Source organism: Stegodyphus dumicola, chromosome 8 (assembly GCF_044657685.1).
Source record: "Stegodyphus dumicola isolate Sdum_Otavi_A_Nest chromosome 8, ASM4465768v1".
Classification (NCBI taxonomy): domain Eukaryota; kingdom Metazoa; phylum Arthropoda; class Arachnida; order Araneae; family Eresidae; genus Stegodyphus; species Stegodyphus dumicola.
Window position 1 is genome coordinate 110,454,582 of NC_140775.1, and position 122,461 is coordinate 110,577,042.

The following is a 122,461-nucleotide window of genomic DNA, read 5'->3' on the forward strand; positions in this document are numbered from 1 at the left end:
TCTGGCCATAAATTATGCCAAGCATTTTTTAATGTATCTGGAGACATCCTCCCAACATGCATGCGTAAAGTGTACAAAAAAAAAAAAAAAAAAAAAAAAAAAAAGTTTGTGGCTTTGAGGTCCGGATTATAGATCATTGCGGATAATGGATGTTCGAATTACGGACTTTGTACTGTATAACAAAATTGTCAGCACAAATATAATTGTTTAAAAGCATAACTTAAAAAATAATTTTACATACATAATAAACACTTACAAAAGAAATGAAATACTTAACAATATATTCCATCTAAGTAATAACAAAAATATCAGATATGAAATTCGGCGGTTTTTCGATGCAATGTATAAAACTTTAAACGCTGGTTTTTTCCCCCACCTTTAGTTATGTAAAAATTATAAAGTCATGAATGGTAATAAAAATGTTACAATAAATTCTGGAATGGAAGTTATTGTTTACAAAACGGTAATGGGAGAACTGTTATCTATCCTACTGAATAGTATAAAACTGCCAATCAACCATGTAATGTTCATTGGCAGTTATATTCTATTCAGTTTGTAAAAGCAGTTTATATAGAAACTACTTTTACTTTATATATATAAATAAAAGTAGTTTAAAAACTATATGTTTGTAAAAGTAGTTTTACAAAGCAGTCGACTTTTAAGTCCATTAATTTGGACACCCATAATCCGGACCTCAAAGCTAAAAACTTTCTGCGCATGCGCCGCGTTGGCACATGCGCACAGGCATTTTACGCGTGCGCGTAATACCTTGACTACTGTGCATATGCGTCTGCGCAAGTGCAGAATACGTTTTCGCCTGCGCGTTTAATGTATAACGGACGGCGTAAGCTAAAATGATCTAATTATCTATTTCAGTTAATGTTAATGATTGCGTTGTTCCTTAATCTTCGAATGGGATCCCGCTTATTATTTTTTGCAGACTGTAAGAGCAATTTTATAAAAGTAAACTTGAACTTTCGATTATGTCAAATAGAATTTCTGATGCTGGAACTTCCAAAGGATGTACAAAACGAAAGTATGTTTCGATGTCCAACAAACAAAAAGTGGAATTGCTGCAAAAAATGGATAAAGACATGAAGAATGTGACAGAGAGGTTAGTGAAAACGAAAAAATTTTGATTGACAAGTTAGTCGGTATTCTCGGCACAGCAATTCACGGGACTTGAACAGCGGAACTTTGTAACTGAACAAGAAATTATGCCTTTTTATAGAATTAAAGAGAAAGTATTATCACATAAAATGAAGCAACTTAAACAACTTACATTGAGAGAAATGTTTAATAAAGTAAACAAATAAATATTAAGCTTTTTTTTTTTTTGTAAATTTTTATACCCCTTTAGATCATAATTGTTCTTTATTTAATAAATTACGGTTTCATATTTTTAATTTTAGAATTTCTGCATGCCATCTTACGAGATTTAAACTGATGATCTATAATTCGGAAAAATTGATAATCCGGAATCGCCGAAGTCCCGAGGAGTCCGGATTAACGACTTTTGACTGTATAATACAAATTAAATGTAATGCTGATTAGAAGTGCAGATCCCCCCTTCCTCCTGAAAGAAAAAAAAAAAGAAATTGTTGATGCACAGATAAGAAAACTATAATTTTAAAGTAGGGAGGGGAGAATTTAGAATATTTAAAGAAAACATTAATAGAAAAAATACTAATAAAAATTAGCATAAAACGAGATTTGTTCGCAAGCCAATTGAAGAAATACCTCTGCTCATTTTTTTTTTTTTTTTTTTTCTTTCTCCAGAATTTTAATCTGTGCCTGTGCTTTCCTTTTTTTTGACTTACCAAAGATATTTGTAGAAAAAAGAACTGCGTCTATCATAGCTGTGGGAAAAATGGTCATTTCAAAAGTGAATGTTTTGATAATCCTAAAAAGCACGCAAATTCAAATAGTAATAAGTATGCATCACCTGCAATATCTTTTGTGGCTGAAAATCTTGTGCATGATCAATTTATTATCGATTCTGGCACAACTTCTCACAAGGAATGGTTTACCTCAATTAAGCCTAAGACTGTTAAATGCATGTCTAAATCGGCAATTTTAGAATTGGAAGGCATTGGTGACATTTGCGGCAAAATTAAGAATGGTGTTGAAATAATGTTAAAAGATGTTCTTTACATTCCGAAATTAAATGGACAATTAATTTCTGTCTAAAGTAGTGAAGCAGCAAGTTTGACCGTAATTTTTAAAAATGAAATAGTTTACATTGAAACCAAAAACAAATGTTTTAGATTTGGATATTTGGACAAATGTAGACAATATTTTAGTGATTTTTCACCAAATCTATACACATCTTTAGCAGTAAAGAATGATGATTTATGGCACAGAAGACTAGGACACTGTTGTGATCAAAAATGAAAACTAATGAATCTTCCTGCAAAAGAAACATTTTGTGAAGCATACATTTGTGACAAACAAAGTGCATTGCCTATAGGAAAGGGTCCTCACATAAAAGAATCCAAACCGTTTATAACTATACACACTGATATATGTGGTCCAATTATAATTGATGACTACTCGTGATTTATGGAAATAAGACTGCTAAAAAAAAAAAAAGTAACATTGTTGATGTACTTAACCTATTCTTTAAATTGAATCTAACTGTCACAAAACTGTGCTGTGACAATGCCAAAGAATATGTCAGTGGAGAACATTATGAAGTTTCTAAAAATGCAGGTGTAAAAATAGATTCTGCACCTCCCTATACACCTTTTTTAAATGGTGTTGCTGAGAGAGCAAATAGAGCTGTACTCGAAAAAGCTAGAGCAATGATACTTGAGGCAAATTTACCAAAATTCCTTTGGGGTGAAGCAGTACTTACAGCTGCTTATATAAATAATCGACTCCCAAATAGTTCAATTGACAATCATGTTCCTTATTTTCTGAAGTACGGTGAAAATCCTAATTTGACAAACACGCATGTATTTGGCTGTGATGCTTATACTCTTGTGCCTCCATCCCAGAGAAAGAAACTAGATGGAAAATCTGTCAGAATGATATTTGTAGGTTATTCCACAATAGAATATCGTTTAATGATTTCAGAAACAAGACACATCATTGTTTCCAGAAATGTTAAATTTAATGAAAAAAAGAAGAAGTAGAAAATCAAAAATATATTTCCGATAATTCTGATTTGAGTGAAAATGACAATGATGACATTAAAAATGAAGACAAAATAATTTCAAACACTGATAACGGCAAATTTTATGCTGCAAATGAGAAGGAGGAACAAAGAAAATCTTCAAGAGAAAAGACACAACCAGTTAGGTATCCTAATCCTGAGGCTTACCAAGTGATGTTTGTACAAGACACTCTGATATTTGATGATATTGCAATTATACCAAAAGAAGAACAAGATCTATGGAAAAGAGCTATAGACGGGGAATTAAAATCTATGGAAGTTAACGATGTCTGGGATCTACAAAATTTACTCCCTGATAAAAGAGCCATTTCCTGGAAATGGGTTTTACGTAAAAAAACAAGATGGAACTTACAAAGCCAGGCTTGTTGCTCGTAGCTTCAGGCAAAAAAAAGAAGGTACAGATACGTTTTCTCCAGTAATTAGTATGTGCTCTTTATGTTTAATCCTGGTAATTATCAATAAAGAAGATTTACAAACTTTTACTTTAGATGTCAAGACATCTATAATCCGGAATCGCCGAAATCCCGACAAGTCCGGATTAACGACTTTTGACTGTATATCAGAGTCGTACTGAAAAACGTTTTATAGGATCAGCTGAAGTAATTCTCTGTCATATTATTTTTTTTTCATATTAAAAAAAAAAGCTTTATCAAATTAAAAAAATCATCAAGCCATCTTAGATTCTGTACACTGCAAACTGGCATCAGTTTAAGGCTAAATCTTATGTAATTTATAAGTTCATATTAGCATGATTCTATACCATATACAGAGTGAATGCAAATTAATTCGCTATTTAAAGTTGCTTGTATCTTTTTTAATCCACCAAGGGTTATGGGGATAAAATTTCACAAAGAGGTTTGCCATTGCGGATTTAAAACGAGATTTTGCCTCTTGCATTTCTTTCTCGAATTTATTGAGAACATATTTTTCTTTACTTTCATCACTCTGACTTCCTGTCATGCTTAATTAGTAATGAGAAAATATCAGTTATTTGAGAGACAAATTAAAAAATAATCTAGAGTGATTTCTGTAGCCAAAATTAGAAAGCTGTCAACCATGATGTGTGTATTAAGAAAAATCATTGGTGTTTTTGATTAACACATCTCCCACTGAAAAGTATTGATCAGGCTGTTGAACATTTAAAATACCGTGGTTCGAAAAACAAACATTTATTACAGAGCAACACGTATAAAGAGAAAAAGTTTACAAAGGTTATATATATAACTTTCTAACAGATCATGTTTTAACAGATCATAAACAAGACACATAAAACAAGCAATAAAAAATAACATAAAGAAAATATGGTTAATCTTTGGATTATGGTAACTTGGCAATTTTTTGGCGACCAACCCTGCTACAGCAACCTGCTAGTTTTGTTTCGGACGCCATTTTGTTTTCACGAAGTAAAGGCATTTTTTTTTTTTTTTTTACTCAACATTTTTTTCCAACAATCTGCTAGCCGAATTACGCTTATAATAGAACTTTTATGGAACAAAAATGCTTAATTATGGCGAAGATTAGGTGCGAAATTGGGAGAAAGTGCAGAATCGCAAACTGCTTGCCGCGTTTTTAAGAATTGTACATACACGGTATCATCCATGTACACATCGACCTATTTTCACTTAAAAAACATCCCAGAATTGCACAAAAATGGCATTGCGCACACTCTTGACTTTATCCTTGTACACTGCTAAAGTCCTAGCTAGTAACCTTTATCACCTTACCAAAATGTCGCCAAAGTATCTGTTACCATATTCCAAAGATTAGCGGAAAATACAAACAAATAAAATAGGATTAAGTTTCAGAATGCATCGGACATGACAGAAAGCTATAATTCTTTTTAACCAATAAGAACGCGAATATAAATATCTCAACACTTGCCCCTTAATCACACATAATAGAAAAGATAGAATTACACAATTTGTAAACATCTCAATGACGATAGTTCATAAAATTTTGTTTTGGACAGAGCCTTAGTTAACATATCTGCGATTTGTAAACTTGATTGTACATATTCAATTTTAATATTATTTTCGGTTGGATCCTAGCAGAGCCCACACCCTTGATGCGTCCACTTATACGACACATATCGATGTGTACATGGACAAAGTCAAGGGAGTGTGCAATGCCAAGTTTATGCAATTTTTAGATGTTTCTTTAAGTGAAAATAGGTCGGTGTGTACATGGATACTGAGTTTGTGCAATTTTTTTATGTTATTTTCAAGTTCATAATTTTGAGAAACGTGCGAAGCAGTGCGTGATTCTGCACTTTCCCAATTTGTTGCCAAGGGTTGAGGGCTTTCCTAGGATTTTATCTTATCTTCTTTAACAGTCTTACAAGTGAACTTTAATTTTATATCTATATGTTTAAACTTACCTGAAATATTTTCATTAACAATACTTTTAATACATGACTTATCTTCAAAATTATAAACATTTTCAACACTGGAAATATCATTTACATTTTTTATCCATAAAACATCTTGAATACCTTTGCATAATGCAATTATTTCAGCTTCTGTTGATAAAAGTACAATACATATTTGCTTGTTACAGCACCACATAATAGGACAGTTTGAAAACGTTATAAAGTAACCAGTAATTAATTTCCTATCTTGAGTATCTTCCCCCCAATCTGCATCTACATACAAACATAAGTTTGCCCTTTCCAAATCATCCTTTTTGTATATCAATTTTAAAGTTAAGGTGTTTTTCAAGTACCTAAGAATTCTCTTTAGAGCACACCAGGCAACATCAGTAGGATGCTCCTGCAGTTGGCTTAAGCAATTAACTGCAAATAAAATACCTGGCCTTGTAATAAAAGCTAAGTAAAGTAAAGATTCAATTAATTCTTTGTATGGGCCATGAAATGCATTTCCTTTCTGAAAATCAGCTGCTGTAGATTTTGGTTCAATGGAAGTTTGGTCAGTTTTACAGTCAGACATTTTAAATTTATCAAGTAATTTTTCGATATATGGTTTCTGATCTAAATTTAAACAACTGGACTCGAACTTCAGTCTAATGCCTAAAAACTCCGAGACACTTTCAGATTTTGACATCTGAAATTCTTCAGGTAACAATGATAGGTACTATTCCGTTGTGAGGGCCGTAAAAAAATTGGGCTAATCTTTGGAATATGGTAACAGGTAGTTTGACGACATTTTGGTAAGGCAATAAAGGTTACTAGCTAGGACTTTAGCAGTGTACACGGATAAAGTCAAGAGTGTGTGCAATGCCATTTTTGTCGTGTAAATATGAGAGTGATTATGTGGCGGCATGTTAAAGGTGGTATGAAATTGGTATTTCTGCCGTTCGAAAAAGCATTAATTCATGGTAAGTGCATTTTATTTTATTCTTGTTCATATTTTTTAGAATGTTATGTTCACTGGTTCTTTAGTATGAATTTGTCGTTATTGTTTTTTGGCTGATCTTTAGAATATGGTAACTGGTAGTTAGGCGACATTTTGGAGGCGATAAAGGTTACTACCTGGGACTTTGTTAATGTGAGCAGTACGCAGTTCCGATTACGCATTATTTTGTGCGAGGGAAATGAGAGATCATGGGATATGTCATGTGATATTAATGGACGAATTACGGTTCTTTAATCGGAAAAGGGGAGAAATCGGGAAAAAATCTGGAAATTTTGTATTTGGCTTTATTCTGTGTTGTGTGAAACAGTGTTCGTTAATTTTTGGATCCCATGGCCCTAACTAAAGTGAATTCGAAATGGGTATTTAGTGGGATTGAAAAGGGTAGTAATAAGTGTTTCTTTAAGGTTGTGCGAGATAGAAGTAAAGATGTTTTATTAAGTTATTTATTTTACTTGGTACCTTGGTGTGAACTATAAGTGTGATTTTAAAGATCCTGAAACAGAAATAAGAAAAGTTTATCGGACACGTAATCAAGATTCTGAAGAAGACTAGGTAAGTTAGTATTTTTAATTATTTGAGGATATTATTTTTATGCGTTGTTCTAAATGTAAGGTGGAAGTAAAGTAATTTGCGTAAACGTGCATGGAAATAATTTAAATATTTGACACTAAGTATTTGTAACCATTTGTAATGTTTGCGGTATGAATTAGTTAGTGACGTTTGTAATATAATAGATGATGTAGAGGTAAAGGTTTTTGGATATTTTATTTATTTTATACGAGGAAATGTTCATATTTGGAAAGGGTATATACTTTTTCGCGATCAGGTAATTTCATATATGTTCTTTTTACCGGGTTTAAAGATTCAGAAAATTGTTATGCATTTTCTTGAAATTTTTCTAATTTATGAGAAAAAAGCAGTGTACATGGATATAGTGAAGAGTGTGCGCAATGCCATTTTTGTGCAATTCTGGGATGTTTTTTTAAGTAAAAATAAGTCGACGTGTACATGGGTTAGTGATATTTTAATTAAATGATAGTTATTTTGTGAATTTTATGTTTGTAGGAATTTGGTATGCGTTTAAGTTGAAGTAAACGTGCATGGAAATAATTTAAATATTTGACTTTTATTTAAATATTTGTAATGCTTGCGGTATGAATTCGTTGGTGACATGTATAATATAACAGATGATTTAGAGGTAAAAGTTTTTGGATATTTTATTTATTTTATATGTGGAAATGTTCATATTTGGAAAGGGTATAAACTTTTTCGCGATCCGGTAATCTCATATATGTTCTTTTTACCGGGTTTAAAGATTCAGAAAATTGTTATGCATTTTCGTGAAAATTTTCTAATTTATGAGAAAAAAGCAGTGTACATGGATATAGTGAAGAGTGTGCGCAATGCCATTTTTGTGTAATTCTGGGATGTTTTTTTAAGTAAAAATAAGTCGGCGTGTACATGGTTTATGTGTATGTGTTATTTTGAAAAACGTGTAAGGAGTATGGTATTGTGCACTTTTTCCCAATTTTGCAGTGAATATTTGTCATGATTAAGCAGTTTTGTTAGATAAAATTTCTAGCATAAGTGTAAGTCGGCTAGTAGATTGTTGGAAGAAGTGTTCAGTAGATAAAAAGAAAAGAAAAATGTCTTGGGGAAAAAAAAATAGAGGGTTGCTGTAGGAGAGTTGGTCGCCAAATTTTCGCCAAAAAAACGCCAAGTTACCATAATGTAAAGATCAACCTGTTTTTTTTTAATTGTTTGAAATTTATTTTAGTTTATTTTGTTTAGTGTCTAGACTGTGCAATTCGTAGATGTTTTTTAAAGTTGAAACAGAATGCTGTGTACATGGTATTATTTGAAATTTATTGTTATGTTATTTTATTAAAGCGAGGTGTGTGTAGATTCGTTCCTTGCCTAAATTGTGCAATTTGTAGATTTTTTTTAAGCTTAAACAGGATGCTGGGGACATGGTATTCTTTGAAATTTATTATTGTTATGTTAATTTATTAAAGCGAGGTGTGCGTATTTCGTAGATTCGTTCGTTGCCTAAATTGTGCAATTCGTAGATTTTTTTAAAGTTAAAACATGTCATTGTGTATATGGATTCTTGTCAAATATTTTTGGTTAGAAACTTTACGTTTCTGCTATCTATATTTTTTGTTTTTGTTTCGGATTTTTAGCTTAAATCGTGTGTTCAAAACGTAGTTTTTGCACTTGCAAAAACCACGTTTTTGGAGACATTTTAGGCTTAAAGTTCGAAATGTAGACAAAAAATTTAGATAGTACCGTAATTTCCGGAAGAAAGGTCGCATCAGCGTAAACGCCGCACTCGAGAAAAATGGCAGGAAAAAAATTAAAATTACACAGAAACGCCGCAACAGATTAAATTGCGCGTGACATCGTCGTGGGCCGTATAGATGCAAAAACTCAACCTAAGTTCTGATATATGACATACCAGTTAAGAAAAATGCGTGAAATGAAACCATAACTCAAAAATAAATTAAAGGTAAGAAATGTATAGCTTTTGTGCCGTTTAGAGACATTTTCAAAAATTTTCTGCTCCCTAATTAAAAACTATCCAACAAGTACTTGTACCCAAACTGATGGGATCTGTATTTGGCAGAATGCCAAGAAAAATCCATTCATGCGGAAGGGAAATAAGTTAAGAGTTCGTTATTTCGAGGCAGGTGGAGTCGTGTCCGCCTTTGAAAAAAATTGCAGAAAAGGCAGGGGTGGGGAGATTCATCGAATGGCAGAGGAGAGAGACTATTCAAACTGATGAGAATGTTGATTTGAAAGGGGGAAGAATGTCATTGTTCTGAGATCTCGTTTAGGGTGAATAAGGCATGTAGGTCCGTTCAAGGGAAGAATGTAAACAAAATAACGTTCGCAAAAAGCAACTGAGTGGTCTTTTGTGTGGGAACAGCACCAGTCTATGCACAATGACAAGGCCATCCAAACTATGTACAATGACCATCATAGGAAATATTTTATTTTTAGTGCACCTAAACGCCGCATGGGTAGAAACGCCGCACCCGCTGAAAATTTAAGTTTTAAACACGTAAACGCCGTGGCGTTTCTTCCGGAAATTACGGTATTATGGCAGCGTGAAGTTTCTCGCCAAAAATATTTGGCGACTTGAGGGCGCATACCAAAGTAGTTCCCGTTTTTCTTCTTCGTTACGTATATTTGTAATTAATTCATAGTATTATAAATAAACCATTATACTGCACTTAAATCTTTAGGAAGAGGCATTTTTATGTCTTAGTAATTTAAGCACTACAAGTTCCCTAACTCTTAAGTTTTTAAACTAATTACTCGGTCAAAATTTTAAGTACGTTATTTACTTTTTAGCAGCATACAGATAATTCACGTTTCGTGCTAACAAAATGCAATACAATTGTGAAGTTGAACAGGCAAAAAACTAGATCACAATTTTCAACATTGTGCTGATTGAGAAATTAATAGAAAAAGAAACTGAGTCTTAGAGTGATAAAATAAAACAAAATTAAAAATAGAAAATAGAAAATTATTAGCCTTCGATACAATGTTATTAAAAATCTTACCAATACAAAACTTTCAGTGTAGGTCCTGTGAGAGTTTTAAAACTCGTCTTGGGAATTTCTTTCACAAACGAAGCTTCATTGCCTGTAAACATTTCTCTGGCAGAAAATGCCAAAAAGAGGATAAATAAGCCTCCCATAAAAAATCGCCCATGTTCTGCCATTATATCAGCAATAATCTGACATTAAAAAACACATAAATAAAGCACACTGCGAAACTAATAATGCTGCACAAATTACAGAATTGCAAAACCAGTGTTCTATTGATATGTGTTGAGATGTTCAGAGCTGTGACGCAGAATATTATTTAATTAAAATTAAACAGAACTATTATCCCTGGAATTAAAACCCCACTTGCTAATGTGCTCATTTAAGCTGGAGCTTAAGGAAAGGGAAAATATTGTTTGTATAATAATCGTATTTCTAAAATTGCTATTCAGTGTTTTGAATAAGCAGAAGCAACAGCTAATAATTAAATTCGAATCTTATAACACTCCAGGTTTTATAATTGTTGTGTTTTATTAGAAGATGGGCAAAATTTAAAATTTTTGTTCTGAAGAGTGTTTTTGTCATGGAGTTAGATTCCTTTCTTTGGCCTTGGGTTTTGTATCCTAAGAGCTGAAACGAAAGGTTTTAGCTCACTGTCCCAAAGTAGTCTTAGTTCTAAATAACTGGCGTATTTTTTTCATTGGACTTTGTGAATTATTAAATTATTGGGTTCCATGCTTTAAGCACAAAAATAAAAGCACAAACAAAAATGATAAGTAGTACAGATGAGATTTTTCCTGTTAAAAACGGACTGAGCAGAATAATAATAATAAAAAAAATTATTTCAGGATCAGTAGCGTAAAGGCAAGAACGGACCTTGAAGTAAAGGGGGTTATAATAAAGATTTTTCCTCTTGTTAACGTTCCAATTAGTTTGTTGAAATTGTTTCAGTGCTGTATTTTAGGTAGAAGTTTATCAGCAATATTAAATGTGCATTTTCTGTATATGTAACTTTTTATATTCGTATAAATGAACTAGTTTATTTTCATTTATATCTTGAATATTTTGTAGGTTTTTTTTTTTTTTTTTAATTTTTTATTTCCTCCTGTTATTATTTTTATTTTAGAAAAGTTTTGTATAGTGTTACATAGCCATAAAATTAGCGATGAATTTCAATATTTTAGTATTTTGAGAGGAAATATTTGCGTTTTGTGTAAGTATAAGGTGATAAACAAACACAATGACGTACCTAGTTATTGGCGCGTAACTTTGCATAACCTCATTTCAGGTCCATTGTTCAATCTATCTTGAAAGAATTCAGATTGCTATTCACTTGAATGGTTAGTTTGTATTTGAAACATTTTTAGAAGCGCAGTAAAATTTTCTTGTCAATGCTTATGGTTTTGATTCCCCATTGATGCCCAAATTTAAATTCTCTTTGGCACAGTATTTTCACAGTTGAATGGTCGTTTTTAATATATTTTCAGCTTTAAGTTACTTTTATTTAATTGATAAAATATCAAGATAGTAGTTTTTAAGATAGCTTCATTTCATATCAGGAAATGATAATGCAATATTTTATTAACATTGACTGAGTACATAATATATATATATTTCATATATAAAAATGATACAAGGTAAAATAATGTTAAAAATTATCTTTGTAAACTATCGTATTTTTATTCAGTGAAGTTTGTTAGAAGTTTAGGAATTTTTATTTGCTGTTATCTTATATGATATGCATTTCCAAGTATATGATAGTTTGAATAAAATTCCTTTATTATTTTCCTCAGTTGTGCTTTGAAATGCATTTGGCAGACAAATTACAAATTTGGGTGCTTTTCAATTAAAGAGACATCAATTGGCATATGTGCATGTGTCACACATCTGCTGGTGTCTCTTTAACAAAAAAAGGACCTAAATTTTCTGTAATTGTTTTTATCTGTTGTCTTAATATGCAATAGAATTGCTATATATTTCAGTAATATTATCTGAGTTCAAAATGGAAGAGGATAATTGAATTTCATGTTGAATATAAAAAATGTGACTTTGTTTTTTTAAATTTTATTTTAATATGCTGGAGAACCTTGCTAAGAAATTTTGGTACTTACTCATTAAAGCAGGTCACATTTTTTTGGTGATTATTTTGGCAACAAAACAGACATCCTCACTACCATTTGCATTTTTTGTTTTCTATATTGTATCTATGCTGGCACCTACAGTTAATGTGAAAATAAAATATTCTAGGTTAAGATGCTGAAACAATGTTTAACACATTGCTTTTACTTATATTTAAATGTGGTTTCAATGTGTCAACCTTTGTAACTACTTACTTGTTTGTAACTACTTGTTACAAAGGTTTGTGATCATTGAGCATCATTTTTGCATATGATTTTTTATGCAACATCTCATTTAAAAGTTTAATAATGATGATGAACAGATGTAAATACAGTTTAAATGAATTGCTGTGGGCAGAAATCAGAAGAGTTTCATAATCTACTTACTTAAAAAAAGTTGCCGAAATTACAATTGGAAGGATTTAAATTTAGTCAAGGCTAACAGAGCAGTAGAAGGGGTTATTGCCAGAAATCTGGTCTTCATGTTAAGACTTGGGTACAGGAAATAGATATCCTTTATGACTGCTTTGCAGTTTATCTGTAGCTAGTGTTTCGAAAGGATATCTATAAAACGTTGTAAACGAGATTGATAGATCATTAGAAATGATGATACTCTTCTGTTATCGCGATCGGATTCAGAAATGTATGCATGCATGTATATGTTCATTTACGTATGTATAAACTCTCATATATGCACATGCCCACCAGCAGCCGAGCGGTAACGTTGCTGAACACTGGTAGTTCGGTCCGAGGTTTAAATCCCGTGAACGGGCTGGCTGCATGGGCGTTTTCGTGATTTTCCCCATGTGTAACATGTATACGAGCCAGTTTCCCTTAGAAAGTCCTCCACAAAGGCAGATAGCCCTCGAGTGCTTTGCCGTAATCTAATAAAACCAAACCATATATGCATAAATGTACATGGGCATACATACATACATACATACACATCTGATCTTGGTAACAGAAGAGTACTGAAATAACAATTTATTAGTGTCATTATCTACATGAAATTTAGAAAAAAAGCATTGAAAATGGAGAAAAGTGCAAATGGTGGCAAGAATGCTGTTTTGTTGCCGAAAATATCAAGGAAATTTTACTGACAATAATTGATAAAGTACCAAAATTTTTCAAGTGCCAGAGGGATACAAATTAAATGTAGGCTAATTTAGTGAACAGCTTAAAAGCTACCAAGAACATCAAAAGAAACAAGCTGGAAACTCATTATATTGGGTTGCCTAGAAACAACTTTCGGGATTTTTAACTGAAGGCAATTTTTCATGTAATGAAATACAGTAGAAGTCCAGAAATCCAGGATAGAAAAGATTTAATATTCAGGCTAAAAGTGTAAAATAAATAAGACATATTAGATACATTTAATTAAATTATTATATACATTAATTTATTATATGCATTACATTATCATTGTATATTTATTATATTATTCATTTATATTAGTGATTACATGGATATTTAAAAGCATTAAGAACACATACAATAAAGACATATAAAAATAAGGGATATTAATAAAGCATAAACTATTTTTTTTTTTTTTTATTACATATTCTCAAACATTTTTCTGGTAGAGGTTTGTTTTAAAACTTTAAGGTGCTCCAGAGTAAGTATTTTGTTTTTGTAAATTATATAGAGGCTTAATATCTTATTACACCTCCGTTTAAAAAATTTTAGGTATTTTTTACCATGTTCTAAACCCTTATTAAAAGATATTTTCTCACTTATAATCAAAATTTCTGTGTCCGTGTCAGAATCATTTTCTTGCTGTGCTGAGTTCTAAACAGAGCCAACGATTTCATTATTGGCCATTTGATATGCCAGTGTTGGCTCATATGTGCTGTTATTTTACACCTCCGAATGTTGCAAGGTGCAATGATTAATGTGGTTTCTTTCTTTTAAAGTTATACCTTGTGAAAAATGGCGTAAAAGGAAACCATCATTAGCGCATATACAGTACAAAGTCCGAAATCCAGATTCCTCATGACATGGGTGATTCTGGATATTAGATCAGCAGTTTAAATCTAGTAAAATGGCATATAGAAATTATAAAATTAAAAATATGAAATCATGATTTATGAAATAATGAAGTATTTATGATCTAAAGGGTATCAAAATTTACAAAAAAAAGCTTAATATTTATTTGTTTACCTTATTAAACATTTTTTTAATGTAAGTTGTTTAAGTTACTTCGTTTTTTTTTTTTTTTTTTTTTTTTTTTGTGCTAATACTTTCTTTTTAATTCTATTGACAGTCATAATCTCTTGTTTAGTTACATTGTTAAAGTCCTGTAGCTGCTGTGTTGAGAATTCCGACTAAATCGAAATTTTTTCATTTTCAGTAATTTCTTTTTCACTATCAGTAGCAGTATTTCCTGGATCTAGAACCATACCACAGATTTCACCATTCATTAATTGATTGATGATTGAGAAGCATTATCATCACTATGGAAAACTTTTTTTATATCATCTTCATTTATTACCTCTTCTCCACATTTCTTTACAAAATTCGTTAATTGGAAAATTTCACCTTTGTTTTGTGATAGCTGTAAACCTTTAAAATTGGTGGCTATCATCATGAAATTTAGCTATTGTTCATTATACATATTTGGCTATGCATCATGAGCTTGGCGACTAACGACAAATTGTTCCATTAAATTTTATCTCGCTTCTATTGGGCACTGTGACAATTAAGCCTGAATTGTATTAGTTTAGTTATTTATTATGCTTATGTCTATTTCTTGCACATGCTGAAGGCTTATCAGATTTCTGAATATATGAATTCCAACATATACATAAGCCTTATTGAGGGCCAGCGCTAAATATCTTACCGCCTGATGCTGTCTCTTGGGGTCCTAAATTATCGACCCGGTGTGGCTGTATGAGCCTTGGCGCTAGTGTTTATGTGAATAATAAATCGGTTAATTCTTAATTCAAATAGTCCTAAATGTAATCTTTGGTTCTATGAGTATCATCAACAAAATCTATTTTTAGCATACGAAAAGAAATTTTTCGTTGTCAACATTTTTTAGCTCATTTAACTTAAACCTCTAATTATCGCCAAGGCGTAATGTCAATGTAAAAGGATACCATACTCCTTTTTTATCCAATTACTAACACAGAAAAATTGTTTAGGCATCGATACATGAGTCATTACTCAAGTTTAGTTCATTCTTCAATATTATTCCTGAGATAATAATATAACATTAGTTCATTCTCAGCACAGTCAGAGCAAGCAGCAGATCCAACAGCATATTATGAAACTTGTTCGGGTTCCAATAAGGAAAAATGGGAACAAGCCATGCAAGAAGAGATTAATGCTTTAAGGACGAATGGCACATGGATTTTTGACAAATGCACCTGAAAGGAGGACCATTATAGGCTGCAAATGGGTATGCAAGTACAAACAAGATTGCGAAGGAAAAGTATTTTGTTATAAAGGTCAACTGGTTGCTCAAGGATACCAGCAGAAATATGGTCATGACTGTAATGAAGTATTTGCTCCGGTAGCCAAGCCAACTACTTTGAGAATGCTTATCATAACAGGAAAAAGAAAAATATCAATAAGAAATTATGATAACCTATCAGCATACTAAAATACAGATTTATCTCATGATATATACATGAAACAACCTCCGAGATTTGAAGAAGGTAATAAAGTTTGTAAACATATAGGGAACTTATATGAACTCAAGCAAAGGGCGAATGAATGGAACAGAAAACTTAATGAATATATATTCACATGTTATATATATATATATAACATGTGAATTCATTAAACTGATATTTATCATGACATGAAACACACAAAGAGGCCTTCGGCAAGTTTTTCTACTACATGACCTACTGTTGCATATCTGATCCAATGTGTCTACGGTTCCTTTTATGGCTCAGTCTGTTGGGCCTTTAATAAACTGAATGGTTGTACCATATCCTGTCCTTGTGTTGCTTGATTTAGGATCAGGTGACCACTTATTTTTACCACCGAGCTGAATTTTACCGGGATAAATAATAGATTTGTCATGACTTAAAAAAAAAAAAATCAATTTTTTTAGTTTTGTATTTTAACTTCATATTTTTATCTCCCTGAATTTTTTTCAAGCATTGTTTCTTCATCTCTATTGCCAAATGATGATTCCTCATTTTCATCTCTGTTGTTTTCTGTGAATTCATAATTTTCAACTGCAATACAGTCATCTTTCTCTGATTCATCACCCAACATAGAATTCTCTTCATCCCTCTCGAATAGCCTTAGGCCTACTCCAAAAATTTTCTCATCGAAAATGCTGTTACATCTTTAAGGCAACACAGAAATAAACCTAAGTCGGATTCTGAAATTCAGGTATTATAACTAATCATTCGTCTTTGAGACGGATATTGTTCTAAAAATGCTATGTGCAAAAATATTTAGGTAAGAAGGAATGTCCCTGTCTGTAATAGCCAAAGTCGCATAAAGGTACTGAGTAAAAAGGTTCTAAAAGTAAATACACAAGTCAGCACATAAAGGTACTTTCCTGTTTTAGGGAAGGCAGTGCAAGGTTATTTGTTATGGGCTTTGACGAGAAGACTAATGGGTAGCATTCTAGGATTAAAGAAAATCAGCTTTTGATCTTGTTTGAGCTTATTCGTCAAGCTTTGATCAGACCTTTTGCATACAGTATTGCAGTTAGCAATCCATTTCTTTTCACCAGTTATCATTGGCTTAAAAAATAGGTACTTGCATGTTACCACAGCCAACTTAGTAGGTCTCCAAATTTTCAGAATGTGCCAAACTCTGGCAACCAGTGTGATAGCAATCCATCCATTAAGCAACATTGCCATTTTTATGTGCTTTCTTTTTGTTATATTCCAGTTTCCATTGGTTTTTATAAACAAATTATGATGAAACTGAGCTGTCATTCTTTTATTTTAACACAAGTCAGCACATAAAGGTACTTTCCTGTTTTAGGGAAGGCAGTGCAAGGTTATTTTTTATAGGCTTCGATGAGAAGACGAAGGAGTAGCATTCTAGTATTAAAGAAAATCAGCTTTTGATCTTGTTTGAGCTCATTCGTCAAGCTTTGATCAGACCTTTTGCATTCAGTGTCGCAGTTAATAATCCATTTCTCTTCACCAGTTATCATTAGCTTAAAAAATGGGTATTTGCATGTTAGTAGTAGTAGAAGTCTCCAAATTTTCAGAATGTGCCGAACTCATTCGAGCTATAGCAGTCACGAGTGAAGGAACTATCCCAGTCCCGTAGGCGGATAGTGCAGCTTACTCGTAGTTGTGTCCAAAAAAAAAAAATAATTGTTGATTTTATTAAGGTGAGTGCTAATCTGAAGTGGATTACCATAGGGTAATTTGAAAATGTCCTTTTTTAGGACGCACATGGATCAGATGGATGAAGAATTCTCAGATTCGGACCGATTGTTCAGGGCGAAGAAACCTCTGAGGAAAGAAGATGTTATTAAGTCTTCCCAGAAGAAATATAAGAAGGTAAAAACTTTGAAGAAGTCAAGTAGCAGTGAGAATGCAGGACGGGTGAATGAAGGAAAAGCTGGGCGGAACTAACAGAACAAGCTGGAGACGAAGAGAGAACGTTACAGTTCATAGCAGATTTGTTGTCTTCCGAAAGGGTACAAGCAACTTTGGCAAGGAAAAAGCAAAGAATTTCCACAAAAAAGAAAAAGGTAGGGACAAAGATGGAAGCAAGTGGTGAGGATCCCACACCCAAAGCAATTACAAGTGGCAATAAAGAAGTTACTCGAACGGAAGTCGCGCAGAAAGAAGAAAAATGGATCTCACCAAGGAAAGTGATAAAAATACAGCCGAATGCAGAACCGATGGAAATTGGTCAAGAAAGCTTAGAAGCAGATCAGACAACGGAAGAAGCGGAAATTAACAGTGCAGAAATAAAACCACCTCCCATAGTATTTCAACAGGAAAAAGTTGATTGGATGAATATCGAAGAGGATCTCAGGAAAGTATGCAAAGAAGAATTCAATGCACAGATTAAATCTAAAGTAATCTTTGCATACGAAAAAACGACAGATGATTTTAGGAAAGCAACAAAGGTGATGAAAGAAAGGGGAATCCCCTTCCATACATTTCTGATGCAACATGAGAAACCGATAAAAGTGATATTGAAAGATCTCCTGGAAAGAATCGCCAAAGATGCGATTTTAGACGAACTGGAAAGGTGAAAATATCCGATTATGAAAGTAAAACAATTTAAAAGAAGCAGGAAAAATAATTTCAAAAAACTGCCCATGTGGCTTCTAGAACTGAAGAAAAATGCAAGTGGAAATGCGATCCATGCACTAAATAATATGTTTACCCTCAACATAAAGATTGAAAAATATAACCCATGTAAGAGACTCACACAGTGCTTTAGATGCCAAGAGTAGGGTCACTTGCAACATCTTTGTACTAACTTATAAAGAACATTGCTGTAAATACTGTAAAGAACATCTAAGCAATTTGTGTCCACTAACGAAAGAAGAAAGCCCAGTCTGCTTATTTTGCAATGAAAATCACATCAGTAGCTACCGTGTATATGTAGAATACAGAAGAAAGTTTGAAAAAATAGAAAAGAAAAATATTCAAACTAAGCCGAAAGAGTTTAAAGAACGAACAGATGATTTTCCTAAATTAACGGAGAAAGCAAAATAGGAAGCAGAAGAACTGAAAAACCTCTCTTCAGCGAAAAAGTACAAGGGATAATTAAGAAAATACCAGCAGAAATAAACGAAGCTATGTCATGGTTACAGGATGCTAAAATCCAAGATTTCATAAGCAACATCATCAAGCATATGGAAATAAATAAGAAAGCCAAAAGTACAAGTGAAAAACTAGCAGCCGGTTTCTGCGCTGCAATGTTTATCATGAAGGTAGCAGAGAAAGAAAATTAGTTTGGACATAGAAGAAATGAAGAGAAATTTAGGACTTTTTCATTTTGCTAAATTTAGCAAAAATTCTCACTCACCAGCAGTTCTTGGGAGGATGACCTCCCTCGTGATTGGCCTCGACGAATCACAGTTACACTTCTAGTGAGGAGGAACTTCACTTCTGATGATGAAATACAGCTGATCGACCTAAGGTCCCTGAGCCTGCTTGGACTGGTAATTTCATATGCTGCTTTACGCATGAATTGGTTTGAACTTTAGCCTCTCATCCTTACCTTGCCCTTTTTCCAGACCCCATTGCGGCTTTGGCCATCACTATTTTCGTCTCCATGGTGGTGGTGCTATGTAACATCTTTTGATTTAAAAAAAAATCAACCATGAATGGCCTAAGGGCACATTTTATTTATCGGTCAATTCCCTTCGTTGGTACGTACCAAATATTAAGCGATGATTCTGATTCTTCTGATGTGCCAAACTTGGGCAACCAGGGTGATAACAATCCATCCATTAAGCAACATTGCCATTTTTATATGCTTTGTTTTTGTTATATTTCAGTTTCCAATGGTTTTTAAAAACAAATCATGATGAAACTGAGCTGTCATTCTTTTATTTTAAACTTGATATTAAAAGATGGGCTTGTGGAATTTGCTAGCAGTGGAAGAAACTGCGGTACAATTTCTGCAGGAAAGGAGAGCTGTGGTACAAAATATTCGGAGAGAATGATGAGGAAACGCATATGGTAAATAGCCAGAATTCTCTGATATTTTTTTAAGTGAAAACAGATCGCTCTGTATATGGGGAGAAGTACATGGAAATTGGTACTCTGTACATGGGAAATTACCGAGAGATTGGGTGAAGCATGTAAATTTTTTTATTACAATTTGTATTTTAAATTGCTAAAGTATATTTTCTTATATGCTGATAATGTCTGCCAACGTATGATAAATATCAATAGTTTGGAAAAATTTGTGAAAGCCACCTGCTTGCATTTGATAAGTAACTTTTACCTTTTCATTTGTAAAAAATCGCCAGATTGCAAACTGGTTGCATCAATATGTAAGTATCAAAAATTGAATCAATTTGGCTATTTTCAAAATCAAATCACATATGCTGATATGTTATGTCAAATGAATTGCTTTATATTCGTGTAGGTTCTAAACATTCTAAAGATTTCTCTCTGCATTGGTATCATAATCCCTCCAAAAAGTATTGTTAGGCAGGCATATCAGCTTTTCATAAAAAAGGATTGCATCTCTTTCAATTATGTTTCTTACTGGAGGGTTTTGAGTTAAACACTGCATTGCTAGAATAGGAGTAGTTCTTACAGTGCCCATAATAATATGGAGAGCTCAGTTTTGGACAGTTTCAAGTGTTTGGATAGTACTAGTAGCAGCACAGACCAGAACTTCATTACAGTAACTGAAGATTGGCTAGATGAAAAGCATGAGAGCGGTATTCGAAGGGCAGCTTGAGTTTCTCAGTTGCAACTTCAATTTGCAATCAGCCACAGGAACTGCCGACTTTTAACAATTTTTCCTTATACATAATCACCATGTGTTCAACTCAACTTGGAATCAAGAATACAACCTAAATACTTCATGTTTTCTACTCTTTGAATTGCCATACCATGGAATTTAAGGTTAGGTACAAAAGAATGTCTGTTTAGGGAGAAAAGCTGGCAGTTGGTTTTGGATAAGACATGACACCAAAAACTGAGTTGTTCAAGGGCGTTATTAAGTGTAGTGTTAAGCCTGTCTTTCGTGTTCTTTGGCTCGCTCGCCCACATTGTCAGGTCATCAGCAAACAGAGCAGTTTTTATTCTGGTAATGCTTTCCAATGGAATGGTCAGAGTGTTGGTATAAATATTAAACAGTATAGGGCTTAAATCAGTGCCTTGAGGAAGTCCAAATTCCATTTCTTTAAATATGGATAAAGAGTTTCTAAATTTCGCTGAACAAAACCGCTGACCAAGGAAATCATGTAGCCAGTGCAACGTATTGCCACCGATACCTGTGGAAATCAGCTTATAAATTAACTTAGGATGCCAGACCTTATCATATGCTGACGGGAAGTCAACAAAGGTCGCCAAAGTAGATCTGCGACTGTCAAGATCATCCTTAATAATTTGGCTATGGAAGGGCACCTGCTGGGCAGTGAAATGAAAACGTCTGAAGCCCGCATGGGAGTTACAGTTTTCACCGTGGTGCTAGAGAAACCAGGTCAATCTTACGACAATCATCCGCTCCATAATTTTTGCCAAAATATTCATAAGGGCTCTAAGTCTAAATCTATCGAATACGTCAGAAGGTTTGCCCTGCTTATGTATTGGGGCAATAATAGATTTCTTCCAAATTGCTGGTACATTAGAGTTCCAGCTTCTGTTGATCAGCATTAAAAGCACTAAATGACCATTAGATCCTAGCTTCTTAATAAATTCTGGGTAGAGACAGTCTGGGCAAGTGGTCTTTTCGTTTTTAAGGTATTTAACAGAGTCATCGAGTTCAAATTTGGTAAAATCAGCACTAAACACCAACTGATGTTGTCCAAGACCAGTTAACAGCTTTGTGAATATTGCTTTTCAACATACTTTTTTGAGTTTTCCTTGAATCTTGACTCAGTCTTTGTGATTTAGAATAAAATGTGATAATTCTTCCAAATTGCTGGTACATTAGAGTTCCAGCTTCTGTTGATCAGCATTAAAAGCACTAAATGACCATTAGATCCTAGCTTCTTAATAAATTCTGGGTAGAGACAGTCTGGACAAGTGGTCTTTTTGTTTTTAAGGTATTTAACAGAGTCATCGAGTTCAAATTTGGTAAAATCAGCACTAAACACCAACTGATGTTGTCCAAGACCAGTTAACAGCTTTGTGAATATTGCTTTTCAACATACTTTTTTGAGTTTTCCTTGAATCTTGACTCAGTCTTTGTGATTTAGAATAAAATGTGATAAAAACATTTGCAGTATCTCTGTCACTAGTTGAAATTCCATGACGATCCTTTAAGGAGGCCCTAGTAATTTGGGAAAGGCCAGCCCTTAAGTTGTTAACATATTTAAAAACTTTCTTAGAATCAGATTTATAATTCATAGTGCTGACAAAAGAATTAAAACTTTTCTGCTTTGCCTAATAAATTTCTTTTTGAAGGGAAGGAACACATTTCCTCCAGTATTGTACTTCCTCGGCCTTCTTTGACTTCTTTGACAGCAGAAATACGAGCCTTGTTTCACTGATCTCTGAGCCTGGAGATGTAGCGACAAGAATGGTTTGTACTTGCGAGGTTTTCCTCTGGGAACCCACTTTTTAGCAACTTTGTGGATTGTCTCACAGAACCTCTTAAACGAAGTATCAATACTTCCAATATGAAATATATTATTATCTTCAAAACCCTGTTCCAAATCTGCAATAAATGCATTCCAGTTGGCCTTTTGTAAAGTTCCATGTGCGTTGTAGTATACTATATTTGGCATTTCTGTTTATAGAAGTATTTTCCTTGATTTTTGTAATGATCGCTGTGCATCCAGAGCTGGGATTGTAAATTACATTTCTTATGGCGTGCTAGATCATCCGATACCATAGTTAAGTCAGTATTTGTAAATGTTACATTGTAATGGAGTTATTATAGAAGATTTAAGGAGATTGAGTTGAGTAGATCTTTTTTCACTCTACTTGCACTATTGTAGTCAGCATAGCTCTGTCTAGTGCTATGAGCACTGAAATCACCCATTAACACTGTTTTCTGGAGAAAGAGAGTGTCAAAATTTAATTTTGTGTTACCAGGAAGCTGTAGTACATAAAAATTGTAAAATGGACATAATTTTTCCAAACTTCAGTGCAAATCAACTCAGTGCCAATGCCAGAGTCTAAGTCACTTATAATTGTGAAAGATGTAAGAGATTTCTTTAGTCCAACAAGAATACCACTTGCAACTAATCTTGATTTAGGTATTATATATAAAGAGTATCCAGGGAAATTGTGGAATTTTAAGGATCCCAAAGCCAGATTAGCTTCAACAATGGGAAACAGATTAACATTGTCCTTATCTAGAACAATTAGGAGTTGAGTCCTTTTTTCATGTCACTAGCATTCCACTGAAGCAGTCTCAAAATTGTACACGTCTTGCAAAAGTTCTCAGTAAAAAGTCCAGAGACACTAGGAAGGACACAAAGCCGTAGCAGATTTAGTGCTAACCAAGATACGCCACGTGGAGGCTACCCACATTACACCCTATAATAAATAATTAATATATTCTTGCTTTAACTTCTGCAGTGTGCTAGCAAGATAAAATTTAGTGAAATGACATGTCTTTAGTTCCCAATTTCATGATACATCACCAATAGTGTATATCAGATTGTAGCTATACATTAAGTTTTGCTAGAATCAGATACTTCTCGAAATTTGTAGTATGGCTCTAAGTGCAGGAAATATGAAAACTTATAGTAAAGAAAGTGACTGAGAAGTTGCTTGAAAACTGACAAATTTCAGATGACAATTTCGTGGTAATTTTCGACTCGGGCAATGGAACTTCGTAATTGAACAAGAAATTATGTGAAGTAACTTCAACATCTTACATTGAGAGAATTGTTTAAAGCAAGCAAATAAATATTAATCTTTTTGTGCAAGTTCTGATTTAAGATTATAAATGCTACATTGTTTTATATATTGACCATGAGATCAAAAATGCTTCATTGCTACATAACTGTCTCATATTTTTAATTTGGTACTTACGTGTTATTGCAACCAGCTTAGTAGAAATCATAAATCATCAAACTCTGGCAACAGTACACATAACTATTCTTCAGGCAAATGTGCTGATAACAATCCTTCAGTCAAGTAATCTTGTCTTTTTTTTTTTTTTTTTTTTTTTTTTTTTTTGTGTGTGTGTGCTTTTTGTTGTATTCTAAGTTTTGATAGTTTTATAAGCAAATTGTGATATTTTTTGCCTTCAACTTGATTTTAAAATATAAGCTTGTGGAATTTACCAGCAATGGATGAAACTGCAGTAAAAGTTAGGAGCAGAGAGTTTTGCCTAAAAAAAGTCTCAAACAGCAAAGCGATGCATTTGGTAGATAGCCAGTATTGCTGAGATCTGTGATGCCAGGTCTCTGAATTTTTTTTTTTTTTTTTTTTTATATATATATATATATTTTTTTAAACAAAAACAGATCAATGTGTACTTGGGAGAGGGGGAAAAAAGAAAAAAATGTAAAAATTTGGTAAGAATGTGTTTTATTTTTTTAATATGTCACATAATCTTTGTTTGATATTTAACTTTAGCATTTTAAATTGCTAAAGTTAATTTTTTTCCATATGTTGATAATTTCTGTTGATTCACGATAAATATCAATAGCTTGGAAATCTTTCTAGAAAAATTTGTGAAAACCACCATCTTCTGCCAGTTTCCTTTTCATCTGTAAAAATTCACCATATTGCACCAAGGTGTGGTATAATACGTAAGTACCTTTAATTTTATAATTTCTACATGTCTGTCTCATGATCTAAAATCTGGAAAGTTCCAGAATCGTCAAAGTTCTTACAAGTCCAGATCTAAGATTTTGTTTTATATATATGTATAGAGGGTGATTCAAAACTTATTGTTCAGATTTGAGGGGTAGGAGGGTATAGTGATGCATTTCTTATCAAAAAATAGCTCTGACATACATCACTTCATATTTTCGTGATTTATCAACTTTCTTAAGAAACGGAAATTCCAATGTTTCTAGGAACTCTAGGAAGAAACTGAGTACCTTCTTAATAATTAACAATTAAAAAACTAAATAAACTAAACATTACTTATAGAATTAAAAGTTCTAAAATTTAACGAGAATTTACGGTATAATCTCTTATTGTAGAAACATGACATGTGGTTTAAAATGCACTGCAATCTATCGAAATGAAGTACCATTCACAAACATTTAGAAAATATATTCCAAAAACATTCAATTCATGGAAGATGTCAGGAAATCGGTTTTACATAGGAAAGTATGTACGCGAGGGTGCTGTGTTTACCCAACCAGTGTACAGCTCACCTGACAACTCCTGCTGTCATCAGTGTATGAAGCTAACTTAATAGTGATAAGATGAATTGTTTTATGCATCAAGAGCTAGCAGATATGCATCTCGCATATGGGGCTACTGGCAAAAGTAGACATTGAGCTAGGCAAGTTTATGAAGACTGATAGTGCAACAGAAGAATACCGCAGTGTCAAATGTTTTCACGTGTGCATTGCAGTCTGTGCGACTGTGATTTACTGCGTAGCAGCATGCAGCATGCGGGGAGAAGACAACTGATGTGTACTGTCAACATGGCAGAACAATTCCTAAAGTCTATCGAAGATAATCCAAATACCAGCTCATGAACTATGGCTCAGCATTTTGGAGTTTGTCCGTCAGCAGTGTGGTGGCTACTGCATGAGGAATGAGTGCATCCTTACCATCTGCAAAGAGTGCAGTTACTGCATCCTAACGATTGTCCAAAGCATGTGGAATTTGCAAAATAGTTTATGTAAAAAGGTGCCGTGGACTTTAGTTTTCCAACTTCGGTGTTTTTTACAGATGAAACTTCATTCTCTTCTGAAGGTGTGTTCAGTACACACAATTCTCATGTGTGTCCTTATGAAAACCACATCGTACGAGAAGTCATAGGGCTCAACATCATTTTGCCATAAATGTGTGGGCTGGAATTATTGGTGACTGTTGAGACCTTACTTGTTACCTCCCCAAGTGGATGGCCGGAAATACATAATCTTTCTCAAGACAGTGTTACCAACTTTTACCAATTACCAGTGTTACCAACTAGCAAGGGCTCCAGCCCATAGTACAATTATTGTTCATGATTACCTGAACCAACCATTTGGAGCTCGATGGATTGTCAGAAACAGGCCAATCACTTGGCCACCCAGGTCACCTGGTTTATCGTGTATGGATTTCTTTTTGTGGGAGGCGATGAAATACCATGCCTACGAGATCTCTGTCGACACTGGTATGGTCCTTGTTGCATGAATAGCGGTTGCTACAGGAATTGTTCGTGATATGCCAGGTGTTTTTGAAAATGTTTGCAGGTCAATGCAATGGTGATGTGAATCTGGTGTTTGCGTAAATGGTTGTAGTTTTGATCACCTACTGTGAACCTGTACTTTACCTTGCTGAAATGAAGGTCACATTCGTTACCACTTAACTGTACTGTTTCCTTCTGTTACCTTACTTGCCCCCCCCCTTTTTTTTTTTTTTTCATGTAAATGCATTTGCTGACATACTTTCCTATGTGAAATCAGTTTCCTGAACTGTTCCCTACCTCCCCACCAAATCAGAACAATAAATTTTTCGAATCACCCTGTAGATTTACGTACATACAGTACAAAGCCCGAGATAAAAAATTATCAGGAATTCGATGATTTTGGAAATTTCTGGATTTAAGATTATCACTTTAAATCTAGTAAGGTAACATATAGGCATGAGAACACTGGGCTTAGTATTTAGGTCAGATAGCAAAATGCCCACCTCCCACAAAATTGGCGTCAAAGCACACACAACTGGTGTGGCAGCATTGGGCATCAGAATTTAGGATAGCAAAAATTTAAAGGAGCTTAAAGTAGCATAAATTAGGATGGAAAAATGTTTAGAATTTAGGAGAGGTGCTAGGCTATAGAATTTAAGAAAGTACCAAGCAGTTATAGTTTAAGACCCATAGAGATTGCACTGATCAGGATTGACTGAATGTGTAGCACCGATCGTGTTCTGTCCGTACAACCACTCAAGGGCTGAAAGTTGATCCTAGCCAACATTGATACAACATCAGTTGATGCATTGTTATTGACCATGGTGGGACTCCCTAGTCAGCAGGTGTTTGAAAGTGAAAGGTAAGAATCTCAGTTATTCCATAGAAAATATACATTAACAGCACAAGTGCTACCTTTTTGCTGTGCTGTGTACACAAGTGCTATCCTCCATTCCTAGACTCCAGGGAAAATTTTTATTATTTTAAGTTTTTTGAGGAGGCTGGATGTATGAACATTCTAGTTTGGATGTTGGATTTTCTTCCGTGTAATGTGAATACAAATCTCTTTTCTCATAGATCCTTTGTGGAGATATTTGTCTCAATAAGCAGATATCTTTCATGTGCTTTATCATAATCAGCTAATCAATCAAACTGTTGCAGTTTTAATCTGTGTGATAGCTTAATTTCTTGATCTGTGTGATAATTCAACCATTTACATTTTCAAAAAGTTTAAAGATTTGTATCTGGATCTAAGAATCTCTCCTGAGTGATTAAAATTAAAAGTGATACACCAAAAGGCAGTGTCTGATTAAAAGTGCAATTTTTTTCAGACCATATGTTGGTGGGATATACTTTGTCTCATCCCAAATTTTTGCTATTCCATAATTTTCCCAAGTTCTTCTTTTTAACAATATACAGTTGTGGCCAAAATTGTGGACATTTTTAGAAATTTTTATGTTTTTGAAGTTTGTATGCTTATAGAAAACGTTATGTTTCACAAAATGCAAACTTGTATATATCATTTCAAAGAGAATTTATTACTGAATTCAATACAAAACACAAAATTCAATTATTTGCAATACAGAAAAAGTTAAACGATAATAGTTATCGATATACATTAGATAGTGATGATTGCAATGAGTTATCAGTACTTAGTAGGGTACCCTTTATTTTTGATTACAGCATCTCCACGTGTCATTGAGCTGACAAGAGTTTTAAGCTCTTCTTTTATTATTACATGATGCCAGGAAACAATTATAGCCTCAATTAGTTCCCTTTTATTTGATGGGGGCCTCATTCGGACAAGAGTTTTCAAAAGGTGCCACAAATTTTCGATACGATTGAGGTCAGGACTGTTTCCTGGTCATGACAACAATTTAATGCTCTTTGTACGAAATCACTCTTTCGATATTTTGGCCATGTGGCAAGGAGCAGAATCCTGCTGAAAAATAAACGAAGCATTGTTGGGAAAGAGATCTCTGATGGAAGGTAGAAGTTTTGGTTCTAGAGTAGTGTCAATGTATTTTCTGGCATTCAGTGTCCCATCGATGACATGAAGGTGACCAATACTATCTGCTGACATGCATAACCAAATCATAACACTAAAGTCCCGTTTCCACTGCTGCGTATGCGTTGCGGTGCGTATGCGTTTCTCCAATCAGCGAGCGAATTCACTTTGATTGACATCTGCAATCCGGTCGGTGTGCGGTGACGGATGACATACGGATGGAGTTCAACAATGTTCAACTTCTATCCATATGTCTGCGGTTGCGTTGGGGTCACGTGGTGAAAAAGGAGCAATCAGGTGCAGTGACTAAAAATTAATGGCGGCAGAAGTAGCAATGAACGCTCGCTAATAGGGAAAGAATGTTTTGCTAAAAAATACTTATTTCTGAATTAACATTATAGCGAGAAATCTGTGTGCTGAAAATGACAGCAATCAGCTGAATTTAGTTTAAAATGATAAGAAAAACAAGATAACTGCAACTACACTACTTGTTCGTTCAAGAAAATCAGCGGCAAAAATTATAATTCCAAGTCCATGAAATAGCAAAATTTGTTCTGATAATCATTTTTTAGTTCTGCATACTTATTTAGCTTTAATGAAAATGAATGTCTGACTATATCAAACTGCTATAGCAAATTAGATATGATTAAAAGATTTGCTATTTTTTCTTTTGAAACAGGTAAAAACTAAAAACGTTAATTATAAATTAAATTTGATAGCCTTTTAAATACTCCAGTTCATTGAAGAGTATGTTAAATTTGTATTTCCCTTTATAAATATATCTTTTTGAATAACATATATTTGTAAGCACATGAAATATATTTTTAGCAGCCCGTTTAACTTCAATCGGAACGCCACTTTAAAAGATAATGATTTTTCCAAAAAATGTACTAGAAGCTGAAGAACAAACTCTGGTGAATTTTTCAGACAATAGCAAAGTGAAATAGGACCAAAAAACTTAAGTTTTAAGAATTGATTTACTTGATGATGTATATAACCCAAAATATGCATGCGACTTACGTGTAATCCTAGCTTAGTGGTAAAGCTGATGGTAACGATGTCCACCTTTTTGGAGTCGTGAGTTCGAATCCCATACGCTTTTTGCACCATGTCTGAAACTTTCTTACCTTTTTATTCCAATTTGATCTATATTCGTGTTTTATAATTTATTTCTATTATTATATGCATTAAATATATTGTTTTATTTATGCTCTTATTTATTTAAATTTTTTCCGCAAAAAAGTTTGAAAATTATATAATACTAATTTAAAGCATATCCTGTACATATATATTTGAATTTAACAAACATTCTCTATTCGTAAAAAGCAAATTTAAAGTTAATTAAATTTAAATGAAATTTAATGCAAACAAAGAAATGATTAATTATTGCTGTGCAAGTATCAAAATCCATGAATAAATATATAATTCCAAAAATTTATTAATCCTTAAAAAATTTATAAAAATGCATAAGTGAATAATGGGATAGATTATTAATCCTAAAAAAATTATAAAAATGCATAAGTGAATAATAGGATAGATTATTAATCCTAAAAAAATTATAAAAATGCGTAAGTGAATAATAGGATAGTTTATTAATCCTAAAAAATTTATAAAAATGCATAAATGAATAATAATATAGATTTAATCCTAAAAAACTTATAAAAATGCATAAGTGAATAATAGGATAAATAAATTTTTGGAATTATATATTTATTCATGGATTTTGATACTTGCACTTAATTTACATATGCTCTCAGAATTTAAATGAAATTGTATATTAGTTCGCAGCAATAATTAATCCTTTATTTGTTTGCATTAAATTTCATTTAAATTTAATTAACTTTTAATTTTTACGAATAGAAAATGTTTGTTAAATTCAAATTTTATTCCTTGCAGCAATGGCACAAGAGAATTATTTAAATTTAATTTATTTTGAAACCCTGCAGATATATATATATATATTCGTTTCACTTTTATGTGAATGTATATACATATGCTCAGACTTTGGGATGTTTACGACTCTAAACTTTCATTCCAATTAACATGAGACAGTATTAATGCCCTAAACATTTTTTTAACAAAAAATTACTATAATAATTGCTTTTAAATTCAGTCCTCTCCTGCAGAAGCGCAGGAATTAATTAATTAAATATTTCCATTTTCTTTACCTAATGTGTGTATATATAAAGAGAAAAATCTTATTTTTATAACTTCTTGTATAAAAAGAGATATGAATTAAAAATGTTTCAATTAAAAATAATATTTTATGGATTATGTATAAAATATAACTGCCCATAGTGCATTTTAAAACAAACGAGATTTCTAATAAATTATCCAGCTATGACCCTGAAGTCAGCGGTATACAAGCATAGCAAATTTTGCTTAAATATTGTGAACCTTTCCTTACAGTTGCTCTGTACTTTTAAAGTACCAACTATTTTTTAATCCCTTTAACTTTTTTATTTTATGTTATTTATTTGTTTACTTTTTCACTAACAGTACATTTTAGTTTTAATAATATGTATATTATTTCATAATATTTAAGGCTTCTAGAAACACAATTTTTTTTTTAAAAATTTATTTCAGCTTCTATGGAATTCGTGATGTTCATAATATGCATTATAACCTTACTTATCTAAAATTCCATATCAAATCCAAAACAAAAAATACTCGCTTAAGCGAGAAAAATTCAGATGTTCAGCGTCGTAACTCGCGAACTGCTTGCGCCAAAATATTACAGTGACACCTAGCGGCGGAAAATGAAAATATTTTACGCATACGCAGCAGTGGAAACGCTTGTACGGATGCCGTAGGCGTGTCTTCAATTGACGCAACGCGTTCGTACGCAGTAGTGGAAACGAGCCTTAACTGGGTTCTTCACAGTTGCTTGAATGCAGTCAGGATGTAGCTCTTCTCCTGTTCTACGTCTTACATATTTTCGCCCATCACTACCAAATAACGATATCTTAGTTTCATCACTCCATATAACTTGTGACCACTGATCATCTGTCCAATTAACGTGTTTCTTTGCCCACTGTAGTCTTTTTTTTGGTTGCTGAAAATTAAGATAAGGCTTTTTTAGTGGAATTCCACCTCTCAGTCCAACATCTGTTAATCTTCTCCTGATTGTTCTTGAACTGACAGAAACACCAGCATCATTCAGATCCTTCTGATGGCTACTGATGACATTTTTCTATCTTGGAAACATAGTCTTTTTATTCTTCTGTCATCAATAGATGTGGTGCACCTTTTTAGGCCTTTTCCTTCTTTGTTTTTTATTGAATTTGTCTCCTGATATCGTAAACAAAACATTCAGACTCCAGATATAGTCACTGAACCACCCACCTGTCTTGCAATTTCAGCATAGGAAAGACCACTTTCTCGTAACACAATAATATTACATCTCTTTCTAGGTGTCCAATCTACTCTTTTATTTGATGTCATTGTTTCTTGACTAAATATAAAAAATTTTTACAAAAATTCCTACTTGTAATTGCAGTGTAGAAGATACAGGTAATCCTTCTACAGAACAAAGCAAAATAATGAATTGTTTCAAGTGTAAACATGATGTCAGCTTCTACTGGCAGTTACTAACATTTGATTGGTTCTTAGAACAAGAGCAGTGATTGGCCAGGAAAGCTAGACATTACAAACCACTTCATAACTGTGTTTTTTATTTATATTAAAGTACATATAACTTTTTTGTATTGCAAATAATTGAATTTTGTATTGAATTCAGTAATAAATTCTCTTTAAAATGATATATACAAGTTTGCATTTTGCGAAACGTAACATTTTCTATAAGCATACCAAGTTCAAAAACATAAAAATTTCCAAAAGTGTCCACAATTTTGGCCACCACTGTAGTATTATATCTTACTTTTATTAAGATATTACTTGACTTTTTGTTAAACAGGACTTGACTAAAGCTCATCTTGCCTACAAATATAATAGTCTATTAATCCAAGAAACACATTATCCCAGAAATAGTTTGAATGACAGATGGAAACCTGTCGTATCTGCAATTCTTTACAACACCAGGGAAAAAATTCCATTTGATTTCATGCAGTTTAACCTATTAGAATATATATATTCAATTGCAAAAATAAAATAACTTGACATTTTTTAAAGGAAAGATTGTAATTAAAATTTGCATAGTATAAAAGTTTAAGAAAATTTAAATATGCAGTTAGCCAAAGAACATAAAATTCTGAATATCCAATTAATTACTAATATATTTTACACGTTAGAATGAATTGCATATAGTTCAGTAACTTGAAACAAACATTATAAAGTTAATTATAGTTTGGATTTACTTTAAAATTATGCCATCATGCAGATTGAAAACTTCTCAGTTTTTAAGATTTCAAGAGCTATGAAATTTCCTATCCAATCTGGTGTTTGTAGCCCAGTCTAGACTCTAGACATAAGATTCTTTCAGAACCCAATGTGCCCCATTCCCTTGTTTCTATGAGAGAAAAATAGTGTGAGGAAAGTTTTATGACTTCTTAAAATCTGAAAACTAGGTGGTAATCAGGCTTTGGATTTGAATGAGGAGCTCAGTTATTGTTTTCATTTCATGGATTTAGTATCCTAACAAAACAGAAATTATTGTCATTTAAGGCTTCATTTGAAAGTTTATCCCATGAAATAAATGCACAGTCATGATCTCTAATATATATATTTTTTTCTTTTTTAAGTAAGTACATTAGTAACCATATAGCATTAATGTGCAACAGAATAGTATCATAATTGATTTATTCTGCTATTTTGTGTTATTATCTTGAACAACTCATTTTAAGTATAAAGTCTTTTTTATATAATAATAATTTCTGGCGGAATTCATTCTTCCGTATATACAAGCTGAGCATTTACTGCAAATTTGTTTCTTCTGAAATTTAGAGGTAAACTTACATATAAGTTCAAAATGATTTACAAGTAATTCAATCAAAAAAAATGTTATAGGTAAAAAAATTGAAAGAATAGCATTTTTATATTATTTAAATCTGATGTACATTAGTAATTTTTTTCCAAGAAATTTTCTAGTAATTCTTTCTCTGCTAAAGGCAATGCCAGATGAAAGTCATTGGAGAATCTTACTTTCAGAATGTTGTCATATTTTCAATTCTGCTTATAGCATTGGTCAACAAAAGTGATAACAGTTTAAAACTAGCAGAATATGCAGTACTTTTTCATTGGAGCATTTTTTACTATGCAACAGAAAAGAACTGCTGTATTTTACGCGTAAAATTTACAGTATAACCAAGTAGAAAAAAAATCTTTTGATTGTTTAAGAATATTTTAACACAAATGAGAATAAGCACCAAAGTAAAATTTACTATGTTGTTGCCACAGTGTCAAATGATGCATATGTTTAAAAGCTGGAAGAATTGAGAAGTGCTCAGCAAAAGCCTGAGTATCAATTTTCCATTGTGTAGCTACAAATAGTATTCACATTTGATTAACCTCGTAAAAGTTTTAAATGAGTTAATTTATATAACTGCCCCCGAAAAATTTTTAGTAAACTATTATAGATATTGAGATCCGTATGTCAACAAAAAAGTTCTCACAAATGGTACATACTGTGTGTGTCAAGGATAGCTCTGCATGCTTTACTGTAATTAAATAACCTAATACCTTAACATGTAATGCTCTCATATTTAATTAGAATATTTATATTAGAAATTGGTATTTCAGGCATGGACATCTTTGATTGCAATAGTTCCATATCCGAAAGTAATGCAGATCTCAGTTCTGTTTTAATCTCTGCAGCAGATATGAGGACAGGAATGCTAGACGATACTTTGTGGTAAGCATGTTTTTAATGTTCAGGAATGCTAAAAATATATGTTTCTAGCTGTGTTGTCTGGCTCTGCTCAGGTAACTATACAAGACTCCTATGATCTTTAAAAGCCCTTAATTTTTTTAAAAAAGAATTTTTGGTTCATTCCTTCCCTAAATGGTGCGCTCTAGCCATTTATAGCCATTAGCCACTGCTAAGGCCAAAAGTGATTTTCATTTCATTATGGAGGCAAGTAATAGGGGGCCACCATTGCCTTCTATTAAGGGACAGACAAATTAAATCCATGCATTCTCTGGATTTGAACATAGGCTCTTCAGTTTGGCAGTCAGAGTCGTTCCGTCTGAGCAGCTGTTGGTCTTAATTTCATCCAAAATTTGCAAATGGTCCTTAATGTTGGGTCAGCTGACATTTCCATCCCCTTTCTGTGACTGTTATTTATAATGTAAATTAACATTTCAGATAAATGTAGAAAATCCACATGACTTGTAACAAAGCCAGTTGGAGGTTAGCATTGTAAAACATGAGGAACAATCAGCCACCTTAGAATGGAATTTCAGGGTGTCTGATTGGTTTTTTACTCAAGATTTCAGAATAGAATAATTTTGTACTGAAAAATGGTTCTTGAACTTGAACCTTACAAACACGCTTTTAACCTACTGTGATGAAAACATGACATTTAGAAAAATAAGGGTCGCATTTCCACACAATATTATTGGTGAAGTCAGAATTTTTTTAAGGATATGAACAAAAGGAGGAGGAAAAAAAGTAAAGCATGTTCTGAAAAAAATCTAGGGGTATTAGAACAAACTAAATTTAACTAAATCTAGAGAAAGCCACAAATTTATGTGAAGAGTTGCCTTTGTTTCAGAGCCACTGGGAACAGTGAAGACCATCTAGAACATTTCTTTGGAGAAGCCAACCAAATAATAATAAAAAAAATGTTGATAACTCTGATTTGCTATTGAGTTAATTTTTCTGTCGGACTGCACATTTTCATGATTTTTTTATATATTTATTGAAATTGCTCTAGATTTTAAATCTTACATGCAGAATTACTTTTTTTATATAAATCTGCAAGTAACAGTTTTTAATTTGCTTTTTAATGTGCACTATTTTTCAAAATGACTAAAATTTGTCACTCTTTAGAGATTTGTATTTAAAGTGCAGAAGTTCAAATCACCATTTATATTCAGTCCCTTTATTTTACCAAAAACAATCTTTTTCCTTTTTTTTGTCATATGAATTCATTGCTGAGTTTGCCAATTTTAAAATCAGTTTGCATACAATAATTTTGATTTGGTGATTTGTGAATTTCATGATAATTTTTTATGTGTAAAAAAGTTGTTATGATACTGTTAAAATAACAATTGTATTTTTAAATTTTTGAGAAAAATATTACTAAAGTAAAATATTTTTAGACCCATGTATTGTATTATGCCTCGATCTTTCGTTTACTACACAGTCTGGAAATATCTTAATTCTGAAATTTAAGCAAGATAATTATAATTTGAATAAGATAATAAACAGATTTCTTGAATTAATTTTTAATTAAAGCAAAAATGCTATTGTAATTATGTAAAACTGAATTTCATTTATCTAATTTTTATGATAACCTGTGTAATTTTATCAAAATAGTCAGATATGTTTTAGCTGTCTGTGTAAAATCCCTTTTTCTTTTTTTCTAAATTGTTTTAAAAAATCTGATTTTTACTCTCATTGTGAGTAACTTTATTGGCTAAAAGTGTGTGTGGGGGGGACCATAACAAAATGAAAAATGTATTACTGGTGTTAATACAGAAAAACTGTTTTGCAGTTAGATTGTGATGAGTTTCTCATATTTACTAGAGGATTTTTGAAAAAGCAATGAAAACTAAGTTATTTTAATTTTCTTCAGTAGTACTTCAGTATTATTTTATGGCCTTCTTTATTTAAATTTTACCAAGAACTTTTATGTTTAATGGACTGGGACAAAGTGGCCACCTTACTCAGAGCTGTTCTCATGTTTGGCGGATTAAAGTAATGTGGTTTGGATTGCCGATCATTCCGCCATGTTTTGCCAATAGCTCTAAGTAGGGTTGCTATTTTAGCGCATAAGGCCCATGATGCCATTTACATAATGGGGAGGGGGCATAATAATAAGAAAATATCTTTTCTATTTTTGCTTCCAGATGCCTTTCTCTTGATATGGCCGTGTTTCCTTTACTTTCCATTTTTTTTTATGATTGTTCCTTATTCAAAATTATAGAAAACTGCAAAAAGGAATTTCTCTTTTAATAAAGATATTGAAAATCTACAATTTAAAAGATATAGCTTTTACATCTGTATGCATATTATTTCATAAAGTTTTCTGGAGTTAATTTGAACACTGAAATTACTAAATAAGTAAGCTTGGCAACTTACACGCTTCTATATACATGCAGTTGTTCAGAACAACAAAATTTTAAATTAAATCTGAGAATTCAAAAATGAAAAGAAACGTGGGTACTTTTCCGTTTTGCCGGCACAAATGATAAAGTCGCCAATAATGGTACAGCTGATGCCAAACGAAATATCCTTGCTGGTAATCTTTTATGCTTCATTTTCAAAACAAGTAGCAGCCATTTCTTATCAGATAGATTATTTCTTTCAATAGTGGCATACAATTACATAGAATTTTTACCAGATAGTTCAATTTTATGTTTTTAGTTCAGTTGCGGTAATTGAGTCAATTAGGATGCAATCGCAACACTCACCCGAAGGCAAAAATATAGAAAAGGCAAAGTCAAGGGTTAAACTAAAATCCTAATGAGAATGCACTAGCGAAGTAAAGCACTGTAGTTTTACCTAATTTCTGAGTAAGTTATTTGTACGAATTGAAATACTTCTCGCATTTAAACTTGTATTCCAAATTAAGATTTAACTTGAAATTAATGTAGATAATTACTGAGAAAACTTAGACTTTTGTAACGTAGTTTACGTGAGGTAGATCACTTGGGGGTCACATAATATGAACCGGTGAATCAAGATGTTGAACCGTGAAAGCATAGTAAATTATTAAATGAATGTCTTTTTACAAATTTTTTGTCTTTATTTATTGGTATTTTACAAAATTTTAAACACTTTTAAAATGTATATGCCTTCAAAATAAAAATTCTTAGAATTAACATTTGTTAACGCTTTTTTTGTGTGTATGTTGTTGGCAATAAAGTCTGCTTGGCGAGATTTGCGCCGGTGAAACGGAAAAGTGCCGAAACGTTATTAAAGAAAAAATTGATTATATGAAGCAAAAGGAAATATGCTCTTCAAATGGATTTTGATGATAGTAACAAATTAGCAGATAATTTTAGAAAATGGATAAGAAACTAGCAAGTGATTTGTTTATTGGATTTAATGAACTTGGTGAGTTTTTTTTTAAAAAGTGTCGCCAAAATTCCCAATAAGTAACTTTTACAGAGTTGAATAATGACTAATATCATCATGATGCTTCTATAAGAAATTGCTAAGTTGCATCAAGATGTTTGTGTTAATATGTAAGTTCCATATTTTTACAATAATAACTTATTGTATCCTTTTAATTTGCAGTGATGATGAGGCACTGTCAGAAAAAGACATTACTAGTGATTTAGCTAGTCTAGATAATTTAGAAATTCTACATACTTGCAGTGACAATGATTTTTCAAGCACTAATGTCATGGATTGTTTGTCAAATATAAATCATTCACCTGAAACATTTGATATTCCTTCCATTGATAATGATGATTCAGGTACTATGCTTTGAAGTATTTCTTCTTAAACATTAAAGCAAGCTGTATGTTTTAAAGTCTGTTTTTTATATAAACACTTTCCTGTATAATTTCAAATTTAATTTCATGCATTGTTTATATGCTAATCTTTATTGTATTTCAGATTTTAAATTTAAAACTGTGTGTAGGACTTTGAAGTAAAAAATATTAATAATGAAAAATATTTTGTTTTGTATTTACTAAAAAATAAGCATTCTTATCATTCAAATGAACTATTTTGTTATAATAAGTTCTGTTGTTTCATATAGTAAGAGTTAATAACGGAGAAATTTACCATAACCTATGAAATATTTACACCAGGATTTTTTAATAATTTTTTATTAAATTTTCTGTTTTGCATTTTAATTAGTATCATTTATGATACATAATTTTCTTTGTCAGAGTGAAATATGAAATATAATTTTATATGATGATTAATTTGAACAAATAGAAACATTGCTGGTGCCATTTATTCTGTAAGTCAAGTCTGAAAGATTTTTGAAATGATTAAAATGGTGTTTTTTAAACTTTTTATTTAAAATTCTTTTAGTATACTGAACATACTGCCGTTGCATTAGTTTTTAGATGGATATGAAATTTGCATTAGTATGTTTATTTCATATAGATCTTTCTGTTTACCTCTCTTTGATTTCTTCATGTTACCTAGTTTTTAGAGTCAAATTTTTTGATTAAAATACAGTAAAACCTTGAGATAAGAGTATAATTTGTTCCAGCATTGAGCTCATATAGCGAATTTCTCGTATATAGAAACAAACTTCCCCATTGAAAATAATGGAAATCCAATTAATCCGTTTTGCACCTCCAAAAATATCAACATAAAAATTAATTTTTCTAATAAATAACACTGGTAAATAATATAACCATAGTTTTATGTTTATGATAGCTTGCGACAAATGATAATTTCCGACACCGACGTTTTAACTGCTTCTCGTTCATCCACACCAACAACAGCTTCTAGGAGTTTTGGACAGTGCTTGAAAGTAACGGCTACATCACGTTTCTTAATTTCTTCCTTCTTCTTCAGAATAGTACAGATTGTCGATGCCGAAAAGGCATAAGTCTTTGCCAAGTCCCTCTTACTTATATTTATCTATGATTTCTTTCTTAATTTCAATGGCCATGGCTTCCTTATTTTTCTTTGCAGCACTATCTGAGGCAACAATCTTCTTGGGAGGCATCGTGAAATAAATATTTTCACGTTAAGTGTAAAAAGCAGTTAACTCACAAGAGCACAAACATGTACATCAAAGAACACTGAGTGATCAGACGAGAGGATTCCCCGAGTCAAGCTGGATCGGGAAATGGCGCCATGCATACCAACAGCCGGGACTATTGCTCGTATTTAGAGACAAAGTTTTCACTCGTACTTTCCTCATATCTCGAATTTCTCATATATAGAGGTGCTCGTATCTCGAGGTTCAAATGTATGAAGAATATTTCTGCTAGAATTTGCCATAAATCCTGTCTATATACTTGCTGTAATATATGCTGATGTTCAAACTTAAGAAAATTTTCATATTTGGTTAATTATCTCAATGTGAGAATTCACATTTATTGATTATGACCCAAATGTGAATTTCAACATCATTTGGATGGACAGACTTTTATGAAATTTGATCTGATAAAAAATATGCCATACCATGATTACATGCATATGCATGATTGTGCATAAGCGTTTTTGGCATAGGAAGACCCAAATTGGTGGTTGCAAGATTGAGCAAAGATTGTAAGCAAAAATGAGAAGGAGAACATGTCATTGTACAAAACATCTTGAGAGAAAAGAAAGCAAGGAAAAAACATCAGAGCTCTAAAACATTGTGGTAGAAAATAAAGTAATACAAAACTTTGTACATTAAAACATAGTCATAAAGCATACATAAAAATACTTTGTACATAAAAAATTAAAACATAGTCATAAAAACATGGTACTCTTCTATTATGAGGACCAAATTCAAAAATTTGTGTATGTATGCATGTATGCATGCATGGATGGATGGATGGGTTCATGTATGCATGCATATATAGGTATGTATGTGTATGCATATACGAACACACACATGCATATACAAACATGGCTGAACGGCTGGTAGGTTTTTCATGATCTGCCATTGTTAGTATTTATGCAATATGGATAGATAACTCTGAAACCAGCATGTGTTTGATGTCAAGGCATCATCAAAGGAAAAGGATGCCAGAGACTGGCCTGCTTAGTACAACAAAATTGGCATCAGGCAGTGGCTCAGCTGACAGCCCAATATAATATAATGCAGGCCCAAGTGCAAGTATTTTGGAACATGCACTTCAGTGAATGCTGTTGGATATAGGATGGCACAATAAACATCCCACATGTGTGCCTTTGTTGAATAAGCGTCCTTGTCAACACCACCTATAAATGGGCTCAGGAACCGCAAGACTAGACCATGGATAAGCGGAAGACAGTTGCCTGGTCATGATTTCTCATTCGTCGTGTCGGTGGTCATGTCAGGGTACACCAAGCAAACAGAAACAGTTGCTCCCCCCTTGTACAGCAGGTCATACACAGGCAAGCAGTGACAGTATTATGCTTTGAAGGACATTCCTATGGGTGGCTTTAGGATACTTATTAGTGATAGAACAGACCATGAAAGCTGCGGACTATCTGAATATAACTGCAGATCAGTTGCGTCCTTACATAACATCTGTCTTCCCAACTAGAAATGGAATCTTCCAACAGGACAACATCCCATGTTACAAGGCTCGAATTGTGTTGGAATGGTTCGAGGAGCATAAGGAGGAATTCCAATTAATGTCCTGGTCACGTTAACTCTCTGGATCTTATCCTGATACAGCACATTTGGGGTGTCATGAAGCAGCAGCTCAGAGCTCAAACACTACCATGTCGAAATATCTCAACTTTGCATGACTGCTGCTTAGACATTTGGTACAGCCTTCTCCAGTCATCTATCAATAACTTGTGGCATCCATGCCAAGGCGAATTGCAGCTGTTTTGCAGGCCAAAGGTTGCACAATGTGTTATTGAGTACCCGGTCATAATGTTTTGGCTCTTCAGTGTATATGCAGATGCTAGAGTACTCTCATGCAAGGTCTGATTTTCGTTTGTGTTGCTGATTAATCTATTAAATAGGAGATAAAATAAATCTTGAGAACTTTTTGAAGTAGGAATTTTGCATAATGGTGCCCATATTTTATGAAAAACACTGATTTGTTATGAAGCGGCTTGCACATTTATGAGTAACTGGATCAGCATAAAGATGCTTGTTTCCGTATAAAAAATGGATTGGCATATAGGTGCCCACACTTTTATAAAAGACATATTGGCGTAAGGGTGCTAAAGTTTTCATTTCATGGAGTGAAAAGGATACATATATTTTTTTTCCTCCTAAAGTAATCTCTCTTTTTTGGACCTGGAAAGAATATAGACAGTGAGTCGTAATAAAACATCTTATACTTAATCTTCAATATTCCATCAAATCTTCAATTTTTATATGTTCTGTCTTAATTGTTTAAATATCCCATCCGATTCTCTTTCAGCTGTCAATGCACATGTGGATTTCAAGTATAAAATAGCATTTTTACTGTTAATAATGGATTATTTCACCTTTCCACTATAAAATGTTTTCTTTTATAATGTCTTCCAAATTGTTTAGAGCTGTAACCTACAAGCTGTTTAGAAAGGAGATAATTGTGCTGTAGATATTCGTTAGGGAAAAAATTCTTGAAAAAGAATGTCATAAAAGATTGATTGTAAATAAATATGAATAACTGTCAGTAATTATTCAAGTTAATTTAAAAGCTTCTAATTGTGTAGATCTTAAATCAACACCCTTCAGACCCTATTAGATTAACAAAAAGTTATTGTTCTAGTCTGCAACAATATGACAGAGTCCTGCAAAGGTTAAAATAACCTTTTTAGGTACTTTTCCGTTTCGCCGGTGCAAATCTTGTCAAGCAGACTTTATTGGCGACAACACACAGTATACACATAAAAAATGTTGACAAATGTTAGTTCTAAGAATTTTTTTATTTTGAAGGTATAAACATTTTAATATTGCTTAAAATTTTGTAAAGAATCCAATAAATAAAGACAATAAATTTGTAAAAAGACATTAAGAATTTACTATGCTTTTTTGGTACAACATCCTGATTCGCTGGTTTATATAATGTCACCCCAAGTGATCTCATCTCACGTAAACTACGCTACAAAAATCTAATTCAGTAATTATCTACATTAATTTCAAGTTAAATCTTAATTTGGAATATAAGTTTAAATACAAGAATTATTTCAATTCATACAAATAGCTTACTCAGAAATTATGTAAAATCACAGTGCTTTACTTCGCTAGTGCATTCTCATTAGAACTGATGAACCCTTGATAGTCCTTGTAGTAATTAACCCTTGATAGTCTATATTTTTGACATCAGATGAGCAGTGTGATTGCATCCTAATTGACTTTATTACCACCCGCAAATGACCTTAGGGCATAAAATTGAACTATCTGGTAAAAAATATATGTAATTGTATGCCAGTATTGAAAGAAACAATCAATCTGATAAGAAATGGCTGTGACTTGTTTTGAAAATGAGGAGTAAAAGGTTACCAGTGAGGATATTCTCTTTGGCATCAGTTGTACCATTAATTGCGACTTTATCGCCTACGCCGGCAAAATGGAAAAGTACCCCTTTTTATTAAATCCTTAAATTTAACAGAAGGCACTAGTTGCACATACAAAATGAAACTTCACTACTTGTGGATATTTAAAATAATATAAATTCAAATAGCCTAGTTAGAAACTGCATAAAGTTGCCTACTTAAGCTGTCTCTAATGGCTGTTTCTAATATGAGGTAGCAAAATGGCTAAAGCCGGAATAATTACTAGCAAAGCTGGGGATAGGACATAAATTGTGAGTGAGGCTGCCAAATGCTCCGACTTCAAAATATTAAAATCCCAGGCTTAAATATTCTCGCAACTAATTTGCATTCTGGTTAGGACTAGGGAAGGAAGTTTTATTAAAGGTTCAAATCACAATAATTGGTTAATTAAAAGACAATTCTTGTGAATTAATTTTTATTAATTCACAATTTAAATAAATATATGTAACTGTAAAACTAAACAATAAATTTTCAAATATTTTTTCATTCTTCATTAGAAATTACTTCATGAGTCACTGCTTGGTCATGACCATGTTTTGGGAGCCACTGTTTTAGTCCATTCAGTGTTTGAAATCTGCATTTCCAGAAAGCAGAACTGCCTCTTTTTATAAGGAATGCAGGTGCAAAAGAAACGCTTAGGTATCCCGAGCAGTCTTTAAGTGGTAGTAAAGCATCACACTTTTTGAGAAGCAAAATGATTTTAAAAGCAATATTAAGGGGGGAAAATTAAATAAGGAAACATTTTTGCATCCCAAACAGTGTTTCAATGGTAGAAAAGCATCAAACTTTTTTAGAGGAAGTAAGAAGGTTTTATGTTTAATCTTTCTACATAAAATATTGATCAAAGGAAATTTTAAATAGCTTATGTTGCCAGAAGGATACCTTGTTTACTCACATATGTCCCCCTTTTTTTATTAATTTTATTGCATGAAAATTTAATTTCAGTGAATGTGGTTACAGTAAGAACAAATCAAATGAAGAATATTCATGAGCAAACTACTGATAACTAACACAATATTATTTATTTCAAGAAATCTGATTTCTAATAAGAATATGTAGTAATATTAACATTACACTATCTAATCATTACTTTATCTTCATTTCTGCTTCCCTATATCTTGAATCTCACCTGCTTTTGTGGCTGTCCACTGCTAATCCCTAGGTGTCAAATCATTCCATCGTGCTGTAAGTGCAATCTTTGTCATCTGCTATACCTTGCAAGCCATCATCATTCGGTCTATCTTCACACCTGCAAGGATTTTCAGAACAGTCAAGAACATTACATATGTGTTTTCTTGGAGCTCTTCGCTATATCAATCAGAGCCCATGTACCCAAATTCTCTCTAGCAAATCAATTTTTAAGACAAAAGCAATCACTACATGGATGGCTCCATATTAAAATTTAGAGGAGCTCATTTTGTGAATGTCTTGAGAAAGGAGGAAATTAGTAAATACTATAAATTTTTCAGACCCTTTTGCTGCAAGGGGGATATGCAAGAAGGAAAAGTATGTGATAACATATTATATTCCATATTTATTGCTGCCAAGGTAAAAAACAATTCCTAATCCATCTACTTTTTTTTTTTTTTTTTTTTCATTTTATTATACAGTCAAATATTGAAAATCTGCCGACCTGAAATCCACATTGCCTCTCAGAATATAAACATTCAGTTTATAGGTTCCAGAATCCGCAACATTGAGTACGAAATATCGAAGAAAAAAATACTTACCGAATAATGACGTCATAATTACCGAATAATAATGTGTCAAAACGGAAATACCAAATTATTGATATAAAAAAGTTTAAAAAAAATAAGTTCTAATCTGCATCGAGGTAAAAAAGTAGACGATTCACTGAACTCTTTGTTCAAGTTCACGATTCACGTTGTTGTATTTTGAGCTTTGTTATTTCATTTCACAAGATTGTTTAGTGCTGCTTTTTTTTTCCCCGGATATTTTGTAGATAAATTAAGAATATTTTTAATTTCAGATCTTTTTCATACAATGACAGATAAGAAACGCACTCGTGATTTTACTGCTTGCAATGTTGAAAAACATAAACACGTTACATTGACGGTAACGCAAAAAGTGCAAATTCTGCAAAAGATGGAAGCAGGTGCTACTCCTCAATTTATAGCAGAATGGTATGGAATTGCGACACGATTGTGTATGATATACGGAAAAATAAAGAAAAGCTGTTGAAATTTTACAGCCACTGTGATTCTAACACCGGAAACCGAAACTGGAAATCTTTTTATCAGGCGAAATTGGCAAACCTCGATACTATGTACATATAATACAATGAATAATATAATCAATTTATACATGTAATAATAATTTAATTAAATGTATCTAATACGCCTTATTCAGTTTTCACTTTTATTCCAAATATTGTGCTTTATCTTTTCTGTCCTGAAATCCGCACAACCTCTGGTCCCAAGCATTGCAGATTTCTGGAATTCTACTGTATTTCATTATGCTTTGTAATGTAGCCAGTTCATCAAGAACATCTTTTTTAAAATGAGATAAAAATACTCAAGGTTGACATTCCAAACTGTCTTTAAACACAATTAAAGTAAATGTACAGCAGCTTTTGCAGATGACTTGTCTGCATCATCAGCTCTAGCTGAATAGTCAGAGCTTGAATGGTCCATCTGTGAAAGCTCTTATACGGTTTAAGTGTGATTCCAGTATACAGTATTTTATCTCATTCATTTCATTTTGGATCTAAAACAATTTTTAACCATTTTGCCAGTTAATTTTAAAGCAATCTATTTTATTCAAAATCCTTTCTTTTAATGAGATAATTTCATTAATTAAATCTTTGTAGCTTTATATTAACTATATTAATATGTTTGGATATATTTTTGAATACATTTTCCATTTGCAGTATAATTGTCATTTATTGGAATAAAGAAATTTATATTTAAAATTTTTGAATCACACATTTTTAACTTCATTTTTTACTAATTCAGAAAATAATATTCATTCCCTTCTTGGTTTCTTATTTAAGAAAACTAATATAAATTTGTTCATGCTGTATACTGTATTTTTCACTTTCTCTAAACATTTGTCAAATTTATATTGTAACTTCCATCTTTCATATAGTAAATTGAAAGCTGCATCAAAGATAACTCTCTTTCTTTACAGTAATTTGATATATTAGTTTTATACAATATTATAAATGGTAATGTTAAACTTAATGTAAATGGCAATTTATGTTTTAGAAAATCACTCACCAGTTTTAGAAAGTATCTCATGAAATCATCTTTCTTATGAACAAATGCCCTCACTTGCTTTTTCATAATCTCTGCTATTAAATAATGAAGAATCTCTATGTATGTGCCTATCTTTGTGTGTTCCTCGCATTGTGGGTAAACAATGGCAGTTAGTGCCAACAAATTTTGAACACAGGTAGCCCTCCACCCGGATATGTGCAACTCAAAGCACTTTGTTTTTGATTTATTTCTAATTTTGTACAAATTTAATGAATTTTTTTTATTAATAAACTCTGTGATTTCAAAGTGAGCTGTAACAGCCCTGAAATAAAACATTAATATCTCCAGTGTGCAGACTGTTGCCGTGTGACTAAATGTAAGGTATTTATCTTTCCATTTTAATCAACAGATTCTACTTAAAAGCAGTATGTTGCCAAGTGATTTAAAAGCAATTCTTAAGAACATTTTTTTCTACTGTTTGAACTGATTGCTTTTAAATAGCTGAGATAAATACTTTTATTTTCCACACACCAGCATATTGCCATTTAGTAAAGCATAAGAGATTTTTAACTGTCAAATTTAATCTATTATTGAGTAACAACAATTTAAAAGCAATTAAGAATATTTTTGGTACGTTTTTATCTGTTTGGTTTAAATAGCAATGCATGTAAATCATGAGCTATCTTATTAGAATATCCTACTTAGCACAAAGCTGTTTAAAAAATTAAAAGTAACTAAAATATGAATTATAGAAATTAAAAATCAAGCAATACAAAAATAAATGGAAATTTTAGTGCTTCAAACTTAGTATTCTTTACTATCGAATATGGTAAATTTCAATACATGGACTACATCATATGCTTCATGTTTCAATTGATGAACTATAGAATTCTACAATATCTTCTGAGTATCTGCATTCCAATAAAATTATGGGCTAATTGTCGCTTTGACCAGCATTTAAGGGGAGGGGGAAAAAAGGGAAAAGAAAAAATCTGTATGCCCAATACTGTATTTCCACCCTAGCTTTTTAGTGCCAGGTTCTGACAATTTAAAAAATATTCATGCAATTTTCTCCTTCCTCAGTGCATTCAGAGAACAAGCTCCCCTAAATTTTAAAATAGATTCACCCACATAGTGATTGTTTTCATTTTGTTAACAAAGACAAACTTTTGGAAACTACCTGCAAATGTCACACCGAACCTTTTCGTTTCAACTGTTGAATATTATGCCTGACTAATACAAGAAATGGTCAAACAGAGAAAAGCAAACACAAAGTGATATTCAGTCTACAATTTTTCTGGGTCAGCTGCACATCCACCGTTTCTAATTATGTGTGGATGATTTGAGGCTTTGAAGTAGTAGAGTGAAGAGACAGCAACAACAGGAGAAATTCAAGTTACGGGGAAGTAGAAATGAAGATATCTTATTAGATGCTGTATTGCTATGTATTCTTATTGGAATGTAGGTTTTTTTTTTAAGTAATAATATTCTGATACTTAAAAATACATATATAAATCTCATATTATCTATAGTCATAGATAAACTATTGATACCTATAGTTTATCTATGCCTACATTTCATTAGTTATGCTCTTACTCTAATTGTATCCTTTGGAAATTATACGCATAATTTTCTACTCTTGATTTCTGGATGATAAAATTAGTAACAAAGGGGTAAATATAAAGCGAAATACAGTATTTACAGTTTTACAGCCAATGAATATTTTTTGTAAGCTGGTGGGTAAACGGCAACTTGGTACCATTTACTCATCATATAAATCCACATACATTCAAACACATGTGTGGTATGTGCATAGATGAGTTTTCTATTGTCACATGTATATTTGATATTGAAACTGGGGGTATGAATAGTAAAAGTGTATCATTATACTTTAAGTTTTTGTAGTCTAAATAACTGGCCTCAGAGAAAATATATAAATTTTTGAAGTTGGGCTTGTTGAAAGAGGAAGCATAATAAATTAGCAGTGCCCTCACCGGGATTAAAATGCCAGACCTTCCTGGTTCCAACTGGATGTGCTTCCAGTTATATCACAAAGACATATGGTAAGGAAGAAAATGTCTTACAAATTGATTACTGTCTTATGATGTTCCTTTTCTCTGATATCTCTTAAAAATTATACTTGAAATTTTCTGATTGTTTTTGAAGAAATATTTCATATATTCAAAAAATATTTTTTATTTTTAAAACATTTAAGTTTTATACATTTTTAATATGAGATTTAAGCAAAGTTCCCCCACCTTAAAAATCAGTTTAGGGGCAATGCTTATACATGCTAATTTTTTCAGTTTTATCTTCATATATATTTTTACAGTTCTCCCTTTATATGGACCTTATGCAGAGTTTGAGTCTCCTTCATTTGAAACTCATGTCATTGGTAAGGAAGCATATTATTATATTCTTGCATTGATACTTTATTGCAATTTTTGGATATAATTATGATTATTTTGATAATCATAATTATCAAAATATGTTTTGTACATTTGAGTTGAATTTATTATCAATCATGTGTTAATTTTTTTCTTTAAATGTATGTAAAACTAAACAATTTATGTACAGCGCAACATATGCAAGACAAATCTCACATTTTAGAACAATTTTGGATTCCTGTTAATGTGTTATCTTAGGGAACCTGATTATCAGTCTTGTTTTTACCTCATTTTATTATGGTCTTCGAATTAGAAATCTTGGTCATTTGTAGAAGTATTCATTAGAAGAGGTTTCACTAATTTAAACACTTACTGTCATAACTTGGTCATAAAAAATGTTAAAAAGAAACTGCAATCAGAAAACTCCAAATTCCAATTTAATAACTTTAAACAAGTTTGTCATTTAAAATTTGAAATTTAAAAATATAAATTATTCATCAAAATTAAAAAGAAAGTAATATGATATTTGGTAGAATGTTGTAGATGTGTCCAAATTCTGATTATAAACATTCTACTGTTCTTACTGTTTCAGATGGGAGGTAATTTTTGTAGGAACATTTGTAAGGTATTTTCTACCTCCTTTCCACATATTTTTGGGATGTAATTGAAGCATACTTAATGCGTATGCGAGAGGTCGAAGGTTCTAGTCCCAGCGAGGACGTTGCACTTTTTTCTTGTCTCCTGCCTCTTTTTAACTACTACTACTAATGACTCCATAAGTGATGTCTGAACAGGGACTCGTACCCTGGACCTCTATGCATCGAGTATGCTTCCAAATACACCACAAAGGCATACGAAAAATATCTTGTACATTTCAAAATGAGATTGAAGAATGATGTGATTGATGTACTTTTGAGGATGTCATAAAGTGGGCTATGCAGAATCATGTATCAAGAAGTATTTGTGTATAGCAAACAGAGTACTTGAAGCAAATTCATAAGAAAAGATGTCTAAATTAATGGAATGGAAACTCCTAAAGATTTTTTAGAGCATGGTGAACGATATTAAAGGAATGTAAAGCAGTAGACCTATTAAGCTGTAGTAGTCTGAAGATAATGGTGACTTGGCTGAAAAATGTTATACTTTAAAATAATTTTAATAGTATTTATGTTGTAATATAAAAGCAGTGCATATCCCTTCTTGGCAAGCAGTGCATATCCCTTCTTGGCTAGCAGTGAACAATTAAGAACCATTAAATTTTTATTTCTAAAAATGTAATTTTATATAAATATATAGAAAATGCAGCCAGATGAGGTCTTATTAAACAATTTTTTAATGTATTCAGTGAATCTATCATATGATGGCACGTATTTTGTATTTTAAGTTTTAATAATAAATAAGAAATTGAGGATTTTATCCATCGACCTTGTAACTCTGGCAGAAGTCAAGACTAAGTCATAAAAAGTGCTATATAGTGAAAAAAAAATGTGAATATTTTTTTCATTAACATTCTATTTATAGACAAATACAAGAAATTTTATAAACTCCAGAATCTTTATAAGGATATTATAATTTTGTTATTTATTTTCATTAATTATTATGAATAGTGTAATAAAGATATGTTTTTCAAGACTTCATAATGTAATGGATTTAATTTGTCTGAAGTAAATTTATGTTACTATTAAGGCAATTGTTCCTTTCACAAATCAAGTTACAGATCTCCAAGTAAAATTCTGCTAGCTTAAAAGTTTTCTTGCCATCGCCCAGTGGAAACTAATGTTTTAAAGATATGTTTTCAGGAAATTATTGGAAGTATTGAAAACTTAAAAGTTATTTTTCCCAAATATTTAAATTAGATTGCCATTCATATATTTATGAACTGAACTAAAAGGATAAGTTCCATATTATGTCATGTGATAGGATGAAAATTATTATGGCCATAAATAGAGCAGGTCTAAACATATTGAAACATTGTTGCAAGAATGAAAATACTGTTGAAAATAAGCTTATCAGTGGATTAGATTGTGTCCAAACATATAAGGGCTATGTAAGATGGTAACACTACTTCAGAATACTGAATTTTTGGTCCTCTGCATTAAACTACATTGCCACATAAATGCAGCTTTCCATGTTAATGTGTTTGCATGTCGCAGAAATGTGTGTGGTTAGCAAAGTATGCAAAATACTATAAATCTTGAATCAAGGTTGAGTATAGTTATAAAGTGCCTGTGATTCTCAAAATATAAAATCTGCATCATAAAGTAGGCTGTTATGCATTGTTAGATCTTCAAGGAACTGGGCAACTGCCTTGCAGCATGTTAATCATAATATAACAAGTTCATCTTTTGCACACGAAGATTTGCTGCAAGACAGCCAGGTTTGGCACGAGTCTTTACATACAAGTATTAACTTCAGTGAGACTAAATGCATAGTAAGGAATACAAAGGTATATGTAGTATATTTGGAAAAGCTGGTTTCAGGCTGCATTGCTTTGAATAATGATCTTAGATACATATTTCAAAAGTTTCTTAAAATAAGATAGAGAATTTTATGAAAAAGAAAGTGTTGAAGATTTTTGTAAATGCAAAATTTAACTTTTATGAAGGCATATGCAGAACAAAAAAAAGTAATTCATTTAACTATTAACTGTGCTTTTGCAGTTAAGTAAAAAAAAAAAGTTCCCTATCTCTCATCTGAAATTAGCAGGTACAAAAGAACAAATTTATTCACTTGGATCACTTCAGTGTTTTTTTTCAATCAAAGTTTTATATTTTTAACCAGTTTTATTGAGCAGTCTAAAACAAAAGTGCCTAGATTTGATATTTAATGTCTATAAAGTGAAAGAACTCTCATGCTTTATAGTTTGTCCCATAAAACCAAAATTTGTATGTAAATGTGTGAAATGTTTCGTATTTAACCTATTAACATGTGAGGGGTTTTTTGATTATATGCACCTACAGTTTCAACATGTGGCTAAATTGCTATGTTTTTTGTGTATCTTTGAGCAAATGTGAGATAACAGATAATTTCCTCAAATGCATACCACGCATGTGTTTTGAGTACACATAAAATTTATATGGTGTATTGTTAGCCATTGTTTTGCTGAACACTATTCACTGCTTGCCACTGTAAGTAGTCACCTAAATTTTTGTCTTCTTTTACGTCACAAAATTTCTTGTTTCTTAGAAAACCTACTTATTGTTTATCAACCAAACTGTATCTGTAAATGGTAAAAACTGTCAAACAAATGTTTTTCATCAATTTACAAAGCAGCCACAACGAGTTCATGAATTTCGTGGAGATGTTGATAATCAGAAAGTACCGTGTGTAATGAGTGTTTGTTGATTCATCATTCTACCCTATAGGATGCATAGAAAGTTAAATTTTGCATTTACACATCTTTTGTTCTTCCAGTGTTAAAACTGTTTTTATAAAATCCTTTATTTTATCTTGATGAACTTTATAGCTGGAATTTCATGTCCAAGCTCATTTTTCGAGAGAATTGCAGTCTTTGAACACCTTATTATTTTATTTTCTTAGGCTTGCTTTAAAAATTTTTCATGAGAGACTGATTGATAGTATTTTTATAATTAATCCAGGTATTGACTTTTTAAAAATATATACCATATTAAGAAATGCTTAATGGATATAAACAATTAGGTTGCATATATAATTTTAAGGAAAAACACATTATTGACTATTGGAGTAAATTAAAATTTTTCCCATGGAATTTGTATAAGTATGAAAGAAAAATTCTCCAATATACAATATAAAATTAGGACTTCTTGGAAAAACTTGGGAAAATTCACTTTAATTACATATTGTTTACGAGAAAACTCTTTTACTTTTGAAAAAGACGGGCATAAGGCTCATGTTCTCCTAGGAGTGTATTCCGAGCTCTGGGTAGAAATACATTACGTAAATAAGCAAAATAAAGCAAACAGATATACCGGCCCCAAGTAGCACGGCAACGACGCAACGATGTTGCAAACTGGTCGCAAGTCGTGTTACAAAAACGTTGTAATATGTCGTCTTTAAGATGCCCAGTTGTCTGGGAAACTCTACTGTTTTGCAACTGTTGCAAAGACGTCTTTATTACGTTACGTTAATTAAATAAGCTAAAATGCTTAATCGGAATGAGTTCTTTGTTTCTCTGCATTGGTTTTTGTTCCCTCCTATTCATGAAAATATTTGGCCTAGCTTGAATTGCTGGTTTGGCATCACCTTATTGCTCGAGTAAAGGACGAAACACCTTCGTATTTATTTCTTAATTATTGTTCATTGAACGGGAGTTGGTTTGTTCCCATTGAAAAGTCAACTAATTTCCGATCAATGGCAATGATTACTGGCATTTAATTTAATTACTTGCTTTTAATTTATTTCTTTTTACAATTGAAATTTTGTTATTCATGATTTAATTCAAGTCCCCGTTAAACATTTTTAACAATTTACATTCAAGTTACTTTAAAACAATTTTAGAAATTGAACTTACTAACTATGGATTCACTCTTTTAAGATAATTCTACTAAAATTAATCTTAGGAGATAATATAATCAATATTTCTTTAGTAAATAAATTATTATTAACTTACTGTGCAGCAATTGCACAAGTAATAGAATAACTCGATTTCGCGCTAAGTGAATTTAAGATCATACAGCATATATTAGAACAATGCTATATATAAATCTAATGTATATTCTAAGTCACGCTTTCAAGACATGAGTGCAAGTTGAATTTAGTCATTCGGTCCAGTAGAACGGGAGATATAGAACTCTCCCCCCTTTTTTTTTTTTTGAAGTGTACATTCTAAGTAGCATAGTGATTCTGTCAAAGGAAAAAAATTCAGAATTTTTGATGAAGTTCCACAGCCTGGATTTGTACTGATAATTTTGTAAAAATTTTCATTGCAGTCAAAGATCTACATTAATTTTTCATGAAAGAAATAAAGTTCTTTTAGCTATGTAATTGTAACAGAAATAACTAATACTGCATTTATTGACTATGAGTAATGGCTATATTTTACAATACTTGAAAAAAAAAAAAATGAGTTCTTATGGGCATTTTGATAAATGAAATAGCAGCATGAGAAAAAGAAATTTATCTTACTGTATGGAATAATTGTACTTTTTAAATACTAATTAAACCACTTTGGCGTATACCATATATATAAACTGCTAATTCTAATAGAAGAGCAAATTAATTTTAAGCCTGCTTCTACTTTGCTGATCTTAGGTATGCCTGCCATGAATATATATATTGTTAATGGTATTGGGCCACAGCTTAATTGTACTGTTATTTTAGGAAAATTCTAAAGAAAAGAGAAAAGATTATCTGCAAATTCTTACAAGTTAATATAAATATCCATTAATAACATACGTTTTTATTTTTTTTTAATTTATTCTTGGATGTAAGCAGAGTCTTATTTTCAAATAAATTTGATGTATGACTAAACATTATGTTATGCATTTTCTAATTAGTTACATTTTGAGATCAAGATTTGCATTTAAGTTAATTGCAATTAGATGTATTTGATAGCATGTATACAAATTTTCTTCCCCTTGAGTAGCATGTTTTAAATATCTGTTAATAATGTACATTTTTATTTTTAAAAATTTATTCTTGGATGTAAGCAGGGTCTTATTTTCAAATAAATTCAGTATATGACTAAGCATTATGTTATGCATTTTTTAATTAGTTACATTTTGAGATCAAGAGTTGCATTTAAGTTAATTGGAAGTAGATGTATTTTATAGCATATATGCAAATTTTCGTCCCCTTCAGTAGCATGTTTTTAAATTTTGAAAAAATAATTATTCTAGATTGAAATTGTTTTTTAATATTGAAAGGCAAGGAAGGGCTATCTTATGTAGTTTTAAAGTGTAGCAAAATGGAGCAGTTAATAACTTAAGACAAAGTTTTTTTTTTTTTTTCTTTTTTTAAGCATAATTACTCTGCATATATTATAGTGGAAAGTAGAATTAAAATTGTACAATTATTAAAAATAATCCAGCAGTTAGAAAAGAAATAAAAAAATATACTGAGAAAAATCTGAAATTTCCAGATGTATTCATTTGTGGAAAAATTTTGCTGTTTGCAAAATCTCAGAAAGTTCCCTAAAATTCATAAAAGTAATCACGGAAATTTTGGTTGCAATAAAATTATAGTCAAAAGTCGTTAATTCGGGCACCCATAATCCGGACCTCAAAGCTACAAACTTTCTGCGCATGCGTCGCATTGACGCATTAATTATTAATTTCATTTTCATGATATTTTAAAGCTTTCAGTATTTTCCCAGTGCAAAATTATAAGAAAGTTACAAAAGGAATCAGCTTGAAGAGCATAAAATTTTAGAATATCTAATTCAATACAGTCAAAAGTCGTTAATTCGGACCTCAAAGCTACAAACTTTCTGCGCATGCGTCGCAGACCTTTACGGCTGCGAATATGCATGTGCGCGTGCGCAAAATACGTTTACGACTGCACGTTTAATGTATAACGGATGGTATAAGCTAAGCTAAAATTATCTAATTCAGTTAATGTTGCAGATTGCGTTGTTCCCTAATCTTCGAATACGATTCGGCTTATTATTTTTTGCAGACTGATAGAGCAATTTTATAAAAGTAAGCTTGAACTTTCGATTATGTCAAATAGAATTCCTGATATATATTTACTAATATGTAAAGGATCTACAAAGCGAAAGTATGTTTCGAAGTCCATTAAACAAAAAGTGGAATTGCTGCAAAAAATGGATAAAGGCATATCCTTTGTTTATCTAAACTTTGTTTATGGCGCGCAATGAATTGGAAGTTGATCTGCCAGCACTATCCTTATCTTCAGGGCAGATGTTTTTATTTTATTTGGCTTATAATTCCTTACTAAATGTAGTATTTCATCTCGATGTACTCCGTCTTTGATATGATTTAAATCAAATTCCTCGTCATTATAATTCGCTTCCGATAGCGAAGAAAATGACAGAGGTTATTGAAAACGAAAAAATTTTTATTTACAAATTAGTCAGTATTCTCGACACAGCAATTATAGGACTTGAACAGCGGAACTTTGTAAATGAACAAGAAATTATGTCTGTTCATAGAATTAAAGGAAATGTATTATCACATAAAAAAACGAAGCAACTTAAAGAACTTACATTGAAAGAAATGTTTAATAAAGTAAACAAATAAATATTAAGCTTTTTTTTTTTTTTTTTTTTTTTTTTTTTTTTTTTTTTTTTTTTTTTTTTGTAAATTTTGATACCTCTTAGATCATAATTGTTCTTTATTTCATAAATTACAGTTTCGTATTTTTAATTTTATAATTTCTGCATGCCATCTTACCAGATTTAAACTGATGATCTATAATCCGGAAAAATCGATAATCCGGAATCGCCGAAGTCCCGACGAGTCTGGATTAATGACTTTTGACTGTATTACCCTAATTATAGTAATCAGAGACAGCTAAGCTGCTTATTCTTTAAAACCAATTCATATTTTGATGCATTGTATTATTATCTAAACTGGTATTGTTTTATTCTTTAATTTTTAGCTATTATGAAACTTTTTTTTTTTTTATTTTGATTACTAGATCTCCATGCAGTTCCAGGAGTTTGTGGCCTTCGTAATTTAGGAAACACTTGTTTCATGAATGCTGGATTACAGTGTCTTTTAAACAACAAAATATTTAAGAATTTCTTTTGTGAGCAAGAACTTGAGTCGTTTGTGAAAGGAACATTATCTTATAAATTTGCTGATATTATGAAAAAAGTATGGAGTGGTTCTTATTCTATGCTAAATCTAAGTGAATTTAAGGAGTGTTTTGGAGCATTGCATCTGCAGTTCCAAAACTTTCGACAAGTAAGAAGCCAGATTTTTTTAAAATTATTTCATTTATTTTGATGTTATGATTTTTAAAAAATTCAGAAAATGTGATTTTATATGTTGTGTTATTAAAAACTTGTGGAATCGCTGTATGCATTTACAAGAAAAGTGTTGTGAAAGAGATGGTAGCCAAAAGAGAATAAATATAGAATTTATTTTTTCACCAGATCTGAGATTGTTGTGGTAGCATAGTGTAAAAGAATGATTCAAACTATATAGGAAACTCTTGTAAATATATTTCTAACCTCAAAATTATTTTTATTATTACCTATTTTCTATATTTCATTTACTTTAGACTGATATTGTGATAATGTTATTCATATTCTTCTTTTCAGCATGACTGTCAAGAATTTTTAGCATTATTATTGGACACAATGCATGAAGAATTGAATTCTGCAAGTAAGTCGAAGGATAAAGTGAATAACACACATATAGTTAGAAAGAGCTGTGAAAATTCTTTATCTTCAAGTTCGAGTAAGCCTTTGCAATTTGAAGGTGAATATGAGAAAAAGATGGAAGTTTGTGATGCAAAAGAAACCTCTGAAAAGAATGTGGAATTAAATAGTACATCTGCTTTTGAATCAGGACAAGAATTTCATACAGATATAGCAAAAAATAGTATTCTTATGAATGGAAGTTCTGGTCCAAATAACATAAAACAAATGAAAAATGTTTCCAGTAGTGTCAAAAAGAAAAATTTAGAATTAGATACTGCCATTTATGAAAGAAATACAGAAAAAATGGCAGATTTACTGATTAATAACAAAAAATTGGAAGAAATTTTAAATAAAAATGAATTAGATGTTCCTCAAGATATGCATGAACAAAATTACTCTAATCATAAAATAAAAACTGAAGCAAAAAATAATATACAGCATGTTAGTGAAAAGTTAGAAAAAAATATACTTGCTAATAAATTTAATTCATCTCGTAAGATTCCGAGTATTGAAGATTTTGTTAAAGATACAAAAACATTAAACACGAATGTGTTAGTGTCTGATGAAACTAATAATTTGTTTAAATTTGACAGTGAGAAGTTTCCTAAACATGATTTTAATCGATTACAAGAAACAGTTGATAACTTGGGACAGATTGTTGATTTAGGAGGTAAACAAGGTGGTGTAAAAAGAGTGAAAATAACAAATATTATGCATGAAAAACATAAGATTCTAGAAAATAATTCTGAACATTCTTCCTGTTCTGCTCTCCATAAAAGACTGAAGATTGAAAATATGGATACCAATTTAGATTCTCCAGTGACTGAGCCAGAAGATGCGATCGATATGGAACAAATACCTGGAGATGAGTGTTCCGATAATTCCAGCCAGTCAAGTGAATTGTATGCTTTGAATTCAGAATGCCGTGTTTTGCTGTTTGCTGAGGAAATTCGTAGAGCGTACAATCATTGGGAGCAGTATAAATCTCAGAATCAGTCTGTGATTATTGATACTTTTCATGGACAGTTCCGTAGCTCAGTAAGTAAATTTTTATTTTTTTTGTTTAAGGGAAAATGAAACTATGATTTGCTTATTTAAGCCTTTTAAATGCAGTTCATGTTGTAATAAGTAATAATTTTCCTTTTTAAAATCTTGTTATAATTTGAAATATTGCAGTGCATGCCTTTTTATTGATCAGTAATGTACTTTTCAAAATTATAGTATGCATGTTGTAAATTTAAAGTGTGGTCTCATTATAAAAGTAGTAATTCTGTGACTAATAGCCATGATGATTCTGTTTCTGGAACAGGTTGTGACTGATAGGATTACAGCCATATACATCAGTATTGCATTGTATTGATAGTATATTGCCTGCATTATTAAATGTAGCTCATAAACCATATGTAGCCTTTGGCTGTTAAGATTTGATAGCAATAATTAAAAATTTTATTTTGGGAGAATGAATTTATATTTCAAATTAGAAATCATGCAACAATAATTTGTTCATCAATCAATAATTTAATTCCTTAAATTGCATTGTATAAATAATTGTTTGTTTTCAAACCATCTGGCATTTGCTCTTATTGGGTCATTTGGAAAGTTATGCATTTTTTAATAAGTAAAAAATGAAGCAGTGAAAAAAACATAAAAATTTCATTAAATTACATAAGAATAATTGAAATAATTCTTGCATTTAAACTTGTATTCCAACTTGTATTCTCACTTAGCAGAAACTTGTACTGCCCTTGTAACCTCCTTTAGGTTAACTGGTACCGTTGGAATTTGAAGATTGGACTAAATTTTCCAGTTGCCAGTGGCATTGTTTGACAGTAATTCAGTGCCAAATGTAGTGTTCTAGCTGAAATTAAATTCTTTAACTGCTAGAACATAGTAAAAATGAATAGCAATGATTCACTCATTTCTTGTTGCACGAATTACAACTCTGGAAAAGGGTTAAAATACCCTTTTATTTGAACTCAAGATGTTCGCAGACAGCCTCTTTTGGCTTGAACTTCAAATAGGAAATACGAAATTAAGTTAAAGGTAAGTAAGAATAAACAGCCTAAGCTGCACAGATTTGTTGCCACATAGTTGGCTCTTATCTAAAAATCACTTGTACAGACTAAAAGGCACGTAATAAGCACAGTCATAAACTAGCAAGCTTTAAGTCATACCAGGACATGGCCGAAAAGCAGAACGTACTGTCTCTTTCTTTCGCTAGCTCTTTAACTGAAGTACTTCAGCTTAAATAGTAGTTTCTCTTATATTTTGCGTAAAGCATGAAACTGAAAACTCATTCTTGTAGGAAAGTGTAGGTAGGAAAATGAGAACATATAAGAAAGTCTGTCTTAAAGTAAAAATAATGATTAGAAAAATAAAGCAAATCCCTACAACATAATTGATTTTAGTTCACTGATGCTCAATTTAAGCAACAGTTTGAAGAAAGGATTGAAAAATGTTTTTATTTGAAGCCCTTGAATCTTACACGAATCATGATGTGTAATAAAAGACACTAGCATAAGGATATAAGAAAATTAAATAATAAGTACAAACAGGATTTTTTATTGTAGGAAAATTCTTGAGTGGAAGTCAATCAGTTTGAAATGTAATGACCTCTGTTGGAAATGCAGGTACAGCAGCATTCATATATGCTAAAAATAAGTGGCAGTTTTAGGATACCTTTGTCCATTGACAAAGCAGAGATAGTCCTAGCTGCTGAAGTCCTGTGAAAAGTTATTGAGAGAAATTAAAGCTTTTTCTTAGATGCTTCATTATATTCAAGTCAAGTGATCTTGATTGGCCATTCTGTGTGAAGCAGTGTTTCTAAATTCTGACCTATAATGGGAGCTATGGGAATATTACCGAAATGGCATCAAAATCCATGATTGCATAAAGAATTGTAATATGTTAATTGAGGATGGATTTCTCTATGCTCAGCTACTTTTAAAGCAATTAAGTCTTTGTTTGATTTCAGTTTCTGTTTAAACCAATCAACAATTGTGAACAGGGAAGAAACTAAAAGATGCTTGTTTTTTTCTATCTGAAAATAAAATTATCAGTTTCATCATATAACAATTTCATGTTTATGTAATAGGAGCATATTTTTATGAATATAAAGCAGAAGAATAAGAATTATTTGTTTATATGTAGACATGTTAATTGTATAAAAATGCAAAATTATCATTAATTTATTTCAAATGTGTCTTTCAAAACCTGCTTGGCTAATTTTTAAATGATGTGCATACTGTCTGTTTAAAATTTGTAATTAAAACTCTTGTAAATTATGGGTTTTGAACTTTACTGAACTATAGCACCTGTTGTCATAAAGCTTAACAATGCCTGATATACACTCTGTTGCAAAAAAATATGTGCCCCAAGAAGATGCAACTACGATCACGAAACTTAACATGTATGTAGTGTAGGAGGAGATAAACAAATGGTTAAAATTCAGAACAAAAGATTGTTTTATTAAGAAATTATGGCATGAAAAGTGTTACAAATCAGTAAGTAGTATAGACACTTATGGCAAATATACAAGCCGAAACACGGCATGGCATCATATCATGTAGGTCAGCTATGACTCCATGTGGAAGATCATGTCGCAACTGGTCAGTTAATTCGCCAATATTCCGGGATGGCTGCAGTTGCCTTCCAGACATGACCCAAATTGGCGAGATGTCTGGTGACCTGGCAGGCCACAGGAGCCTTTCATTTGCTTAAAGAATTTTATTTATGTATTTTTTAAATTTTTTCTTTGATGCATATAGAGAAAATACATATATTTGTACGTAAATAATTAAAATTTCTTTTTTTCCCCTTACTGTAGCTTACAGCTAAGACATCTAATGTCATTTTGATTTCAGTAAAATTGTAACCTTAGTGAAAAATTTCTAGAAACATCATTATAATAAATTATAGATGCTCATCAATCATCCCAGTTCCCTCTCTTTTTTTTAAGACTTATTAATTTTTTATCTGCGAAAAAAAAGCTATTTACATATTAGTGTATTCCCAAACAAAGAAATTATTCTTGTTGCAAAAATTCTTAACTGAGGATATTTATCTTTTGATAAGTACATAAAAAGATTAATCAAATCTTTATCTACAAATCTTTGAATAAGAATTATATCAAAGTGTACATTAATTAGCTCCATTTGTAGATTTTTTGGGGCAATACTTGAGTTTGTTTTTAATAATGAAGAAAAAAATGCAGAATTAGATTAAAATCTTTCATAACCTTTCTTCAAATTTTTGTCATAATGCTATTAATTTATGGGAAATATATTAATCCACACGTAAAATTGCTTCAGGAGCCACATCTGAGTGCAGTTTGTGCTGCTCTGTTTCAAGTGATGTTAATTGTACCTCCCATTCTTGGTAGAGTCGCTCTTAATGGGGGAAATACTACACTCTTGATAGTAGTAGATCTTCCTATTGTGTACAAAATTCAGAAGAGTGCTTGAATAAATAAGGATATTTTTCTTCATTGATTCAAAAGTGCTTTTGGGCCGTATGTTGTGAATGATTGGCTATACAGTAGACGTCCAGAAATCCGCAAAGCTTGGGTCCAGAGGTGCGGATTTTAGGATTTTGCTGATTTCAGGGCAGAAAAGATAATATTCAGACTAAAAGTGCAAAATAAATAAGGCGTATTAGATACATTTAATTAAATTATTATATACATTATTGCAATGACTTATTATATGCGTTAAATTATTATCACATATATAAATTGATTATATTATCCATTGTATTATATATACACACCATCGAGGTTTGCCGATTTCGCCTCGTGCAAAGATTTCCGTTTTCGGATTCCGGTGTTAGAATCACTGTTGCTGTAAAATTTCAACAGCTTTTCTTTATTTTTCTGTATATCATACACAATCGTATCGCAATTCCATACGATTCTGCTATAAAATGCACCTGTCTCCATCTTTTGCAGAATTTTGCACTTTTTGCATTACCGTCAGTGCAATGTGTTTACGTTTTTCAACGTTGCAAGCAGTAAAATCATGAGTGCGTTTCTTATCTGTAATTGTATTAAAAAGGGCTGAAATTTAAAATATTCTTAATTTATCCTCAAAATATCCAGATTAAAAAAAAGGCAGCACTAAATAATCTTGTGAAATAACAAAGCTCAGAAAATACAACAACGGGAATCATGAACTTGAAAGAAGAGTTGAGTGAATTGTCCACTCCATTGTCTTACCTCGATGCAGATTAAACGGGAAAAAACTCTTATCATGATGTCAGTAATTTGGTATTTCCGTTATGAGTCATTATTATTCGATAATTATGACATCATTATTTGGTAAATATTTTTTCTTCGATATTTCGTACGCAATGTTGCGGTTTCCAGAACATATAAATTGAATGTTTATATTTTGAGAGGCAACGCGAATTTCAGAAGTTGGCGGATTTCAGCTATTTGACTGTATTAGGAAAATCCAAATATAGCCAATTTTTTTTTTTTTTTTTTTTTTTTTTTTTTTTTTTTTTTTTTTATTATTATTATTATTATTATTATTGACTGTTAACTACTGAATGCAGGAAAGAGGAATTGTGTTGCAGGTTGCCATTAAAGAAACTTGCAACCTTCCAGTGTCGAGCAGTCTTTTTTTTTTTTTTTTTTTTTTTTTTTTAAATATTGAATTTTTTATGGTTATATAAACTGCATATATTTAACACTAAATGAAATATTAATGTTCACACACCAAATACAGCCATTATACAGAATTTTAATTCAACTGAATAAAATAATTCTATAAAAAGGGCTGAAATAGAATATTTCAGAAATTTGATTAATGTAAATAAAATAGTTCCTTAGAATTTTAATTAAAAAAATTATAATCAGTACTGTACTCTCTAAAGAAGCTAACTAGCACATTAGCTATTTGGATGATAATCTTCATGACTGATAGTAACAGCATCCTCAGCAACAGGGACTGCTTCAATTTGTGGAGGATAGTGGTGAAAATACATCTGGCAGACCTGAAGTTGATGGCTGTGGATTGTGTGAACATCATGTTGCTTCTTCTTGCTTCCTGGCTATTTTTTAAATATCCGCTAAAACATAAATGACACTTCCAGAAAACAGTAGCAAGTTATTGTAGTAAATCTGAAAATATACTCTAAAATCTATGCCAGAAACCTCAGGAAACTTGATTGTTCATGAGCATGTTTCTGAATGTCAGTCTTTAAAGCAGAATTAGAATTATGTTTCTTTCCTTGAATATAACTGCTTTGATCTAGCTTATAGATCAGTGAATTGTCCAAACTTAAAAATGATCTATCATACAAATTTTTTTGTGGAAGAATTTGTTTCTAGGCTAAAAATGTCTGGAATAGAGGCATGGATTGATTGTGACAAAAATTTTCATATTACAAAAATATTAATAGGAGATAATTTAATTTGATTTAGTTAAAAATCCATTGTCCCAAGAAGAAGAAAAATTATTTATCAGAATCTGAAAATGAAATAGAAACAAAGATTATTTCTTGGGGAATGCAGAGAAAGTTTTTTTGACATTCTTCCAGTTTTGTGAGAAAATTGTCTTTATACTAAACAATAAGTTTTGCAACTACATCTTATTAGGGAAAAAAAATTTTGCTTTTAAAAATTTCGTAGATTTACTTCAGAAATTTTAATAATCTGAAAAGTGCTTTATTTTTATATTGTTGCGTGGTTTTTTTTTCCCCCCGATTCTTCCTGACACCAGTTGTTGCATTATTTTCTTCGTTCGCGTTCGTACGGGGTTCGTGGATTTGGAGTGAATAACGAGGACACTTGATGAAGTATCGAAACACTTTATTTAGCCAATGTTAATCAGGACAGCTCCAATAACATGCTTTACAGTCGTCAAAGATCTACTATAAACATGCTGACACCTTCAGCAACACGGCCAGGCAATAACGGTGGAGACAGCTTCACCGCAAAGCACCCGAGTACAGCTCTCAACTCTGCTTGGTTGTTCTCGGAACTCCACGTACTCTCTATACTCTCCACACGATGCACTCGACTTTACACAAGAGTATAGCTCTCGACTCAGCACAGTCTAAGACAAAACTCGACAACGCACTAAAAGACTCTCTCGATGCACTCGGCGCTAGACTTCGAGACACTCGCTCAATGACTGACTATCAGCTCGCTAGATGAGGCACTGTCTCGATACACACTCACTGACTGCGAACCAGCAGGGTTTATATAGCTTTCGGCCTGTGTTTGAGAACATTCTGGGCTAAACCGGTAAGAACTCGTTCCAGAAGGTTCCTCCATCTGTCCACGGTATATCGCCAAATGGGCAATTTCTCACCAAATGTGGCAACCCTGCCCTCCTTGCTATTTTATGGCAACCCTAAAACTGCTTTGCGGGGAAGCTATCTTACTGCGCCTTTACATTTTGTAACAATATGTTTAGAGATCTTCAAAGATATTTTGGCTGTTATTCCTAAAATGCATTTTGTTTTTTCAAAATCTCACATTTGCTATTCAAGTTCATGACGAATTCGGTGACTATTTTATAATTTTAGACAGGAAATCTATTTTACCATTGATTAGATTTTTCTATTGTAAACTGTACATTTTATAAGCTCAACCATTTAAAAATTTCATGCATTTGGCATTTTCCATGTTTTCTGGGTATGGACTTGAAACCGTGAGATTCCATAGAGCTCTATGGAAATGTTGGTGTAAGCAGTGGAAGAGCAGTGATCGCTGGCATGCATTTTATCTGTAGTTTGTGGCAGAAATGGAGGAGTTACTTAAAGGGGATATAAAGAGCTATTTCTTAGTGTCTCCTTGAGGAAGTTTCTGTCTACAGCTCTTATGTAAAATGCATATTGGAAAGTCTATCCTCATGTAGCAATGCATACTACTCGGATTCTTTACAGGGAATGATGATTTACACTAGAAGAGGGCTTTATTGATCTTTCAACAACACCATGTACTGCCTCAATGCATCATTTCTGCGTACCATTTCTGCATTCCATTACGAAATCTGCTAATTTGTGTCCCCTGTAAGAACCTTTTTTTTAGTTGTTTTAGAGGTTTTCTTTTTAATCTATATATATTTTTTTTTAAAAAAGTTTTTAAAGTAGAATTTTTACTTTTTTTAAAGCCATGCTAATGTTATTATTTCCTTTTTCTTTTATACCGTGTTTCTAATTATTATTTTAATCCATATTAAAATTAATTATGATGTGGGGTGATGATACTCACCTGTAACCAGGTACATTGTAATTGAAATTCCTTAAACATAAGAGATGCAGATAAGTACTTTAATTCCAATTTAATTTTATTTTAAATATTTAGTACTACTCTTGATATTTTCTCTTATTTTAAAGAGTTATAGTAAAGATCATTAATCATGTAAACTAGTGGTCTCGAACTCAAACTGCATGTGGGCTGAATGCATGATCTGAAAGCTGATTTTTTTTTAAATTCACAATTAAATTTTATTTGTTAAATATTTATCAAGTCAGGCATAAGAATAATGATGCAAAGGAAAAACTTCCAATCAATATATATTTTATATTTGAAATCTAAAGTTTAATGTTTGCGAGAAATTATCTGTAGATTACGCTTGGTAATTGCATTGGCAAACAAACATATTGACAGCTAAGTATTAAATTTTCCGACAGATATTTATTTCAGATAATTCTAATATGTTGAATTAACAACTAAATAATTTACTTAAAGTAAACAAACTACTAAAACTTTCTAAGGGAACAAAACTTGGGAATAAATAATGACCTGTTCTCATTATTTTGTTTACTAAACTTTTCTTCAATGTGTAGAGGAAAAATACATATATTTGTGTATAAATAATTATAAACTTTATCTAGCATTTTAATAAAATACGCAACGTTAAAGAAAAGTTACGAGAAACTATCTTCATTACATGCTCATTTGTCAGTTTGGCTCTATTTAGCATAGTAATTTTCAGTTACAGGTTCATATACTATAAATGTAACTCCCTAGCAAAGCGATTATTCTTATTGCATAATTTGTAAGTGAGAGTATTTATCTTTTCAGGAATATGAAAAAAGCTAATCAAATCTGTATTTTCAAATCTTTGAAAAAGATATTTCAGTCTAAATTAATTAACTCCATTTGTAAATTATCTGTGGTTATATTCACATTTGTTTTTTAATGATAATGAAAAATAATGTAAAATTATATTTCCAAAACATGGTAATAATGCTAATCAATTTAGTATGCGAAATATATTTATGGGCTGTGTAAAATTGCTTTAGGCTGCTTGTGGGCAGCCACTTTAAGACTATTAATATGACATATGCAGTACTAAGTCCGAAATCCAGATGTCCATTATCCGGAATGATCTAAAACCCGGACCTCTAAATAAAATACCTTGTTATTGAAGAAACAACCAATTTAGCTTAAATTTGTACTATCAGTAATTTGGCTCCGTTGCTGTGTATCTGCTTGGCACACATCTCAAACACCAACCTGGCAAATCATTATTTATTATACTTCCCTTTCATCACCGCATGTTTATCAAAACATAACAACTTGAGTAATGACTCAAGTAGTGATGCCTAAACAAATTTTTTTTCATATTAGTAATTCAGTAATAAAGGAGTATGGTGACCTTTTATGTTGACTTTATGCTTGGCGATAATTACAGATTTAAGTTGAATGTGCTAAAAAGTGTTGACGTGGAAAAATTTACCAAGAATTTTTTTTCCATATGTTAAAAATAGATTTTGTTGATGATACTCATAAACCCAAAGATTACATTTAGGGCTATTTGAATTAAGAATAACTGATTTGTTATTCACATAAACCCAGAGCCAGCGCCAGGGCTCATATGGCCGCGTCGAGTCGCAGAATTTAGGACCCCCAGAGACAGGCACCAGGCCCTCAATAAGGCTTAAGTATATGTTGGAATTTATTTATTCAGAACTCTGATAAGCCTTCAGCATGTGCAAGAAATAGACATAAGTATAATAACTAACTAAACTAAAACAATTCAGGCTTAATTGTCTCAGAGCATAATAGAAGCGAGGTAAAATTTAACGGAACAACTTGTCGTTAGTCGCCAAGCTCATGATGCATAGCCAAATCGTGAAGGATAGCTAAATTTGGTGATGATAGCCGCTAATTTTAAAGGCTATTGGATATCGCAAAACAAAGGTAAAATTTTCAAATAAATGGATTTTGGAAAAGCAGTAATAAATGAAGATGATATAAAAAAGTTTTTCATTGTGATGACAATGCTTCTCAATCATTAATCAATTAATGAATTGGTGAAATTTGTAGTGTGGTTCTATATCCAGAAAATAGCCCTACCGATAGTGAAAGAGAAGTTACTGAAAACAAGAAAATTTCAATTGACAAGTTAGTCTGAATTCTCGAAATAGCAGTTACAGGACTTCAACACTGTAACTGAACAAGAGATTATCTCTGTCTACAGAATTAAAGAGAAAGTATTAGCACAAAAAAACGAAGCAACTTTCATTGAAAGAAATGTTTAATAAGGTAAATAAATAAGTATTAAGCTCTTTTTTTGTTGTAAATTTTGATACACTTTAGATCATAAATACTTCACTATTTCATAAATCGCGATTTCATGTTTTTAATTTTATAATTTTTACATGCCCATTATACTAGATTTAAACTGATGATCTAATAATATCCAGAAAAATCGCAAATCCAGAATCGCCGAAGTCCTGACGAGTCCATATTTTGGATTTTGTACCGTATATGTAAGAATTAAGTGTTATAATTTAGGATGTAATTTTGTTCTTACAATCATGTAAATTATCATTTGTTCATTACAACATTTACAAATTAACATTTGTAAATTACATTTTTTGTACTATTGCATTGTATTAAAACATTTTTAGTGAAATAGAGATTGGGGTTATCATGTCATATTTTCACTAAATTTTCAGCTATATGGTCTGCGTTTAATATTTACAGTATTTTTCTCTTTGCTTTGCAGGTTGTATGTTCTCAATGTTCACATGTTTCTATCACATATGAGCCATTCATGTATCTTCCAGTTTTCCTTCCTCATGCTTTAGAAAGGCAGATAGGTTTGTATGTATATATACTTGAAGCTGAATTTTTACTATGTTTTTTAACAAATTATAAATATGCATCATCCCTCGTGGCTGTTAAAGAATTTTGAAAAACAATTTACTATAAATATTGTTTTGCACAAAGCATTTATATCACTACCAATACATCTAAAATGCTATTTCAATAAAATTGCCTACAAGTATAATAAGCTGAAATTCACACTCTTAATATGCCTTATATAGATCATCTCAGTTGTTCAGAAAACTTACTGTAATTTCCGAAAGAAATGCTGCGTCGTTTACGTGTTTAAAAACTTAAGTTTTCAGCAGGTGTGCTGTTTCTACTCCTGCAGCGCTTAGATGCGCTAAAAAAATATTTCCTATGATGTCATTGTGCATAGTTTAAATGACCTTGTTATTGTTCATAGTTTGGATGATCTTGCCATTGTACATAGATTGGTGCTCTTCCTACACAAAAGACCACTCAGTTGCTTTCTGCAAACTTTATTTTGTTTATATTCTTTCTCTTGAACAGACCTACGTGCCTTATTCACTCTAAATGGGATCTCAGAACAATAACATTCTTCCCTCTTTCAAATCAGCATTCTCATCAGTTTGAATAGTCTCTCATCTCTGTCATTTGATGAATCTTGTGGGACCCATCCTCTCCCCACTCCTCCCTTTTCCATTGTAAATCTACTGCAATTTTTTCCACCTGCATTGCAATAACGAATTCTGATGTATTTCTCATTCAGCCAGAATGAAAAAAACTCTCTACAACCATAGCAATAATTCCTGGTGGTTTGACAAAAATCTTAGAACCATTAGATTTGTCAGGTAATAAATCCTTCAAAGCTGAAGTCCAAAAGCGGTCAAAGTGTTGGATGAGTGAAGGATTGCATAAGTATACCAAAAGTGGCAAAATGCGTAGAGCATATTATGAAGTTGCAAAGTGGGTAAGAAGTGTGTGGAAATCAGTGAAAACATCGTCAATAATAGCAGTGTTCAAAGAAGCTGAAATTATATCCTTAGATAAAGAGACTGTAAACCAAGAGGATGAATGTGACGATCTGGAAAACTTAGATCAGGATTTACTAAATCTTTTTAATTCAGATAGTGAAGAATCAGATTTTAATGGCTTCATTTGAAGTACAGTTTGCTGTAATTCCTTTGTAAATAAAATTTAAAATGTTTCTTTTGCCATCCAAATTTAATCTCGTTGTTGCAAAAATTTTTATAATATAGTATGAGTATGACAAATATGTACTTCTCTAGTGGGTAAATATAAGTATATTCGGGAACGTAAATATATTTTCAACATTTCTTACCTTTAATTTATTTTTAAGTTATAGTTTCATGTCATGCATTTTTCTTAACTGGTATGTCATATATCAGAACATGGGTCAAGATTTTGTGTGTATACGGTCCACGACGATGTCACATGCAATTTAATCTATTGCGGTGTTTCTGCATAATTTTACTTTTTTTCCCACCATTTTTCTTGAGTGCAGCATTTACACTGATGCGGCCATTCTTCCAGAAATTACGGTATTTTTTAAAAAATTATTTATTTTGGCATTAAGTTTTATTTTATATTTTTTCTTTCAGTGATCACCTTTATACAAAACAATGGGATGCCTCCAGTTTGCTACCTTGTGAATGTAAATAAATTTGACCGAGTGCATAAAATTAGAGAAGCTTTGCAAAGGCTGTTAGATGCCACTGCCGAGGAGATAATATTAGCCGAAGTTTTCGAAAATCATATCTCTAGGATTTTGGTTTGTAAATTTTTTGTATTTCTGTAATTCTTTGTACTTCTGTAATTCTTTGTCAAGTTCAATAGTAGGCACAATCTTGGGAGAGGGGGTAAGTGATGTAGAATTAAAATATAGTGATAGCTTGTAAATGATGTAGAATTACAAGTATTGATAGCTTTATTTTTGTAATCATTTATTGAGTACTGTATGCCATGATGTGATTGTGGCTGAATCTTGGAAAACATTGCAATAAAATTTTGCATAAAAAATCTTAACCTCCTTTCTGAGTGGCACAACTTTTTGGATTGACTTACAAAGAATTGTATTTAATCATCAGTTGTTTGGTAATTTGTGTAACTAATTATTTTAATCTTTGTTTTCGTAAACTTTTTGTTCATTAACATAATATTTAGATGATTAAAGAATATTAAAAAAATTTAAATAATAATGAAAAATATACCAGATAGCAAAAACAGTCTCATAACCAGATAAGGAAATCTTGACATTCAGGTTATTAATATTGAAGTGAACCATAGAAGTAGATGTCTGAAAGATTATTTTAATATTGATGTGAAACATTGAAGTATGTAATAGGTCAGAAAGTTTATTCTTTCATTACTAATGCAAATTGAAGAAACATGTTATAATTCAGAAAGATTAAAGGTTATTCTTTTGGTACTGATGTGAATTGCTGAACAATAACTAATGCAGCTAAAGTAAACATTATAAAATTTAAATAAGTTTTCTTTATAACAAAGTATTGTGTTCTAGTAAAAATTTCCCAACAAATGAATATCTATAAGATTTTTTTTTTTTTTTTTTTTTTTTTTTTTTTTTTTTTTTTTTTAAGTATTGCAAGTAACTTTTAAACATTACCATATTGGAAAAATATTCACCCTATTCCTTTTTCTTCTTTCACAGGATGAAAATCAATCAATTTCTCGTGTGAATGATTCTTCTAGATCAGTTTATGCTTTTGAAGTTGGAAAAATATGTGAACAGAACTCTGATAATACTAAAAATTCAAATGCTATCCCTTTAGATTGTACCGAAGACAAAAAGAACTTCACGAACACTTCTAGTTTCTTTGGAAATGGTGTACAAAAACAAACAAGTGAAGTAGAGCTTTTACAAAACTGTGATCTATTAAAATGTTCTAGTCCTTTATTAGACAAGCAGAAAGAAGACAATTTGTGCCTAGTAACTGATCTTATGCAAAACAATCCTGCTTGCAAATATGATGCTGCTAAAGTTAATTTAGCTGGTGAATTTTTGCCAGTGTCAGGGCCTGTACAGTGGCATTCATGTGCTATTTGTCTAGAAGAATTACCTGATTACAGTTTATCTTTACATCCTAGTTGTGAATGTATTCTTTGCAGTAATTGTATTGAAGTAAGTACAAAAGCTTGTTAATTAATATATATAATTATATATTGAATTTGTGTTGTTACTTGTACAGTATGCTTTCTTTGTAGGGGGGAAGTCTTATCCCACCCTCTCTGTCATTCTGCTAGATGATGTAACAATATATTTTTATGAATTTAATAACATTTCTTAATGTAACTAACATCATTAATTTCAAATCATTAATGAATTAACATTATTAATTATGTTATGAATTATGTGTAAACTAATTAACATATTAATTTCTAAATTTTTTTCAAAAATTTTGGTAAAATTTGCCCAAATACTTCTCTTTTGAAAACATGTATGTTTTAAAAGAATGTGCATCAAAATTTCAAAATTTTGATCTCATTGGTCTGAAAGAAGCATTCAAATAAGCATGGATAGTATATATCAAAATCATCAAGACCATATACTTATTTTTCAAAAGTTTTTTTTGACTTATGTTGATTAAAATACTTTTCACCTTCTCTCCTACAGAATTTAATTTTATTTATTCTTAAAAATGAATAAATAAAATGTCTTTAGTATTTGAAATACTTAGGATATTTTCAAAGTTCTACGATTCAGTTGTTTGACTGATACAGGCTCATTTTTGTGACATTGTGTTTGCAACCATGGATGATGCTGAGGAGCAATCATTTTCTTCTTGAGGCTAGAAGGTGCACAAAATTCAGAAATTGTTCAGCATCTGTGCAATGTCTGTTTCTACATTTGAAAGCTTTATGGAGTGTTTGATTTGAAAATTTAACCTTACCATAGAGAGAGGGACACCAAAAAAAATTCTTTGAGCACGACTTAAAAAAAATTTTTCATTGGGATGAGTGTATTTAATTGAATGGGGATTATGTTGGAAAACTGCTTAGTAATGATAATGAAAATTGACAAAATTAAAAAAAACTGTATATATATACACGATACAATAAAATATGATGGCTGCATTAAGAAATGGTTGGCAACCTCAAAATTGACTAGATTTTATGTTCTTTCCCTAAGTTAAACTTTTCTCCCAAGTTCAAGTTCTTTTCAAATTACATAACACTGCTTGCAAAGAGAACTAAAATTAACCAATTGCAGCTTAGCTGTACATACGCACCTGCCTAGTCTAAATACTGCTTCGCAAGAAATTATGTCATTCTTCTTCTTAACTTCTCCTGCTCTAGAAAACCTCTGGGCTGCTATGCTTACTTGTCTAAGAGGACGTCATACTTTTTAACCCATGTACATAAAAATTATTGTTGCTGATTATGATCTGGAGCTATCTTGTCTATAAAAAACTAATTTAATGTGAATTATCAAGGAATAAAATTATATTTCAAAATGGTCATGTCTGGAAGTTTTTGGTTTATGCATTCGTCTTTCTAACTATGCAGTAAAGTCTCTCAATGCCAATCCATTGCAACTTCTTTCTTCAAGTCAAAATATCACTCACACACAAATATATATAGTTTCCTAAATTCCTAGAACTTTGGAAACATCTTATATATATATATAAACAACAAATACCAAGATTCCAGAAGTTACACTTATTTATGTTGTAAAAGCAGGGTTACCAGAAGAAGGCTTTTAGTTTCATTTTCTGCACTCTCAGCAACAGTGCTGTAAAATTAATGGCTTGCAGTGTAAAATATTCTTCAGCATTTATTATGTTAATAAAAGTATTAGAAAATTCTTTAACACTTTACAGGAAAAGAAACATATTTATCAAGGTTTAAATTTCATTGATTCTCATTTCTTTTAAAATATATATAGATTACATTTATGCTGTATATGTGAAGGTAATGTGCTTCAAGATTTACCTTACATAATAAACTATATGTATGATGTTCTTAAACTTTTTCAATAAAATAAAAAGGGATTACAAGGGGTAATATTTACAGGGCAATCTGAAGTTGTATTCCATGCGAAATGTGAGAAGCATTATTTTGAAACATGTTCACAAGCAGAGATAGTTGTTTCTAATATCATGCTTTCCCGACAGAGCAGCAGCACATTGCAGAATGTCACAGTTATGCATTTCCCATGTGCATATTTCTGAGGAAAAGGAGCCGTATCAACAGATGTAGCTGATTGGCTTGTCAAGATTCAATAGAAAGCTAGCTGAAGCAAATGGCATTGTTTAAAGCTTCGGATTATTACTGTGATACCAATGTCCATTCATGATGACCAACTCAAGTATGGAATTCGCCGGTAGGAATATAATTTGTGATTCATCAATGAGACAGATGCGAAGCACAGTGATTGTTCTATGGTGATTTGCACCTGTGTTGATAAAAGACCAAGTGAAACTGACTTTTTTGCCATCTTGAAGAAGATTCTCTAACATTGAATGAAAACCCACAGATATAAAAGCTTATATTCATAAAAAACTGCATTGACAAATAACCTATGATAATAACATTCCACATAAACAAAATTAGATTACGTTTATGCCGCATGTGATTGATATTAATGTTGATCAAACCTGCTATCAATTTACAGTTATTTATGATTGTAATATTAAAAAATGCACTGAGTCTTATTAAACTGACTTTTGTTGTTTGGGTGGGAGTTAAATTCTTTCATACAATCTTACCTATCTAAGATAGCAACCTTATATCCAAAAAGTGTGTTTTGTAGTTGCATAATATTTTATGCAAGTGCACACAATGTGAGATGTTCTGCTTTATGGTTAACTATATCATTATTTGCTGATAAGTCTGAAAATTTAATTTATTTCTTTATATGATTATTAAGTTTTGTTTTTTCTATCTTTTCTCCAGTTAAGTGAAAATGGATTTGACACTAGAATTGGATTATTTAGAATACAGCAAAGCCCGAGTTAAAATAAAAAGTTATCTGCCCGAGTTAAAATGAAGAATATCATTGTGAGGTTCCTCAAAAAAATTTTTAATGCTGTATGCTAACATTAATGTTACATATGTTTCAGACTTTATTTTAACTTTTGTTCTGTAAATTTAGATCTATAATTTTAGTTCTGTTCTGTATCTAGTGTGTGTGTGTTAACCCTTTATACCAGGTGAGAAATTTAATTGATTTTTTGAAATGTTGATTAGTGAATTTCAATACATCCTCTTTGCTTTATATTTGTCAGAACTGTTTAAAATATTTTTTTTTAAAAAAGTCACATGCACATATAGTAATATAAAGAGAAATCAATAACTGAAAAATATTTAATAAAAACTATTAAATGTATATAAAGCTTATACAGGGTTCGTAGCGGTCCTTACAAGTAAGTCCTCATATTTGAAAATAAAATATAATGGCCCTTATAGATGCTTACTTTTTCTTTAAAGCCCTTATTTTTTTGTTTTTAGTGCTTATTTTTTGCTTTTAGTGCTTTTTTTTTATGCTTTTTTTAATGAACGCGCATTTTTCCCCGTACCAAAGCCGAAACTAAACAAACAACTTTTCTTCCTTATATGTAATGTCAGATGGTGAATCATACTCCGGGAAATTGCTTTCCCCCCTTTCTCTGCATTAACGTAACCTATGGTGCACGCGAGAGTACAGACAGGTGCACGTCGTAGTATTGGTCAAAGAATTGTGAAAACGGTAGAAAATTCCGGTACATTCGGTATTCTTTTCCTGCCACCCAAATACTAAAAATGGGTGTGTTTTTACACAGATTAGCTTTCAGTTTAATCCTAGTATCCGGTGCACATGGGATTTGGCTACTTTTGGCGTCTTTATGATGAGCAGTAAAAATGGGACATATACGATGAGTAGTAAACAGGTCATTCAAAAGATATATATAGTTATACATAGTATATATTATGTATATACACACATAGTATAAAGTATATAGTATATAGACGTTCTTTGGATCATTTTTGGTGTTGGCGATAATTTTCAAAATCACGCCAAGGCTGCACCGTATACTAGGATTTTACCTAGCTTTCTAAGGAATAATATTCGGAATGGCTTAAATAAAAGGAAAGTAATCGAATAGTCAAAATTTTTTTTTTTTTCCCTCATTACATTATAGTGCAATACGGAGGCTGGGAGATTCTCCCCTTTGTCCGCAAAATCTCTAATATTGAAACAGCAGACGTTTTTTTTGTCACTGCCCAATCTGGATTAAATAGGACTAAAAGTTTTGCGGTCTACCCAACCCAAGCGAAGATTGATTCTGTTCCGGAAATTTAACGCAGTCTGTTGAAAATTAGAATAAAAAACACACCAGATTAGTAAGTCTCTTTCTTTTCCTTTACTTAGTTCTTTTTCTCCGAATACTGGCAGCTGTTGATTCTGATTGCATAATAGAAGAATTACGCCGTGCGTATTATGCAATAACGTTTGCGGTATTTTGCAGAGATAATTAATTTTGATATTCAGTCTGAGATTTGTTTATAAACACTTAAAAGAGTTTTACTGTTTTTTCTAAGCAGAATATTTCTCAGTTCCGTTGGTCTATTTTTATATGATGCACACATCGAAATGTCAAAATCATTTATTTAGCCGTCCCCTCTCCTCTTTTTCCAGTTACTATCCGGAATATTCCGCAATTTCCGAGTATGCGGGTTAGTTAAGCTTTTACTGTTAAAGGATGACTGCATGAAGCAATTTCCCGTCTTCTGATTTCAGAAATGTGCCTCTTTTTTACTTAAATTACGTTGCTTGGAATATATGTTAAAGGAAAACTGTTATGCAATGAAAATTTAGAAAATGTTCAGAATTTTGATTAAAGTTAAATTATTAAAATATTAATATGAGTGGAAAAATAAATTGTATTTATTATTAGGTGCCAAACGACTTATTATTATATATTAATATGGCTTATTATTATTTATTTTCTATATTTTGAACTGAAATGTCATCATTAAATCTTGTAATATTTAATGTTTAGTTCTGGATAGTTTTTTTTTCCTCTCATTGTAAACTAATTCTGTAAATTGAACTGTCATTTAAAATTTAAAAAAAAAAAGTTAATTGTTTTCCATGGTTGAGGTAATGCTCATTCTCTTAATAAATATTGCATTGCTCATATTTTAAATTACAGGTCTAATTTTTCTTTTAAGGTTATGCAGTTGTGTATATTGTAATTAGACAGGTGCTTATTTTTTCCGTAAAATGTTATTTTTTCCTTAAAATGTGCTTGAAAAGTGCTTATAGGTGCTTATTTTTTTAACTGAAATGTGGCTACGAACCCTGTTATAGAAATTGATACAAAATGTTTAATTTTAAAAACTTATTTCTGTTTTTAAACATGTGAAATGCAAAGAAATTTTGATGTCAGGATTTATCGTATATAAACTGAAAATATCGGAATTTTTTTCTTTTATGCATAGGACATACATATGGGCTTTTGTCGTTGTGAGTAATCATGACTGTTATTTCTTTTATGGGATCTTGTAGTATAATATTTCATCCAAAGGGCTTTTATCTAGTTACTTTCAAAGAAAGAGATGGCATATAAGTGGAGTGTGCAGTGTGTATAAGTGAATGTGATTTATTGGTTTACAATGATTTTGGCTTATTAATAAGAAACTTGAACTTCTTTGGGATTTTCTGTAGTTGTGAAATTCAAGTCAAATGAACACATTATTTTTTTATTCATCTGAGAGAATCCTTAATGTTTTTTGTCTTTTGTGTTTGTTAATGCCAAAAAGTTAAGCTTGCAAAAGCAAGTGTTCAGCTGATCATCATCCCCAGCTATTTCTAAGTACATTTTCAATACCTATAATAATACAATACAATATATAATGTTGTATGAGGCATATTCGGAAACTAAGTACCATTTTGAAAAAAAAAAAAAAAAATAGTAAAACAATTTTTTCGAATCCAATTTTATTTTTACATGAAAATACATGTCTTAAACTATTTTTCAACATAGTTTCCACCAATGATCAAACACTTGTCATAGCGGGTGACCAGTTTTTGTATACCATCGTCAAAGAAACTTCCCGCCAGTTTCGATAACCACGACTCCACAGCATTTTTCGTGTCATCGTCAAATCCAAAGCGCTTGCCACTAAGCTCACACTTCATGTGCAGTAACAAGTGATAGTCGGATGGCGCCAAGTCCGGGCTGTACGGCAGGTGATCGAACTGCTCCCAATGAAACTGTCGAATTAATGATTGAGTGACACCAGCAGTATGGGGCCGAGCATTGTCACGGAGCAACATAATTCCTTTACTGAGCATTCTCTTCATTTGTTTTGAATGGCACGCCTTAGTTTTGTTAAAGTCTCACAATATCATGCTGCATTAATGGTTTCACCTCTGAGAAGAAATTCAGTAAGCAAAACGCCTTTCCTAATCCAGAAGACAGTGCGCATGATTTTTTGTGATGACATTGTCACTTTGAACTTTTGTTTTTTCGGAGAATGAGTGTGTCTCCACTCCATCAATTGTTGTTTCGATTCTGGTGTGAAATGACACACCCAAGTTTCATCACCTGTCACAATTTGGTTTAAAAAGTTTTCTCCATCATCACTGTACCACGTGAGAAATGTCAGGGCACTACCAAGTCGCTTTGTTTTGTGAACATCAGTGAGCATTTTTGGAACCCATCGGGAACACAGTTTGCGATAATTCAAGCGGTCAGACACAATTTCGAACAAAACAATACTTGAAATTTGTGGAAATGCCTCTGAAAGAGTTGTCATTGTGAAGCGTCTGTTCTCATGAATTGCTTCATCAACTTTCCTTACCAAATCATCGGTGACAACAGAAGGCCGACCACTCCGAGCCTCGGCGTGGACATTTGTTCGACCTGCATTAAACATTCTTACCCACTTTCTCACCATTCCATCACTTATTGCGTATTCACCGTAAACTTCTGTCACTTGACGAAAAATTTCGGCCAGTTTAACATTCCTCGCGCTCAAAAATTTAATCACGGCACGAATCTCACAGTCAGCGGGAGAACTAATTGTCTTAAACATTTTGAATGTGCACAGCAAACTGAAAACACAAAATAGAGCAACCCAAATGGCGACAATTGATAGTCAGTGAACAAGAAAGACTAGTGCGCATGCGCGGGACACCTACCACAGTGCTGCGACAGTGCTAGATTGAAACGGTACTTAGTTTCCGAATACGCTACGTATGATTTTAAATTTACTTAGTTCGAAATCAAGTTTTTCTAATACTTGTGCAATAGCTGCAAAGTATACCTCCAGAAGTTATAATTCGCTGTATTTCATTTGAAATGTTCTATCTGACTAAATTCAGTGAACTGCCACTCTTTCTTTAAAGGTTAATATTTAATACCAAAAATCTGCCGACCTGAAATCCGCGTTGCCTCTCAAAATATAAACAGTTAGTTTATAGGTTCCGGAAACCGCAACATGGAGTACGAATTATCAAAGAAAAAATACTTTCTGGATAATGACATCATAATTATCAAATAATAATGAGTCATAATGAAAATACCAAATTATTGACATCATGATAAGAGATTTTTCCCTTCAATTTGCATCGAGGTAAAAAAGCAGATGATTTACTCATCTCTTCTTTCTAGTTCACACTGTTGTACTTTCTGAGCTTTGTTATTTCACAAGGTTGTTTAGTGATGTCGTTTTTTTTTTTTTTTATCCAGATATTTTGTGGATAAATTAAAAATATTTTTAATACAATGACAGAAGATAAGAAACGCACTCAGACTGCTTTCAGCGTAGAAAAACGTAAACACGTTGCGTTGATGGTAATGAAAAAAGTGAAAATTCTGCTAAAGATGGAGATAAGGGCTACTGCTCAGTTTACAGCAGAATCATATGGAATTGCCACACGGACTGTGTATGATATGGTCGGAAAAATGTCGACAGGAAAAAAGCTCACAGGAAAAAAGCCCACAAGGAAATATACCCACATAGAAAAAAGCTGACATAGAAAAATGCTCACTTAGAAATATGCTCACACGAAAAAAAGCTCACATGAAATATGTTCACATGGACAAATGCTCACATTAACCTTTTCAGGGGCGATAAATAAAAGCATGAAAACTGTAATAAAATTTTGCATGTACTGTAATATTTTATACCCTGTACGACATTTTTTCCCTGTAACTGCTAATAATTAATTTTTGTTTCTCTACTCTATTTTTGCATACTTTTGATGTATATCTATAGAAATTGATGTTTGATGGTAGTTATTCAAGTTTTGAGTGAAAAAAGTTGTAAAATTTCTGCAGAAATTTAAAATTTTAGAAATAAAATTAACATTTTTAGGCACTTTGATGATGCCTCTCAGTTGAACATTATGAAGCAGGCTTTGAAAAATCTAAAACCACAAATTGTTGCGAAGGCTCTCATAATGCACTAAATTCATTATTTAATTATAGCCATCCCAGTATGTGGTTTTTATTTGATAGACTGAAAAAAGATTTAGCCTCTCTACATTTGTTATAAGCTAATGTAAATACAGGATGTATTGAAGTAAAAAAAAAAAAAAAAAAAGAAAACATGAAAAACTTACATTTGGTAATCATGAATCATGTAATAAACTATGATGAAATCGAAGATAAAATTTAATATTTTAAGTAATTTAAGTAAAATAATCATTCTAAAGTCTCATTCATTATTCATTATTCTTCTAAATGTTTATATTTAAAAATGTGTAACTTCTATTTATTATTTTTTATTTTTTTAACAATTAAAATTATAATAATTTTTTACTTTATAATTCTGTTTCATGTTTACTTCCTTTCTCTTCTCCTTTTAATTCAAAATGGCCCATTTGTAAATCTTATGTAGCAACTGAATCTACACATAAGTTATAAAGTTTCTGAGATATATACCGTAGATGTTTTGGTAATTTAAATAATTTTTCTTTAGAAATCTTTCTTTTGAAAAATTTATAAAAATTATACTGGTTATCATAAATTAAGGAAAAATCAGGATTACTGAAAAAGTTACATGTAGAATTTAATGAAACTTACCCACAATATACAACACATAATAAGGTATCAAATAATATAAAAAGAAATTACCAGACAAATATGGTAGTATAGAAATTAGCACATGTATAAAATGAACAAATCGAAGGAGTCAGTTTGCTATAGGAAAAGTACCTTCGATAGGGAATATGGTCGCCTCTAGAAGCAATACAGCACATACAGTGATGCGTGATGCTTTCAATTATCCGGTCGATCAGTTCTATAGAAAGCGAGAGCCATTGCTCTTGCAAAGCTGTTGCAAACGCGGCAAGGGACTGAGGGCAGCTAGACGTCTCTCTAAAGCATCCCAAACGTGCTCGATAGGATTCAAATCCGGGGATCGAGCTGGCCACTCCACAGGCATAATTGTTTCCTGTTGAAGATAATAATCTACGATGTGAGCCCTGTGTGGTCTTGTGTTGTCGTGCTGTAACAGGAAAGCATCACCTATTGCCCCGGCATATAGGCGCACATAAACATCACGGATGTCATCTGTATAAATCTGAGTATTCACGGTTCCCCTTGGAAAGACATGGAGGTCTGTGCTTCCACCCAAAGAGATGCCACCCCAAACACAGACACTGCCCCTTCTGTATGCATCTCTTTCATGGATGTTTGACGGATGATAACAGGTTCTAGGTTCTCTCCATATCAAATAACACGTACTATCGCTTTCTAGACTAAACCTGGACTCATCCGTAAAGAGAACCGCCCTCCATTGATCTGGCGCCCAGTGGACATGTCGTGCCCACTGAAAACGGTCCCTCCTAAGGCGTGACATGAGCGGAACACAAATGGCTGGTTGCCTCACATACAGACCACCTTTGTGAAGCCTTCTACGCACAGTTGATGTTGACACGAACCTTCCAGTGGCTGCAGCAAGGGAGGATATAAGAAGAGTCGGAGTATCGGTTCTATTCCTGCGTGCACATAATGTCAAATATCCGTCATCGGCGCTCATCGTAGCAGTTGGCCATCCTAGGCTGAACCTCCTAGATGCCGAATCTGTGGTTTGAAATTGCCTCCAGTCTATGAACCACAGAAGGACTCACATTTAGCCATTTGGTCACTTCTGTTTGACTTTGTCCTGCCTCTAGTCTCCCAATGGTTCTCCATCGCAGTTCTGCAGGCAAAGGGTGCCTGGAGGTCATTGTTAAGAATTGGCTATCTCAGATTTCTGATGTCACTGTCACAGTTAAATATGTGGCTTGCTCTCAAACATGGACTTTTATGCTCCTCGCAGATGACATATTCCGAAAGCAGTGCCACCAATTTGCATATCACAGTTTTACTCAGCTACTCTTACTTGGCAACATATTCAAATTTTACACGGTTTGGCTTATTTTTGAGGGAGTTATTGCTATTTTTTGTGATTTTTCCTTAATTTATGATAACCAGTGTATTTAAAAATACAAATTTAAAAAAATAAATCCTAAAAAAATGGCAAATTTTATTTGGAATGAACCTAAATTTCGAAAGGGGAAAGGAAGAATCAAATAAGTTTAACAAAAAAGAGATATTAATAAATATACACTGGTGTGCAAAAATTAAGGACAAGACGGTTTTTTCAATATAACTTTGTACAAAGGCTTTCCAAATCAACACATTTAATACTGTAAGATCCCCAATACGTAAGGACATGAGTAATGTAAGCAACACTTACTAAAAGAGAAATCAGATGGATAAAAAGAAGCTTTATTGAAAAAGTAGCATGGAGCGCAATGTGACTGAAGGCCGAAATATCCCTGTGATGGGTGTCCAGTAAGAAACATCCGGTCTTTAACAGGGGATATGATCTCCCCTGACTGCTAGGCAGGTTTCCCAGCGTCTGCCCATGCTGAGAATGAGAGTGTCAATGAGTTTTTGAGGCATTGCTGCCCATTCGTCTTGCAGCGCCAATCGAAGCTCCGGAATCGTTACTGGTGGTAAGGCATGAGCTGCCAAGAAAATCCCATACATGCTCAGTGGGATTGAGATCCGGAGATCGTGCCGGCCAATCCATACGTTCAATGTCCTCACTCTCTAAGAGCTGTTCGGCAGCTACTGTGTGATGACATGGTGCATTGTTGTCCATGAAAAGGACCCATAGCGCCTCTAAAAAGACGCACGTATGGAAGAAGAATCTCGTTACAATAACGGGTCCCGTTGACTGAACCTGCGTCGAAGATGTGAAGGTCTGTACGACTACCAAGCATGATGCCTCCCCAAACGAGAACACCGCCACCTCCATACCTGTCCCTTTCAATGATGTTCGAGGGATGATTGCGCTCTCCAGATGAGTATGCGATGAGAATCGCTACTCAGACTGAATCTGCTCTCATCTGTAAAGAGTACTCATCCCCATTCATGGTCTCTCCAATTTCGGTGTTCCCGGCACCACAGAGAACGCCTTCTCCGATGGACAGGCGTTAGAGGTACACACACCGTACAGGGCGTCGTGCAAACAGACCACCACCGTGCAGTCTTCTGGCCACAATAAAACGCGATATCGGTCGTCCAGTCGCCTGTGTCGTGTGTCTAGCGATTTCTTCCGCTGTCTGCCGCCTGTTTCTTCTGGCCTGTAAGGCAATGTACTGGTCATGTGCGGGTGTGGTTCCTCGTGGACGACCACTACTAAACCCCCGGATAGCTGTTCCTGTAGTTTGATATTGTTTCCAAAGTCGTGAAACGATGCTGTGAGCAATTCCGAACTCTGCAGCCACACTTGTCACACTGCGGCCTTCCTCCAACTTCCCAATGATTCGACCTCGGGTAAAAGCATCCAGATGCCGTCTAACAGATTGATTATTCGCCATTTCTCGCTGAGGCAGCAACTCGGTGTGATTTTAACTGCTATACAGCGTGCAATCTCTTTGCCAGAAATACTGATCTTACACCGACAACATGCTTTCTACTACTCAGACGCTCCCCCATTACGTCTACCTGCATATCTGCGCATGTGCTACCCTACATCACCTTACTTAATCTCCTGATTGGTCTTTCTGTCTGCTCCGCCTCTTCGTTCAGCTGATATGCTAATTTTTCGACTTTGTCCTTAATTTTTGCACACCAGTGTATACCAAACTCAATTAAGATTGAGCAGCTAATTTTTTAAAAGGTACTCGTGTGATTTTCACAAAACTTGACAATTTGAGTGGTAGAATCGAAACATGGAAAAAAAATGGCATGCCATTTCAGAAAAAAGTCTGATTTTGTGTCAGAATACCTGTGTGAGAATAATGCTATATATAAATGTAATATATATCCGAAGTCGACATAAATGTAATATATATCCGAAGACATAAAAAATGCAAGTTGAATTTCGTCAATCGGGTCAGTAGAATGGGAGATATAAAACTGGTTTCCCCTTGCAGTGCATATGGCACACAGCAGTTACGTGTGGTTCACTGATATTTAGCTGGTGTTTTCCAATCTACTTGAAAGATTATAAACATTCAAGTATGCTGCTAAGTAAATAAAAGGGTTTTCTTCTGTGTAGTGAAAATATTTATAATGTTTGGAAAGATTATCATTTCTAACTGGCAGTTGTAGTTTTGTTTATATAATTTCAGTTATGTATTACTTTTTTTTTAAGGTTTCATGCAAACATTATGGAGGTGCTACTTTTATTTGTCCAGTGAGTATGATTAAAAATTATTAACTTTTTTTTAGAGAGTTATTGTGTGTAACTTTTGTGATTTCTTGAAAAATTCCACCTTAAAAACCTTCTTCTTTTCTTTCTGGGTACTTAAATAATAGATAAAATTGTTTTGTTGTATTGATATAAATTTTAAAAATTGTTTATTTTCTTTTTATATGTATCTGACATATATAGATAAAATGAAAAAATATGTTTGATTTCTTTCAGGTATGCAGTTCATCTGTATCACCCACAGATGATTTTGTTCCTCTCACTAGAATTGGAGACTACAAATTTAAAATTAGGTATGTAAAAAAATACAATAAGTAATAGGGTTTGTCTAAAAAATTGAAGGAGGAATGTTTGTTCTAAATTTGTTTCAATATTCTTCAAAATAATCACCTCTTATACACTTCAGTGGGCAACTATATATATTGAAACATATTTTGTATCATTTGAAGATATGTGCCAAAATTAAACTGTCACACGTCTTTGAATATCACATCAATAACATTTCTCAGTTTGAGGGAAAGAAAATAGTCTTATGGTGCCAAATCAGCAGAGTAAAGAAGGTGATTATTTCCTATCCCCCCCCCCATTTAGAACTGCTTCACTTTAACAGCAGTATGTGATCCTTGCATTAAATGCAAGAGGAACAGATAATCTTTTTTCTGAAATTGAGGCATAACAACAATGCTTTGCAAAATCTGTAGTAAAAGTGATTAGCATCACTTTTACTATAGATTTGTAAAAGTGATGCTAATCACCAAGTTATGCAAAGCATAACTTGTGTTGACAGCCATTCTTATTAGCTTTCATTTTAATTCTGCGTATTGATAAATTCAGCTTTCATCACCCATTGCATTTTAAGCTCCCCCCCACCCCCAAAAATGGAGAGAGTCACTACCTGAAGCTTTGATTGAGTCCTTACAAGTTTCCATCCTGCATTGCATTCAGCCATTAGAAAATGTTACACAAACCTTGCAGAAATTTTTCTGCTACCTAGATCTTGTATCAGATTTATATGAACTGTATAACTTAAGTTAGCTCATCTGGAAGCATCTTAAATGTCAGTCAACAATCATTTTTATAACTCTTACTTGTGTTTGTGTACCAGAGGATTGGTCAAGACTAAAGTCCTTTACACTTCCTCTTTCATCACGAATCTTTAAATACCACTCAAAAGTGCGAGAACAGGACATTGCAACATGGCAATATATTTTCAGTGTTTTATGGGTTTCAGCCAAAGCTGAAAATGGAACTTTGCACAAACTCTTTGTTCCTTTGATTAATCTATGACAATACGCAACAGACGTAAATTATACTTGCCTGAACACAAATTGTATGCATTCTCATTAGTTGTTCTGGCAATTTTGTTTATGATTCACATGCAGACAAAGCCATCTGTCATTTTCCCTTTTATATATATATATATATATATATATTACTTATTTATTTTTTGTATCCAGTTTTGAGTTTTCCTTTATTTTAAATACAAGGTGTGGAACTTTCTAGTTGCATCCGAGAGTCAGCATAAAGTCAGATCTTTACAATTCATGAAACTGAGATGAATTTTTTAGATTTATTATGTATTGTTAAAATGAATGATGACAAAATATGTCATAAATGCATATATGGTTTCTAACATTGTATTGTTTACAATTTCTTTTAAAACAGTACAACATTTGGTGTTATCCAAAACCTGCTGGACTGAATGACATCAAAGGCAACGTGTAACTTTTCTTAGAACACATGTTGTAGAATAAGGTACAAGAATATAGTCTTAAGATGAATCCTTTTATTCCGAAATCCAAAATATTGCCTTTAGTATAATTTCATGAATAGCTCAGTCATTAGGGCATCATCTGAGTACATACATGCCTATAAATTTAAAAGTGGTAAAAGTAATAATTATTATTTTAAAATTAACTATGCAATAAAATTCTTATTAACTGTATGTAATCTATAGTTATGTCCTGAATCATCAGTTTTAGATCCAGAAATTCAACTGTAACTTGAAAAATGTAACTTGTTTAAAACTTGTGTAACTTGTGAGAAAAATGTAACTTCCCTGCCATACCTGTCTCTTCCAGAAGAAAGAGCTTTGAATGCAAGTCTTCTATTGGACTTTATAAAAAAGTATTTTAATGCTTGTATACTTGCATATTAATGCTACTTCAGCTTTTTGTGCTTATTATATTATGTAATTTTGCATAAAATTTTGCATATCCTTACAGTTTGACTTGGAAGGAAAAAACACCTTATGGTATTTGCACAGTTTGTTCTGAAAGGACAAAAGTTTACCTGTTGTCTTTTTGCCTACAGCTATCCCTAGTTGATTCTCTATAGTGTGTTAGTACAGACTGCATATTAACATCAGCACCCTAGCTCTACAAAATTTACTCTGACTAAAATTTCACATTTGACTCGTGTGTTTTTGGCTGTAGGTTTAGTTTATTTTCCTCATTCAATTCTGTATTAACAGATAGTTAAAATAAGAATGCTACTTTTATGTTTAAGCATACTTAGCAATTTAAAAAATCAATTTGTGACGTTTCCAGAATAAATATTTCAGCATATATTACAATTTCAAAACAACTAACTTTTCCAGAACTTAAAATATTTTCAAAGTCATTTGCAATCTCTCACAATGAAATTTTTACATTTAATCCCAGCCAATTGCATTTCTTAAGTTGCAAGTTATCTACAACATGCATGTTAAATTGCCTTAAATTTGGAGGAACATTTCAATTGAAGATACCACAAGAAAATTAGCTTTTTTGATGTGTTTGTAGTCCTTCATACATCTCCTCTCTGTCATTCGTTGAGTACACCATCTGCTGAATTTCATTGCTTGTTGACTTCAGCTGTGTAACTGTTTCTGTGGTTGACACTCATGGCTGCGTTAGGTAGTGTTGTAAACTTGTCTGGAAACTGGCTGTCATTGTGGTGCATCAGTTGTATCCATTGTTGGCGTTGGAGCAGTCGCAAAAGCATACTTTGCATTGCTTAAATAAATGCAGGGACTGTTGTAAAAATAAAATTAATTTTTATTTCATACAATATATTGTTACTAATCTACTATCGTCATCTACGATTGCGAGGAAATATTTACTTCCACCTTTAGATGAAACTGGGAGGGGGCCACAAACGTCTAAATAAACCAACTGCAATGGTTTTTTGGATCTCTTAGGAACAGTTTTAAAAGTTATTCTACTAGATTTAACAAGAATACAAGGTTTGCACTTCTCCATATTTTTTTCGATTTCCAGTAAACCTTTCATGTTTTGGTTTTTACTAGTATTCTTTATATAACCAAAATTTACATGGCAAAATCTTCGATGCCATAGCTTCGCATTGTCTACTGTATTTAACTTTACAGTTTCTATACTGTAACCATCTTCCTTTTTACCTGTTGCATATGTAAGTGGTTTTAGATGATAAAGTCCATTATATCGTTTCGCGTAACATGACCTATGCCAATTATTAAAATATATCCATATCTTTATGTTTGAACCCATAAGATGGACACCTGCCTTTTCTAACCTTGCTCCCGATAGTAAATTTCTTCTTGGATTTGGATTATGCAATACAATTTCTAACACAATGCAATTTATTCGGCTGCCTACTTTTACTGCAAATTTGAGGGTACCCTTTCCTAGTACTTTACTTTCACAATTTCCTACAGCTAGAGACATAACATCTATTTCCTCAAAGTTTATCATTAAATTTTTGTTTTGTTGTTACAGTTGTAGCTGCCATATCTACGACCCAATTAAATTTATCTGTGTTACCTCCTGTGTCTGTAGTATATATATTATGTATATATTTTCCTCACCCTGAAGAAAAAGTGCTATGCCTTCAAACCCAAATTTTAAATTTCAAAGTTTTTTTTTTTTTTTTTTTTTTTTTTTTTTTTTTTTTGTATTTTGTGCAAATTTAATGAAATTTTGATAAAATACACAGTGGTTTAAAATAAGAGTTTTGTCTCTCAGCAAAGCATAAGGTATTTGTATTTCTAATTTGATTGAAAAACTCAGAGATATCAAAGAACTGTTGCCACTCTGCGAAATGCGATATATTTGTCTTTCGAATTTAATCAAAAAATTTATCACTTGACAGAAGTGTGTTGTCTTTAAATGTGAATGATTAAAAATATTATTGTTTAATAACCGGATTAAAATATTGTTATCTCCCACACTGCAGTGCATTGTCATTCAACAGAATGGAAAAAATTTAATAACAGTAAACACAATATTCATTTCAATTATTATGGATTGCTACCTGGGTGTGTGAATTTATGTTAGTTGGATTCATTAAAAGCATTTTAGTATAATAACTGTTTTAGGTGGCTGCCAGCGCAAGTGGCTAGTTTTATAAATGAATTTTAAAAAAAAAAAAAAAAAAAAAGGTCTGTCATTTATGAAAACAGTTGAGCTGCGTAATTGGTTGTTATAGTTCAGCTGTCTTTTTTTTTCATAGAATATACTAATTTTTGATACCAACGTAGCTGCATAATTATTTTATTGAAATATTTACAAATGCTTTTTGAATTAATAACATTGTAATAATAATTTTAAGGATCATTCCAACTTTGGATACTGATTTTGATAATTTAGATATTTATTTAAAATTGAACTTATTACAAAAGCAAAGGGGTATATACATATGAAACCTGATATTTTTACTAGATTTGAACTCATCTAAAAATTTGTTCAATTCCAAGCATAAAAATTATGCCATTTTATCAGTTTCATAAGGAATTTAAAAGCTTTTTCCATATTTTTAAAAATGGCAATGTTAGAATTTATTCAAAAGTAATGAAGAAAGAAATAATTGCTTGAAAATATGATTCATTGCAAATATTGTAGGGTTCTTTTACCGGGATTTACTAAGTTGTTATAATAGCTGTTACTAGTTTATCAGGGTGTCCAAATTTGATATTTTTTGGTCCAGTTTGGTGTTTTTAATGTTATTTTTATTTCTTTTGGAGGTATTATAAACTAGTCTGTTGTATTATACAGTGCATTTGAAAGATTACTGAAATCTAATCATTTCTTGTTAATTTTAACCATTGCATAAAAATAATGGAATTTTAATGAAAATGTATGAAAAAAAAAAGAGAACTTTTCAAAAGTGTGAATTAGTATTAAAATATGTATATATATGTTTTATTTTTCAGGTGGCCATGAATTATCAATATCAGCTTGCTACTATCAGGAATATGATTTTTAAAATATTGAATCAATTGCTTATGCAGAGGCTTTTTTTTTTTTCCCATTATGGCACTTTTCATATTGCATCTCCATATGATTTCTGCTGTATTGTGTAACTTCATTTCATGCCTGTTTTCAAAATTTTGGTTTGAGGTTTAAAATTATTTTTCTCATCTTTTTTTGAAAAAATGCGGTTGTTTCATTTTCACTTGATGGTAAATTGAAAATTGTCATCATTTTAATCATTAAATTAAAAAAAAAATAGTTCTTATTTCTTGGTTTGGGTTATTTTTTTAGTTTTGTCGTATGATTTGCCAATAAATGTTGCCAGACTTGATAATTAATCACTGGTAAAACTTGAGAGTACTCTCTAAGCTTCATTTTGTATTTTTTTTTTTTTTTTTTTAAATTTTTTTTAAGGGTATAGTATTAGTCTCTAGAATTACAAAAAAAAGGGGGGTAGATAAAATGTATCCTTTTATAGAAACTGCTGAAAATGACTACCATGTCTTCGAAGTGCTGACTAACATATCATGCATAGTCATTTGTGTATCCTTCAGTTTAACACTGGAAACCTTTGTTTTTGCATACACCTTATGGCACATTCTGCGTTGTAATGTGTAAGAACTTCATTGAAAATCAAAAATATGTACCTCAAACAGCAATATTTCCTAATGTTTTTTTATTGTTAGGTTAAATAATATTTACTTATAGAGCTCAAGCACTATATTAAAAATGTTACCTTGTACCTAAATTTTTGGTAATATTTTATTTTATTCTTTAGTACAATTGCTATACCAATTGTTATGCGCCACGATGTGTTTCAAGAAGATATTTTGAAAGAGAAAAATCTCATTGGTCATCCTGGTCTCCTGAAACTGCCTTCATCATTGCCAGCTTCTAAACTGTATGAGCATGTAGATAAGGCTATTCCATTTTTATCAACCTATTCGCTTTTGCTTGTTGATGGGCAGGTAAAAATTATTTCCTTCATTTTACTCTTATTAAATTTGTTACAGTGGGTTGTTTAAAATATTGTTTTGTATGCTTTTGTTTTTAATATTTATCTGTAATAAATAAATTAAAAATTAATTAATATGTCGTATTAGGTTAAGGGTAGTTAGAAATAAGCAAAACCTACTAGAACAAATAGCAACAGAAATATAAGTAAACGAAACATTATTTTTAAGAGAATAATAATTTTATACTAGGCTTGGTGTAATAAATTTTCAGAATTACATAATATTATTAAACGTACAAGAAAGAGGGAGTGCAAAATAAGAAGGAGCAAATGCAAAATGATTGCAAGAAAACTATGATGGTCAGAACCCCCAAAGAGCTAAATAAAATAATTTTAAGAATGGGGGAATGTTTATCTATATATAGCTTCAAAGGAGTTGAAGCAATTCATCAAAATTCTAGGATATTACATTTCTACACTAGTATTCAAATTTAAAATAATAAATACTTTTTTTTTTTATTTCTCAAAAGAAACTGAACCAAAATTGAAAAATGTGTAATCAAATAATGCAATAGTGTTGGTTTTAAACATGTAATTGTACATATATGTAGTGGGGGAGTTGAAGATGCTAAATAACAATTCCAACGTTGTTTTCCACACCACAGAACATTTAATAAAGATAATCAGAAAAGGTACAAATTAGATTAACTACAAGTGCCATTTGATACAAACAGGATTCTGTATAGTTTTACCAGTCTTACCACATAACTGATTAGTGCTTACTCGCACTTGCTGATGTATTAAACAGTCAATTTACCACCTTCGTGTGGAAAACTACCCCCATAGCACAAAATATCCTCAGGATGTCCTATTTAAGTCGCAATATCCCGGGACATACTTAGGATGTCCTAAGGATGTTGATTCTCAGATGTCCTGAGGAGATCGTAATTTAACATCCTGAGGATGTCTTATTTAAGTCGCTATGTCCCGGGATATGACAGGATGTCCTGAAGATGTTGATTCTCAGATGTCCTGAGGAGTTCACCAATTTCACATCCTGAGGACATTCATTCTGCATTGTCCGGAGGACTTTCGTTGTCAAACATTTTGAGTATATTTGTTCTCAAATTTACCAGTTTTAATTTTGTCATGGAAAAGATTTTTTTCAATGGATTAGCATTTTCTAGAATATTTGCAAAATTCTAAATAACATATATTTTTTTTATAAAAAATGTATAAATTACATGTATAATTACTTACAGATTACAAACCCTACTACAAATATAGGTAAAATTAGATATAGATATATTTAATTACGGAAACGAATTTTTTTTAAAATTTAAATAGAGACATTAGGTATTTTTTTGGAAGCAGGAAACATGAAAAATTAGCAACTGCCTTCGCCGGGAATAGAAGGACGGACCTCTGGAATACCGGCCCAGTATGCAGAACCACTACACCACGAAGACACGCTAGGTGTGATGGTGGTGTATTTAATTATGGCAAAGCACACTAGGGCTATCTGCCTAAGGGAAGGGATGTCTTCGTGGAGGACTTTCTAAGGGAAACTGGCTCGTATACACGTTACACGTGGGGAAAACCACGAAAACACCCATGCAGCCAGCCCGTTCGCGGGATTCGAACCTCGGATCGCACTACAAGGGTTCCGCGACTTTACCGCTCGGACACTGGTGGGCCGAAGACACGCTAGGAAAGCGGGAGAAATACCTTATATTACTTCTCTTTTTAAAGGCCGACTTTTTTTAAGGGGATCCAATCACTAAATCCTGGGTGTGGATGTACCTCATCCAACACCTTTTTAGTTCGGGCGCCACTGTAGAGACATTAGGATTTTTTTGGGAAGCCGTAGAGATGAAAAATTAGCAACCGCCTTCGCCGTGAATCGAACCACGGACCTCTGAAATACCGGCCCAGCGTGCAGAACTATTACACCACGAAGGCACGCTAGGAAAGCGGGAGAAATACCTCATAAGGAAAATTTTTTTCCTCTAATTACAGGACAGAAAACGTTTTTCAATCGCGCGATCTGTTATTGATATTGAATTACAGTCGTGCGATAATTTCGCAGTAAAGATACATCTCTGATGACTATCCAAGATTCTAGAAACTTTGGTCTTATATAGAGATGGTCGTCTTATAGAAATAATGCTTAATATCAATATTTATTTATAATCTCAGAACTATTGGTCACTTTCAGAAGTGGTCGTTTGAGAGGCGATATTCTATATATTCATAGACTCCAACTACTACGGATTCTCCGTAGTTTCTACGGAAATTCATGAAAAACTACGAGCTACAAAAAGTATTGAAAAAACTACGGATTTTACAGAAACAAGAGCAGGAGAACCAGTACACAAAACGGAACCAACTAATTCATCCGATGATTGGCTGAATACTCGTGTTATCATATATCACGTGTTGAGTGCGTTCCTAGTTTTGAAGAATTAGCCAATCGTCGATCAGTAACTCTAACCGTTAACGACTTATCAATAGTTCCACCCAATTGTCTGTCTCCCAGGTTCCTCGCTGATGCGTGTTTAGGCTGCATTCGGCTGCATTGTGTAGTTTACGGCGAGAGCTTAGCGTGTGTCTTGTGAACTGTGAATCAGGTGAAAGATTTTTAATCATAATGCTGCCTCGAACGAAGAAGCCAAAATTATCAAAGCAGAAGTTTAAAGATTCATATTCTTCAGAATTTCCATGCATTAAAGCGTCCGAAATTTCTGTGAATCACGCGCACTGCAGTGTATGCAACAAAGACTTCTCAGTTGCTCATGGCGGAAAAGATGACTGTAAACGGCATGTGTTTTCTCAAAAGCATATAGAACTTGGCACCGTAAAATCTAAAGAAATAACAAATTTCTTAATAAAAGATGATGAAACAGATCCTATAAAAGCCGAATGCTATTTTGTTCGTTTTTTAATTGAACATAATCTACCGCTTTCTGTTTCAGATCATTCCAAAGAGCTTTTCAAAGCAATGTTTCCGGATTCTGCCATAGCAAAAAAATTTAGCTGCGGTCATACCAAAACTGCTCCTATTGTGAAAACGCTTGCAGAAAATACTGTTGCTGATATTATAAAATCAGTGTGCAGTACATCATTTTCTCTAAGTACTGATGGAAGTAATGATAACAAACTGTACCCATTGGTTATAACATACTACAGTAAAGAAAAGGGAGTGATAATTACTTCATTGATTTCTATTTTAGAATGCACGAATAATACAGGAGAAGGTATTTTTAATTGTATAAATGAAAACTTTAAAAACAAAGGTTTAGAATGGAAAAATTGCTTATCATTTTCTTCAGATAATGCTAGTAATATGATTGGAAAGTTTAAAGGTGTAGCATCATTTATCAAAATGCATCAACCAAGTATAATCACCCGAGGTTGTCCGTGCCACCTCTTGCATATAGCTGCAAAAAAAGCTACTGAAAAATTAATTGGCTCAGAAATTGAAATGTTGATAATAGATATATATTTTTACTTGGAGAAAAGTTCGAAACGGAAGCATAGCTTCAAAGTTGCTCAACAAATTTTGGGACAGAATGCAAAATCTCATAAAATTTTGAAATATTGCAGTACGAGATGGTTGTCTCTTTTAGAATCTATAACAAGGATTTTGGAACAGTGGGATGCTGTGATAAATTTTTTTGGAGATAAACCAGATAACAGTGAGAATGAAGGAAAGAGATTGCAAAACATTAAAAAAATTGTACAGTCACCGACCACCAAATTGTACTTGTTATTTTTGAAAAATACTTTGCCTTTGTTTATAACAGTAAATATTAATTTGCAACAACAAGCTCCTTATATACATAAATTGAGAAGAGAACTTTTTGAACTTTTAATGAATTTATTTGTTAGATTCGTAAAACCATCAGTAATTTCTAAAGAAAATGAAGATGTTACTCTAACGTCTATTCCATTTCAGAAGTATAGTAAACAAAAAGAAAATGAAAAGTTAGTGATTGGTGCGGAAACAAAACTATATTTAAAAAATGCCAAGTTGAATGAAAGTGAAGTGAAATCATTTTTCAATTCTGTGCGAGCTTTTTTTGTAACTGCATGTTCATATATAATTGATAAATTTCCACTGAGTGATCCATTTCTAAAACATGCTGAAGTTGCTGACATCAACTTGAGAACTGAAGTCTCATTTTCATCTGTTCTTTACTTGATGAATACTTTTCCATCCATTATTGATGAAAAATGCCTTAATCAAGTAGAAATTGAATTTTCCATGTATCAAGTAGATGATTTGAAAGAAATTGTAGATTTGCGTATTGATATAGCATGGGGAGAAATTGCCAAATTAAAAAATATGATTGGGTGTATTAAATACAAAGTATTGCCTTCTGTAATGCTTGCTGTCTTAATAATACCTCATTCATTGGTAGGGCTAATTTTTCTTTAGGATTTTAGGCTTGGCAACTTGGAAAGTTTAGAAGGATTTGAAGGCAAGATTTACAGACGAATCTAAAAGATTCCAGAATAATGTCTTCATGGTATTAACACATAATGGATGCATTTAACAGAAAGTTTGTGATGAATTTTTACTTTTTGGTGAATGTTTTTAAAAACAATAAAAATGTAATGTTTGAATGTTTTACTTCTGATACTAGAAGTGTTTTTTTGTACCAAGTTTACCTTCTCTCTACTTCTCACTAGGCACAAGCATGGGAAATATCAAAAATTCTTCTAATCTGATCACATGGACAGGCATTTATAGAAAGAAATTTTTATATTAATAAAGAAATTGAAAACTGACAATTTTAAGGATTCATCTTATATGTCTCAGTGATTCGTCAGTGGCATTGCTAGAGTGGGGCAAGGGGGGACATGTGTTCCTGAGCATAGCACCCATGGGATGTCGAATTGATGTAACAAAATTTTAGAATAAGATGTTTTTCATTCTTGGCATACAAAAGGGGGCGCAAAATCTTCAGTTGTCCCCGGTGCTAAAAACCCTAACTACAGCTTTGTGCATCATACACAGGGCATTTTCTCTATGCACACGCTACCCATTTTCCCATCTGATGCAATCTCTGTGGGTCCTAAATTATAAAATTTTAACCATTTGTAGATTTTGTTTGGTGTGTCACTAAATTCTAAAAATTCTGCTACAAAATTCTATCACTAAATTCTAAAAAGGCTCTGTAACTGGCCTTTACCATTTATCATTTCATATTTATTATGAATGTTCATATTACTAAAGAAATAAAATTAACACCTTTTCCTATACAATCTACATGCATTTAGTTTTTTAGAATAACAGAAATTTTGAATTAAATCTGAAAATTCTAAAATGAAGAGGAAGCATGTTCAAGAAAGAAACCGACTACATAAAGAGAAAGAAAATTATTCTTCAAAGATATGTACAGTTATTATTATGTAAATTAAGCTGTTATTTACAATTTCAGCCTCCTTTGCTATAATTTTGCATTTCCTCACCAGAACGAAAGTTACTTAGATAGTTTTTAAAACTAATGTTTTGAGGTTGTAAGACAGAATTTATTTCTGGCCTCCACTTGCATCCTGCATTAGTTGCTACCAACTTTGATAATTTGTAATTTATTCGTCTTTGTGTTACAGACTGTGGATGTTTGAATTTGTTACAAGATAACTATGTTACGACGAGTTACGAATTTGTTACGACATGTTACTCGGCCAACTTAGATTTAAATTAAACTGCATGGTCTTTGACTACTAGTCCACATTTTTAGTTTGAATTTGACTGTTCCTGTTTAATTGGATCACCATAAGCTGTAGTTGATTTCGCTAGCACAAGAACATGCCTTTATATTCTAAGGTCCTTTCAAATAAGAGGTAGGTTTACTTAGACCTTTATATGACTTTGTAGTTACTTTCAGACATGGCGATAATTTGCTTCCTGTTTATCAGGGGTTTTGGACTATTTAACATTTACCAGATCAAGTGAAACTTCATAAGTACTTTTTTAAGAGATTGCCAAGTTAGGAGATAAAGCATGCAGAAACTAGTAGGACTATTAGTTTGCATATTGAAACAAACTTTGAATTCTTAGAAAAGATGCTTAAAGAGTAGGAAATTGATATAAATTAGCCAAAATGTGTGGAAAGGCTTCAAATTTGAAAAGATGCATAAGTATTTTGTTGAGTACTGTTACGACAAAACGTAAATGTTTTGTAGCTTTTAATGTGTAGTTGTCATAATATCGTTTAAGAAAAAATGTCATAAATTAGATGTATTTTAAACTGTGACATTTTAATAGATTGTGATTTTAATAGTGCTTTTTTTAAAAATTAATTTAATAATTTTTTTTAAAATAAATCTATAATGACTAAGGGTTCTAACTAGCTAATTTAATTATTTTTAACAAACTGGTCACCCTTAAAAGTTTTCTGAGCATATTAAAGTGAGTTATTGCCTTTCATTAATCTTTACCATGATTACAACGTGTAAAAATTAACTTAAAACTTTGCATCTAGTGAGACTTAAAATAATACAAAACAGCTTATCATCTGTAATGCTTTAGTATCTTATTGAAACCTTAAAATATACTAACTGGGTTACAACCCCTGGAACTTTACACAAAGTTATGACACTAACTGCATCAGACAGGCAGAGCAGAACTAACTATAAAAATTTGCCAACCATACTTACATAAGGCTTTCAGATTTTATCTGATCAGCAGACCTACCTCTAGACAAGCAGCAGTGGTGGCAACAACCAGTCTTCTGTAACGAATGATGCTGATTATGATCAGGCCCGTAAAGTGCAGGGCAGTCATTAAAACGAGCAGAATGTTTTTCTGCCTGTCAGAACAGAAAAATTCAGTGAGAGACTAGACCCATGTTTGATTCCAGACGAATGGGGGAGCTACATTACTGGTTTTCGTAATTTTCCCCATGTTTAATGTGATAACTAACCAGTTTACCACAAAAATCCTCCAAGAGGGCATACATCCCCTTAAGCCGAATGTTGTGTATATATGAAAGGTCTTTCTACAGGTTTCACTAGTCAACCAGAGCAATCTGAACAAGATCAAATTCGTTAGAAGTATTTTCCATTTCATAATGTTTAGTAGTTATTATGAATGGGGGAGCTACATTACTGGTTTTCGTAATTTTCCCCATGTTTAATGTGATAACTAACCAGTTTACCACAAAAATCCTCCAAGAGGGCATACATCCCCTTAAGCCGAATGTTGTGTATATATGAAAGGTCTTTCTACAGGTTTCACTAGTCAACCAGAGCAATCTGAACAAGATCAAATTCATTAGAAGTATTTTCCATTTCATAATGTTTAGTAGTCATTATGTCAGGAACTATTTCGGGATCTATTTGATTCACAGTCATTTGTTATCTCTACAGGGTACAGTCATTGTACTGGTCTTAATCTCTTATTTCAGTGAATAATTTTAATTTCTTATTTAATTTTTACTTTTACAAATTTCCAAATTTTATGTTTAAGACAATTACTATGTTACAACTTTATGTACTTATCATTCATGTATATTTTTCAAAATTCATTAATAAATGTAGCGGATGGTAGATGGTTCCATCAGTTAAGCAATAAAGCTGAAAAGTCGTAACAACGGTACAGCTGGCTTAACTGATGGTGTCCAGTGTCTTGCTGACCTAATCCGACATAGGCCTCCTTGTGGCCACACTGGTAACCAGATTCGCCCTAACTATGTTCGGATGACCACTTCTGGGCTCGACTGGGACTGGCAATCCCAGCGTACTGGCTAGATCAATATCTAGACAGCTTCGACTTCTGGAGTAAATAAATATCTTCACAGTGATTAGAACCATCGTTTATTTGGTGGTAGGTTCAGACTCAGCAGGGAACAGACTGGTACTGTCTTGTCTGCCCCTTCGTTGTGGGGGCATTACGTGGTCAGATATCGAAGGTTGCCCTTGGGAGAAGGGCTCCCATTAGTCAAAACGTGAGGACGGTCAATGTCTAACTATGACCATGTTCTGTGTGAAACATTTGTCCCCCTGTGTAGACCGGGGGGATGGTGCCTCCTCAGATGGCCTCCAAGGGCTGGAGCGATTTAACCATGTAAAGGCTGCATTATGCATGCCAGGTCTGGATGCCCCGTCTTTTTGGTGCACTGTCTTATTTGAACGCCCCCCAGGGGTGTTGACTCGGGTAATACCTAGGATGCTTTATAATTTATTTCTAAGCAGTCTCGATCACAGGGGTATAAAATCAATCTTCACGGGACTAGGGCTATCACTGCCGATCGCTGGTTCAAGCTCGCAAGAGACCATATGGTACTATCTTGTCCATTCCGTTGTTTGTGGTAGAGCTATATAGTCAGATATCCATGGTTGTCTGGGAAGAAACACCCCCATCGGTGGAGTCGGTGAGTTCAGCGAGCCTTTAGACTGCTTGAGGTTTTCAGGGTGCACCTGGAGCCTCAAAACTGAATTTTTATATCCTCCCTTGGTTCCCCCCTGGGGGTGCTTGGAACCAACGCCTGTATGCCGTGATGTAGGGTTAGCAGGCCGGATTGGTGGCTCAGTCTGTCTGACAGTGTAAGTGACTTTGTTCTGCTGTCCGGGGTTGGGCCCCTGTTGATGGCAGATGTTTTTACCTTCCCTTCAGAACGGAGAGGTGGAATATTAGTTGCTAAGTATTCTTGTTGACTCAGCTTAATCTTGGTTTGTCTGCTCGATCGATAAGTTAGTGGTTCTTGGATCTTCTCTAGGAGTTGGGGCGTTTAACTGTGTTAAGGCAACCTTGAGCTTGCCAGGTCTGGGTACCCCTTCCTCCTAGCGCACTGTCTTATGTGAACGGAAAGTTATAACTAGGGCAGAAGTTCGTCTCTGGTGTTCTCTTATGTCTTAATGGGCGTGAAAATACGGATGTCAATGCATATGTAAGGGTAGACGCTTTTGATAAATTGCTTAATCCTTATTTTGTGTGTACTGTTGCAATCAAAGTAATTTGTGCAACATTTATCTTTTATGTGATTTTCTTTTGCTGATTGCTTGTTGTTATTGTTATTTTACATAATAGGTAAGCACAGTTGCATATTATGTTAAACTTAGGTTAAATTTTTAATTCAAAAAACGATTTGAGCATAATTACTCGAAAAATTTTTACCTCTCATTTTTGAACTATTGTCATATCCTTGTCTGTGTAAATTACTAATGTCTAAACCACTTTTCTCTTAAGTCTTTAATAAGAATGTTGTTAGTCCTTCACCTGTCATATGTGTTGCAAGACAAAATATTAAAAATGTTTCTTAAGTAATAACATTTGTATTTTCTAAATTAAGATACCTCATAGAAACTGATATCTCCTCTTGATGGCTGGCATCAGGGGTACAATCAAGTAAAATAGAAAAATACTTTGCCTGTTAAATCTTATTTCAAATAATTTGTTTTATGTTATCCCATAATATGCTAATTGTTTCTTTATCTCCAAGGTAATAAGGCATACTGTTTCGAGTTTCATTAATGTGTAGACATGATAGGGGCAAATTTTGTGATCATTTCTATACACTTTAAAAAAATCATAATTTCTTTCAAATTATTTATTACTGAAACCACGAAAGGCTACGTTTCGTTTATATATAGTACAAGATCAGCTTAACGTATGTGAAAAACTGCAAAAAAGCATTAACTAATAAAACTGAAAGCGAAATAAATAATATTGATCTTGTGTATGAGCTGCAGTTTTTGCAAACTTTGGGAAAATCTGTAGCATCACCGGTTGAAACTCTATATCGTTGTCAACATCATAAAGAATTTTGGACATCGATCCTAGAGAATTTTTTGTGCCTTACTGTAATCACAGTTCGAACCTTGTCGTAAACGACGCTGCGAACAACTTATTTGGTTGCAAATGTATTAGATATGTAATTTTTTTTTTTAATTTTAAGAAAATAAATAGAATTAAGCAGTATACTTGTTATCTAATGCGTTTAGTATATTATTTCGCTTTGCTTGCAGTGTTATTTTTGGGTACAATTTTTCAATAAATATGCTTGAGTGCGGGTTTTAAGAAAGCACAAAATGTTTTCACATTTAGAAAAATTAAAAGAGAAAATGTAATTTTGTTTTATTGTTATGTTAATAGTACTTCACCATAAGCAGTTTCTTATTAATATTGTCACTGCATAAAGGCGTTTGCTAGACATTTGCACGATGGCGCCAATTAGGCTTGGCTTGGGCCTGATTATGATTTTACTTCTCATTTTAACCTATGCTGTTTGGCATAAAAATAGCATAGGTTAAAACGAGAAAACCTCTAAATTCAGCAAGTACGTGACAAAATGAGACGTAAAAGAAAAAAATCAGCATAAAGCTGTTAGTGAAGCATAAATAAAATGTCACTAATCTTCTTTCAAATATGTCCCAACTGTTATAAGGGTAAAATATTTAATGCTAGCTGAGAAATTTTATGAAGTTGATTTTATTCTCAAATTTGTTTTTTATAATTATGTTTAATAATAATGCATTCTTCTTGTGGATCTATTTTATTCTTAGAATGGTATCACAAAAGTGAAGTTCAGGCATAGCTAATATATTTAATTAAATTTATTCAGTTCCTATTTGTTGATGGGTCCTTACTTTTTTCATTAATGACCCTTAAAAGTCCTTAATTTTTATATGCAGAAATGTATACGAACCCTATAATAAGTACCAAAAACAGAAATGTTAGGTTGTAGACATGAAGTTTTAACAATACTCATATAGTGTATCGTCTATGCATTATCTTAAATTTGTCTATTTATGATGAAATATAGGTTTTCTAGTGTAAAGCTGAATTAAGATTTGAACAGTAATTCAGTTTCTTTGCTTGTTGATTTCATTAAGAATGTATACTCAGTAGATGCATGTGCTTGTTCTTCCTAAAATTTGTATCTTGTGCTTTTCTTAAGCAGCATATTTTAATATTGTTTCTTTCATATTTTATGTAATTTTTTCTTATGGAATCGTAATTCATCAAATTTTCTTTTCAAAGTATTTTTTGAAAATGCTTATGTTTTTAATTCCAAGCATATAAATGTTTATTCTTGCTATTATTTTTATTTACTGGAATGATTTTTTTTTTTTTTTTTTTTTTTTTGTGTGTGTGTGTGTATTCATTTTAATAAACTGCAAAAATAAGTAAATTTAAGAAACAGTATCAACTCAAAATGTTCATGCAGTTTTTTAATGCAAAATTTCATATTACCTTTTATTAAATAGATATCATCTAAATTATTTGCTTAGTAGATTTTTATTATTATTTGCTTAGGTTTAATTTTTTCAGCACGTAAGATGTAAATGAATGTGATATAAAACCTTGGTGAAAGAGCCCCACATATGTAACTTTCCTTTCTAAAAATTGTGAATTTTAAAGTTTAATAAAATTTTTCAAATTCCTATACCAGTTTCTCTCAGATTTGGTTTCTGCATATTAAGATTTTCTATGTAAGAAGCTCAGTCCTATAATATCAGATATATTATTTTTATGAAATGTTGTTGATTTAGCGAGTTTTAAAGATATGTATAAAAAAATTCTTAAAAGTTTTATTTTCTTTGATGGTGAAAAAGACTGTGTTCTACTCTTGAACTTTTAATATATTATCAGTATTTTATTCCCTAATTTCACTGTAAGTATCATATCTTCTCCCAATATATTTTGGGTTTAAATCAGGGTTCGTAGCGGTCCTTATAAGTGCTTATAAGACCTTATATTTGAAAATAAAATATAAAGGCCCTTATAGGTGCTTACTTTTTCTTTAAAGCCTTTATTTTTTTGTTTTTAGTGGTTTTTTTTTTTTTTTTTTTTTTTTTTTTTTTTTTTTTTTTTTTTAATGAACGCGCTATTTTTCCCTGTACCAAAGCCGAAACTAAATAAACAACTTTTCTTCCTAATATGGAATGTCAGATGGTGAATCATACTCCCGGAAATAGCTTTTCCCCCTATCTCTGCATTAACATAACCTTTGGTGTGCACGAAGAGTACAGACAGGTTCCCATCATTCTATTGGTCAAAGAATTGCGAATGCAGTAGAAAATTCCGGTACATTCGGCATTCTTTTCCTCCCACCCAAATACTACACACGTTTCAATTTCTATCAAGATCTTAATAATTTGCATTCTCGTTCTGCTTGGTCAGTTCATATTCGTCTTTATTATGATCATTATGCTTATATTATGAGCATATGTATGAATGTTTATAATAACATAGTTGCAATAACTGCTGAAGTATAGTAAACTTCCAAAAATGGTTGTGTTTTAACACAGATTAGCTTTCTAAGGAATAATATTCGGAATGGCTTAAATAAAGGGAAAGTCATCGAATAGTCAAAATAATTTCATTTTTTTGGCCAATACATTATACAGAATGAAGATTGGGAGGTTCTCCTCTTTCTCCACAAAATCTCAAATATTGAAACTGTTACAGTTCACTGCAAAACAAGCCACGGACTTTTTTTTTGTCACTATCCAATCTGGATTGAATAGGACTAAAAGTTCTGCAGTCTACCAACGCAAGCGAAGAATGATTCTATTCCGGAAATTTAACGCCGTCTGTTGAAAATTAGAATGAAAAACACCCCAGTTATTTAGTTCTTTATTCTCCCAATACCGGCAGCTGTTGATTCCGATTGCATAATATTACGTAGGGAAGAATTACAGCGCATGTATTGCACAATAACGTTTGCGATATCTTGCAGAGATAATTAATTTTGATGTTCTGTCCGAGATTTGTTTATGAACACTTAAAAGAATTTTACTGTGCTTGCTAAGCAGAATATTTTTCAGTTCCATTGGTTTATTTTTATATGATGCATATATCAAAATGTCAAAAGCATTTACTTAGTGGAGAAATCTAAAGAGCGGCTACAGTCTATCCCCCTTCCGCTCCTCTTTTTCAAGTTACGCTCGACTGTCGAATATTCGCCAGTTTCCAAGTATGCGGGTTAGTTAAGCTTTTACTGTTAAAGGATGACTGCATGAAGCAAATTTTTGTTTTCTGATTTCAGAAATGTTCCTCTTTTTTACTTAAATTACTTTGCTTGCAATATCTGTTAAGGGAAAACTGATATACAATGAAAATTTAGAAAATGTTCAGAATTTAGATTTAAATTATTTAAATATCAATATGAGTGGAAAAATGAATTGTATTTATTATTTGGTTCCAGGCGAATACAATAAATATTCCTTATTATTATTTATTTTCTCGATTTTGAACTGAAATTTCATCATTAAATCTTGTAATATAGTTTAGTTCTGCATAGTTTTTTTCCTCTAATTGTAAACTAGTTCTGTAAATTGGACTGTTATGTAACCTTTTAACTGTCATGCCCGAGATACGCCTGAGTATTTCTCGGGGTAATTTTTTTTTTTTTTTTTTTTTTTTTTTTTTTGAGTGCATTGTATTGTCATACCCGAATATATATCGGGAGATGTTTATTTCGGCTACATTTGGTTTTTCCAATAAAAAAATTTGACAATTTGTGTACCCAAATCATCAAAATAACTTGACAGTTAAAGGGTTAAAATTTAAAAAAAAAAAAAGTAATTATTTTCCATGGTTGAGGTAATGCTTATTCTCTCTTAATAAATACTCCATTTCTCATTATTTTAAATTACAAGTCTTTTTAAGGTTATGCAGTTGTGTATAATGTAATTAGACAAGTGCTTATTTTTTTCTTAAAATGTGCTTGAAAAGTGCTTATAGGGGCTTATTTTTTTAACTAAAATGTGGCTATGAACCCTGTAAATGCATTTCAGACTTTATGAGAGCTTAAAATTATTTTCTTTTAGTACACTATAAATGTGCATGAAAGTATAATTTTTATTATATATAATAATCATATATGTGTTATTTGTAATTCTGTCAGGAATTTTATAAGTTTATATTGTAGTAATTGTAACAAATTTTGCAAAAAAAAGGGGGGGAGAAAAGGAAAAGTGCATGACATACATAAAAATAATCTTAAGTTTACATTCATAATAAGTTCAGTTATTATGAATTCATAATAGTTCTAGATTTAACTCTGTTGTGGCATTCATACTAAATAGCTGCATAACACAAACATGCAGTCATCAGTGAACACAAAGCTTACTGCATTTTAGCCACTAATGTGAATTAGTGGTTGTGATGGTATAATGGAGATTTCTTACAAAATAACAGAAAGACGAAGACAGAAAATAACAGAAGTGCAAAACTAACAAGACATTGGCATTTGTCCTCTTGGCTAAGATTAAATACTGCTGTTTCACGAAGGGTGTACATATCAAGCACCTGTGATGTGCATACAGAATTTGGAGAGAGATTTGTTTTACTTCCATATTTGTAGTAATTATTATATTAAATTTTCAAAAAACTAGGAAAAATGAATCACTTTTATTGATTACACATTTATTATTAGGTTAAGTATTATAGCATTTAATATGAACTGTAGTATTTCTGTTAGTTTCACTGTAGTTGCATGAAGCTTATAATTAGTGTTTTCAGTGCTTTTTGATCAGTGATTTTAAATATAATATAGTCTTTTGTCACAATTTGAGTCTACATATCTGAAGTCAATAAATTTTCTTATAACTGTTAAATTTATCACAGTTGAAAATTTTTCAGAAAAACTATCCAGGACAGTAATGTGATCACTAATTCAGTTGATTAGACAGTAAAATTATTCAATACTCACAAGTTAATGCAGTCTGCTTAAGTTCCTTAACCAGATTTCCCTGTGTATTTATCAATAGTTCAGTTTCACCAAAGCATTTCAAGCAAATAAAAGTGTAAATTATCGTTTAGATTGTAATAATTTTATTTATGAATTATTAGTTTTTTTAGTCAAAATATAAGCCATTTTGTAAAAGATTTTTCGTGTTTGGAGTATAATCTTACTAGTTAGCAATTCAGAGAAAGAGAATCTGATTTGTAGCGGATGAATTTCCTTTTTCATGTTATCTGGCCTTTTTTACCTCCTCTTTCTCTAGGTAGGAGCTTCAAGAGCTAATTGAATTGAAAAATGTAGCATAGAATACTTTAACATTTTTACAAAATTTTACATAATTTCATATTTATTGAAATTCACTTAAGTTTCCATGAGTTTCTCGTTTACAACAAATATGTAATCCATAATTTCTGTTATTATTTTTTAAATCTTTGCTATGAGCACTTTATTGAAAGTATTAGTAATGCAGTATTTTTTTGTACATCCACTTAAAAAAAAAAGCAACAGTTCCATAACTCCTGTTCTACGGGGCCATTTAACGAAATTCTCCTTTCATTTTTCATGCCTTGAAAGTGCAACTTAAGATATATATTAGGTTTATTTATAACAATGTTCTAACATAGATATTTTATGAACAGATTATTTCTGAAATGACATACTCATTTCCCCCTTCCCATATTTCGTTTGTGTGGCTCAAATTATGCCAAAGGGCCAATTTTTGTAAAAATCACAAGTAATTTTTAAAAATTGAGGTGTCAAAATTTTAGCTTCTCAAAGTTTTTTGAATTTGATATGTGTTTAATAATATCTTTATATACAGTCAAAAGTCATTAATTTGGACACCCATAATCTGGAATGATCTATAATCCGGACCTCAAAGCTACAAACTTTCTGTGCATGCGGCGCGTTGACGCATGCGCGTAAAACTTTTACGGCTACGAATATACGTGTGCCAGTGCGCAAAATAAGTTTACGAATGTGCGTTTAATGTATAACGGACGGTATAAGCTGAGCTAAAATTATCTAATTCAGTTAATGTTGCAGATTGCGTTGTTCCTTAATCTTCGAATTGGATACGGCTTATTTTTTGCAGACTGTTAGAGCGATTTATAAAAGTAAGCTTGAACTTTCGATTATGTTAAATAGTATTTCTGATATATATTTACTAATATGTAAAGGGTCTACAAAGCGAAAGTATGTTTCGAAGTCCATTGAACAAAAAGTGGTATTGCTGCAAAAAATGGATAAAGGCATATCCTTTGTTTATCTAAACTTTAACGTTTGTTTATCTTTAACGCAGAGGCGCGCAATGAATTGGAAGTTGATCTGTCAGCACTATCCTTATCTTCAGGGCAGATTTTTTTTTTTTTTTATTTGGCTTATAATTCCTTACTAAATGTAGTATTTCATCTCGATGTACTCCGTCTTTGATATGATTTAAATAAAATTCCTCGTCATTATAATTCGCTTCTGATAGCGAAGAAAGTGACAGGTTTTTGAAAACGAAAAAATTTCGATTGACAAATTAGTCGGTATTCTCGACACAGCAATTATAGGACTTGAATAGCGAAACTTTGTAACTGAACAAGAAATTATGTCTGTTTATAGAATTAACGAGAATGTATTATCACATAAAAAACGAAGCAATTTAAACAACTTACATTAAAAGAAATGTTTAATAAAGTAAAATAAATATTAAGCTTTTTTTTTTTTTTTTTTTTTTTTTTTTTTTTTTTTTTTTTGTAAATTTTGATACCTTTTAGATCATAATTGCTCTTTATTTCATAAATTACGGTTTCATATTTTTAATTTTAAAATTTCTGCATGCCATCTTACCAGATTTAAACTGATGATCTATAATCCAGAAAAATCGATAATCCGGAATCGCCGAAGTCCCGACGAGTCCGGATTAACGATTTTTGACTGTATATCCTTATTTTTAATACCTCTTCTTTCACAGTTTATAATTTAGGTTCAGACTCAATAAAATTCACACATTTATTTATTTATTTTTAAATATGTATTTTTTAGTAGTTTTCAGAAGTTCTTTTAAAACAGCTTTGAATTCTAATTCATAAAATGTTTACCATCCTCTTAAAGTAGATTGATTTCTAGTCTTACCCACAAAAAATTTGTCTTTTTCATTCAAAATTTCCCAGGATAAGCATTAATTTATATATTCACATGTTTTGAAATTTTTTCATATTTGTTTTAAGCAGTAATAATGCCAAATGTGTTTTACGCACTTTGTTACAGTCTTCAATAAATTGCACTTAGCTATCTTTAAATTTCCAAATAAACTTTTACTGAAGATTACTCATAGGGAATTTCTTTATTCTCATTTTTATTAATAATTAATACCTGATAAATATTTATAAACAATATGTGAAAAGCTATTTGTTAATTTATTAAAGTATATTAGTCAATATTTTTTTTTTCTTCTTTCCATTGAGAGTAAATTTTTACCTTCACCATTTTATTGTCAGCTATTAAATTACATTTTATATGCAACAAAATTTATTTTTTGATTTCAAAATTGTGCATCATGTATGCAATCAGTATTTCTGAATATGTCAAACAATAAATCAAAAGTAATATTAAATGAAACATGTTGTCTTCTATTAAAGAAATAGTTAACAGTTCCAAAATTTAGCAGAATATAAGATTTTTATCTCCCTTCTCTGTGTAGCAAAGACAACAAATAAAAATGATTCTGAAGGTGTTTTGTGTCCAAAGCTATTTTGTGGCCTTAACTGCATAATAAATTTAAGAAAACGCTTGTGTACATTTGAAAGGGCTCCTAATATTATCATCAAACATCCTTTCTTTGAAAAACAATATTGTTGCGTTTTTCTTTTCTGATTCTTCTGACACCAGTTGTTACATTATTTTCTTCCTTCATGTTCGTACGGGGTTCGTAGATTTAAAGTGAATAACGACAACACTTGATGAAATATCGAAACACACTTTATTAGTCAGTATTGTCAGGACAGCTCCAAAGCACTTTTACAGTTGTCGAAGATCTACTATAAATACACTGGAACAATCAGCGACACAGCCTTCCCACTGTCAGGTAACAACAGTGGAGACAGCCTCCTGCAAAGCACCCGAATCTGCTTTCCGGAGTACAGCTCCCGACTCTGCTTGGTCGTTCTCGGAACTCCACATACTCTCGAGACTCTCCACGTGACAACTCACGATGCACTCGATGACACACGAGCACAGCTCCTGACTCTTCGGTTCAGTCATTCCCCGGAGCTCAACATGCTCTCTCGATGATGCACTAAGCGACTCCTTCGGTTCACTCGACGACCCACTCGTCACTTGTTGCCCGGCTGTCAACTCGATTGACTCGCTAGACGAGACACACTCTCGATGAAGCACACACTGACTGACTGCGGATCAGCAGGGTTTATTTAACTTTTGGCCTGTGTTCGAGAACATTCTGGGCTAAACTGGTAAGAATTCGTTCCAGAAGCTTCTCCAATCGTCCATGGTATATCGCCAATTTTGTCACCAAATGGGCAATTTCTCGCCAAATGTGGCAGTCCTGCCCTTCTTGCTATTTTATGGCAACCCTAAAACTGCTTTGCGGAGGAAGCCATCTAATATAGTAACAATATTTTTATGAAAACATACATTTTAGAATAAACACATTTTTAAAAGTGAAGTTATGATTTGTCAAGATCTGAATTGCAATCATTAGTAATATAATAAATGATGTTTATTGTTACATTTATTTAATGTTGTTATTATTTCTGTTATATTAGAATTTATTAAAATTTTTCTTGTAAAATAATTTCAAAAATCTAAAAAGTAGTCATTCTCAGTGGACATATTGCTGATTTTATGTCAATCAAATTTTTAACATGTGCACTTCTACTCTTTCCATCAATGCTGTCAAAAAGTACAAATTAAGTGAGTTTAACTAACAAGTAACAATCTAAGTTCTGAGAAAGAGTACTGGCAATTTAACCATTGGCATTTCATCTATTGTACTCCTCTCGATTGGATAGCTACACTGCTTTTGGTGAGTTTCTCGTTTTCTTAGTTTAGAAATGTTCGTTTAAAAATTGTCATAATTTAGATTGGTTAATTATTTAAATATGGCAAAGAGGCTCTCTGTCTAAGGGAAGGAATTCCGTCTTGGCGGACTTATGTAATGAAAAGTAGCTTGTTTTCACTTTGCTCATGAGTAAAATCATGAAAGCCAAACATGCAACCATCTCATTCTTCTCTGTTCGACACCAGCACGAATTAACAGCGTTCAACGAGTCCTTAACTGCTCAACCAGTGGTTGAACTGCTTAACCCTTTGACTACGAATATTAAAAAATTAATCCATTTTTATATTCAAGTGAGCAAAATTATGTCATAAATAATGTAAATTTAGCATCTGGGATTTTTTTTGACATACGGTTTTCAAGCCAAAGGCCGGGATACATATCTCCAATACTTACCAGTCGACTTAGTATAAGCACACTTATTATTCTGGAGAGCTTTATTATATGAAATAGATTTTACATCGTATGGTACAGGGCATTCTTTGGATAACCCAACATTACACATTGGGCACCTCATATTTGTTCTTTTCTCTGTGTTCATTTGTGTACAACAAGCACAGCGGCATCTTAATTTTCCAACTACTGGAAAATGATCCTCCCCAACATTCAAAATATTCTAGGTACTTTTTAACCCAGCAGTAATTTTTAATTGTTAGTGGGACATATATGTCCCATTGGTAATTAAAGTTGAATTAAGAACCAGGTTATAAGTCTCTAATTTACTATTTTGTTTTTTGAAGATTTAAAATATTGTACTAATATCAGGCACAAAAAGTAGAGTTTTATTAATACATAAGTTTTTAAACTACTAAGCTGTATAGTGCAATACATATACTATTACTGTATTCATTTGGTGTTCTTGGAATCTAAGCTAAAGATGGGAGGATCATCACCCTGCCTTATTCACCTGGGAAGATTAATAAGATGTTTATATTAATCGACAATGTTTATCTTACAAGCTGAAGTGTCAAAAAAGTGCTGCAATTTTAAATGTTTGGCTGAATCCTGATTTAAATAGCTGATAATTAAGCAGGTGATTTTTAATTGTTCGTTATTCACTTGGAAACCATTCTATTATACGATAAGGCATCTTCTCAGCTGTCAAAAACCACTTCACAGAGCCACTCTCTTTTGCAAATAAGTATGTGTACTTAGTCATCCTGTGTGTTCTCCAGATTTATCTCATTATGATTATTTTTGCTTAACTCCTTTCAAAAAAAAGTTTCTTTTTTAACATGAAAGAGGTAAAAGGATTGTGATATTCTATTCTAAGAATCGTACTCAAAACAGACACCTACAAGCCTTTACTTTAATTACTTGTCATATTTGTATTAAGTCAGGAAGTTGCATGAATATAAACCATGTAAGATTTCTATTTTTTAAAAATACTTTTGATTGCATAATTGCCATGCTTTGAATTTACACTAAAACTTCAGTTACTCGAATTTTTGACAAAATAGTTGCCAAAACTAAAAATTGAAATGTATGTCAGAGTTAATATTGAAGTATGTGTTTCAAAAATTGAACTAATCCAGTGTAGAATTTTCAGGTGCCCACCCCAGGAAGGGGAGCTGTTTTAGTTTTGGCTTATTGAAAATAAAATACATTTGGATTGATTCCTTGCTTTTGTCCATAAAATAGAAAATCGTATCCATGATATACAAATTTTATAGTGCATAGTTTCAAATTAAAATTTAACAAGATAATTTAAACTTTAAGAGTTTGACAGTGTGGTTTTTATCCTAGTTTTTAGTAAAAAACACATGAAACATAAATCCTTTTATAAAGCTTATTAAGTAGCTATTTTTCCCTCATACTATTACACATTATGTAAAAAAAATGTACTCTTTAATATGGAAATTATTGGTCTTAAAAATTATCAAAATAATATGATTTAGATTAGTCCGTAATCCGGATGTCCATTATCCGGAATGATCTATAATCCAGACCTCAAAGCGACAAACTTATGCATGCGCATATTGCGTTTACGCATGCGCGTTTGATGCGCGCATCCGCTACGCGTGTGCGTAAAGCCAGTAAAGCTTTACACATAGTGAAGAAAGTGACAGAGAGGTTATTGAAAACGAAAAAAATTTCGATTGACAAGTTAGTCGGTATTCTCGACACAGCAATTAGAGGATTTGAACGGTGGAACTTTGTAACTGAACAAGAAATTATGTCTGTTTATAGAAAAGAGAATTAAAGAGAAAGTATTAGCACAAAAAATGAAGCAACTTAAACAACTTACATTGAAAGAAATGTTTAATAAAGTAAACAATAATTACTATAAATAAGCTTATAAATATTAAGTTTTTTTTTTTTTTTTTTTTTTTTTTTTGATACCTTTTAGATCATAATTGCTCTTTATTTCATAAATTACAGTTTCATATTTTTAATTGTATAATTTCTGCATGCCATCTTACCAGATTTAAATTGATGATCTACAATCTGGAAAAACCTCTAATCCGGAATCACCAAAGTCCCGATGAGTCTGGATTACGGACTTTGTACTATATAAGGATCCAGTCACTTGGGAGGGGTAGAATAAATGCTGCTTTTTGCAAACCAGAAAAGTTTGGGAGTTTCTTTGTCATTTTTTAAAATGCTTTAACTCAAATATTTATCCTTTTGGCTTTGCTTTAAAGTTTATTTACAGCTAAAATGTCTAGAAAATGAAAAGCAGTTTCATTGAATATGCAGTTGAAATTTTAGAAGAATTTGTCAAGAATTTAAAAAAAAAAAAAATAAATAAATAAATAAATAAATTATGGAAATGTAACTGCCAAAGCAAAGACATAACGAATTGATATTAAAGGCATTTTGAAGAATTCTCTCAGAAAATTCAAAGCAATAACACTAGGAGTAGTCTCTGTACTGGGGAAAAGAAAATATGTTCTGGAAGATGCATAAAATATCCAAAAAATTCAACATAGTGAAAAAGTAATGAAAGTAGAAAACTTTTGTATCCAAATGAAGTTCTCTATATGTATAGAAGTAGTGTAATTTATAATTACTATTATTATTGTTCTAAAAGAAGGCAAAGTTGAAAATTTCAAGTTTTTATAAATGATAGATTCTTTTATCAATATTTTAAAATATTGGGCACATTATTACTAAAACTATCAAAACCTTTTGATAAATTATGTTAGATTAGGAATAAACTTTATTTAGAAGATCATTTTTTCTTTAATCCAATGATACAAAGGATGAAATTCAGGATTAATTTGATTTAAATGAAGATTATCAGTGTTTGTGTAAAAAAAAACCCTTAAATATCAAAATTAATAAATAAAATTTTAAAAACAAATTACTTTAGGATCACCATGCATCACAATTGGATGAAATGTAATGTGACAAATTTTATTTTATGTAATGGGGTTATTTATAAAATTAATAAAAAAGTTATTCTTCCAATTTTTAAAAGCAAGTTATATTTAAAAAAATTTTCTTCTGGTGTCACTTAAAGAAATGTTAATAGCCTGTCTGTTCAAGATACATATATATGTAAGAAAAGATGTGGCCATAAAAATTCTATTTTTAGTTCAAAGGGGCTTTGTCCTTGAAGGACTGCTGCTTTCGTTTTGCGATTTTGCTTTGAATCACTATAAATGTCCATTTAACGTTTCAAACTGTTGCCACCAAATGTTAGAGTTCTGCATTATATTTGAAGAAATTAAATTATGAAAAATCTGCATACATATATGTATATTTCTCGCATTGTGATAAAACGACGGTACATAGAGCCATTGAGTTTTGAATAACGAAATCCTACTGCGCATATGGGCATGTGGAAGCTTAAATTTGAAATTTAGTATTTGTTTTATTATCAATTTCATATTTTGTAAAACTTTAACGAATTTTTGATTAACAAACTCAAGGATTTCAAAGTGAGCCATGGCAACGTTGTTCAGAAAAAACATTTTTATCTCCAGCGCGCAAGACTCTGTATCCGAAATTCTAAAGATATGCTCAATTTAAAACTAGTATTTTGCGATATTGCTCTTGAACTGAATTTTATGGTTTAAGTGCGAAGAACGTGATATTTAATAAATAAAGTTAACAGACAAAATGTTAAAAAAATGGCCCTTTGGATGTATTTTAAAATCTGAAACCTTTCAGATTTTTTTTATTTAAATTTATTAGAAAAATAATTGTTAGCATTTTGAATTGTTTTTATAATTTTCAGGGTAAAAACTGTTCTCGCTGTTTTTACAATGAGCATTGTTCTGGCTGTGAAATAGCTCGTGTTGGGGAAATTAGACTGCATCCTGGTGATAGCATAGCTGTCAGATATGTAGACCTTCCTCCTGAAGTCTTAGCATCAGCTTCATTTGTGGCAGAACATAAATCAATGCAGCAAGCTCGCCATAAAGCTGAACTAGATATTTATGATTGTTTAGAGTATTTTAGTGAAAGGTAAGTTTTGTTTTGTAGTATGTGGAAAATTACCACATAACTGCATTCTGAATTAGGTCTTTTTTCATATTTAAAAAATAGCCTTTATTTTTTTCTTTAGATGAATCATATATCCTTAAAAATAGAAATTATTGCATTTAACTAATGGCAAATATGTGTTAGATATTGTGTAGAGGCAATCTAGTGGGAAAAAAATGCATGACTGGTTTTTCAGATATTTATATTTTTTTAAATAATGCAAAAATTGTCATGTGACATTAATTTATGACAGAGTGTTATCATGCCAGAATTTTAGCTGGTATTTAATATTGCTATTTTAAAAGGCTTATTTTAAATGTAATATAAAAAAGCTTGAAAGCTCAAGCAACTGGAATATTTTAAAACTTTAGACCCCCTTTTTTCAAAATAAATAAATAAATGAATAAGTAAAGGCAAATGAGACACTTATAAAGCCAGCCTAAAGCATGTGAAGGGCTATGACTCTAAATAAATAAAATCTGTCTCCTAATAATGTGATTTAGTACCATTATTGGATAAGCATGACATCACAATACAATCATAATATCTTAATCTTGTCTTTTTATGCAAACCTGATTTATTTTTGATAATGCATTTTAGATTTTGTAAAGAAGGCTATAAATCAACTGCTCTTTATATATTTTCCCTCACATTTAAAAATGTTATTAAAATTTTAGACCTGCCCTAAATAGAAAGCATGCAGTAGAATATTTAAAAAATTACAGTATCCTGGCATCAAGAAAAGTGTGTGTTAATGGGCACTACATACAACTTTATTTAAAAACATATTAACAACTGCAATATAGCATGGAAAAGTATGACAAGTGATCTAAGTTTTTTTTTTTATATGCTGTTAGACTAAATAAAAAGCAAGTTCTTTCAAACATTTTTTACTGTTGAAGGTATTTCATATTAGATAAAATGTTTTACTTTCATATGTAAGCTGTATGAAAATACATTGGTTTTTATGTCTAAAATGCGCCACTTCCCCTCCAAATTATTATAATATTAAGTACAGACTTTTGATATTCAAGCTGATAATAAATAACTGATTTTATAATTTTAGAATGGAAATTTCTTCTTCCGTTCATTTCGCTTTTCTACTGTGAAACTGCATTTTTTATGCTCTCAGTTATCCAGAATTTCCATGTGTCTGGTATTTGGCATTTTCCAAAAATTTCCTTATAATCGAGGTTTTACTGTATGTTCTTGGTTTTTATAGTTTTTAACCTTTTTGAAATTTTTAATATTAAGCTATCAAGGTGTTAGATCAAGACTTGAAATTTTCAAATTGTAATTGTCGCTCCCACAGTCAAACTGCTGTCTTTTTATGGCATTATAGGAGAATAGTACTTATATTCTTTTTTGGTATTGTGAACTACAGATGCAGGTAGAAATGTGAGCAGGTTTCTAGAGTTTTACCATACAGGTATGTTCCTGCCACAGTTTTGAGAGAGATCACCTTGGCAGTGGGGGATCCGAGATTCTACACCTCCTTGAGGGGATTTTTCAGTGAGCATCATGGATCCTTACCACATTTAATTTCACTTTAAGGAGTAGTATGAAAATGCTGTTTTGCAAGGAAAAAATTCAGTGTCTTGTGTCTGAAGGAAAGATTCGCAATAAAAATGATAAGCTTTGGCTCTAGGTGTTTTTCCTAGAATAACATGTAATTGAATTTCATTACAGTAAATGCCAAATTATTAAAGGCACAGAGATAGAAATGTTGTTATGAAATGTCCAGGCGCGGTAAGACAGCTTTTCCGCAAAGCAGTTTTAGGGTTGCCACGTTTTGCGAGAAATCGCCCATTTGGCGACAAAATTGGCGATATGCCATGGACGGATAGAGAACCTTCTGGAACGAATTCTTACTGGTTTAGCCCAGAATGTTCTCAAACACCAGCCAAAAGCTATATAAACCCTGCTGGTATGTGGAGTCGAGTTAGTTATGAGTTAATGTCTCATCTACGAGGGTAAGTTGAAAAATAAGTTTCCCCTGTCGACTGTGGTCAGAGTTGTGTATGAAAGTCAAAAAATAGAATGAGACATTAAAGATATGACATACCTTTATTTTATTATTCTCGTACGAGTACGTTGAGACATTTGTCATATTGCTTGATAAGCTTCAAAAAGTCCTCCAAGAAAAATTCACGCTTTGCATATGGAAGAAGCATTGAACGGCTATGGGCGAAAGGTGACGCAGCAGGAAAATGCGCAAGTCACCGATACACCATTGGGTAGAGGTTGCTGCAAATCAAGCAGATGGCACTGTTGCAGTGCCTGCGCAAAGCGGAGACCAGCCTCTCATTTGAGCCCCGGTAGCTATGGAGAGAAGGTGCGTTTTGAATTCGTGGTCAAAGGAGGAAGTGAGAGCAGTTATCCGCTATGAATGGGCACGTGGAGTATCAGGAACAGAAATTCATAACCGCCTCGTGGAAGTCTATGGACCAGGTGTGATGTCGAAGCAAATGGTGCGGAGATGGTGTCGCACATTCAGGGATGGACGTCAGCAAGTGGAGGACGTAACGAAAGCTGGACGGACGCGCCCGGCCACTACAGATGCAAATGTCAGGAAGGTGGATGACATGATTAGAGCGAACCGACGTATCACCATCGATGAAGTAGCAGAAGAACTTGGAATCTCACATGAGCAAGCTCAAAACATCATCCACGACATTTTTCGATACAGAAAAGTGTCAGCACAATGGGTGCCCCGACAATTGACCTCGACACACAAGGAACAACGCATGGGGGTCAGCCTGGAACATCTTGTGCGTTACCATGAAGATGGCAATGACTTTCTGTTTTGGATTGTGACCGGGGATGAAACGGGGGTCCACCATTTCACCCCAGAATCGAAGGCCGCATCTATGGAGTGGAAACATCCGTCATCACCTGTCCGAAAGAAGTTCAAGACAACTCCCTCTGCAGGTAAAGTGCTCCTCACAGTTTTCTGGGATGCCCAAGGAGTTTTGTTGCTGGACTTTTTGGAGGTTGGAACCATCAATGCTACGCGCTATTGTGACACCCTGTCGAAATTGAAAGAGGTGATTCGGAAAAAGCGGCCTAGCCTTCTCACATCTGGCGTTCTGCTGTTGGATGACAATGCCAGACCACATTCGGCGACGGCAACGCAAAACCATATTGCAACTCTTGGTTGGGAGCGCCTATACCATCCGCCATACAGTCCTGATCTTGCACCAAGCGACTTTCATCTGTTTCCGGCTTTGAAGAAAAATCTCGGGGGAAGGCACTTTGGAAGCAATACTGAAGTGAAACAAGCCGTTCAATGCTTCTTCCATATGCAAAGCCTTGATTTTTTCCTGGAGGGCTTTTTGAAGCTTATCAAGCGATATGACAAATGTCTCAATGTACTTGGTACCTATGTGGAAAAATAAAGGTATGTCATATCTTTAATGTCTCATTCTATTTTTTGACTTTCATACACAACTCTGACCACAGTCGACAGGGGAAACTTATTTTATCGAGTATGTGCCTCGTCTAGCGAGCTGATAGTCAGTCATTGAGCGAGTGTTTCGAAGTCTAGCACCCATTTGGTAATCGAGTGCATCGATGAGTCTCTTAGTGTATCGTGGTTAGTGCATCGTCGAGAGAGTGTGTTAAGCTCCGGGAACGACTGAATTGAAGAGTCAGGAGCCGTGCTCTGCATGTCGACGAGTGCATCGCGAGTTGTAGCATGGAGAGTCTCGAGAGTACATGGAATTGCGAGAACGACCAAGCAGAGTCAGGAGCTGTATTCTGGTGCTTTGCAGTGAATCTGTTTCCACCGTGATAGCTTGATAACCTGAAAGGTGTGTCGCTGATCGTGTCAGCGTGTTTATAACAGTTCGACGACTGTGAACGAGATTTTGGAGTTGTCCTGATGAATACCGGCCAATAAAGTGTGTTTCGATACTTCATCAAGCATCGTCGTTATTCACTCCAAATCCATACAAACCCCATACAAATGTGAAGGAAGAAAATAAAGTAACAACTGGTGTCAGAAAAAAAAAAAAAATAACACAATACTTTATACTGACTCAGAAGCTCCAACACATATTCATTCTTTCAGGTCTCTTAGGCCATTTGATTTGGCAAAGAATTACAAAGGGTTGCACAGCCTAACAGAAGTACAAAAATATGTTTAAGGCCATTTGCAGAATTTAATATTTATTGTTAATCAAAATATAGGTATCAAGAAAATAATTGAAATGTCATATATAATATTGCTAATCAAAAAAATAATAAAAAATGACTGCCAGGTTGGCTTCAGAGATATAAATTATTCAGTAGGCATGAATTCAGCCATGAACTTTGATAAAAGTTTGTGTTTGAGATTAGTGCTAAGCTAAAAGGCGGCTACAGAGGCAACAAACTGTTGATGAAATAGATTTAAGCTAGTTAATGATTGTATTTCTTCAAAATGGAGGTGTTATATTTCATGTCAAACTGGAATTGACATTCGAGATCTTTCACATACCTCATAATGAAAAAGTACGTATTGTGCATGAGTAAAGTAAGGCACTACTTCCACTGTCTAATTCTTTTTACCTTTTTGAAAAGAAAAAAAAAATCTTTAAGAAAAAATGGCTGTTTTTCCAGAGGACCAGCTATTAGATCATTTCAAATATTGGACTGTGCAATGTATTATGACTTCGCCTTCAAAAGAATATTTCAAGTATAATGTGTTCAATCACTGTAGAACAGCATTTCTCAAACAATATTCCGAGAAAAATTATAAAACTGGGGTTAACTGATTTGAAAACTGATTCCAGCATAAAACAAAAATTTAAAAAACTGCCATTAAACCAGTTTTAGATACGTTTTTCAGAAGAACATCCGAAATTAATAAAATGAGCTGCTTCATATTTTACGTCCTTTTGCAACAGCATATTTGTATAAGGCAGATTTTTGATATTTCACTATGACAAAATCAAATAGAAAATAAATATATATATATATATACTGGTGGACAAAATTAAGAGGGGGAACACATTTTCCCAAATATCTCGAGAAAGACTGGATGGAAATAAATGAAATTAGTTGCCATTATAGTTTATTGTATGATTGGGCAGTGAAAATATGGCTAGTATGGTGGCCTCTGATAGACAGACAGCATGCACAACGAGTAGACATTGTGTTAGCAAGAGAGTTTAGTAGTTCTCTGTGGAAGTCGCACCCATTCCTCCACCAGAGTAGTTTTTAACCCCTGAATGGTTCTGGATGGGGGTTGTCTTATTCAAATAGTCCTTCGAAGAACGTCCCAAACATGTTCAATAGGTTAAGGTCCAGAGATTTTGCTGGCCAATCCATTTGATGAATATCTTTGCTTTCCAGATAGTCATCAACCATGTGCATCCTATGTGGTCATGTATTATCGTCCATAAAAATTAATTCAGTGCCAACAGCATTCCTGAAAAGTCGCACATAGGGCTGTAGGATCTCCTACCTATACCTCTGGGCATTAATGGAACTAGTGTCAAACATGTGAAGCAGTGTACGATCATTTTGCATAATCCCTACCCAGACCATCACTCCTCCACCACCATATTGGTTCCTTTCTATGATGTTCCTGGAATGGTATCGGGTCCCAGGTTCCCTCCATATCAATAATTGCCAAGAATCAAGTTGTAGACTGAATCTGATCTCATCTGAGAAGAGAGCATTAGCCCGTTGAAGATGTGTCCAGTGTTGGTGTTGTATGCACCATTGTAAATGTTCTCTTTTGTGGAAGAGAGTGACTGGGATGCAAATAGCAGGCTTTCTGGCAACTGCCTTCCTTGAAGCTGATGTCCCTTGTGGCAGTAGCGAGGTCATGAGACAGTTGTGTGGTTGTAGACATCCTCTGGTGCTTGGCTGAAAGCACCAAATACCGATCGTCATGGCTATCGAGCAACCTTGTCCTGGTCTTCTAGACACTGGCCTGCTGTTTTTAAACCGATTCCACAAATTATAGATGTCACTTCGTGCTACATCCAGTTCTCTTGCAACTTAAGCATGCTAGTGCCCTGCCTTGAGCTTACCCTACCCACGATTCACCGTATCATTCCTTCGTCTAAGCCATGATGTGTACTCATTTCACCTAAAAAACAGCAGAATACAAGATTATTCAAGGAAGACGATAAAAATCACTTCCGTGTTGCAGAGCAGAATAAGCTGAGCAGCTGGATGCGGACTTTTATACCTCCTGCTGGCGTAGCAACGCCCATAGGAGTAAGTAAACTCAGCTCAGTGACATTATATGGCAACCAGCTGTCTAGGTTTTGTGTAGTATTTTAGGAAAAATGTGGGGAAATGTTTTCCATCTCTTAATTTTGTCCACCTGTGTAGAATAGAATATGTATATGACAAATATGGAAACCAACTTGTGTTGCATCTAATAGATATGATTTAAAAATTGGAATAAATGTATATTTATCTAATATATCCATGTTAACATTTATTAAATCTGAAAATCCAAATTTGCTCTACTGTTTCTTAAAACTTTTAGAGCTTACAAAGTGTTCCATGTTTAGAAAAGTTTGAGAAACACTCCTGTAGAAGGTAAGTAAGGTCAAACAGCAAATAAATTAGCCAATAAATTTGTAGTTATGATTCAATAATTAATTTCTTTTTAATTGTGTTCAAAGATATTGTAATTTATCTTTATCTATATATGTTGAATTATTTTTTATATATTTTTGGTTAAGATCATAGATTTTACAGTTTAGTACTGTGCATACGAAATGCAGGAAATTACCTCTGTTATATGGATCTGTAAACATATGTATATTCTTTCATTGTTTAGAGAAAGTTTAGATGAGGATAGTCCATGGTTTTGTCCAGTATGCCGACGTAATCAACAAGCTACCAAGTCACTTTCTGTTTGGAAGTTTCCTGAAGTATTAATAATATGTCTGAAACGGTAAATTATATATATGTATATTTTAATGTATTTTTTATGATATTCATTAACTTTCTTTTAGTTTTATAAAAACAATTAATGAAAAAGGTATTTATTGCATTATTTCCCTTATGTAAAAAATATGGCAAATAAAAATATTTTTTCTAATTTTAATATATAAATTAATATATGTATGATGATCAAAAAACCTATTTTTTAGTTTTTAAAATTTAAATAAGGAATAAGCCCAAATTCATTGATGCCTGATGAATTTTTAAATGTGATCATATATGCCTAAAAAGGGATTTTTGTTGTTATTAATTTTTAAATGAAACACATTTTTTTTAATTCTTGGTATAATTTTATATAATTCATACAATAATTTTTAATTACTGTAGCTTTTTAAATATTTTAATTATTTTATGTGTTAAAAGATCAAAAATACATTGCATTTTTTAGAAATCATAATCACCTGAATGACCAGAAAATTTTTAAATCTGTGTTTTCTTCATTCTGACAAAAACCATGTTCCAAACATGTACTGCATAATGGACTTTCACATGGACCAGTACAGATGTGGTCATATCTGGACTGAAAATGACTATGAAATGAACCATCCTGCATTTTTTTAGATTTATCCCCATTATGATTACTTTCTATATCCAACTAAAATTGACTTTCAAAGTTCCCCTGCCCATTGTCATTAAGGATTACTTTGTTTTGTAGAACTGTACTAAAAAATGCTTTTAAAAGGCTTTTCTTTCATTATCGGATTGTGCCACTGCGTGCATATAAGCTTGAAGATTGGATTTCAAGTATAGTAATCCCGACTTATGTGAGTTGGTGATCTTAAAACTCGAATGTGCGTCGAATGCCTAATCTGAAAACAGCTGGCAGGGAAGAAATTTTTTAACAAAGGGAAAATTAAAATATTTTACATAAATTTTAAATTTCTCTTAATAAATTTCTATCAAAGCACTCATAAACAATCATAATAATATCCATAGAAAAAAATTTAATTTATTTTTTATCTGAAATCTGAAGGTTGGTACAATGGGTACTGCTTAATAAAAATCACTGTTTCATAAATTCAGGTGCTTATAAAAATCAAAACCTAAGGAAAGAATTAAAATGAATACAGTATCATTATAAAATCAATGCTACAGTGTATAAATATCAAATCGCTTTTAAAATTGTAAAGTCAGAACTGTAAATTTATGTTTCAAGTTTAGTGATTTTGTTCAAAGTTTATTCATTTTAACACATGGAGGGGCAACTGCTAGAATTTTCATATCTGGAATTGTCAAAACCTCCAAGTTGTGTTTTAAAGTCAGCGATATCATTCAAGGTCAAATCAGTTTAACACATGGAGCTGCAAATGCTAGAATTTCTAGACCAATCATGGTGGTCGTAGGTCACAAGAGGTTTGTTAGAGCTCTCTCAAACTGAAAAAAGAGGAAACATTTAAAAAAAAGAAACAAAAAAAAAAAAAAAAGAAAGAAAAAGAAAGAAAAAAATAAAAATAAAAAAAGAGAGAGAGATGTAAAAGAGAATCTGGAAAAAAAATTTGTCTTTTTTTGCTCACGCATTTCATTCAATTCATTGTCTGCATCATGCCTTTATTCTTTGGTCATGCCTTAAAATGTCCAAACACAAGCACTTAAGCCTAAAAAAAAATAAAGAAAAATTGTGAAGCAGTATGATGCTTTACTAAAATGCAGGCAATGTGAATTCAGAATTTCACAATCTGCATTATGTATGTTGTTGAAAAGAAGGAAGGCAATTTTGGATGAAATGATGCAAGTGCAGATGTCTCGCAGAAGCAAAAGGGAAAGTTTGCTGATATAGAAACTGGTCTCTTGAAGTGTTTTCGATATATCAGGAACATGAATGCCACGCTGTTACAAGAAACCCTGTATCAAAAGGCAAAAGAATTTATCAAAATGCTGCGAGAGGAGTTTGTTCCTTCCATTGGATGTCTCACAAGATAGAGAGACAGAAACAATATCATTTTCAGAAAATTACAGGGAGAGAAACATGATGCAGACCCTAATGAAGCTGATAATTGGATAGAAAAGAATTTAGCTGCACTTTCACAAGAAACGAACTGCATCGAATTTTTAATACGGATGAGACTGGTCTTTGTTAGAGCCCTACCCCACTCTTTAATGTTTAAGAATGAGTCAACTGACTGTAAAAAAAAAAAAAAAGAAAAAAGAAAAAAAAAAAAGAAACAATATGTTACTGTGTTATTAACATGTAATATGGACGGAACAGTTATAAAGACTCCATTAGTCATCAGTGCAAGCAAAAACACTCATTGCATTTGCCTGTGACTTATTACAACAATAAAAATGTTTGGATGACAAGTAATATTTTAATGATTTTCTTATGAAATGGGATAATGAACTTTAACAAGAAAAAATGGCACGCTAGATAGCACTGCCCATTCAACTAATCTCTTGTTGAAGAACATAAATTCAATTTTTCTTCTGCCATTCTTCACACATTAGATCAGGGTGTTATAAATGCATTTAAGAGTCAGTATGGGAAATAAGTGCTTCAAATTGTTATTAATGAAATTCATACAACTAACTTAGATTGTTCTTCTAAGTATATTGTTAAATCAATTTCTTAGGTGTCATGCATGTTATTTTAAATGCATGAAATAACTTCGCCAATGATTTCAAATTGTTTTAAAAAATGTCGGCTTCCATCCAAAGCAACTTTCTGAAAACTCTCAAGATGTATTAGGTGATGATAAACAAATGCATGATAAGACCCTACTCAAATATTTGGGAATAGATGAAAATATCGAGACTTGCTACCAAAAGAGTGATCCAGAGATCATCGAAGTTGTCTGAGAAAACAAAGGAATTAGTGATTTGTCACCCATGGAAAAAAAAAAAAATTTTTTTTTTCTTTTTTTTTTTATGTGTGTGTGTGTGTGGGGGGCTTACATATTAAACATCTTATCAGAAAAGACTATTAATCTCAGTAACAAGGCTGTATGCAAGGGGAGAGAGAGGTTCAGGTTCACACATTTAATTTATCAAACTTTATTGCAGCACCGCACATAAAACTCAAACACTTCATACAATTAAATAAGGTCAGAATGGACGTAATCATATTAAGCAGTACCTACTGTACCTGCAAGCAATTTTTTTTCCCCTTTACACTTGGTAATTCGAACATATTGAAAGCTAAATATTACAGTTT

General features: G+C 32.3%; 1 protein-coding gene across 3 annotated transcripts; it reads left to right on the top strand.

The window, feature by feature from the left end:
• Nucleotides 1-10,808: 10,808 nt before the first annotated feature.
• LOC118202203 (uncharacterized) lies at nt 10,809-121,476 on the top strand. Of its 3 annotated transcripts, none has more exons than XM_085822268.1 (15): nt 10,809-11,067; nt 24,481-24,566; nt 33,816-33,927; nt 37,483-37,664; nt 47,905-47,967; nt 55,541-55,809; nt 56,169-57,308; nt 67,241-67,334; nt 68,928-69,097; nt 69,998-70,468; nt 82,936-82,977; nt 83,209-83,285; nt 88,981-89,170; nt 112,112-112,341; nt 119,147-121,476. In XM_085822268.1, exons 3-15 carry the CDS (start codon nt 33,818-33,820, stop codon nt 119,265-119,267), a joined length of 3,159 nt encoding a protein of 1,052 aa, XP_085678394.1. In that variant the 5' UTR covers nt 10,809-11,067; nt 24,481-24,566; nt 33,816-33,817; the 3' UTR covers nt 119,268-121,476. The 3 variants fall into 3 exon arrangements, with proteins under 3 accessions (XP_085678394.1, XP_085678395.1, XP_035230253.2); XM_085822269.1 differs by having other exon boundaries at nt 11,023-11,170; XM_035374362.2 differs by lacking the exon at nt 10,809-11,067 and adding an exon at nt 11,325-11,443.
• Nucleotides 121,477-122,461: the final 985 nt, after the last annotated feature.

Excerpts from the sequence above, each read along its gene's own strand:
- LOC118202203 (XM_085822268.1), top strand. The coding sequence starts at position 33,818 with ATGGACATCTTTGATTGCAATAGTTCCATATCCGAAAGTAATGCAGAT. Across the intron at positions 69,098-69,997 it reads ATCATATCTCTAGGATTTTG|GATGAAAATCAATCAATTTC; the intron begins GTTTGTAAATTT and ends CTTCTTTCACAG. Across the intron at positions 83,286-88,980 it reads GACTACAAATTTAAAATTAG|TACAATTGCTATACCAATTG; the intron begins GTATGTAAAAAA and ends TTTATTCTTTAG.